The sequence below is a fragment of the Gastrolobium bilobum genome, unplaced genomic scaffold (genome assembly GCF_033153095.1).
Source record: "Gastrolobium bilobum isolate Gb01-03AN ecotype WA unplaced genomic scaffold, APGP_CSIRO_Gbil_v1 utg33886, whole genome shotgun sequence".
Taxonomy (NCBI): domain Eukaryota; kingdom Viridiplantae; phylum Streptophyta; class Magnoliopsida; order Fabales; family Fabaceae; genus Gastrolobium; species Gastrolobium bilobum.
The window spans coordinates 83,134-224,608 of NW_026898003.1; the positions used below are offsets into that span (position 1 = coordinate 83,134).

Here is a 141,475-nt window from a genome sequence, read left to right on the forward strand (position 1 = left end):
ACAATGCTTTTTTTTCGGTAAATAAGTTCACAATAATTTTAAATAAGCACATAAAAGGAAAATAATTGAAATTATGAAATTATCACTTCAAAAATATGGATAAAAAAATAAAATAAAAATTAAAAACTCAATTAAAATGATCTCGTAAGTAAAAAAAAAATTGCTAGGATTCATGGGAAAATGATGAACCTTGATTAGAAGGCCGATTCCAGGGGTCCAATCAAATTTAAACACAATATGAGATGGTAACTTAAATGAATCATTATTAGGATTATTACCTTCGATCGACAAGCCAATGTCCATACTAAAGTTGTTTGAAACTAGTGCGCTGAGGTTCAAGCATACGATGTTGTACGGTTACCCAAATGGGCCAAATCCATCACCACTAGAACGACTTGTATTTACTCACATTTTGAAACTTGAAAATTTTACATATACATAATTTAATTAGATTGCAGTTTCAATTTGACATGTATCTTTTTTTAAGCTAGTAATTGGACTTATCACGTGACAAGTTAATAAACTTTATTTTTTATTTTACTAATAAAACGCCACGTAAACTTATGTTTTTACCTACTTGCTATTAAAAAATAAAATAAAAATGAAGTAGTGATTACATGGTCAAAACCACCAAAAGGGATAATTTAGTTTTAAGTTCCAATTTCATAAATAATTTGTAAAATTACACTTAATTGGTAAAGCGGCCAAGACTTATTATCTTTTCCGGTTAATGACGGTATAAACAAATTCTGGTCGTATCTTATAAAATTATTTAATAGCTAACTATTGAAAAGCAACAACTATCGTTAGCAATTAAAAATAATAATATAATGTCCAGTGATAACCGGTTATGGCAGGTGAAGGCCATGTCTCGGGTTGACTCATGTGGCGGGAAGTAGTGGTGTAAATGGACTAGGCTTGCCTATAGAGACTTACGGTTTAGTCTATATTAGGTCAGACTTAGCCTATTACAAATTATAAAATAGAACAGGCCTAAACTTTTTAAAAAATCTATTTAGAAAATAGGTCATAGGCCTTTTTTGTACATATCGAGCCTATAAGCTTACAGTCCTGCCTATATTATATTATTTATTTTAAATAAAATAAATAAAATTATTATTTTAATAAATTTGATTAATAAAGTAATATTATTTTAATTATTCTTTTAATTGTAAAATGTTTAATAAACTTAAACAGGCTAACTGGTCTAGGCCAAAACTTTTATTTTTTAAATATAGGTCAGACCAGACTTGAAATTTAGGGCTTACACAGGCTAGCAGGCCATGCCAGACCTAATTTTTTTTTTTTTTTTTATATATAGGCTTGGCCTATTTAAGTCAAAGCCTAACCTAACCCAGCTCATTTACACCCCTAGGGACAAGGCACCAAAGTCGGAACAATGACCATTTTGCCATTGTTGGCAAAAAAAATTATCAGACTGTCACGCCAACAGTAAATTTTGTCAAAATGCCACGTTGCATATTTTGCTACAATGTGTAGCGAAATATGTGTGCAAATAATTCGCTACACTGTGTAGCAAAATATGCCATGTCAGAACCAAAAATGCCACGTGTCAAACAGGGAGAATTTCGCTACACAGTGTAGCGAAATTCTCCTTGTTTGACACGTGACATTTTTGGTTCTATGCATTCTGATGTGACATATTTCACTACACTGTGTAGCGAATTATTTGCACACATATTTCGCTGCACAATGTAACGAAATATGCCACGTAGTATGTTGATAAAATTTACTGTTGACGTGACAGCCTGGTAATTATTTTTTTTTTTGTCAACAGTCACACTTTGGTCACTGTTCCACCAAAGTCTCCATGACTCAACCGGTTGGTCCGGTTGCATTGATCAAATTCAATGTGTATTCGGTCGTAACCTCTTTCTACTGTTTCTAAAGCCTTTGTCTGCTTTTGGTAGAGGTACTATATTAGCTTTGATTCTCTGTTATCTGTTTTGTTCTGTTTCGCGTGTAAGTTCCTCTGCTACTTCATCTCTTTCCAAAGGTAACCCCTGTTCTTCAATATCCCTTCTTTTCTTTTTTCTTTTTTTGGTGGGGGAGGTTAAAGTTCTTGGCTTGAATTTCTGTTTGGAAGCTGAGAAATTTCAAAGTTTAGTTCTTTTTTGCCTTTTTTATTATTTGTGTTTGTGGGTTATGGTTTTAAGGATTTGAAAAGTAAAGGGTGAGTTGGGAGGAGAAAATAACATGAGGTCTAAATAGATATATGCTTTTTGTAGGCTTCTCAATTTTCAATTTTATTTTTTTCATTTGAATATGTTTACTGTGGCCTCAAAAGAAGTCAAGGGAAATGATATATATGCTGCTATGATATATGACCTGAGGATTATGTATGTGCTTGTGGTTGTTGAATAGTATACCATTTGATGATTTACTCACTGTCTGATTTCTGAATTTTGATAGGTAAGTCACCAAGTCACCTTAAAATTTGTGTGTGTGTGTTTGAATTATGCTTTAACTACAAAATATTAAACATATGAATTTATTTAGGTCGGTTGCTTGGTAGATATGTAACATTTGGGGAGCATCAGTTAACCACATAGGGTGCATTTACCCATATTTTAGTTGTGATCCTTTTAAATGGCACACACTTTTCCCATTATTTATTGAGCTAATCTTGATGTTAACTTCTTGAAGTTTAATCTACCCTTCGTCCCATTTTACTTAATTTTTTTTCAATTCGCTTGTTTTTATAGCTTTTTATTGTCTTGGTTCAGGAACTTAAACAATGAAGAATGCAAAGGGCAAGGGAACATTGAAGAACATAAAAGAAACACTCAAGCCCGTTGATGACAGGTTAGTTCCTGTATCATTACACTTACGTGAATTAGTTGGGGCATTTTGATTTTTCATGTAACTTCATATCTCCTTGTCCATCAGATTGCGTTGACTTTCTGGCGATTTGTTTATATCTAAACATTCTATTAATATCTGATTTCACATACTTGATGGTGCATCCAGTGTTACAGGAATAGTGTAGTGATGGAACATATATCTATATTGTTTTCAGAAAGGTTGGAAAGCGCAAGGCTTCTTATAAGCCTGACAAGAGTAGTGCGCGAAAGCCAGAGAAGGAGAAGAAGGCGAAGAAAGATCCTAACAAGCCAAAAAGACCACCCAGTGCTTTCTTTGTGTTCCTGTTTGTATATCTGTCTTTATTCCTTTCTCTATATTTCCCTGAAGAAAAATTATCTGACTTTTCTCCTGGTCTTTGATAGTGAGGAGTTCAGAAAGACCTTTAAGGCAGATAATCCTGGTGTAAAGGCCGTATCAGCGGTAAGTTATATGTTAAATTGCTTCATCTTCAATGATGATGCATTCTTTTGGAATAAGCATCTAAATTGTTAGTTGCATTCTTGATTGAAGGTTGCGAAAGCTGGAGGAGAGAAATGGAAATCCTTGACTGCTGCTGTAAGCTATGCAATCTTTGATGCATAATGGCACATTTTTTATCTTTCAAATTTATTTATAAGTAGATATAGTTTATTATTTAAGAGGGCGAGCTTGGAGTAGCAGTAAAGCTGCTCCTTTTGAGATTGAAAGGTTGCGGTTTGAATACGGAAAACAACTTCTTTGCAAATATGCAAGGGTAAGACTGCATACAAGGACCGCCCTCATCCCTACTCTCAGTAGTCGGGGTTTAATGGGGAGTAGTTTTTTATAGTTTATCATTTGTAAACAAATGTTGTTTCAATTCGAATCCATTATATCAATATAACTGTACCCAATGAACTCAATTTTGATTCCTCTCTTTGGAATGGAAAGGAGAAAGCTCCATATGAAGCCAAGGCTGCAAAAAGGAAAGCTGAGTATGAAAAACTTATGAATGCTTATAATAAAAAGCAGGTGAGCAACCCATGCCAGTTGTTCTATTGTGTGTGCTGCTTTGATTGTCTTGCTTACATGCTTTATTTTCTATAATGTTGCCAGCAAAGCTCCGCAGATGATGAATCCGACAAGTCCAAATCTGAAGTAAACGATGAAGATGATGAAGCCAGTGGAGAGGTAGTCTTGCTTCTTTGCTATTTTTCATTTATGTTCATTAGGTTATTTAGAATGCATTCTCTGTACTATCTTGAATTTAGAGTATGATATGAAAGAGCTTGGATTATCCGAATATTATATGCAATTACTTCACATGGAATTTGAAAAAAAGAAAAGAAAAGAAGAAGAAGAAGTTCTTGTCAGGGAGTAAATGTTATAAATCTTTTGATTTTTAATATGCATATCAACAGAAGTTTGTAGGATAGGAATTTTTGGACATGGACTGTACCTTTTGATTCATATTCTACGGCCTCTACAATGGTTTTGTTTCCCAATGAATTGAAATGCTAGGTTCCTTAATTTGAATAGGCATAAAAGCTATTGCTGCTAGGCTTTTAGTTTTTCACAGAAGGGAAAGAAATGCTGTAGGTTTATTGTTTTGATGATAAAAGCACAAATCTAATTTTAATAAATTTTGGGGGATCATTGATTTCTTTTTTGTACAGGAGGACCACCATGACGATGATGACGATGATGAGGACGACGAAGAAGATGATGATGAGGACGACGAATGAGATCGGTGCTCAAAACTTTGGTTATGATGTTTGATTGCTGAGGGAGGTTATTATATATTCTGATTCTGCATACTAGGGTACTTTTTTTATGTTTGTGCTGGTAGATAAGACAGAATATGTCTTCTTTGCTTGCATGATATATTGCCAGCTACTTGAGCTTCCCTCAGTTATTGTACTTGAATTTCCCTTTGTTCATTCTAGCCTTAAATGGGTTGGTTTTAAGTAATATAAATTTCTTTTTTGTCAATGCATTGGCATAATTATGCATAACCAAATCATCTACTTTCCATCGTAGGCAAGGAACTCAGTATGAATGTTTTTTTTGCTTAGTGCAAATGTTATTATAAAGTGTTGAAATTACAAGAATTTAGATAGGGAAAGAAGAAAAGACAAAATAAAGATTGAATAATTTAAAATTAATATTGATTTGATGTGTTACCTGATATAAATTATAAAGTACTCATCTTTATTTATATTCAAATATTTACACACATCTCCCCTAGCCGCCGATTGGGTTAATCTTTATGTGATAAGAGTTTGGATAAGGGAGTGGTAATTTTTATTTCTGAATTGAAAGAACTAAAAAATTATAATAATAAAAAAATAAGGGATGATTGAAATGTTACAAGATATTCTTTTGTTTTAAAAAAAGTCTCAAATTAGATGAATATACTGAAAATGAAAAACATCTCATCTTAATACTCTGTTCCTCCTTACTCCTCCGTCCATTCACTTATTATACTACTTTATGTCCAATTAACCTTCATTTAAACTAATGGATGCTATAGATGTAATAGTTGATGAATTTAATAAAATTATTTTGCAATTGGGTAACGCTGAAAATGACAGTACTTAGCACGAAAGGAAGAAACAAATTATTTATTAAACTACACATGTTGTCATTAAATATAACAAAGTGAAATTTCCACATTTTTTTTCTAATAAAGTGGTAATATGTTGATATGAGAAAATTCAAGTTTTTCTTAGATGTTTTACAAGTAGGTTGGTAATGTTTAAGCAGCTCCAAAAAAATTTCACCCTTAAGTGAACCTATCCAGTTCTTCATATGGAAAATTTTAACGGCCATAAAACTTCATACTGTCCTTTGATATTACTTACAGGATTTCCTTTAGAAGGACCATGTTCTAGTCATCATGAAAATCGTCAATATTTTTATCCCAAATTAGTTAAGATCGGTGCTAATGAATCCAAATAAAAAATAAAAAAAAAATAAGAGAAAAAGAAAGAAAGTAGTTTCGCCTATGTACGTACGTATGCATGACATATCCCAAGCCAAAGTAAAAGAAGAGGATTGACGTCAGATATAGCAAACCGACCATATAAAAAAGCATAGTATTGCATAAAAATTAAATAATTATTTTCTAGTCAAAGTTACACAGCAAAAAGGGGAGAAAAAAATGGAAACTAAATGATATTCAAATTTCATATAGCAGTCTGGACTCTGGGGAGACAGATAATGACACAGACGTAGATACTTATGATTGACCACCAATTGAACAAAACAGAGAATATGCTAAATGAATATTTTGTGACTTTTTTCAAGGCACAAGCAATATGGACCAGATCAGATAACTGGCACAATAAGAATTACCAAAGTGTAAAATACTATCTAAAAAAAAGCATAAAAAGAATAATACTATTTAGCTATTTTCTAGAATGGAACAATTATCAGATATCGTTTTCAAAAGAAATTAAATAAAGAAAAAAAAAAAATCATCCATTAAGAAAGTCTTGGTGATTATCTGGTCCTATTGAAATATAGGAAGGTCATTTGGCGCTTGTAGGTTATAACTTGTATTGACTGGTGCTGGAACAATGCTACTTGAGGCCTCTTCTCCCATCTCATTTCCCATCTTTAAGAAATAACTATGCCTGCAAAATTAGACCATTACAACTCCATAAAACCAAAAAACACTCCCCATTAAATCTCAAAATTAGACCATTAGAACTCCATATCATATAAAAATTGTAAAATTCAATAGTCTGAAACAATTTCTATCTACCATCGAGTATCAGCTGTCAATTCAGGATGGAAAGCAGTCGCTAGTATGTTCCCTTGTCTCACAGCAACTATAACCTTACTTTCTTCCTGAGCATTTTCCTGTCATAGTCATAACTAATAAGAAACATGGTAATTAATGAGGAAAATATCCAAGACATTATTGTAAAAGTTGATTCATTTGCAGTGGCAATTGGCAAGCAGTGTTTGTATTATAATAACTAGTAGGTGAATTAGGAGTTGTTGGGTTATGGTTGGAGACATTATTCATGGGATAGCAGAGATGTTCAATAAAATCATCTATTAGCTCATTTGTTTTTCAATTGCTAAGAAGTTTTGAAACTATATGGAATAGTACATCATAACATTGCTTTCTTAATCACCTTCAACAAATGTAGATGCCTCTTAGTCTTAACCAAGTTAAACTAAATGATACGTATGGCCGTCGTCTTGATTAATCATGGTTTATCTTACTAAAATATTATCTTACTAAAATAGCACCTCCAGTAAAATTAAGGTGCATCTCCAAATGTATTCCTATAAGATTAAGAAATAAAACTATACCATTTGTACCACATTGGGAAAGACAGAGCATGCTAATTATTCATTAAAGGAAATAAACCTATCATCTGAGAAGCATTTCCACAGAAAACATCAAAGTGATGAAGGAAACATAACAAGAGAAAATACTTCCAGCAACACGCTAAGTATAACACATAGGCTTAAGTGGGGCACCGACCTAGTCCTCACTACAACTGCCCATGACAGTTTTCTTTTCCAGTAATTCTTACTGCACTTCAACCTCTAAATTCAAAATTATTATCGCCTTGTGCTTATCCTAGTAACATGTGATTCAGCTACCAGTTATGATGGTTATCATTTTTTTATTAGTAAGAAACATAGATTAGCCTTAACTAACAATGCCAAAAGGCTATGGCCATCCAATGTTAATATACACAACAGAACCTCATAATACAGTATGCCAGTAGTTCATTGTTGAGAGTAATTTTAGAGTTGGCAGAGTTGCAGAGAGAAAAGACAAAGAAAGGGGAGAGAGGAGAGAATTAATTATTTGAAAGAAGTAATTTCTTCTGTATTTCATATAGTCATTGTGGCCTTTATAACAAGTATTCAAAATATAAAACATAAAGACTAAAAGTAAGAATGCTAACTGATACTAATCGGGGCTAATTGTTACCAATCTAATGTTTTTATTAAGGGAAATACTACTCTCATTTTACATGAGGTAGTTATCTCATTTTCTCTCACATCGAAAATCGCACCCCTTCTTTTTTCTTTTTCTTTTTTACTTTTTAATGGTAGACCCCACTTAAACTCTCTCTATAGCATGAGATAATACTCTCATGTAACATAAGATTAATATTCCCCTTTTATTAATGGAAGATTGGAAACTAGAAAATGAAAACATAGCAATGGAATAGAAAAATAAGATGCATAGAATGAGTAATATGTGAAGCCTGCATTTCAAAAGAAGGAAAACAAAGCAACAAAATAATCAAATTGGGGTCAATTCAATGGTGTTCCTTCAGTTTCTTTTGATTTAACAACTTATACTTGTTTGGCTTTTCAGTTTCTTTTATGAGAATTGATGAAAAAAAAAAGAGAACAAATCATTGAATCGTGTGATTCGTGATGGTAATACGAAATCACATCGGTTATACATGTATCATACGATTCAAAGCCTTCTCCAATTCATCACATGATATGAATCGCTAGCTTAGCAAATCGCATTGGATTGTAAGATTCAAATCAGGAATCATGCATATTCTATAACTACGATGGAAGCTAGTAAATGCTAATTGATATCTCGCGAAGACCTAGGTGCGTAACATTCCTTCTCCCAATGAGATGTGACTTGTCCTCAATCAAGACGTGGCTTGTGAATGGTTCAGGTGGATCTAGTTTGACAGGCTCGAGTGGTAGCGAGTCATCTACCATGTAGCAAATACCCTCCAAATATAAGAAGGGCAAGATTTTGCATTGATGCTTGCAAACGAAATTCTCGTCACAGTTGAAGCATAGTCCTTTGTCGTGTTGCATTGCGCATGCATCTCTTCCTCTATCAAGCGTTTGATAGGAAGTCTTGTGACAAGGGTTCAGGAGGCAACAGAGGCTCCCGAGGGCAGCGATTTAAATCGTTAGTTGTTGCGATGCGACTTGCTAAGTTGAGACTCATACATGTATGCTAACACGAATGCATCACGCAAGTCCACAGACTAATGAGTTTGAACCACCAGGTGCACTAAAAGTTCCAATCCAAAAATAAACAAGCTACATAAATGCTCGAGAAAGACCGGACCTGGCTGGTAACATTCTCGAAGGCGCCTTGCTATTCAAGGATGGAGTCAATCTGAGACTGCTTGATGAGAAGGGCGGTCGAATCCTCATACTTAGAGGGACCAAGGCGGCAACATATGGAAAATGTATCCCGATTGGGTAGAAGGCTATTCGCCGCTAGACTTTGGTACCAAGTGGCCGCAAGTGCATTGAGATGCATTGTGATTAGCAACAATTGATTATGTTGGTGTGTTTTATAATTTTGAAAAAAACGATGCATGTTGAAAAGCCATACAATTGGGTCAACCGAGGAAATATCATAGGAATGTGAGGTGGAGAGTATATCCATGCATTGGCACATTTTCCGAACATGTGGACTTATGTATAATGCTGCCAAGAATGCTTGACATTGGATCGGATGGAAATGATGGTTGTGTTGGTTGTTCCTGCCAGAAGGTGGTAGAGGCATTGATCACGTTTGTCCATTAATGCCCTGAGACTTTCTCCTATAAGTTGGTTGGCTTCAAAGTCTAGGCAATCTTGGCATAATTGTTCGACGACAACGGTTGTTGCCCTGGCTAGCTGTTGCATTGCTTGTAATTGAGCCTTGTACTCTTGAGAATAGGTTGCTGGCATGGTGGAGGCAAGAGTTGATGAGAGAACCAGTTGTTAAAAGTAATTTCAGAGAGAAAAAGACAGAGAGGAAGGGGAAAAGGAGAGAAATAATAATTGGAAGGAAGTAATTTCTTTCTTTTTTGTTCTCTAGAGCCATTGTGACCTTTATAGCAAGGATTTTATGTAGTAAAAGGTAAAGCTAATAAATTCTAATACATACTAAAAAGGTAAAGCCAATAAATGCTAGTGCTAATTAAGAACTAATTGATACCAATCGAATCTTTTTATTAATGGAAGCTTGTAAATGATAATTGATATCATTGAAGACCTTGGTGTGTAACATTTATTATGTGAACGAAGACAACATATTGGTTGGGAACTAAATATCCTATTAAATGTAATGCAATTAAGGGCTGCCTTCTCAAAAGTAGGAAACTGTTCCAAGTTCCAAGGATAATATGTTTATAAACAAGAAGGAAATTTCCAAACTAATAACGTTTCAAAGAGTTGAGATTCTTTGGGTAATAGGTCAGCAAACTAACAAAGATCGAAATTTCATATCCTTATAACCATTCATTCATATAGACAATTTCCTAATGTTTCTCAACTCCTTTCTTCTTTAAGTTTCTGCTTCAAAAACTTAGATTTTCTCGGATGAGACTCTAGAATCCCAAACTATGCCAATGAACCAAAAGGAACTTGGAAGCAATACAGCACAGGACTTGTATAAGTGCCAGAGACACGCCCCCCCTGCTCTGATATCAATCCTCAAAATATCAGTTTCATAAACAGAATTGAATTATACAAGTGAAGTACCCCATTTCTAATTCGAATTTTGTACTGTCAATCAGCCAGTAAATAACATCCTCAAAATAAGTTTCAACATGTACAACTATCTATAATGTTCATCTGATCCTGTCCATTCTGGCGTGTTTTCATTAACTATTCATAGGACATTAACCTTTTAAATTCTAATAGCTCTGGAAGTAATCAGCACTGAACCTAAAACTAGAATCAGCAAATGATCCATGATTAACTGAAATTTAAGTCAACAACATATTTACTATTTAGTGATAAATAACATAAAACTTGAGATAAGTTAGAAAATTACAAACATTGCACCCTTTTGATCTTACATTCATGACAAGGCAAGCTGATAACTTTCTATAGACAGATTTGTCAATAGCTAACCTTTTTGTCTTCAATAGAGGAATCAGAACTCAACAATCTGTCAGAAGGTACAGGATAACCAGCCAACACTTGAACTTCCGGTCCTACTTCAAGAATTGCTGGAGCACGAATAAAAATTCCACGGAATGTTTCTGGACCACCTTCCTTGGATGCGAGCTCTGGCACTGAAAGATCTGCCTCAAAGCTTTGAATCTAAATAAACATATCTTTCAGTTAAATGTGACCAAAATCCACAAAGTGCAGCAAATTTTTTTTTTGTCAAGCCATGCTTATTATCCTCTTCCCTGATGTCATTCCATGCACTAATATTACTATATTTACATCTATAGATGAACTCTACGAATCTTATCATCTATAATGGCAAGAATGCTAAATGATTTAGAACGAGAAAAGCAAACTCTGTAAAAAACCTGAAACCAATGAAAATATTTTAGATTTCGATGCTTATAGATAATAAGAAACCTGAGTCAAGAAGGGATCAGGTAGAACAGGGGAGGAAAAGAGTACTGAAAAACTTCATAAGAACTTGAAAGCTCAGTGACTGTAGAGCTCAAATAACTATCAGTTGGTACCATTATGAAAAGCTCACATGTTAAATGTTAGGCCATTCAGCATGACCACACACCTTTATTCTCGCCTAAACAAAATGCTAAGCAGAATTTTACACGTCCAACATTCCCCAGATGTGAATAACATAGGCTTCTATTAATATTTGTTTCATAGATTATAGCATAAAATGCATAATGCATGTATTACCTGGCTGCCAAAGAAATTTCTATGCACAGTGCAATCAAGTCCACCAATCAGTTGTTGTCCACCAGTCTTCTGTCCTGAAATGATGTTTGTCATTTAAATGTTTAAACTATTATCAGATGTTTTAGGGAGAAGTAAATTGAGAATAAGATAGTTGATATTGTCTGAAATTCAACACAAGGGCATAAAGGAGAAGAGAAAAACAACCAACCTATAGCTTTATTTGCCAAGAATATAAGCCCTGCACAGGTTCCCCATACAGGCTTTCCCATTTCTACAAACTCTCGCAAGGAAGGAAACTGATAAATTGAAACATTCAACATAAATCATCATGCACGGTCCCCATCAATGCCAAAAGCATTACATGATTCCATGAGTATAAAACTATAACGTTTGAGTGTAAAAGTTCCACAGGCAAAAGCATTATTACAAAAATCCCAGCAAATAATGTCATTCAAAACCAAAAAAATAGACACAAAAAAAAACCAGATAACACATTCCCTTTCCATTTTTCTCCTCTCTCTATCTCTCGAGTACATTTTATGTGCAACGAGAGAAGGTACTCCATTACCAAAAAGAAAAAAAAGGGAATATGGGAGGAAATAACCATAAACAGGGCTAGTATAAATGTGTTACTTTTTTTTATATTCGGTAAAGGATGTACCGAGTCCTCGATCCTCTCCTAGCCCTGAAAATATTTTCCTTTCTCTCTCTCTCGCTCGTATCAATTATAGACAAATGGACAACCTGGTTCTATAAAGCTCCCGCTATATGAAGGGTCCAAGGGTCTATAGTAGATAACCTTACCTTGCATTAGCTCTAGGTAACATGGCAACAACACTAACAATTGTGACAAGTTTCCCTATATATCAACTATAGAAAACAAAACTAAAAACAAGAAAAAACTTTATACGTTAGAAACACAACAATCTAAAGTATACAATCAAATTATAATAAACCTTTTTTTTATTTTCCCTAAAAAAAGGGTAAATCTTCTTCAGTTAGCCAAATCAACTGATAACAAGCATGAAAATGCACTTCAAAAGAGTCATAAAAAAAAAGTTAGTCACTTTATGCAACCACGTTACAATAGAGACATATAAAGTCAATAGGGGTATCAATCAAATAGCACAAAAAAAGTTCCCAGACATAAAAAACTAAAAAATAAATAATAAACAGAACATACAAAGCAAGAGGCATAAGAAAAAAAGGGCTATAGAGAAAAGACCAGGTTGTGGAACTCAGCGAGCTTAGCCATGGTGGTGCTTTCTCCACCAGGGATGATAAGGGAAGCCACGGTTTGAAGCTGTTCTGGCTTCCGAATCTCCACCCCTTTCACCCCTAACCTCCTAAGAGCTGTCACAAACAATCCAAACATCACAAAAGTTTGAGACTTTGGAAAAAGGGAATGAAGGGTCAGAAAAACAAATAGAAAGGAAGAAAAAAAAATGAACATGCCGGCTATGTGTTCGTTGAAAGATCCTTGTAACGCGAGGACGCCAACGAGGGCCATGCTGTGAAAGACTGAAAAAACAGAGTTAGCAGCGTCTTTTGTTGTTGCTGCTGCTGCTGCTGCTGCTGCAAGTTTATATATAACTCGTAAAAATTCGGCCCAAGCTTGGGTTTAGCCTCAGAAATTAAGGATAATGAGGTTTTTAATCTGAGTGTGACACTTCGGGTTAACTGAGATATCATATAATATTTCAATATTTATTTTTTAATAAATTACAAAAAAAATTGTTTAACATAAAAAAGAAAGAGAGCATATATCAGTTAGTGTTATCGTTACTTGACTTGAGATTTTACAAGTTTAAATTATGTATTTGAATCATGTAATCTGTTTGTTACAAATTTAAGATAAAGTTGTGATCCTCTTATGAACCCTAGGCCTAGCGGGAGTTTTATAACTTAAAATTTGTCCATTTTTTTACTTGTAAAAGTTTTTTTTTAAACTTAATCAAAACCTTAAGAATAATATGAATATTTTTATATTATTAACTTATTTAAAGATATATATTCTGTGGCCTGTGGCTGTTGGAACAGCCGTTGTTTGTGTGAAGTCTGTACCCGCCAAATTACCTAGGCCATGGGCCATGCCCACCATTTTTCTTTCTTTGTGGAAAATGATAATTAAAAAAAAAAAAGTTATTTTACCTATCATTTTTTGTGTCTACCTTTGCTTACAACTATAAAATATCATTAGATCAGAGTCTTAACTAACATTTATCTTTCTTCCTCTTCTTGAGATTCTGATCCAACAGTGTTTTAAAGTGGTAGACAAAGGTAAGCAGAAAAAAATAGTAGGTAGAATAACTTATCCAAAAAAAATTGAATGAAAGGTAAAAAGAAGTAATAACAACCAAATTGACACATTATTTTAATTTTTAAATAAATTTTTTTTGTTAAAATACCACATTTTAGGATCCATTATTAATTTTAGCAAATCTAATTTATAAGGTGTCGTTGGACAAAGATCCATTATCAGAAATAAAGAGATTCGGACTTGTTGTTTTTGACAGCAAGTCCTTATCCAAATGACACAGTAACTCAACTGCATAAAAAAAACTATCTATTTGTCATGTATTATGAGGACAAGACATATTGTTAGAAACAACGGTCCATGACCCGTTATTTCTCACAACAAATCTTTATCCAACGATACGTGATAAACTGAATCAACGTGATATTTTGACATAATATTTTTGAAATATAACATTCGAATAATTTATTTCGAAAGATGTGACAATTCTTTTGTCCTCAAGAATGGCCATGAGACCACTTTTGTTTGATTCCAACTTCTGGTTCTGTTTTTGTTTAAGATTTTTGTTCGCGTAATCCATCAATTTCTTAAAAATAGAATAAAAATCTTGTTGTAACAATTTTACTTTTTTTTTTTTTTATAGATATTCACATTACTGATTGAATTTCCAAAACCAACACGAAGTTCCTTAAGTCAGTTAATTCGTGAAATAACCACTTATAAGCAAGTGTTTAAAAACCCGGCCCGGCCATCGACCCGGCCGAGGTCAGGGGTCATAGAGTCAGGGGTTCAACCGAGGGGTCACGGGGTCACTATGCTGATCCGGTTTTATATATTAAAAGTATATAAATATATATATATCATATATAAAAATATTAAAAAACAAACCACTAATTATCAAAGATTCAAAATATACTTAACATAATTCTCTAATTACAACCACAAGTCAATATTACACAACTTAATTAAAGTATCAAGATACCAAAGTACAAAACTCATATTCTAATGGGATCAATACGCTGACCCGGTTCTGCCTCTTTTGATAAGGTCCCTGACAAAGGAAAATTTAAAGGAAGTAAGAATGAGTTTTTGTTTTCCATCGACGACCGTAAGGATTTCATTTGAATAGATAGAATTCTTACCTTTTCTAGAAGATTCACGTCTACGAGGTGAAGATTGAAGACATATAGGTCACTGGGAGAGAAGAGAACGATTAGATTTAGGTTTGAAGCATTTTTATTTTTATTTTTTTAATAAAACGAAGTTGTTTCATGGAATTTTTCTTTTAAAAAAAATAAACATGCAGTGACCCCCTTTGACTCCTCTGACCCGGGAGTCACTGAAACCCGGCCGAGTTTTGGGAGTCGGAGGGGTCGATGTGCATATAGGGTCCAACTTGTGACCCCAACCCTCAGAGGGTAGGGGTCAGGGTTGACCCGGGGGATGGGGTGGGGTGGGGTTTTAAAACACTGCTTATAAGTATGATTATTGATATAGTTAACGATGTCATTTTTGAAAAAGTTAATTTTTTTTTGTTTATGTTAGTAATTTACATTACTAGTTGGGAAAAATATTGCTACTTTTGTTGCAAAAAAAATTTTCTGTACATTTATATGAAAGTAAGTAGATCCCATAATAAAAAAAAATAAGAAACTATTAAAGAGACTTATTTATTTTTATCAGAGTGTGGTAGACATTTTTTTTTCTGCATAATAAACCCTTCTTTGTTATGTGTGGGCTAATCTAGTATTGTTAGATGGGACAGGATCCGTTTACAAATTTATTTGAATTTTTTTACAATTTACATTGTATTTTCTCGGGAGAATATAGTGTAATTTGTAAAAGTTTGTATTCTCCCAGAAGAATATAGTGTAGTTTGTAAATAAAAAAGTTTGTAAATATAACGTGCCCCTTGTTAGATTAAGAGAATGTTTTCAACTTTGGAATTTAAAAGATTTTATTTTCCAAGCTAACATTTTCAAATGAATGTGTCAATAGTGGAATTTTTTAAGGATTTTATAAAAATTATGTTGTAGGAAAAGTGATTGTGTTATGTTATAGAGATTCATTTTTCGTGCCGTAGTTTTTTTTTTTTTTTTTCAAAAAATGCAGGCCCCACGAAATGTTGTGTGTAGGAAACTTTTTTTTTGTCATATTGCATGATGAATGCAAATCCCATTTTTTAATATGATCCTTTTATTAAAAAATTGACACATCAATCATCTTTTTTCCTCTCCTCAACCTTTTCTCTCACCTCCGCCCCACCAAAATGTTTTTGCTCCGAGAGCACACAAGTATCGCTCGTCAATAGCTACGTCAACAACTTAACATAATATATTAACACTTTTTGAAAAAAATAGACTCAACTTACATAAAGGACTAATTTTTTTCATATTAATATCTCCGGTCATTGCTTCACATTTTAAGAATTTGAAGATTAACGTGAAATAAGTAAAAGTTTTTATTGACCTAAATTAATATTTTAAGAATATGGTGTCGAGTTTTTAAAATTTGAAGAACAAAGTAAAATATATATACAGGTGTAACATGGCCATATATATTATCCTAAGAAAATGATGGTTAAGAGCTTTTAACCAGAAAAATATTCCGTCAACAAAAATCACAAAATAACAAAGATGATCTCCTACGCGTAACAGCATTATCTGGAAGTAAAATCAAAGATATCAGCATTTGAACCTTAAGGAGCAAGAACCTTACCTCCCGTAGACCAAAGAACAACTGTAGTAATCACGATTCATCCTTCAATGAATGAAGGGAATATAATTAAAAATATAGAAAGAAGAGATTGGAGATAGAGAGATTAAAGAGAGAAAATTAGAAGAAGAGAGAGACATTAGAAAGGAGACTTGAATAATTATTTATTTATTTTTATGTATGCTCTGTGAGCTAATAATTCATAGAATTATAATTTCAATAAAGATAAGGAAATCTTAATTTAAAATTAAAATTAATAAGATAACTACTAATAAGATAATTTAAACAATTAAGATAAAGATAAACTAATCAAATAACAAATAACTAGGATAAAGAGATAATGATGAATCGTGATTGTTACAACACCTCTCGCAAAACCTCACAATTTTTACTTAGGAGGTGTTTGGTAGAAAAGAATTTATTTTTTATCGGGAAGAAAAGATTTCTTGGAATATGGTGGAAATTTTTTTTTCTCGGGTAAGTTACTATAACGTGTTTGGTAGGCCAAATTTTTTCTGAAAATATTAGGTTAATTTTACCGATGCTATGTTTGGTTGGTAGTAAAATATTAATGGAAATCTAAATCGAAATTACAAAATCACCCATCATTCCCTACTATCATGAATCAAACATACTCGATTTAGTTATCAGGTTCTCTTTACCGTTTCGTCTTTTTCTTTTTTCTTTTCTGGGATCTTACTGGCACATTGCTTCTTCACTCTATAGCTCTGTAACCCTATTTGCTCAAATTTTCTTTTTTTTTTCTTTTTTTTTCTTTAAAATTTCCTTTCTTGCTCCAAATCTAAATAACATACAGCAAAACCACCCCATTTTCTATCACTTTGGTACCTAAGGAGGCTAAACTGAAGCTTCAGTAAGAGAGTGAAGCTTGTGCATGTGGGCTAGAAGCCGAAAATAGGGGAAAACCATGAAAAGCAAGCTTGCAATGTGAACTGATCTTCGGTTGGGACCGAGGCAAAACCAATGTAGGTGTAGTACTCCTTTGCATTTCCATAAATCACCTCACTGAAAGCCTTTCTGTCAGTTCTCTTCTTCATAATATTGAGTGGAGCCATTTCAATCATAGGTGATGAAACGATGGGAAAAAAGGGGGGGGGGGGGAATTTTCGTCTGAACACAGAGATTATGGTGATGAAATTTGGGAAAATTTTGATGAACACGAAGGTGATGAACAGAGTGGAGCCATTTCAACTCAAGGCATTTTCTTCTCAATTTGTTGTTACTCCTTTCCTACACGGTGTAAAAAAAATACCATGGTAGAGATGGTAATTTTTTTGGAATCTGAAGCGTAAAACAAAAGTTGGCAAAAAAAAAATTCGGCATATTTTCACTTTTCCTCCTACAAACGTGGGAATTTTTTTTTCCCACCCCAATTTCCCAAGAACCCAAATGAAATCCTTCTATCAAAGAACACCTCAAGTTATTGCTGGGATAACAATGTTCTAAATCTGGGAATTGTGAAGCGCATAACATGCTTTGATTGAGGAACTAACATTAAGAGGGAGACACCTAACCGAATTTTTCAGAGTCGGGGGAGTTATCTCAATCCTTGTAATTTTTTTTACTTGTCAGTTCTATTACTCTATTGGTCTCTGAATACCGTTTCAAAGTTGCATGAGCTTCGTCAGTTGATAAACATGAATAACTTTAGGAAACACAAGTAACACTATGAGAGTCCACAATGATTTTTCTGTCATGATATTGCTTTGAATGTCATATAAGGAGAGTAAGACTACACGTTTGATTGAGTTTCTCTTTGAGAATTGTTGGATGATACCATGATGTAGAAAATAAGTAATAGAATTTTAGCTTGATACCACAACACGTGAGATTTGAGCCTAAATATTATGATTTTCTTCTTGAGAGTCCTCACTATGGTAGTACTTTAGAACTTGCTTCATTTCTTTGTTGATACATGCATAAATTGGGAGGACAAAGACATTTTATTTTGTATAGCCACTTGGCCAAATAGACCACCTTTTTAAAGATTTTTCCATTGTTAACCCCTTTGATGCATCAAGTGCCAAATCTTTCCCACGCTAGTGGCGCTAAGGTAGCACTACTAGCGCCAATATGCTAGTAAAATTCAAGTGCTGTGATATTGATCAATGACATGATTTTAGTGAAGATTTGGTTAATTATTTGATTTAAGATCTTGAGAGATTTTTAAAAGATACAGCTTCTTGATTATAAAAGGACAGTTGGAAACCAAAAGAGAGTTCTACATAATTGAAGAACGATAAGATCAAAGAATTGAGAGAATTCAGAGATCAAGTGGAGGGAAGGAAGACCGCAGCAACTATGGAGATCGATCAACATTCCTCCTTCAGCCTTTTATCTAATTTTCCTTTTGTATTCTGTTTTGTTTAAGCTAATTATGTCTGGCTAATTTCTCCATTGTAGTTTGGAATTTGGATCCGACGTGAATTCTTGATTGATTTAATTCTTTTCATTAATAAATTGTCTCTAATTATATGTGTCTACCTCGAATTGCATGTTTAAATTATTGTATAACTTGATCAATCATATAGGAATAAAGAGGGTTAGGATTCACAATAGATGTATTGAGATCTTGATCTAGACAGGGGTAGAACACCAAATCTTGCATGATCTAAACATAGGCTTGAATTGCGAGCTTTTGTAATTCATCGCGCTTAAGGCTTAATCCAAAAAGAATTACTAAGACATTAGGATTCCAATTGAGTTAAATGGTTAAAGAACTAATATATTAGGATTTAACCAATTAATTATTAGATGATGAGTTATTTGAATCAATTGAGATAAAATATCGTTAAATTGAATTAGATTACCAAGGTTAATCGAAGCTGAAGTTGACCCTAGCTACACTTTCCATTATCTATCCGTTGCATTCTATTCGTGCATTCGTTATTACTGAGTAATCATTAATCGTTCCTTTTATAATTTTCTTTCATTCAGTTTAATCATTACTCTTTTCAAATCAATTTTCAATTTGTTCAAATTAAGGACACTATTAAGAATAGTGTTTGGAGTCCCTAATCCTCTTGAGAATGATACTTTCTCATCCCTTTATCACTCGTTTGACCGGTATATTTGTCATGAGCGCAACATATCATTTAAGTATACTCTATTACCTGTTCCATTAAATTCAATTTTTAGAAAAAAGATTACTCGCTTTTGATTCCAATCCTATCAATGGCAAATGGGTCTTCAAAATACAAATTCTGCACCAACAGTCCCATGACTGCTTAAACAAGTAGAGTTAAAAGCTCAAATTGTTTTGTCCTCAACTCGATCCCATTTTTGAATGTAGGGATGACTTAACATGCAAAGGAGAAAAGAATTAGCCTTAACAGTTTCAGGTGCAAAAAACTTATGTCGGTTCAACCAATTTTATATTTGAGAGAAATATGCATAAAAAATTGTGATACGCTGGTGACTTGTTGCGTTTGTCCGACATTGTCCTACATTTTAAAATTTTTGTTTTTTGGTCTCTCCTTACATGCTTTAATTATGGTTCTATTAATAATTTTGAACATTTATAGGGAGAAATATAAAAAAAATAAAATTATATGATAAGATTACTGAAATTTTAATGTGAAATTCTATGAACTCATTTATGGTGGGCCGGGACTCGACGAGCCTTAACCAAAAAAGGAAAGAAAAAATGATTGAGAAATAATTTAAAAAGAAGATAGAGATATAAATGAAAGAAAATTTTTCTTCTATTATATAGAGCATATTATAAAAATTCAAATTCTATATGAAATTGATCCATTTTCATTATTAGGGAATAGATCCTCTGTGAAGATGGAAAAGTCAAACTGCTAGGTCAAAAGCCCAATAAGGACAAAGTACAAATGGAATTGAGCATGGGTAACAACACCTCAGAGAATACCTGTTACTTTGCATAGATGATGTCGATATCTTCTCTTGTTGGGAGCTATATTGTACGGACATTTTAAAAAATCTAACGCGTCATGCGTGACATTCCGCAACACTTCGATTTTTTATGATATTTCAACACGTGTTGTAGAGATTCAAAAAAAAATTCAAAGATTGCATTGGATTGCGTTTTTTGTTTTAATTATTAGACTCGTTGGATTACTATTTTATTGAGTTTCATATAAATATTTGTGATATCTTATGTTTCTTTGCAAAATTGATGAAAATTATAAGTTTAGCTTTATTTTTTGATTAAATTATTAAATATTAAATATAATATACCTTACATAAATTAAAAATATCATTTAATATCAAAACGTGTCCTAACCTGTTGAAATCTAATATTTTTTAAAATTAATGTGTTATTATGTCGTGTCCCGTGTCAATGTCAACGAAACATATGGTACTACAGGAAAATCGATTTTTCACGTCGGTTTAATAATGGTGGTTCAATTAAACCGCCTCAGACTGTTTATTCGCGCTCGCTCTGATTACAACTTCGCCTCATATCAATGTCTAACTTCTCAACTTTCCAGGCTAACTTCCATTTCCATTAAACAAAAAGGTTCTTTGTTTTCCACTTTTCCTCACATTTCTGATATTGTCTTCTTTCATTGTTCAACATTGCCTCCTTTCTCTGTAGCCATTGCCTCCGAGCAATCCATCAAACTTAGGCACGCAATGCTCATCATTTCCCCCTTTAGATTATATTTTCATTTTTCCCATTGTCATACGTGGGAAATTGATTCATATTTTCCCCCTTTAGATTAGGTTTTTATTTATGCTGAGAAATTTTGCTTTATCTGTTTGAATTTGAATTATTCACCGCTCCCATTATCAATTTTCCTCACCTATGTTGAGTACTTTTTCCCATCAAACTTTTTTTGTATTCAAATTTTGCATGTATATAGATTTCCATTCTCAATATCCTGAATTTTGCAGACTATAGCCGTATTTTATGATTAAGAGATCGAGTGACATATTAATTGCAGAAGAACTAAAGATTTTGTCTATTGATATGTGAAGGTAAGACACACAGAGAAAGGGGTCAATCCTTCATCAGTTAAAGAAGTATTTGGCCATTTAATTACTAGTATAGTTCTAATTAAACCATTGCATTTTGGTTGTCAGGAAGCCGTAGCAATTGGAAGAAATGATGGCATTAGGAGCAATGAATGTTGTTGGTTCGATGGCTTCCTGTTATGTGGCAACTGGTAAGCTTGAAGACAGGATTTATGAATCTAACTACTTTGATGACTTCCTGTTTGAGATAACTTATTCAAATCCAATGGAGAATATTTCTGTCAATCTAAGTGCACTATCTGGAAGCATACTTCTATCCCCTATGGTGATGCAATTTAGGCAAAAAAATATGTAGTGAACTTACAATTATTACCAAAAATGAAACAGAAACTAGTTTACTACTAGAAGGATCAGTGGAAGTAATTAATTTTGCGCTTCAGTCAATTCAGTATCTGGGGTATTTTTTATTTTGTTATGTCATCTGTTTAAATTTATTGAAGTAATGCTCTTATTGTTCGGTAAATTATGTTTATTCCAATGAACAGAAAGTAACTATAAATTGATAATGTATCTGCAACATGGAACTGCACTATAAATTGAAGTGTAAATGATTGTGTTTTTAAGTATTGGTAGTAGTATTAACTGTTTTTTTTTTTGTTCTTCAGCAATGAGAATTTTTATGGTGGAGATACCATTAAACTCTCTGCAAAAAATAAGAATGGAGTAAATTCATGGCGTTCCAATTTTTGTTGATCCTATCAATGACACTCCATTTATTAGAGCCCCTTACTTCATCTTATTGAGGAGTCATGAAGATTGTTAGTAAAACCCTCGATTATACAGGTACTTCTTTACTAAATGTAGGAAAAAAATAGACTGGGTGGCATTAACCGTAAAAAAGTGGAAGGAATAAATAAAGTTAGGTGAATTGCTTTTTTTCAATTTTAACAACTTATGTACTAAGTTTTTAATATTAAGAGAGTATTGAAAGTAATTTTCTATTTTAAAAAGATTTATAGTAAGAAAAGAAAAGAGACGTTAGAGGATTAGGATCCTAAGAGGAGATTAATGGTAATAACTATCCAACAGATACCTATCAGTGTACATGGAAGGAAATAAAAGTCAGAGAGGTAAAAATCAGATGGGCAATTAACATTTCGGATTGAAAGGAAAGTTAGGGGAGAGTTCTAGGCCTCTCGATGTTTTGGATTTCTATATTCACATCTTCAATATACCTGACCATAATACAGAACTAGTGATTGAGATATATTTTCAATAAAATTTATATGACTTGTCTTATATTCTGAACCGGTTCTATTTTATGTAGACAGTCTCTCTATTTTCTTAAAGAAATCCAACTTTCAATCATATTAATTTATTTGCTAAAAATGGAAGGGGAAAACATAAATAAAGACAGAAATTAGATGTTCAATTGTAATTGTCTAGTACATAATTTTCAATCAGTTGTTAGAAATTGAACATAAATTGCTAACATTTTTGCTTCATTAACACCAGTTACTCTGCTTTCTATTCAATTTACTTGTTTGAAAAATGAAAACTATATTGATAATTGAAGGCAAACGTTTCACAGTTGGTGTAGCTGAAGAAAAATATTGGACAAAACTAGCCTAGATTTCGAATTCTGCAAAATCTTAAAATTTGATCATGGTATTTAACTAATCTTGTATGTACTCAAATTGATCAAACCAGGTAGCAAATTATTTTTATAATATTGAAATCTGATAGACTAAATACTTCTCAATTTTGCGATTGATTTGATATTTCTGTAAGAAAGTTTGGAGGTTTGACATTCTGCTAATTGGTCATATGCCAGGTGGTGAGGCTCATTTTCTGGTGGCTTTCTCTGTGGAAGTAAATGATGGATTATTAGTAACAAATCTGTCAGCTTATTTGATCAATACAACTGAATTGAAGCACAGGAAAAATTATCAGTGGCAGCCTCTTTAGACATATGTTACTATATCAGAACACTTTATGGTCAAAGCTAATGGAATCATATTTCAGGACACAGTCAATGACTGCAATAGTGTTATGCAGCAAATTTTCTATCATGTGAGTGATCTTCTTTTACCTTATGTTTGAGGACCAATGACGGTCTTCAATAAGTTCCCATTACCAGTTAAATATAAAGCCTAGACAAAAGTTTATCGTTAGTGGCTGAAGCACTACCATATGTTCTTTTTCTATGTTTTGTACAGGGAGGTGAGCATGGAGCTGTTTTAACATTGACATTGAATGACATGGGAAACTATGGGTGTTATTCAGATTGTGCAGAGAGAGTGTCAATGCCATTATATACTGAGGCTATGGATAATTTAATGAGAAAGCAGCCAATGAGTTCATTTCTTGCTCACAGTAAGTGGCAAATTTCATTAGCTGAGTTGTGTTAGAACTAGAAGGGCATATTTCAAGGGCACCAAACAGAATTAGAGTCCTTCAATTTCCCATAATTTTAAGCCATTGGTTGGCGAGATCGAAATTTCAAAACTTCTAGATCAAACCAAAGGCACTGCAAGTATTAGTGCTGTTGCTGGTTCCTTTGGTTACATACCACCAGGTCTACTATTTTCTGACATGCAGTTCTCCCATTTATTCTTACTACTGACTTCTATTATGTTTTTGCATGCTTCATGTTACATGTCTCCTGTAATGCAGAATATGCATATACAATGCAAGTCACAGCACCAGGAAATGTTTATAGCTATGGTGTTGTTCTGTTGGAAATCCTTACAACTCGACAACCAGTTAATGAGGATTTTCGTGAAGGTGTAGATTTGGTGAAGTGGGTTCACAGTGCTCCAGTAAGAAGGGAAACCCCAGAACAGATACTGGATGCAAGACTTAGCACAGATCTAGAGTTGGGATGTCCTTTAATGTCAGAAACACCAAAAAAAGGTACATAATTTAGAATTGATTAACCGTGACTTATATATATATATATATTTATATATATGGAGTAGGATCATTTGACACCTGTGTCAAAACTCCTATACGGGGAAGAAAAAAAAGAAAAAAAATATATATATATATAATATATATATATATATATATATATTGTTTTGTATTTTTGCAAGCATAAAACCGAATTTGTGAGAGCTTCTTCCAAAGGAGAAATCACTTTGCATCATAAGCTCCCCGCTGTAGGAGAAATCAACGCAGCGCTGACCCAAATCGTCTCACTCCTTCACGGTGGCCACAATCGAAGAGACCAACCTGGAGAACGATGGGTTCTCGCCGGAATCACAGTTATCGGCGGCTGTTTCAAATGAGTTCCCATTTTCCAGTGAAGACCTTGATCGACGTGAGAGAGAGAGAGAGCAAGGAGCAGATGAGCTCGATGGCTCGCCAGACGCCAGAAGCTGCGGTTGGTGCCTCCGCCGTGTTTGACTTTCCGGTGAACTCATCATCACCCATTTCCAATTCTCAGTGGTTGTAATTACCAATGAAGCAGCGACCAATATTCCGGCGTAATATTTTTTTTTGCCTTACAATAAAATCTACGGCGGTTAAAACGACCTTTAAACCACCGCCTCAGATTCGGCATCGGTTATTCCGGCGGTCACCCCAAAACCGACTTGAAAAATTTTAGTGGCCCCAATTTCGCTGTTGGTTGATCAATTGACGTTGAATATTGTAAAGGCGGTTTAAATAGCCGCTGAGTGTCAAACAAACCGACGTGAAAAATCGATTTTCCTGAGAGTCATGTTTGACTCCATATTGGTTTTGGATGAGGATCATTCACGTTCTTTTAACGCCTCAGCGTTTTGCAATTGCATGCCTTATAATTTTTGTAAAACTTTTTCGGATTTTTAAGATCGTTAATCTCTATTTACAAAGATTAGAAACTTTTATTTACTAAAAAAAGATTAGAAACTTTTGCATCTTTGTTTTAAACAGAAAGTTAAGATATATTTTTTATCAAAAATAACTTAGTATTAGTAATATTTTAATAACTTGATATTATTACATCAAATGAACAGAAAATTTGAGTTCAGTTTTAATAAAGAGAAAAAAAATAGGTTTGTTATTTACTAAATTCATTAATTTTTCAGTTATTTAATTGTAGATAAAAATTATTCGAACATTTGATATATGAATTTATTGATAGTATTTAATTTGGGAGGAGGCGTAATACATACTTAATAGTGCAAAACCTTTCCATGTTAGTTTTTCGTTGTAAAATAGTTTAATCATCAATATTTTTGTACAAAGAGCGTAATTACATAATGTTGTTTAGTTTGGAATATATATTGTAGATGTAATAACTCAGAAAATAGTGAATAATGTGTATTTATAGTGCGGATGGGGTATTTATAGGTAGGGTTGAGCTCTTTGCGTATACGAGGAAGAGCCAAGTCAACGGGTTTGGGGAGAACCATTGTAGCCTAACCTCGCTGGGCAAGGCATCTTGCAGCTACTGTTAGTGATGCATCGATTGTTGTAGAAAAGTGAAAGGGAACATTACAATGTAAGACATTTGGGATGTCTAATGAGTCAACATTGAGATGATAGTGCTATTATAGCAGTGCTAACGCTACTGGGTTGGTATAGCAGAGACTATATGGGCCTTTGATATCGGGCTAGCAAAATTGGGCTAGCTAATTGGGTTGGCCAGAACAACATCAAATAAATAGAAAACTTGGGTTTAGTTTTAATAAAGAGGAAAAATTAGCTTTGTTATGTACTATATTCATTAATTTTTAGTTATTTAATTATAGATAAAAATTGTTCGAACATTTGATATATGAATATATTGATAGTATTTAATTTGGGAGGAGGCCTAATACATACTTAAAGGTGCAAAACCTTTCCATGTTAGTTTTTCGTTGTAAAATAGCTTAATCATCAATATTTTTAGACAAACAGCGTAATTACATAATGTTGTTTAGTTTAGAGTATATATTGTAGATGTAGCAGAACCACGTTACTAAATAGGATTTGTATCTAGGTATGATTTTTCGACGTATGCTACATTCATATACTCTAGCGTTTTATTGATCGGTTCTATTAATAAATAGCAAAATGTAAATGAATTATTATGACTCGTTTATCTGGCTTGTTATAAGTCATGACTTTTGCATGTTAAACAAAACTGTAATATTGATAACTTTCGAAAGAGAGAAAATAACATTGTTGCATTTGCTGTTACATCACTCAGCTCCACCACGTGTTACTCCTTTAAGGAAGGAAGCACTCTTGGTGAGCTCACGCACTGGCTTGTTTGTGTATCTGATGAAATTATAGGCCCATGTACCAGCCACAGCACCCAGAATGGGTGAGACCAAGTATATCCATATTCCTCTGTATTCATTGTGCACAATAGCAGGCCCCAAGCTTCTTGCAGGATTCATTGATGCTCCAGTGATTGGCCTGTCACATATTATTCACGCACAGATGAGTTCTAAGTTTGTCCTTGCTTCAAAAAAGGTATAACATCTTGATTTTATTGAATAACAGTAATCTAAAATGGTATATTAAGTTAAGTTTTGGGATAAGTTAATACCCGGCGAACATCACATTTAGCAGTACCGTTGACCCAACTGCAAGCCCAGCCAACTCACCAATCTGCAGGATTTCCAAAATAATTGAATAAAGAAAAGCCATAAAATAGGGTTAAAAATTATTCTAAAATATAGATTTTTTCTTTTCTTTTTGGAGATATAAAGGAAAGTAAACAGGAATTTTGATATGCAGGGAATGCGCCTTCTGATGTGAATTTCTAGCATTCATTCCAAGTGATTTGAAACGTTACAAATATGTTTATACAGTTGGTGTTGGTCAATTTAAATAACCAGTTTTTTATGTCAAAGGTCAGAGAAATTTTCTAGGTGATTTGCCAACCCCCATATGCTAAACAAGTCTTAATCAAAATGTTCAATAGAAAATATGACAGCAAACAAGTAAGAATTTTTATTACCGCTCTGTTATCGGTGGCAACTCCAGAAATGATGAACATTAGGTAGAAAGTGATAATGAATTCGACCACAAAAGCTTGCAGGTTAGATCCAGCGGGAAGTGTTCCAGCAAAATGGTCATCCTTTCCCATGAATATAAGTCTTAGTGTTCCACTTGCAAGTGTGGATCCAACCACCTGAGCTACTATATATGCTGGCACCTGCAACACCAAATGAAGGAAAATTCAATATTAATTTAAGACAAACTGAGACATTTAAGTGTTTTAATTATTTGGATATGAATTATGGTTAATTAATTTGGTTCACCTCCTTCCAGGGAAATCTTTTGGTGGAAGCATGAGCAAGTGTGACAGCTGGGTTAAAATGAGCACCAGAGATGTGTCCAACTGAATAAACCAATACCATAACAGCGAGTCCCCAAACAATAGAAATCCCAGGAAGAGTCACAACCTTGTCGTTGTTAAGGTTCACAACCACCGAAGCACATCCTGCAAATATCAAGAAGTACGTCCCCACCACCTCTGTCACCACCTACATTCGATCAATAGGGATGATCAAAACCATTAGTTTTGGTATTCTAATCAAATTTTCAAGCTCAATATATATATATAATCGACAAATTTATTCCAAAAGAGTCTATACTGGTCGGGGATTATAAAAACAACAAAAAAGTTTGGAATTTTATCAGGGACAACAATTCATTTTTGTAAAACCCATATGGGTTGGGAAACACAACATTTGAATGTGTTTTGGGTAGAGAAGAAACCACTTTTTTGTATATGGAAAGAGAAGATTAGGAGAGACACCTTCTGCAAAAATGGCACACAGTCTTCTTCTATGCCGTCACACTTTTTGGAGGCATCACCGTTTACATTTAAAACCACTTCGTTGTTTCCACTGCTTGATGAATTATCAGCCATCGCCGACAGAGAATAAGGAAAAAAGCTAAGAAATGAAGTGAGATGAATGTTCTACTTTGTCAAAGGGATGCAATGTTTTTGTATCCGAGACAAAAAGTGATGAAGAACCGAGCGAGCAATTACTCCAATTTATGGGCACCCCAAAGTCCTAAAAGAGGAAGAGACAGGCCACAGGGGACTTGTTAGTTGGAGAAATTAAGAGATTCGACTTTTTCAATTTTTTTCAAAGATGACAACCACTTCTACGTGTCAATATATTTTTAGGTACATACCCCTTTTCGATATCTTATTTTTTAGCAAGTAAACTCCCTTCTCGTAACTTTTGGATAAAATCATTGTCTTGCATATATAGGATGGAAACAGTGATATTTGTAACTTGTGAGTTGTGATCTAAGAAAAGCATTTGAAAGCTTGTCCAACTACCCAACGGAAATGCAGAAAGGAGCATGAATGGCACTCAACATTAATTATTTTTGGGTAATATTAATATATGTTGTTTTGTCTAATGTATAATAATATGAGGTTGCCAGGGTAAAGTTTTTAATTGGAAAACGGGGTTGGCAAAGCAAAATTGAAATGAAAGCAGACTAGGCTTTGAATAGTTTTGGTTCATGGTAAAAACTGGATAAGGTGATCTGAATAGATAATTGACTTTAATTTGAGTACATGCAAGAACTCTAATTTTATGTTTTTGTGTTTTTATGTTTTTTTTTCTAGTTTGCCATACTTTTCTTGGGTAAATCAAATCCCTTGAGAAGATATAAACATATAAGAATGTTGACGGTAGAAATATCTTTTAAGTTTGCAAATAATTGTTATTTATATATTACTCTTATATAACTAAAAGGATAGCTCACCTTAGTCTTCCTAATGAACAGTTAATTATTTGAATAAAAAACTGAAATAAAATTAGTTACAAATTAAGAAGATAAGATTGTTTACTATTAATGTTAAATTTTCATAAATTCTTTTAATTAATAAAAAATATAATTATTGATATACAAAAGTAAAAAAAGTCTAATGTTTTTAAAACTTATAAATAATTTAATAATTTATTTTCAAATCATTAAGAGGATTATTAAAATTATTCATAAAAATTTATAATTATTCTATTGTTTACAAATAGAATTTAATTATAAAAAGATAAAAAGGGTATTGTTGAGCATTTGATGATTTAAATCCACTTTCAAGGCATATTTGCACTTGAATCATTTGAATGCTTTGTTATATATCTTAAATTATTTAATGCCTTTTGATGTTGCCTAAGGCGAAGTGTAAGAACCTGCACCGTTAATTAAGAAATTTAATTAATAAATTATGAGAAAATAGGAAATAATTTCATAATTGACCCTAATAATTATTATGAGGCTTTAATAATTATAGTAAGTGGGTAATATTGCTGAAAGTCGCTTTTCGGAAGAAAAGTACAGATACTGGTTCTGCTAGTCGGTATAAATGAGTACCGAAAAAGTATCCCGGAAAATTAAAGTAAGTGCATGTTAATTACTAGAATAATATGTAGGACTTGTAAAACGAGTTTCAAGTCCAGAAAATGAGAACTGGTGCTAGAAACCAATATTGGCTTGGAAAAGCGCGTACCGGAAAAGTGCTCAGAAAATTATAAGAAAAATATGATAAATTTTAGAAAATTATGTAGTTTCATAATCCAAAGTTTGGGATTAAAATGCTAAGCGTAGCAATTAAAGTTAATACTATGTGTTTAAGTGACTTGTGGCTATAAATATCCATTTCTAAGGGCACAATGCCCTAGAAAACAGATTCTGAACGTGAGGGTTGAGGGTGGCTGATCAGTTTGGCTGACTTGTGGGGTTTCTTCTCCATTTTGGGTCCAAGGCACTTCCTTTCTTGTTTTTCCTTCATTCTTCCTTTGTAAACACTTGAGAGTGAGCTTGGTGAGGGAGAAGAGTGCTTTTCTCTGAGTGCTCAGCCACTGTTGGTGAGAGTTTTGGGGCTGACTTGGTTGGCTTGGTTGTGGAAGCTTGAGTTGGGCATTTTGTTGCTTAAAGAAGCAACCTTTGGGTAGAAAGGTCAAGTCTTGGTGTAGCATTTTTGTACACCATATTCTCAGCAGCTGTTGAAGCTGTTTTGGGAGCTTCATGAGCTGTTGACCCTCTGTTTTGGCCTTTGGTATATATACCAACCTTTGATCATGAGTTTAATGCTTAAAATGAAAGCTTGATGCATGTTAAGGCTTAAAGATGATAACTTGTTGTTGGGTAATGTTGAACACACCTAGAAATGCATGTTTAGGTGCTTTAAATCGTTAAAAACCCAACATTGGATGGATATCTTCACGAAAATGCAGAACTGCATTCTGTAGTGAAATATCCGGATATCTGCCCGATGAATATCCGGATATGTGATATCCGGATATGGGGTTTTGGATATCCGGATATTTGGTATCCAGATATGGGATTCTGGATATCCGGATATTGGATATCCGGATATGCACAGTGAGATATCCGGATATTGAATATCTGGATATGGTCCCGAGGAATATCCGGATATTCTGGGATTTCGAAGAACAGTAGCTGTGCTGTGAGGACAGTAGGCTATTGGGGGTTTGTGGACCCTAGATTGATGAAGTTGAACTTCTGTTTTAATTAAACTAAGTCAGAATCAAGTGATTAAGGGCTTATGGCTTGGTGAGAAGCCTTAAGACATAAAGCGTAATGAAAAGGCGTTGTCTTTAATTTGTATGCATGTGGTACATGTTATTGATTTATATTTGGTCCATATCAGATTGTGATATGCTATGATTGGACTTTGTGCTTGTGGCATTGGATAGCTAGCTTAGAGGTAAGCTTTCGTGTCCTCGGTTTAGCCATGTTGTGGTTCCACCATGTCCTATGGAGGTATGGTTTATGCATGTTGTGTACATGCTTTTGGATATTTGATATGTTGATTGAACTTTACATGTAATGGCTTTTAATATGCATGTGTTGTTTCATCTTGACGGGAAGCCTGAGTATGTAGCGCCATACAAGACGGTGTACCGGGGTGAATGCAAGTGGTACTTGCACGGTGTGTAGGTGATAGACGTATACCTGCACTGTCTCTGGCCAGTAGATTAGTATTGACACACATGTCATGATTATCTGCTGCATTGCATTGTTTTAGAAATGATAAATGATAAACTGCTTTTGAACTTATATTGCACATGTAAGTGAGCTTGGGGTGGAAGATCCTTGAGGACGCACTGTCTTACTGAGATTTCTAGTTTAGAGATCTTACCCCACGTTTGGGGAATGCTTATTTCAGGATCAGGTAGTATGAGTACTGATGCCTCAGGCGGCAGGAGGCCGGAGCTTAGCTGATTATGTTTTACTACTTTATGTTAGCATGACTAGATTTGGATGCTGTTTATGTTTTCCGCTATTTATGATATGTTGTTGTTGAAACTGATGTTGGGCATGTTGCCTTATTTTAGTGAGCATGGGGATTGTCCATGACACTTTCTGTTAGTACTTTTTAGATTGGAGTTGTATAAACTGTTAGATGGTCCGGTCTACGTTGTTGTAGTTCGGTGACTAGAGCCACACTTATATTATCTATGTTATGAGGTATTTCAGTTAGCTGTTTTATTGCAATTACATACAGACGATGTTTTATTAATTGATTATTAAGCAAGTTGGTAATGTTAATGACATCATAATTGAAAAGAAAAAGTAATTTCGCATTTTTAATTAAGCGCAGCTTAATACGATGTTATGATAATATTGCCGGATATATACGGGGTGTTACAAGAAAAATAAGTGCCAATTGAGAAAATGTAGTACACTTCTACCTAACATGTGGAGAAGAGGTAAAATCAAAGATGAAAAAAGAAGAATGTACTAAAAAAGTAAAAATGAGGTTTGTTGACCCCAGAATTTCCGTACTTTTGTCTTTGAAACTATTCATGGATTAAGGGGAAACATTGTTAGTTGCTTTGATATTCTTGCTTTGTTGCTAAATAACATATGGTCTTTATTACCATGATTAATGGATATTTGTTATGTTGCTCACAAATTCGTATGTTTAACATGATTTATGTTTTTTGATTTTTTAGTGAAAAAATATATGAAAATTGAGACAATTATATTCTCTCATCGTACACATACATATTGGTTTGTAATGCTTCACTTTGATAAATATAACATTTTCAAACCATTCATAAATTGAGAGAGTGTATATCAATATATTATTTGAGAATATTTGTTATACTAACCTTTTCTTAATTTTGAGTTTGTCATTATCAAAAAGGGAAAGATTATAGATATAATGTATGTTTCGATGATAACAAAGTGGCAAACACAAAAAGATAAGAGCATTGATTAAGAGCAAAAAGCATCAACCATATATGGATTTGAAGATGTATGATGTAGTCACACAAGAAGAGTAATGCCATATCAAAGTGGCCGGATCAGTGGATCACGAGCAACAAAGAATAATTAAAAGAACAACACCAAGATCAAAGACAAAACCCATGGACAACTTCTAAGAGAAGCTTAATATCACAACCATGGTGAAAAATGATCAAAATCAACAAATTCTCAAGCATTGCCATATCCAACAAGTTAAAGCATTAAGCTCAAGTGAAGATCCAAGACACAAGACATGAAGCCAAGTTTAAAATAATATTTAGAATATATCTTTAAGACTTAGACTCAAATGTAAAGGTATATGGTAGATTGCATTGCATGAGCTCAAAGTTTTTCTCAAAGTAAACGTATTTTCAAATTGCATAATCCATAACCTTTATATACTTGAAAGAAATTTAAAAAACCCATGTAAAAGATCCTTAATATGTTTTATATCTTCAAAACTTATTTATCAAATCAAGATCTTTCATAAAAGTTGTTGGAAACAAGTTGGAATGCATTTAAACTCAAATTTGTTGCATAATTTTGGATTCTATCTTCTAGCCCATTTTTCATATCCATGATGATTGATTTGGATCTTTGTTCTGCACATAAGTTGTAGATATTTCTTTTATCTTTTTAATGAGATCAAGATCACATTAATCCGATAAGAATAGCTCAAGATATGACAAAAATATGAAACATTATTCATGCTGTCGAATTTCCAACCTGAAATAGGTTGGGAATCGATTCCCTCACATTAGAAAGGTTTTGGGAATCAATTCCCCAATCATGGAAATCAATTCCCTACGCGACAGAAAGCTTATAACGGCTAGTTTTGGGCAAAATCACTATATGGTGTTTGGTAGAAGTTTTTTTTTAGAATTCCAGAGAAACTGAGATTGGTAATCTTATTTACCCACGTTTGATACGAGATTTCTAAAAATTTCTTAGGAATCTGATTTTCCCAAGATTTTATTTTGTGTGTAAAATTTTATGAAAAGACCATCCAAGAATACCACCCAGGGGTGGTATTCTAAGATTCCCATTGCAAGGGAAAATTTAACACAACCAAATATAATATCAAGAAAATCAGTCCAATATTCCCGGGATATTTTGGCTTACCAAACAACTTTTTGGTAACATTCCCAGAAAACTCATTTTTCCACTATATTTATGAAAATCGTGATTTTCAGATAATTTTTTTTTTCCTCTACCAAACGCCAAACTCCCTAGTCCCCACAAAGCCTTGTGAATTTTATAGCCAGGAGACTCTCATATCACTGTTGGATAAGGAAGAGAGCTCACCGTATAAGAATTATCGTCAAATGGGCTAAGCAACACTTAGGGATGCAAATAGGTAATGCGGTCTATTAAGGGCCTCAGGTCTAACCTAATATTTCATTAAAATAGAACATATTTAAACCTTAAAAAAACATTTGTTTAGAAAACATACCATAGGTCTACTTTTACAAGGTTTATAAGTCTACAGACCGACCTATATTGTATTATTTATTTTAATTAAAATAAAATAAATATTTAAATAATTTTAATTAAAAAATTATATTTTTATTTTTTAAATTCTTGATAAATATTGAAGGTTTAATAAACTTAAGTAGGCTAATAGGCCTAAGCCAAATGTTTTGATTTTTTAATATAGATCAGGTCGGACTTATAATTAGCTTACACCAGACAAATATACCAGGTCAGACTAAAATATTTTACATAAACCTGGCTTATTTAGATTAAACCCTAGTCTGACCTAACACATTTATATCCCTAATTGCAGTACATCACAATAAGTAAGCTTAACATTATATCTCAACCCAAAACCTAAAACATTAGGTTTATGATCCCTTTTAACTTATATGCTTAGTTCATTCCTTCATAATGCGAAACTTTACCATTCACAATTGAATTCTCAACATTGGGTATAGGCTATAGTGTCATGATGTGCAGGAGAAGAGGTGCTTTTGTCTGAGGAGTATGTGCTACAATGCTTTAATGGTGTGGGAACTGAAAAAATGGGTGATATTTTAAGTGTGCATTACGTAAGTGGTGTATGGACAAAAAAATAATTAACAGGGGGCAGCAAAATTGTGTAACGTGTGAGTGTAGAGTAAAATTGTTGGGGAGGGAATGAAAGAGAGCAGAGGATAGAGAACTCAGCCTTGGTATGAAGCTCAAAATGGTAAGAAAAATTATCATTATAAAGAACAGAAGTTATTAGCATTTGATCCATTAATAAGATAGAATTTATGGACAAAATTGTGTATCAGAAATCAGTATTTACAATAGTCTTGAATTGTGTAAACATTGTCCGGAGTACATGGACATTGCCTTTAACTACTAGCAGAAAGAAAACTGGAAGACAAATCTAAAACCAAAATCTAAGGGTGCAGCATAAATGTGACTGCCAGCATTTCAGATGAACTAGGACTTTTGGACTGGAATGAAAATATTATTTGAATATGAAGGCAACATGTATTTACAAATGCAACATGTTAGCAACAAAGGCTGTGTATAAAGATTTTCCGTCCTCTATACTTACAAGTTGAGGGGAGTGAATTTTTTTTTTTTTTTAAAGGAAGCAACATGCATTTGCAGTTTGAATAACTCAACACAAACTGAAGATCAAAACCAAAACGAAATTTGAAGTATTCACAAAAAGGAGATCAAAAGTGCTGAGAATAAGACTTGGATATAGGATGTGACACAATTAGAGACAACTTGTCAATGCAGCTAAATTAAATTCTCCTTGTTGATTGAAGCCAAGTCAACTATCTCGCTTCTGCTCATGTATGTGCAAAGGTCACCAGAGTTCACTAAAAGGAACTCAAAAGTGTTTAGGATAAGACATGAATATAGGATCTGGCACCATCAGAGGCAATTTGTTAATGTACATAAATAGCCTGTTTAAATTCTCCTTGTTGATTGAAGCCAAGTCATCTATATCACTGCTGTTCATGCAGATCCAGAGGTCACCAGAGTTTATTCTTTTAAGACTGTCCCGACAGAAAGGGCAAGATTGAGATCGTGCATGCCTAAACCAACAGCAAAAACTTAATCCTGAGAAGTGAAGACAATGACAGCAGAATAGCTATGCCAATGAATTAATCACATTTGGAAACATCTTAGAAATAATTCAGAAGCCTAATATTTCTGCTCAGTTAAAAAATTTCATTAGGATGAATCTAATCTTCTTCCAATGGAATATATGAAATTGAAAAACTATTTGTACCTTTTGACTAATGGTAGCTCTTTTCTTTCATATTTAGTTGCCTAAAATAAATACAACCCCAATTCTAGATGCTTAATATCTTAAAATTGTCTTAGCTTTATTACTACTTTGTCATTATAAGTATTTTCTCCATCACTGATTCAAGTCTGCACAAGGGTTGGGGAGATAATATATGAGATTCAGACCATAATATAACTATAAATCACAATTTGCTCACCAGTCTCTGTAGCATTTCATACACAATGAATGGTTGCACATGGGCAACACAACCTTGTTGTTCATCTCCATGCAAATACCACATTCTTCTTCTCTCTCTATATCAATTTCAGATAGTTTTCCTTTTCTTATCATATCTTTTGGCTTGTACTTTGTATTGCATAACTCTTTTTGTTTCCTGTCTTCTACATCAGTGATTCCTCTTTGGAGTTGTAATAAAGAGGGAAAGATCACACCTGTTATTAGAGAGCGAAAAAGCAACCACATTTGGAATGTGAGCCACTTTTCTAAAGGAGAGCAAAAAAACCATTTAAGTTACGAAGACATGGAAAGGTTTCAAAGTCAAACGGGCAAATCTCGGTGCACAAGATTCCCCAACTTGTGAGGGTAGGGATGAGGGTCGATTGTATGCAGGCTTATCCTTGCATTGTTTTGCAAAGAGGCTATTTTCCAAATACGAGCCTGTGACTATGGTCACAAGGAGCAACATACCGCTGCTGCGAGGCTCGCCCTCGCATGGTTTCAAAGTTCACTGTTTTATTTCAATATGACTATTCCCTTACCATAGAACTCCTTCAGACTAGCTCTTCTTTCATATATGGACATGGTTGTCTTACCATCCTCATATACCTGCAACAATCCCAACACTTATTTATTACAAGCTTGACAATGAAATGGCAGCATTCGCATACACTATCATATTTGATTATGGATTACAGTTTTATAGTGGTCCATTCAAAGGTAAAGGATATAGGAAGTGTATAAATAGAGTAGGGGGCAGTTAATGTACATTGTATATGAGAATTCTTAGCAATCCCAAGGCTCCAGCAAGATGACAATCAGTCCATTGAACCAGAAAAAGGAAAAATTGAGCAGCTGGGCTATAAGACAATCTCATTTGCAAGCAGGCGCCATCACATTCTCTTGGATAATCAGTAGCTCTGTACCAGAACATGTTTTGCACAATGAATTGGTTAAAAAAATTATGCAATAAAAAGTTTTCATGTTTAGGTTGAGAAAATTTCAATATAACGAAAATTCATACAAGAATTTCACAGGCTTATAAAATGTATAATAGCTACACAAAAGCTTCTTTATAGCCTTCATATGGATGCATCTTAAATTCCCCTGTAAACTTATCTCATGTTAATGTGCCCCAAACAGAAGTCTCATACATTAGTATTCAAACAAAAATTGATGGCCATGACATTAAAATAAAATTAAACTGAAAATTAGGAGTGACACTGTCATTTTATAGAGCCTTATCCCCAAGCATGAGTGAGTTTATTTGTATACATAAATTTGGACAAAAAACACCTACCACCATTAAAATCATGAAAAAAAATATATTAAAAAGATACACTTCAGATATCTTACCAGGGTCTTCCAAAATGAAAGCAAAACATACTAAGAAACCAGGGGTTGAAATAAACACACACATACCCAACCTTTTTTCTCTAATTAAGTCCCATTCAGGTGTTCTTCATTGAACTTTCTACAACCACCGCTTAGTAATCGGTGAAAAATTAAAAAAGAAAAAGAAAATAAAAACCAAAAAATTCTGAAATGACAAGGATGCCTGCAATTTGGACAAGCAGAACAAAACAGAGTTCAGAACTACATAACACAGACTAAAAGGTTTCCACCATCATAACGCACTAATCATTTCCCAAAAGAAAAAAACATGCAAAAAAATTTCTACACACAACCCCAATTAAAAAACTGAAATAAAAATAGCATCTTTTTGGAAAATCCAGAATTTCTGAAAAGGTCAGTATTCAAAATTCAGCATTATTATAAAAAAAATAAAAATTATTGGTTGATATTGGACAGAGAAAAGGGTAGTGGGAATTACAGAGTATTGGCAAACTGAATGTCAGCTTCAAGAGCTTTGAGGGAATCTTTGAAGGACTTTTGCATCTTCTTCTATCACTGTTCCTTTGTTCTTCTTTTTCTTTTTCCTCAACCAATAAACTCATTCAATAAATCTCATGACGTAATTCTCCTCAAAAACCCAACCGGTTCCTCGTTTCCTTGCAAAATACGAGGTCCTAGAAAGCAATCAAAATTCAAAGGAAAATAAATTGAGAATCTGAGAGAAAGAGTGTGTGTGAGAGAGAAACAAAAACGGTTGCGAAGGGGGTTTTGTGGGTTTTGGCTTGAAGCACACGTAACCCTCTTTATGCATATCTCATCTTCTCATTTATTTAATATTATTTATTACCATATCTTTAATTAATATTGTTTCTATGTTATTCATATTTCATATAAATTAAAATAAATAATTTATAACCGTGATCAAATTTTTAAATTTTGGATTACCTCACGTGAGGCTATTGCGATTGTATCCTATTTTGAAATCTTGATGATAACTTTGAAATGATAAAATTGATTCTATAATAATTAACAAGATTTTCAATTTAATATTGGCAGAATCAATTTGGAATTACGAAAATGCCACTAACCTTAATATCCTCTAGACTTATCGAAGATTATTAGTGATAAATAAATAATTATAGTACGACTAACAACTAATCTTTATCCTTAGGAATTAAAACTGAAAGCGACATGGTTGCATCACGTTGCCACTTGGCCATCAACTTGGCTTTCTCAAAGTCCTTTTCTACTCTCTACTATATATACTTATACTTATATCTTCTTCTTTTCATCAATCATCTAATCAGATTGTTCCGATTATAGTATTAAAGATAATTATTATTGTTGTCTTACCAAAAAAAAAGATAATTATTATTGTAATATTGATGATTGTTAATTAATGCTACAATCGTAACTCAATAATGTTACAACCATAACAGTGAATTTTACAAATGTAATAATAATATATGGAAAGATATTGTTCAAAGAACAAATAGGATAATATATATTTTTTAGGGGTGAAGGTCTTTTCTACAAATAAAAAATAAATTTATCTTCAATAAACATATCTTAGTGGATCGGGACGGGTCCTATGAGTAAAAGAGAAAGATAGACATTTACCAAAAAAAAAAAGGAAGAAGAAAAAGAAGAGAGGAGAAAGATAGAAAAAAATGAGATTTATTCTTTTATATGTATGTGTAATAGATAAAATCATCACTTATATAAAAAAATTAAATTTTTTATCAAAATATTAATTGTTATAAAAAATTTAAAATAAGAATATTAATTTTTTTAGAGTTTATTCTTATTATGTAGTTATTTTAATGAGTTTAAAGTTTCTAAAGTTAATTTAGATAACTTTATCTAATATTTACCAAAATACACACAAAAATATGTGTGGGGTCTATTTTTTTTTCTCTTCTCTTCACATAAATTCTGATATATATTTTGATGAATATTAAATAAAGTTATCTAAAATAACTACAGAAACTTTAAAATCTAGATTTTAATAGTTAAAACGAGAAAGTGCAATAAAAGAGTGATAAATTTATAAAAATATTTTCATAATGACTGAGAAAGAAATTGTTTATATATAAATATTTTTTTCTTGAATTAAAGTTTTTTTAATACTTAAATGACGGATATTAAAGTAAGAAAAGTATAAAAATCTTGGACCTACCTTCGGTGGGTTGGTCAAACTTGTACTCCAGTCCATAACTTAAGTTGGTATCGATCAAAAAATGATGGACAAAATCGTCTTTGCGCTATTTGGGAGCTACGAGATAATATTTCCCAATTTTTTTTAAAAAATTTAAGCGTTCGCTTTTTCTACAGTCAATGTAGATAATTTATCTACATTAAGCTCAAAACGACATTGTTTTGAGGTAGAAATCACGTTATTTTTGTAATTATAATATATTTCAGGATTATAATAATCTTTTTCGTTATAATTTTTTAATTTTTCAATCCAAAACAATGTCGTTTTGGAAGCGAATGTAGATAACTTATCTACATTCGCTATAGAAATATTAAAGCCAAAATTTAATATGAAAAACTAAAATATTTAAAATTACATTTGATAAAATTAATTAATTTTTTATTTCAAAAAATAAACTGATAGTCCAAAAAAAAAATTAGCATCTTCATTCTTGGAAAAAATATATTTATTTTAAAAATTGAAAGGTTATATTTATTACAATTTTATTTTACTACTTCTGAGTATAAACTTTATTATCATTAGATCGAAATTTAATCAACAACTTTTATTTAATATTATTTTATAACAGTTAATTTGATTTTAATTCAATAATAATAAAATAAATAGTAAGAGGTAGTTCCTATGAATATTCCCGCAATGATTTTTGACAAATTCTTATATATACGAAGTCTTCACTGTTGGGATGCACTTAACCTTAATTATATATTCTATGCTAATCATATACTTTAACATTACACGCATATCGCAATTCAAGAAAGAAATTTAGTAATTCAACAAATTGCTCCGCAGAGAAATTAAAGAACCAATTATCCAATTAACATACAATTATAATTAATGATAGTTTAATTTTAATATATTGTTAGTATACGAATTTCTTATATAATTATTTAATAATTTCTTTCTTATTATATAATTAGTTTGATGATATTAACATGTCAAACTCATTAAATACAGTTTAGAATCTTTTTATTTTAAAAATTTATCAAAATCAAATTCTCAATAAAAACACATCATCCACTACTAGAAAAGTCATTATTTTCGACGGAAAAAAATTCCATGGAAATTACTGACGGAATTTTCGACAGAATTCGTTTATCGTTGAATTTTTTGACAGAAAATAGATTCCGTCAAAAACTTTTGACGGAAAATTGATTCTGTCGAAACTTTTTCGACGAAAAATGTATTCCGTCGAAGATATTCGACGAAAAATGATTTTCGTCGAAAGCTTTTGAAAAAAATAACAGAAAAAGAAATCATATTTTCTTGATTTTTCGACGGAATTCGGTTTCCGTCGAAGATTTTTGAGAGAAATTCAATTCCGTCGAATTTTTTTTAAAAAAAACAAATGAAAAATAAATCATATTTTCTTGGTTTTTCGACGGAATTCGGATTCCGTCAAAGATTTTTGACGGAAAATAAATTCCGTCGAAAACTTTTTAAAAAAATAAAACAAAAAGAAATCATATTTTCTTCACTTTTCGACGGAATTCGGATTCCGTCGAAGATTTTTGACGAAAAATCAATTCCGTCAAAAACTTTTTAAAAAAATATAACAAAAAGAAATCATATTTTCTTCACTTTTCGACGAAATTTTAATTCGGTCGAAGATTTTTTACGGAAGTACAATTCCGTCGAAAACTATTTAAAAAAAATAAATGAAAAAGAAATCATATTTTCTTGATTTTTCGACGGAATTCGGTTTCCGTCGAAGATTTTTTACGAAAATTCAATTCCGTCGAAAAGTTTTTTAAAAAAATAAATGAAAAATAAATCATATTTTCTTGATTTTTCGACGGAATTCGGATTTCGTCGAAGATTTTTGACGCAAAATAATTTCCGTCGAAAACTTTAAAAAAAAAATAAAACAAAAACAAATCATATTTTCTTGATTTTTCGACGGAATTCGGATTCCGTCGAAGATTTTGGACGGAAAATCAATTCTGTCGAAAATTTTTTAAAAAAATAAATGAAAAATAAATCATATTTTCTTGATTTTTCGACGGAATTCGGATTCCGTCGAAGATTTTGGACGGAAAATCAATTCCGTCGAATTTTTTTTTAAAAGAATAAAAGAAAAAGAAATCATATTTTCTTGACTTTTCGACGGAATTCGGATTCCGTCGAAGATTTTGGACGAAAAATCAATTCCGTCGAAAACTTTTTAAAAAAAATAAATGAAAAATGAATCATATTTTCTTGACTTTTCGACGGAATTCGGATTGCGTCGAAGATTTTTGACGAAAAATCAATTACGTCGAAAACTTTTTAAAAAAAATAAATGAAAAATGAATCATATTTTCTTGACTTTTCGACGGAATTCGGATTGCGTCGAAGATTTTTTACGGAAAATCAATTCCATCGAAAACTTTTTTAAAAAAATAAATGAAAATTAAATCATATTTTCTTCACTTTTCGACGGAATTCGGATTCCGTCGAAGATTTTTGACGGAAAATCAATTCCGTCGAAAACTTATTAAAAAAAATAAAACAAAAAGAAATCATATTTTCTTCACTTTTCGACGGAATTCGGATTCCGTCGAAGATTTTTTACGGAAATGCAATTCCGTCGAAAACTTTTTAAAAAAAAAAATGAAAAAGAAATCATATTTTCTTGACTTTTCGACGGAATTTGGTTTTCGTCGAAAATTTTCGACGGAAAACCAATTCCGTCGAAATTTTTTAAAAAAAATAAAAGAAAAAGAAATCAATATGAATTTTGTATCTTGTTTGGATGTATATGACATGGACAAAGACTTTTTTCATTTGTATATAACAGAGACTTTTGTACACATAATTATATTAAGATCAATATGAATTTGATATATTATTTACTGTTTTTATATTTGTTAATCAAGTGCAAAAGATAAATAGGTATTAATTTTGTAGAGCAAAATTAAAATAAAATTTGACAAAAAAGCAATTTCGTTGAAAATTAAGGCCATAGTTTTTGACATAATTTAATTCATTTTTTGTAAAAAATGATTACAAAATTTTTTGACGAAATTTTATTCATTTTCTGTTAAAAAATTTCGACGAAATTTGTTTTTCGTCGAAAACTAATACAAGATTTTTTGGCAGAATTTTATTCATTTTTCGTCAAAAACTTTCGACGGAATTTATTTTCTGTCGAAAATTAATACAAGATTTTTTGACAGAATTTTATTCATTTTTCGTCAAAAACTTTCGACGGAATTTATTTTCTGTCGAAAATTAATACAAGATTTTTCGACGTAATTTCATTGATTTTCCGTCGAAATTTTTTGACGGAATCAGTTTTCCGTCGAAAACCATTACAAAATTTTTTGACAGAATTTCTGTCGAAAATTTTTACGGAATCAGTTTTCCGTCGAAAACCATTACAACAATTTTCGTCGGAATTTCATTTATTTTCTGTCGAAATTTTTTGGAATTTATTGTCACAAATTGAGACAAGATTTTTAGACGGAATTTTATTCATTTTTCGTCGAAAATTTTGGACAGAATTATTTTTCCGTCGAAACTGCCCACAGAAATTATTTCGTCGAAATTTTCCGACGGAATTTGTATTTCCGTCGAAAAAATTGTTCCCACGATCTTATATTCGACGGCTTTATTTCCGTAAAAAAAAATACATTTTCTAATAGTGATCAGTAAGGATTAGATTGGGAAAAATATTTTATTTTTTATTTTTTTATACAATGAGAATTGAATAAAAAACCTAATATAAATTACCGGAATCCCTTTAACACTAAACTAATTGTAATTTCTTTCTGATTTATCCACTGATTCGAATGGTTTGGCTTCAAATAAATTAATGATTATCAATATGTATATTCATATGGGGGCCCTCCTTTGGATAGGATCAGTGCCCCAATATTTGCAGAAGTTTAAAATATTATCTCATATTGTTTGTCGGTAAAATCCTGTCCCCTTCTCTCAAAAGCATAGCCAATTTGCAATACCAAAACATTTATGCGAGAGATCCAATTACCATTCTAGCAATATGTCATATAAGAAGGCTTTTCAATAAAATTCTTTCTCTCTAAATATAATAAATTGAACGCATTTTGATATGATTTCAAGCTCATTTATTTATTAGAGCACAGCTTAGTCCATTAATAAATAATAATAATTTTCTCTTACCGTTAGCTCCCTTCTTTACTCAATATGCGGGACGTGGTTTTTTCCTTGTTTGTTTGTTTGTTTATTTATGGACGTTATGTCTATATTAGTACATATGATACAATTTAAATTATATTAAATTTTAAGTTATACTCTCTAAATTAAATTTTATGACACGCTCATATTATTAAGGATTTAGCAAGCAGTAATAATTTTTAGTTTATTCGGATTTCCGAAGGAAGAGTTGAAAAACTATTTTCAAACAGGATAACAAAGAATACAATTACAATAGATTACAATTTTCGGATGGACCTTTATTATATATATGAGAAAAACTATTCTTATGTTATATGATATAAGTTTTCTCTACTACACACTCTTCGATAATTGTGTCACCTTTTTCTTTTTCTTTTTCTTTTCTTTTTTCAGATGGGGAGCCCACTAGTTTGTCTCTATGACATGAGATAACTATCTCTTTTTTAACATGAGATTAATAAAACTTTTATTATATATAGCCACAAACTTATTGGCTTCAGTTACGTATCGAAGCATAGAAAGAAATTAATTCATTATTATTACTGTTTATTTTTGGAGGATTTCCTTTCACATTGAAAGTGAACCGACCAATTGGACAGTGATTTCTTGCATTGTTTAATTATTCATGGCAGTTATGGGAAGGCTATATCTTATCTTCTACTATCTTTCTTTAATCAATCCTAGTACTGTTTATTAATACTTTAGTTGTAGGTTAATTAATCTTCATTCCATGAAAGAGTAAACAATCCTAGTGGCTAGTACAACCTTTCTTCTTGACAACAATTTTGGATTATTATAGCCAAAAGAATAGATAACTTTGGACAGTATGCTTGCAAGTGGTGGATCCGTAGTTCAAGAAGCAACAATTTCTTAATCCTATAGATTTGAAAATGATTGACCATAGACATTTTAAATTTTAATATATTAATGGTGAACAACTACTATATATATCCTTTGCATATACCATTTTGAAGGTTTGGATCATGAACCATTGGCAATTTCTTCAACACTTAGCCAAAGAGCATCTCATTCGCTGGCAAGTAAGGGGGTGTTTGGTAGGAATTTTTTTTTGGATATCCAATAAAGTGAGATAGCTGGTAATCCGTTTTATGTGTAAAACTTGGATAAAAATTATTGTTTAGAATACCACGCAGAGAGTGGTATTGTTGAATTGCTGGAAAAGGGGTTGAAAAAAAAGGTGACAAGACATTGCATCTTTGAAAAATGTGACAAAAATAACCCTACCAAAGTGGTTGAACAAAATATCAAAGTGAGGGTATATTTATAGGAAAATAATACTCTCATGCTACATGAGAGTAAATCATTTTCCTACACAAATTCGTTTTCCGTGCCAATTAATTTTTCTTTTCTTTTTTAATATAAAATATGGGACCCACATTTAACTTCTTTCTACTTTTTTTCTCTCCTACAATCCTACAACATAAGAAAACTTAAACCCATATTTATAATATCACACCAAATTCTCAGTTATATTTTATAATCAACCAAACATAGATTTGGTAAATTTCATCTAATATTTTCAGTAAAATTTTGGCTTACCAAATAACTTTTTAGTCACATTTCCAAAAATCTTATTTTTCTATCACATTTCTGATAATGTGATTTTTGGATAATTTTTTTTTTTTCCTTTACCAAACTCCCAAACGATATTCTTTCATGAATAGGACATGTTTTGCTATGACCAGGTACGAAGCCAGTTCAAACTCCAGAGCTATGGTGCATGAATATGACATGTTTACCTCTCTACTGGTAAACATACATCCGCACTAGCTTGATTTTAAAGTCCACCAAATTAACCCCAAGGATTACCCTATAAACTATGGTATAGAATTTTGGAACAAACAATATCTTCACAGTGAAATTGTAACTCAATTGTACGTACGAAATGTATTTATTGATTGAGGCAAATAGTAGCTAATTGTGAACGTACAAGCATTACTGGATCTTAAAAAATAGTTTTCAATCCAATCCAAGTGCTAGATATGATTGATATTACAATTTACGTAAAATGATATGTGCCCCATGTTTTGGCTGCAAAGAAAGCAGAGTGGTAGGAACATGAGCATAGGCTGGAGAAAGCTCAAATGAGAAGTTTTGCAGAAGCAATGACAATACTATCTTGGCTTCCAATAAGGCAAAGTTTTGCCCAATGCATATTCTAGGACCCCATCCAAATGGAAAAAACGAAACTTGGCCTTTAGTTGCCTTTGCAATTCCTTCAGAGAACCTTTCAGGTTTGAACTCCTTTGCATCATCACCCCAGATATCATGATCCTGGTGAATCAAAAGTATTGGTAAGGAAACAAGTACTCCAGCGGGTAGTGACAAGTTTCCAAGTTTCACAGCCTTTTGAAGAGCTCGATTGAAGTAAACTGTAGGTGGGTATAACCTAAGAACCTCATATAAAATCATGATAACCTATGGAAATGAGGCAGAAGTTAGCACCAAAAGGGGTTATAATAATAATAGGGGAAGATTACTTTTACAGTAGTGTAAAAATAAAAAAATTTACACTCAATCTTGATCATTACATCTAACAGCTCACATATTTAATGAATCACAACTGTTAGATATAAATAAGATTAATGACTAAGAATGAAAGTGTAACTTATACCGATGTAAAATGATACTGACCCTTAATAATAATAAGGGTAAAGTGTGTGTCATTTTAAATGATGTAAAGTTGTGTCATTTTAAGAGAGAGAAAGAGATAGATAAATAGGAGAAAGAGTTGACAAAAAAAATAAAAGTGTGGGTCCCACCTCTGAAAGGATATAAGTTGTGTCATTTAAAAGGATAAACATTTTTCCCTAACAATAATGATAATAATAATCAAAATGAAACCATGTGATATACATACAATTTTAAGGCGACTTAACCCATCAAAGTTTGGATTTTGGTTGCCAAAAACTTGCAAAACTTCTTGCCTTGCACGTGCTTGCCATTCAGGATATTTACCCAATAACACCATTGTCCAAACCAGCAAATCTGAAGTGGTCTCTTGGCCCGCGAGGTAGAATAGCCTGCATTCCTCAATTACTTCTTGTCTGGTCATTCCAAGAGTCTTACCGTTTTCACGTCCTTGGTTTTCAAATTGATTTGATTCCAAAAGTAGGCCTAATAAATCATCACTGGTGGTGGTTTCGCCATTCATCGTAGCTTTCTCTCGTTTTTTAATGATAGCCTCAAGAGAATCACGTATATCACTTTCAATTTCCTTCATCCTCCTATTGGTGGTTGTTGGTAGAAGCCTAGAATCATATATGTCTAGTGATGTTAATTATGAAAGAATGGACTAACCTATGAGTGTTAAATTTGTTTGCAATTAACATAGGTTAATACTCTATATAATAACTTGATCTTTGCGGTAGCAACTCTTATATAAGTCATTTTTTTGGTTTCCCAATAGATTTACCGATTAGCCCGATTCATGTATTGTCGGACCTATATTAGGAGTGGCTCTCCTAGGACTATTGTTTTTAGGAAAAAAGGTGTGTCATTTTAAATGACACACCTTACATCCTTTCTCTCTCACAAAGATTGTGGGACCTAAATTTTTAAAACTTTTTTCTCTTATTCTCTCTCCCATGATTTATCTATTTCTCTCACTTAAAATGACACAACTTTATATCCTTTAAAATGATACACACTTTTCTTTTGTTTTTATTATTGGGACTTGAACTTAAAACCTCTGATTAAGAGGAACAAATTCTTTTTTACTTGAACCAATGATTGTTATATTCATATGAGTCATTTGGTATGCCATATCTCTTTAATTTCTTAGATCTTTTTGAAAACTAGATATCAAATATCTTGGTAAGAGTCATACGGTAAATCAAAATCTGCATGCACGTAATAATTATTCAAGATCCTTATGCAAAATTGTTAATAATTAAGAGTTTATATGTTATATCTTAAACACTTGGACATCTTGGGTCCAATGGTTCTTTGAACTTTCATGAGATGCTTCGGACTACAGAGATCATGGACTTGTAGACATCAATCTCATGTAAAATGTGATATTGATAGGCTAATGCTAGGTACAAGCTTTCTAAGTACCTTTTGGTTATGTCCATATTAGAATATAAACATAGCAAACAACTTCGTACCTTTTGTTACATAAGAAACTAATTTCCCTAGCAATAAATTGTAATAAGTTTTGTTTCCTTTATGAACTTCATGGTGAGTTTACTCATGTAAAACTAGAACATGATCACTAACTTAGTTGTCAAGTATATCAAAATCTAGATACGGCAAAAATGAGCTGACAATTTGAGTCAGCTCGAGAAAAATTGAGTCAACCCACAGATCAGATAAGTCAGTTCGCGAGTTATTCTTTTTTTATTAAAAAATGTAAAAGAATAATAAGGCCAAATCTGTGGGAAAAAAAATTGATGTAAGTTTATGTTTAGCAATTTTAATTATCTTATATCATATTATTTTTTTTAAGCTTTAATTTTTTTTATCTTCAATTATCATGTTTTTTTCATTTTTTAGGCTAATTTTCCCCCTCTTTTTTTGAGTCAACCCACGAGTTACCTTAATCTAATTCGGGTCGGGTTGAGTTGAATTTTTTGGCTCTTTTTTTTTTTTTCGAATCAATCATAACCTGACTCATTTTTTTCGAGTTACAAACAAATTGAGACGGATTGAACTGAGTTGGCCCGTTTTGTGCTGTCCTACCAAAATCAAGTATAGACTTACCACCACATTGGAATGTGCGTATGCTTAGCTGTCATTAAAAGATATCCCTGCCTTTTCAGAAGTTGAAATATTTTTGTTCCTTCTGCATAGCTGCTTCCAAATGCTGCTCTAGAAATTACATCACAAGTCAAATTTTGAAGGAAAGGCCAAACATCAATCTCACTTGTTCCATCTGATGACAACGTTCCCTTCCATTTGCTAATCATATCATTGCAGCTTTGAGAAAATGCTGGTAGCATATTCTGTAAATAAGTGTGAAATACATCATATTATGAACAACTAATTCAACCTAAATGCATAAATTATCAGGCGAAATTATATTAATAATTTTATATTATAGTTTTTTAATATATCCCGTAAAGATTGAAGTCGTGACTATTAAATCTAAAAATTTAAACTTCTTTAAACCCATACTGACAAGAGTAAGAATAAAGGCAATCTTTATACACGGTCTTAACATGTCACATTTACAAAGAGATTGTTATCGAATTTGAATCTATGACTTTTCGGTCACAAAATAACAGTTTTTATCACTGCTCCAAACTCGCTCTCTTTCTAAGTAAATCATATTAGATGAAGAAAAATTAGAACTTGATTACAAGGAGCAAGAATATATTAAAGCAATAACCTTACTTTCAATTTTTCCAACTGAAATGCTGGGTTGATAATCTTTCGATGTTTAGCCCATTTCTCACCCTCATATTGTGTTAAGCCGGTGCTGAAAAACCTTACAAAAGGATTTAACTCGGGTTTCGTGAAGTCCTGCATATTGTTAAAGACTTGTTTGGTTTGCGTTGGGTCCGTGATGATCACCTTTGGTGTTGTACCTTCCCATAAAAAAGAATTCTTGCCTGCACATCCGATAGTTATCAGAAATTGTTCAAAAAGGCTTTAACAACTTAGCTCGGATTTAATATCTATATATATGTTATTTAACATTGGCATCAAGTTTATATCATGTTTGGTGCTCACATCTGATAATATAAACTCCTCCAATCCAATATCTGTTTTAATCTATAAGACAATTAGACAGGAAAAGATAAGAAACTATAGCACCCCTACCATCGTCACTTCCTTTTCAAATTAAGGGGCCAAATAAAAATAAATAACACTTTTTTTTTTTTTTACAGAATAAATGACACTTATGTCTAAACAAATATTTATGCCAGTACACCAAAGAAGCTCCCTAGTAAAATAATACTTGAATTAAGGAATGATTTTTTAAATATACAGCTTTTCAAGAAACCAAAATCGTGAATGAATCTCAACAGACACCCCTGCCAAAATACGTTTAGTATTTCTAATTTTCCTTTAAACATGAAGGCCATTGAATTGAAGCTCCCTATACAAAGAAGGAAGAAATCATTGCTCATTATTGAATTGAAGTGTCAAAACTCAACACATGAAGGCCACGTCAAACATATTTATGATATATTTCTGTAATATATTTCTTAGACAAAATTTGATAAAAATTAAAGGATGAATAACGTTGACGGTCATTTGTATGTGTCAAAAAAAGAGAGAATTTATTGTGGACCGGGACCACCATTTTTTATGTGGTCCCTAGTATAAATGAGAGGGTAAAATTGAAAAAGAAGAAAAATAACAAGAGTAAAAAGGGAAAGAAAAAATTAGTGTTATGAAAGGGAGCACCAAATCATTGGGTGATCCTGCATAAAAAATATTTCCGTGTCAAAAACCTCTACAATATTTAAAAAAATAGCCATCAAACAGCCTACTAGGAGCCTATGAACTGATCTACATGGGGTCAAGTCTAGTTTAATAGATTCAGTAAATTAGAATAAAGTCCGATCTTAAATACTTATTTAAAAAATAAGTTATAGACTTATTTTTACAATAATTGACCTATAAGCCTACCAAATGATCAATATCATATTATTCATTTTTAATTAAAATAAAATAAATATTTAAATAATTTAATTAATAAAATAATATTATTTTATTTTATTTTTATAATTTTTTATAAGTATTGAAAACTTGATAAAATTAAATAGATTAACAGACCTAAGCCAAACTTTTTGGTATTTTAATATAGGTTAGATGAGATCTACTGTTTAGTTTACACCATGTTAAAAGATAAGGTTCAAAATATTTCATAAGAACCTATATATTTATCATCAAAAGTTTACTATTTTTACAATCAATTTAATCACTATTAATTTTTGTCAATCAAATAATTATAATTTATTGAGAATTAATAATTAATAAATATTATTAAATCTCAACAAATTATAACCATTAGATTAATAGAAATCAATTATAATTAAATTAATTGTAAGAGTGATAAATTTTTTTTATGATAAATATATTCCTCCCTATATTTTATATATATCTGACCTCTGGGGGTATAACAGAATCGATTCAATAAAAAAAAAAATGTAAATAGTTAGGTGAAAGTTCTATTAATTAATTAATAGTTTTGTAGTGTATTTCTATACGTATACTCATAATTTGCGAAACCACGAGTTTTTGAAGAAAATAGGAGGTTAATTAAGCTATAGCTATGAAGGTAGTGGGAAACGTACCGTATTTGCTGACAGTTTGATGAACAGGCGAGAAAACCTGTGGTGCAACATCAATATTTGAGAGACCAATGGATTTGGATTTGGCTTCTTGTTGCATCTTCAGCATATAGAATTGCTTGGTGTTATCAACGAAAAGCTTGTATGTATCGCCTTGAAGACCTTGCGCTCTTAGAACCCTTTCCAACCTCTTTGGCCTAAGCCACAACGAGTTCAGCATCCGCCATGCCCATATAGGAACCAAAGCTAGTATCACTGTCAGAACCCACATAGCAATAGAAAATACCTTCATTTTTGTTACTTTGATCTGGAAACTTGGTAGGAAGGAAAAGCACGCAAAATGATATTTGCACTTGCACCTCTATAATGATATGACCCTGACCTGTAAATGGACCTTTATGGGCTTCTAAAAGATCTTTTATATCGTGACCAATACCCCAGTTGGTCCTATACATGTGACCTGCTATCAGGAAAAGAACTGCAATAGCTAAATGATGGTGTGCAATATCGGTCAACCATAGACCGCCAGTTATGGGATCTAATCCTCCACGAAAGTAAGAAATTCCGCGTATTTTGACCAATTCAAGGTGAAAAAGGGAGTTGCTCCCTCGGCAAAACTCGGATAAAGTTGAGCCAAAAGATCCCGATTCAAGATAAATTCATGAGGAAGTGGGATCTCTTTAGGATCTACTCCAGCATTTAGAAATTGGTTAATCGGTAAAGATACGTGTACTTGATGCCCCGCCCAAGAAAGAGACCCGAGTCCTAGGAGCCCTGCCAAATGGTGATTCAACATAGATTCTACATCTTGGAACCAAGCCAATTTTGGGGCAGCTTTGTGATAATGAAACCAACCAGCAAAAAGCATTAAGGCTGCAAAAACTAACGCACCGATTGCGGTACAATAGAGTTGTAATTCACTAGTTATTCCAGATGCTCTCCAAATCTGAAAAAAACCGGAGGTTATTTGTATTCCTCGGAAACCCCCGCCAACATCACCATTCAATATTTCTTGGCCCACTATTGGCCAAACCACCTGGGCACTAGGTCGAATATGAGTAGGATCGCTTAGCCACGCTTCATAATTGGAAAAACGAGCACCGTGGAAATACATGCCACTAAGCCAAAGAAAGATGATGGAGAGTTGTCCAAAATGGGCACTAAAAACTTTTCGGGAAATCTCCTCCAAATCACTCGTATGGCTATCGAAATCATGAGCATCAGCATGTAGGTTCCAGATCCAAGTAGTAGTATCGGGTCCCTTAGCTATTGTTCTTGAGAAATGACCGGGTTTTGCCCATTCCTCAAAAGACGTTTTTACGGGATCCCTATCTACCAAAATTTTGACTTCTGGTTCCGGCGAACGAATAATCATTGAGTCCTCCTCTTTCCGGACAACACATACAAAGAGACCCGCCAACAGAAAACATAATTAGTGAACTTATGAAAGATGTTTATATTGAGTTCTGCTCTTTTCTATCTCCCATCTATCTATTCTATATTTTCTTTAATCTATTTTCTTTAGTGATTCACTAGAACAATTATGATCTGGAAGTCAATCCGGGGCAAGTGTTCGGATCTATTATGACATAACATTGAGGCGCTCAATGGACCTTTTTTTATCTTCGAAAACGTTTTCTTGGCTTTGTGTATTGAAGTGAAATAATTTTTTTGTGCAATACGGTGTATTGTATTTCGATTTCACTAGAAAGTTGCTAGATGGAATTTTTTTTTAGGGGGCATAATGAAATTAGTTTATTGGTTATTACTATAGAAATGGTTTATTTTATTTTTATTATTACTATATAGGGACCGCAAACAATTAATTATAACAAGTTAAAGATAAAGATAAAAATAAATAAAATAGAATAAACAAAATAGAAATTATAAAAAAAAAAATAAATTCATTTCTATTTTGTTTCTATTCTATATAGAATTCTATAGAATAGAAACAAAATAGATAAAAAAAAGAAAATAAAGATAATCTATAGATATAATATATAGATAATAAACAGAGTGTTCTTATTCAAAACGCCCTGTGATCTTCAACCAATTCTGTGCTTCAATATAATTACTGGGAGTGAGAGCTATAGCTTGTTTCCAATATTCAGCAGCTTGATCAAACCAAGACTCGGCAATTTCAGAATCTCCTTGTCGAATGGCCTGTTCTCCGCGGTCGGAATAGGTGAGTCAATTCCTTTCCTTAGAACCGTACTTGAGAGTTTCCCGGCTCATACGGCTCAGCAGTCAATTCTTTCGGTGTTCCGTTTTTTTCTGGAGTTAACAAAAAAAAGAGATTAATTACATGAGTTTCAAACTTGAATAAAGTTTTATCTTTTCTCCTACCTTCAGAAGAATAAAGCATCGACACTCATACTCTCATTCTCATTTTCTGAAAGGTAACTATCTCGATTTCATATATCATATACTTTTATATTTATATATGATATATCAATTTCTATAGAATTTTTGAGAGAAACTTTTCTTTATAAGAAAGAAAAGACTTACTATCTTTGGGATCTGATACTACACCGCTGCTCAAAACCGGAGGGGATCGACTTTATTACATAAGTGGATTCCTAACTTTTCTATCATCGTGTAAGTAAGCAGTTCTTATTGTATCGGCCCCCAACTCCGCTAATTCATCTTTACGGTGCTTCCTCTATCAATTCGATCTTGTTTTATCCATAGAAAAAAGTATCTAGGCGTATCTAGTTCCTCATATTTCGACCTCTATGAAGTTTCTTTCTTTGTCTAAATTCCTACCTAACAATGTTATAAAGTTAACTAATTGGGTTGGCTTTTTGTATTATTTACATTGAGTCCAAAACGACGTCATTTTTTTGAGGCAAAAATTAAGGTATTTTTGTAATTATAATTTATTCCAAAGTTATAATAGTTTTTTTCTTTTTCTTTTTTAATTTTTCAATCCAAAACGACGTCGTTTTGGGAACGAATATAGATAACTTATCTACATTCACTATAAAAACATTAAAGCCTAATTAATATGCTTATTTTATTCTTCTTAAAAGAAAACAATAAAGTGATGACTAAAAAAGAAAAAAAGTAATATCAAATATTTTAAAAACTTACAACACTTATAGAAAAGACTAAAAAAAAATTGTTGAAATAAGACTTAATGGAATGTGAATTAGATTGACGGATTACGTGTTTCAGAATATATTGAAAGAAAGTTATTGACACTATAAAGGGTTAGACTCATTTTTTTTGGTAATAAAAAGGCCTAAGCCCAAAAAAACAAAAGAGAAAACAAACACCTAACTCCTACACACCATTGTCCTATATCTACACACAGCGTGAGATCACCAAAAAGCAAATGCTGACTACCAGGGGGAAGATCTCTCCATATTTGATACAGAATATGCTCTTCCATATCAATAATATAGTTTTCCAACCAATCAGCACAAATATTTTCTTCCCTGTAGGTATGCATGAAAGTCATTGACCAACTTTTATTAATCCATGTCCGAAAGCGAGCAATCAAATGACACTCTCGGACTGCTTCCCCACTTCTGGTAAGCACAGTGATCACACTAGATGAATCACTTTCAATGATGATATTTCGGTTTCCTTCATTCCAGGCCAATTCCAGACCCCTAAGGACACCCCAAAGCTCTGCCTTGAAAGAAGAACATAATAAGCCCAACTTGTACGCGAAACCTCCTAGCCACCTCCCTTGGGAATTACGGATCAAGCCTCCATAAGCAGCTAATCCAGGATTTCCCCTAGCAACTCCATCTGTATTGATCTTTACCACTCCATCACCAGGAAACTACCAAGCAATATCAATTAGCATTGACCTCTTTACTGCCATATTTCCATGAGCACAAACCGAAGCATCCTTAATATCTCTAACTAGATTACAGATTGTACTTTCCCTCACAGTCACCAAAGGTAAAACATTACCATGCACATGGTCATTTCTCCACATCCACGTCTTCCAGCAGATAACAAAAAAATAATCAAGCCAATCATTTCCATTTCCTCTCATCTTTATATCTAAGTTAACCTATATCCATTGATCCACATCTCCAAGAAAAAAATTGCTTATCCTTTAGGGAGGCACAAATTTAAGCCACATGGCTTTAACTTCTTGGCAATCACGAAGAGCATGCAGTAACGTTTCATTGTCTTTCAAACAAACCGGACATATATCTATGCCATTCCCCCAAGTAGCAGTGCGACTTCTAGTTAGGAGCTTTCCATGAAAAACTTTCCACATGAGTATTTTTATTTTCTAAGAACCACACCATTTCCACAATCTAACCCATCTATCGCAAAACAGATCCACACTTAGCTCTTGGCCAGCTAAAACCTTGTAAATGGCCTTGACCGAAACCAGATTATCCCCATCTAGCTCCCACTTCTTAATATTAGGTCCATCATCACCCAACGGTGGAAGAGTTCCACGAAAAATATCAATGACATTTTTAGGGAACCAAATACTTAAAGACTCGAAATCCCATTCCTCATCTGGCTTAACCACATCCGCCACACGCAGATCACCATTAGGAATAGAAATCGTGTTGTTGGCTAAATCCTGCAAAGTATGGTCCAGGTTCAGCCAATTATCATACCAGAACAAAATATCCTTACCATTACCAACTTCCCATCTTAGCCTCCCCTCCATCTCCCTCCAAATTCTACACATATTCCTCCATAATGCAGAATCTCCATTACAATCCACAAAGCAACCATCTCTTCTTATCCTCGACTCATACTTAACTTTTAAAACATGAACCCAAAGCTGGTCTGCTTTATTAAAGAAACTCCAAACCCTCTTAGCAATAAACGCATCATTCATTACTGATAACTTCTTCAAGCCAAGCCCCCCATATTCATTTGGATTCGTTATTGTACTCCAATTAATCAGATGACTGGTTCTTTTTCCTTCCTTGTCACCTCAAATGAAATCTCTTTGAATTCTCTCAATATCGTTGCAGATTGACATAGGAATCTTGCTGCTTTGCATTTGGAAATAAGGCATTGCTGCCACAATCGATTGAGAAAGCGTGATCCTGCCAGCCTAAGATAAAGTTTGCTGCTGCCAAACATTCATCTTGTCTCTTATCTTATCAACTATCCCAGCATACAGCTCTTTTGAAGCTCTTCCATGCTGCATCATGGACCCTAAATACCTGCCCATATTCTTCACATGCTTGAATTCGCTTCTCTAAATTATTCTAGCAATAACCTCATCACTTGTATTCTTGGAAAAATAGACACTAGTTTTTTCGACGCTAAGTTTTTGGCCCGAAACATCTTCGAATAACTGAAGACACTTCAGCAAAAGCTCCATCTGATCCTCCTTAGCCTCAATAAATAGTATCAAATCGTTCGCGAAAGCAATATGCGAAATGTTGGGCCCATCTTTACCAACCCGAATTGGTTTCCAAAGACCTTCATCCACAGCTGTGTTCAAGATGTGAGTTAGCTTTTCCAAGGCAATAACAAAGAGGTAAAGAGAGAGAGGATCTCCCTGCCTAATACCTCTTGAAAGCCTAAAATTTTCTGTTTTACCATAATTCAATAAAACATTGATCTTAGATGTTTGAACACAATGCATCATCAAATTAATAAGCTGCATGGGAAGTTGAATCTCCTCCAAAATCTTCCGAAGAAACCTCCAAGAAATTCTGTCATAGGCCTTAACTAAATATATCTTCACCGCCATGAAAGCTCTTCTACCCCTCATTTCATGCATTGAATGGATTAATTCTTGAACGATAACAATATTATCTTGTATTTGTCTATGTTGAACAAAGCTAACCTGAGATGGGGAGATGAGCTTTTCCATTACAGGCTTCAACCATTGAACAATGACCTTAGACAACAGCTTATATAACACTGGACAGAGGGAAATTGGCCTGAACTTAGATACACAATATGGATTCTTAACTTTTGGAATGAGAACCAATAATGTGGTATTAATGTCCTCCACCAAATTCGGGTTTAGCCATACATTAGAGATAGCTTTGAAAACTTGGTTCTTCACATTATTCCACTGTCTTTGAAAGAAAATGGCAGGGAAACCATCCAAACCTGGTGCTTTAAATGCATTCATACTCCTCATGAGCTTTGTAATCTCATCCATGGTGGGAGTTTGATCATATCCTCTTTAACTTCCTGAGACAACGTAAACCAATTATTAGTAGATGATAGCCATCTACGCTCATCCACCTCCTCTTTAAAAAGCTTTTTATAGTAGTTACAAACATGCTCCCTTAACTCAACAGAATTTTCGATCCACTGGTTGTTCTCATTTTTCAACCTAACGATCTTGTTAGTACTCCTTCTAATAACAGTCTTTAAATGATAAAACCTAGTATTCTTATCGCCATCAACAATCCAATGATGTCTGGACTTTTGAAACCACAACATCTCTTCTTCCTCCAGCACTAAGTCTAGATTGTTTTGCAGATTCATCTCCAAATCTTGAAGGCTTTGACAATCTTCATATGATCTTTGCAACTGAACCGAAGAAATATCTCTGAGTAAGTTATTCTTCCTCTTTCCTATGTTACCATACACCTCCTTATTCCAATTTCTAAGATGTTGAACAAATCCATTCTGCATCAGAGTAAATTCTTCATTTTTATCCCACTTTTCTAACATTAAGTCATTAAAGGTGGGGTGATCCAACCAAGAGGCAATAAACCTGAAAGGTCTATCCTGCCATTGATCAGAACTTTTTGAAGTCTTCACAAGAATAAGATTGTGATCAGAGTGATGTCTAGGAAGAACCCTCACTTTAGCGTCCTCAAAGTGAGTTCTCCAAAACAGATTACCAACCACTCTATCTAGCTTCTTATACACCTTTTGAAGATGATTCCACTTCGGGCCTTGCCATATGAAGAGGGGACCAGAACAACTTAAGTCATCAACTCGACGATCATTCAAAAATTGTGAGAACCTATCACACTTGTTAATGTCAGGTTGAGACCCACCCTTTTTCTCCCCAATACTTCTAATGTCATTAAAATCTCCAGGTAAAATCCAAGGAACATTGATATTCTAACTTAGCTACTTAACATCATCCCACATCTCGTGCCTTTCCTCTTCACGAGGACTCCCATAAACAGCCGTACAAATAAAACTATGACCATCTTCTTTTGTAACAGCCATGTGAATAAACTGCTTTGACTGGGATAAGAGCTGCACTTTCACTCTTTTACCATCCATCAAAATCCAAATACCACCAAAAAATCCATTTGCTTCCTCAAAAATAGAAGAATCAAATTTAAGCTTCTTCAACAATCTTCTACTGTTTACACTCCCAGTACGCGTTTCTATAAGAATAACCATGCAAACATTGTGTTTATCTCCCAACATCTTTAAAGATCGACCAAGAGAAGACTTGGCCGCACCTCTACAATTCCAAAACAGTAACGACATTAAGAAACTTTGTTAGATGTTACAGGATGAGATTGAACCTGTGTCAATCGACTAGCTGAGCTTCTTCCTACTCCACGTTGAGTAACATTAGTTTTAGGCTTCCCAGTACTATCCCTTGACAACTTGATTCTTGGGTCAGGAGGTTTTACTGGCTGCATCCTACCAACATTCTCCGTAGAAGGCTTCTCATATTGCACCTGTATATCTGAAGAACTACCTTGCGAAATACTTTCTTTCACATTCACCATCTGCCTCTCATCTGTATCCTCATTTTTCTGATCAAAGGCAGGATTTAATCTCACTTTAACAACATTTTGCATCCTCATAAGAATCTCCTTCTGGTCCAAAACCTCTAAATCATCCTCCTTACCTTTATTCATGATATCATCCCAGACCATATTGAAAGCATTTTTTGTTTCCACTAGCCTAACTCCATCATTTGATCCTCGTCTTTTCTCTTTGCTCAACACCATAATTTGTCCCCCTCCAGAACAATTATTTGAAACCTCCCTTTCTGGAATCTCCTGAGTAGAATTATCCTTGATAGCTTCTGTAGATACCGTTATCACCTCCTTTTGATTAGAATTCAACCCAAGATTACCTCCTTTACTATCCTTCCCTACTCCAACATCCCCTATTCCAGGTACAGCCCTTCCTTTTTTTGATCTCGTGACTACTATCCATGGACCGTAACTTTCTTGTTTACCCTCCTCTTCTGTAGCTCTCCCTTCCTCCTTCTTTATATCCTCCTCATCTATGCTTCCTCCTATATCATTGCCCATCCCTTCTGTCTCAGTAGTATTTTTGCATAATTCAGACCTATGACCATCTTACCACATGCATAATAAATAAGATGCAGCCTTCATATTCGATTTTTTCTTTCTACCTTCAATCAGATATTCCGCCTTTAAAGGCTTAGTGAGGTCCACCTCTACGCAAATCCTTGCAAATTTACCCCTAGCAAGATTGGTAGTTGCAGCATCCAACCGAATAAAATTGCCAATCCAGGTTCCAACGCTCTTGATCAACGAGGTGTTCACATATTTGATAGGAAATCCCGGTAGTCTCACCCACGCAGTAATCTTATTTATAGGGGATTGGAAAACGTTGAAATCAGGTTCCCATGATCTTATAGCCAAATAATGGTCAAATATAATCCATGGTCCACCTGACAGAACATTCTCCATATCCGACTTCTTTTCAAAACGGACAAGATAGAAATCATTTTCAATATCCGTAACAAAAATACTTCCATCTCTTGCCCACATATTCTCCAATCTTTTCCTTAAAAAAATGATCGAAAGTTTCTTCCCAAGCAGCTTAACAATAAGGGACTGTTTCCATGGCTGCCAAGCCTTCCTTTTGAACTGATCCGATAAAACAAAGTTTGTTTTCCCGTCTTCTCTATTCTCCAGTGAAACTTCTGGTGTTTTATCAACCTCCTCTTGTTCGCTTCTAGCAACCCCATCCAGCAACATCTTGTTCGCCTCACCTGCATTTGAATCTTCATCAATATCCCATTCCCCATTATGCCTCATAAGAATTTCTTTGAAGCTTGATTGATCGTCCATCCATGATTCCTCCCTTCGAGCAGGTGTTTGATCATTTGAAAATTGTCCTTCTCCCTTGTACTTCTTTTTACTTCTCTGTAAATTGTCAGCTTCATCTGTTGCAATTTCACGTAAATTGTGCAGCTGCATGGCGGTGATCCCTAGGAAACCCTAGCAGAGGAAACCCTAATTACTCATGATTTATCGAGGTTAGACTCATTTTTCTTCCTATTGACCAGACTTGAAAAATGTTTTGTTAAAGGAAGTTATTGGTGGTACTCCATTTTCAGTCATATTTTCCCTCATTTATTTATTTAATTACTTTTCTCTCTAATTTATTTTTCCTTTTTATTTATCTATTTTCTTATTAATTTTTTTCCTCTCATTTATTTGTCTCTCTTATCTATCTTTCTTTTCATTTTATTTTTTCTCTCATTTATTCTATTTAACTTTATTTATTTCATTCACCTTTCATAATTAATGTAACCTAATTTTTTTTTCTAATCTTAGTAAAAAAGTACTACCTATACTCTAATACTAAAGATATATTCTCCATTGCAAAACCCCTAGGCGGCGTTTAGTAGATGATAAATTTTTTTTCCCGGGAATCACGATTTTTGAGAATATGGTGGGAAAATAAATTTTCCGATAATGTTACCAAAATATTGTTTGGTAGGCCAAAATATTCTCGAGAATGTTGGGTCAATTTTACTGATGGTATGTTTGGTTAATTGTTAAATATTAATGGGAATATGGAGTAAAATTTTACAAAAATAACCTCACCTTCATTCTTTTCTTCAACACTGTTCATTGTTCCCATTGTCGTTCTAATTGATTTTCAGATCCAGGAATAGGATCATTCAAGGAATGTGCTATGTCCCAAGACACATTCGAACTCGCACTAGAGAACCACAACAACAACGCACCAGCAATTCTTGACCCGTGCAACAAATTAGACCGTAAAAACACAAAGGAATCCAAAGAAAATATATCAGGATCTAAATTCATCGAAAATAGCCAATCATTCTTCATTTCTCAACAAACCACATAATCACTCTATAGATTGAACAACCTGCAAAGAGTGATTTTATTATTTTATTTTTTGCTGAAAAATTTTCAACAATCAAAAATTGAGAAGAAAGTAAAAAAGAAAAGAAAAACAAAACAAAACAAAACAAAATGTTGGATAATGATGATGGTTATTTTGGACGATGGGTGGTGTAGGTGGTTGATGAAGAAGATGGATATGTGGCGGTGGCTTCACGGTGTAGATGAGAACTAGGCGGTCTGGGTAAGAGAAAACATGGTCAAGGACAAAGACGGTGGAGGCTATTTTTGTCAACAAAATATTATGTGATTTTCCCGACCCATGGGAATTGAAAATTACCACCCTTTGGGTGGTATTTTGAGGTGGGATTTAATTCCACAAATTACAGTAAAAAAAGAATCCTGGGAAATCATTTTTTCGAGAAATTTTTCCAAAATATGATACCAAACATGGTATTTTTAGAATCTCATCCTCACTTTCTTGGACATCCTAAAATAATCCCTCTACCAAACATTATCCTAGAGTTACCTAAAAGAGGGTGGCCAACATCTATAGTGTGCATGTGTGATTTTTGTAGTATGCATACAGTTTCTCAGCTTGTGAGGACACAACTCAATTTCAAAAGATAAAAATACTTGAGGATAATTAATGCACTAAAAAATATTATTTCAGTCAGCGTTTTTTCGATTATGGTAAGCTCTGCTAGGATTTTGGGAGGAGCTAACCTCTCAGGGAGTATGAGTGGGAAAACAACATCAAGTGAAGAGGATGATCTTCTGAAAAGAAATATATAAAAATCGAAAGAGTTGGAAGGTCTAGAAGAGACTTCAAAGACAATGCAAGGTAAAACAGAAGGCATGGAAGGAATGGAGAAACAGATCAATAATGGGAAAGCCCCTGCTAGGACGATGGTATCCTACAAGGATACACTTCTCCAGTTCAATGGTACAAGGGAAGAGGAGGAGGTAGAAGAACACTGGATGGAGCAGCTGCGACGGGAAGAGGAGGAAGAGGACATGCATCTAGAAGAAGGAAATGTAGTGGATGCAGAGCAAGACCCTTTCTGTCACTTTTTCATCTACCCGAAAGAAATACATAAAGAAGCTTGTAAAAAATAGAGGAATGAACTCATAGTTAAACTACTAGGAAATAGGCTGAATGTAAAGTATCTGTTAGGGAGAATACTAAAAATGTGGAGTATCTCAGGTGCGTATGAGTTCATAGATTTGGAAAATGACTATTTTGTATTCAAGTTTGTCGATGAGAAGGAATATGCACATGTTCTTTAGGATGGTCCTTGGATCATCGCAGGGCATTATGTTACTGTCCAAAGGTGGCGACCGTTATTTGATCCCTATGATGAAACTATGAAAAAGCTAGCCATATGGATCAGGATTCCAGGACTCCTCCCCTTTGAGTTTTATACGTCCCACATGCTATGCATTGTTGGGAATATGTTTGGGAGAACCCTGAGAATAGATAAAAATTCAATTCAAAAAAAAGAGGCCAGCTTGGGGGAACATACAGAACGCGGAAGGTTCGCAAGAATTTGTGTAGAAGTTGATTTATCAAAAAAGTTCCTTTCGAAGTTCAAAATAGGGGACAGGACCATGCATGTGGCGGACAAAGGCTTGCACCTTATTTGCTTTGGTTGTGGAAGCTATGGTCACAGGAAGGATAGATGTCTAGAAGGCCAGGAATAAGAAGTGGGGGAAGGGAGCATGATGTCGGGTTCGAAGGAACAAGATCGGGTCAAAGGGAAAGGAAAAAGTTCTTCAAGAAGAACCATTTGGTGAATGGATGATTGTGCAACGCCCAGTCAGAAGAAGAAGACCTAAACCTACCCAGGAGAACATGGAAGAACCAGGAAAGAAGAAAATGTCGGCTGGAGAGGTACAAGGAAAGAAGAAGTTTACAGAAAAAGTCAGAGGTGACAAGACCAAACAAAGGGATGGAAGCCTCCATGGCAGTCGACATGCAGCCATGGCAGCTGGCTCGAGGTTTGAAGCCTTGAGGGAAACATGTGAGGTGGCTAGTCAACTCAATCAGAACCCGGATGAAGTAGTGACAGGAGCAGGTGGAAAAAGGAGCAGTACAGAGCAAGCGAAAATTGGTGAAACTGGTATGGTCAGAGTACCTGTGACAGCCTCGGTTGGAGAAAGCACCAGCATTATGGAAGCTGTGAGGTTTATTGAGGAAACATGTGACAATCCTAAAGGCCCATGTGGGGAGGAGGCCAATGCTATAACAGAGAAGAGCCAAAATACCACTAGTCTAGAGATAAGAAAGAAAGCAAGCCCAAAAGGTCAAAAACCTAATAAGCAGGGGCCCACGAAACTAAAACCGGAGAGGACCATCAACAAACCAGACAAAAGAGCCCCCCAAATTCCTAAGAAGTCGTCGGTTATTTCTAAAATAGGAAAACCTAACGGTAGAATAGGCTCTAAGGCAGGGACAGTCACAGAAGCTATGGAGGAGCTCCAGGATGCTGAAAGAATTCAAGAAGAAAAAGAGAATGTGAACCCCAAGGCTCACCCCCCTGACGCTCTGGAAGTGATGAGATGTTTCTCTCAAACTCCAGAAGGTAAAGCCTTTGATGCTAACCTGCCTACCATTAGTGGTATTACGATCTTCTCAGAGATTAGACAATGACTTGGGTTGCCAGGTGGTTGCTGTTACTCTTGTTATCAGTTTTAATGATAGTTTGCAGTTAGAATGTTAGGGGAGCATGTAAGAAAGGCTTGGTCCCGTTGATTCAGGATATAACCAAAAAGTTCAAAATTAAAGTCCTATGTCTCTTGGAGACTAGAATTAGTGGTTTTACAGCCAATCAATGCATTGCTAAGATGGGCTTTAACAATCACTATATCCAAGAAGCTGTCGGTTTCTTTAGGGGGCTATGGCTGCTATGGAATAATGAGGATGTTAGCATTAAGGTGATCTCTACGCACCATCAGTTTTTCATACTTCTCTGGTGTGGAAGGAGTCTAGGAAGGAAGAGAAGATTTCCTTTATCTATGCGAGTCCTAGGAATTCTGAAAGGAAAACTCTTTGGGAAAGTCTTCAAAACCTGAGAGTAACTGCAAGTGATGCATGGATTACAATCAGTGATTTTAACTCTTATCTTGGAGAAGAAGAAAAAACAGGTGGTGCTGAACCTAACTGGAATTCTATGAGGGATTTCCAGAACTGTTTGGATGAGTGTAATCTAGTGGATATTGGTTTCAAAGGGCCTAAATTCACACGGAAGAGGGGAAGGCTATATGAAAGACTGGACAGGGCCTGCAGCAATGAGAGATGGAACACTTGTTTTCCTAACAGAGTTCTAAACCACCTTCCATTCTACAGCTCTGACCATAGACCTATCATCTTCTTCAATGGATCCCCTCCTTGTAGGACTAATGGCAATCGACCGTTTCGTTTTATGGCCTCCTAGCTGACTTGTGAATCTTTTCAGGAAATAATTAATAATGCTGGGATAGGGCAGCCATATGGAGACCAGCTTGCGAGAAATTCCAAGTCAAGGCTCAGAAGTGGCATAATGATACAAGCAAAGAATCTAACAGAAGAAAGTACACCCTCCATGCTAGAATCAAAGGTATTGATAACAAGCTGAGTAGAGGCCTGAACCAAATTATGGAGGACCTCCAGAAATCTCTATGGAACGAATTAAATGAGATCTATCTTCGGGAGGAAATTCTCTAGTTTCAACGGTCGAGATGCAATTGGCTGATGTTTGGAGACAAAAATTTGAAATATTTCCACTCCACAATAGTAGCTAGAAGAAGAAGCAATCGAATTGATTCTCTTAAAGATGAAAATGATGATTGGATAGGGGAACCAAACCAGCTGAGTAACATGATCTCTAACTACTTTGAGAAGCTGTATTGCGAAGACAAGGTTAGCAAGCCTAAACTTCCTGTGAAAGGAGCTTTTCCTTCTCTCCGCTCCCAAAGTTTGAGAATGATGTGTGCTATACCTACATTGGAGGAGATCAGGAGTGTGGTGTTTCATTTCGGCCCCTTTAAAGCACCAGGTGTTGATGGCCTCAATGCTCTTTTTTTCCAAGCCCAGTGGAACAAGGTTGGTCAAACTGTTTGTAAAGTGGTCAAGGAAGCCTTTATAATCCTAGAAGTGTAGCTTCAATTAATCAGACACTCATTTGTCTGATACCCAAAGTGGATTGCCCTGAATCTGTTAGGCAACTTCGGCCAATCAGTTTATGTAATGTGATATACAAAACCATTACTAAACTGATTGCAAACAAATTAAGGAACCATATGAACCACTTGATTATGCCTAATCAATGCAGCTTTGTGAAAGGAAGACATAGTTCTGACAACATTGTTTTTGCTCAGGAAATTTTCCATTCAATGGGAATAAAGAAAGGGTGGATGGCCATAAAGGTAGATTTAGAAAAAGTTTATGATAGGCTTGGCTGGGATTTCATAAAAGATACTCTTCAAGACATACAGCTCCCAGAAGATCTTATCAATCTAATCATGAAGTGTATATCTACTGCATCTATGAATGTTTTGTGGAATGGAGCTACAACCAGAGAATTCAATCCTTCCAGAGGAGTAAGGCAAGGGGATCCTATCTCATCTTATCTGTTTGTTCTTTGTATTGAACGGTTAGCTCACATGATCAACCTAGCTATGGAGCAGAAAGAGTGGGAACCTGTGAGATTAAGGAAGAATGGCCCCCCTATTTCACATCTTTTCTTTGCAGATGACTTGCTATTATTTGGAGAAGCATAAACTAAACAAGCCAAGATCATGAAACAGATCCTAAACTGTTTTTGTGAGTCCTCAGGCCAGAAAGTTAGTGCTGAAAAAATTAGAGTTTTATTCTCTAGGAATGTGAATCATAATCATGCCAGGGAACTTAGCAATGAGCTGGGTTTTAGCTTAACTGGGGACTTGGGAAAGTATCTTGGAGTGAACCTTCATCATAAGAGGGTAACCAAAGGTAGCTTCAGCCACATTATAGAAAGGGTGAACAGGAAAATGGGAGCTTGGAAGAGAAGATCTCTATCACTTGCTGGAAGAAATGTGTTGGCCCAATCGGTACTATCAGCCTTGCCTATGTATGATATGCAAACAAATCTTCTCCCCTTGGGAATCTGTGATAGTATGGAAAAGATTACTCGTGGCTTTTTGTGGAACTCTGGTGGGAGTGGAAACAGCCCTCACAATGCCACTTGGCCAAAGGTCTGCTCCTCTAAAGAGATGGGAGGACTCGAGATTAAATCAATGAGAGAAACGAATAAAGCCTTTTTAATAAAAATAGGCTATGGCATCCTTACAAAGAAGAACACTCTCTGGGTCCAAGTGCTGAAAAAACAAGTACAATATTAGCAATGATCCAATTCATGATATCAAAGATTCAATTGTGAGCTCTAATCTTTGGAAATGAGTTGTGAAGGTGTGGCCTGAGATTAAAAAGCATACCAGAATCATGGTGAGAAATGGTGAGGACACGAAGTTCTGGCTGGATAACTGGCTGCCTGATATGGGATGTATCAAAGATGTAGTTGATGTTGACATTCTTGATCATATGATCCAAGGTAAAGTTGCTGAGTTTGTTACCTAAGATGGAGATTGGGACTGGCAAAAGATCTCAAACTGCATTCCCCTGGAAGTGAAGAATAGCATTACAAACATGCTACCTGCTAACTCAGATTATGGTGAGGATAGGATCTTCTGGACAAAAACCAATGATGGCTGCTTCTCGGTTAAATCTGCATACAAAACCTTAAAGAGCTGTGATGGAAATCAATCAAGGGTGAATTGGAAAGAGATATGGAAATGGGATGGTCCTAACAGAATTAAAACTTTCCTCTGGCTCCTTGCAGGAGAGAATCTTATGACAAATCAACAAAGGTTCAAAAGGCATTTTGCCACTTCAAATATTTGTCCCAGATGCAGATCCCAACCCGAAGACTCTCTTCATACCATCAGAGATTGCACTTGGTCCCTAAGTGTGTGGAAAGCTTTGGTCCGACATAATAAATGGACCTTCTTCTGCTCGAACTCCTTGGAAGATTGGGTAAATGAAAATCTAAAAACAATTGATACTAGCTACAACAGTTGGCCTCTCCTCTTTGGCATAACTTGTTGGAGCTTATGGAGGGAAAGAAATGATTTCATTTTCAATGGAGTGAAACCAAATATACAGCAGAGTATAAGAAGAATTCTAAGCCATTATGAGAATTTTTTTGCTGCTAAGGATCTGCTGGTGAAAGGAGGGCTTCAACAGAGGAAAATCCAACATCAATTAATCAAATGGAGCCCTCCTTTGGCTGGATGGATGAAAGTCAATGTAAATGGAGCTAGTGCCATTGATAACCTGAAATCTGGGTGTGGTGGGGTGATCAGAAACTGGAATGGAGATTGGGAAATAGGTTTTACTAAGAACTTGAGGCAAGGTACCTCATTTAGAGCTGAATTATGGAGCTTCTTTTTGGGCTTAACAGTAGCCTGGGACCAAGGCTTTAGGAGTATTGTTATTGAAGGTGACTCTACCCAAGTCCAGCAGTTCATAGAGAATGATGGGCAGATGGATCATCCATTAGCCCACATGGTAAACAAAATTCGGGATCTCCTTGATAGAGAATGGAATGTGCAGATCAAACACACTCTTAGAGAAGGGAATGCTTTGGCTAATTGGTTGGCTCAGAAAGCATTGTCTAATGGAAACAATTTGCAATTATTTTTGGACCCTCATATGGGATGTAGCAACTTGTTATGTAATGACATTTTGGGTGTTGCAACCCATAGAGTAGCTCGTTAGCTGCTCTTTACTCTTGCTTCCAAAAAAAATAAAATATTATTTCATATTATATGAGATAAAATTATCTCATGCACACACAAAAAGTGAGTGGAATCCATTTATTTATTTTTTCTCTTTTCTTTAGTGGATCTCACCTACTTTTTTGTATATGCATGAACAAAATGGTCTCATGCAACATAATAACCTATATTTCAAAAAAAAAAAGACTTAAGTACATGTCTATGTAATGGTTGAGCTCGATCAATCAATGGCTTCAGCAATTTCACCTTGGGGATAACTGTCAAGATTATACTTCAATTTTTAAACCATTGTTCACGAAAATAGTTATGTCATTGGTGCTTACAATTTATAGATCTTTTTCACATATGTTTGCTGCGTTGCATTACATATATGAAAGCCTCGACATTTTTCATCCTCGAAGATGCAATTTGGGCAGCCGTACCGCACTGCAGGAGCCAAAAATTTATGGGGGTCCAATAAGAAGATTCTTCAACTTGAAGAATTCAAACTTTCACCGCCATGAAGCAACTATATGAAGGATCGATGCGTTCATTCATTTTTGTAATCAATCTAGTGTGAGAGTTAAATGCTTCTATGTTTATAGTTTTATTTGTATATCCAATTTTGTGTATTATCCCGTGATGATTATTAGGTATATTGTAATCGGGGTTTGAGTGCGTGAGTTATTTCCACTTGTTATATACTCTATTTCATTTTAGTACATACTTTTGATATGTATTCACATATAAAGTAAGAACATTGCCAAACCACGTAAACACTTGTGTCTTGTGTGTGTGCCTACGTAAACACTTATGTCTTGCATATGTGCCATTTCCCCCCTCTTATTTTTTATCTTATATCGTGTTGATCCGATCCACTTTTATAATTATTGCTCTAAAAATACCAACAATTAATAGATAATCGAGAGCTAAATATTGTATGCGCTATATCGAAAATAAGAGTCGGCTAAAGGTAAATGCTAATAATTATTTATGAAATGCATAAATTGATGTTTATGATATGTTTTGATTATATAGTAATAAAAAAACAGTTTCTAAATGTTCATATCAAGAAAATCAAAACTTTAGCAAAATGGATCTTGCTAAAATCAAGACCTGAACAAATTTATTGGGTAAGGTCTTGAGCTGAGATTTCAGTTGGTTTAACAGTGGATTAGTGGATCCATTCCCTTTTCTTTAACTTATAGTTCCATTCATCAAACCATCGTGTTATTCTTTGCTAAACCTCACTTTACTTTTCTGCAATATTTTGTTTTGTTTCACACCACACACCTCAATCATTTATTCCTATGATCTGTCATTCCTCCTTGTATTAGGAAGGACTTGAGTATATAACGACACGATGAATTGTTTAAAGTAAACCAAACCATTTGTCACCAGGGGACACCCTTGGAATACTTGGGAACGTCAACCAGGACAGTTCAATATTGTTAAACCTATTCTTTTCATTCTTTAACACTGACTAAAATATCATTTAACAATACTTTCTCTATGGGAACGATAATCTGGGACTTAAACAATCACTTTATTATTTGATGCATGCACTTGCGCGACATGATCTTCATTTTAGGGAACAAATGGGTTTCCTCTGACTGATTGTAAAAAGGACCAAAGTCACAATCTTGGGAACTAATGTGTTTTCCTTGATAGGCTGCAAGAAGAACCAATAGGTATGAAATGTAACCATCATATTAATAATGTATTGAAGTGTACTTACTCTCTTATTCATGTATATAGTCTTATGTAAGGACATGACTTATATGAAAGATGAGATAAAGAATGAATTTTGGAAGTTAGTAATATTTTCATACTTTCCCAAGAGCTCATACTTTAATCTTCATATTTTCTCTCTTCAATTTCCTTTCTCGCCTTAATTTAAATCATTCTCACTAATTTGATTATCTTATACATAGAATTAATACTAATTCGAATTGATACCACTAAGGACTAATTGATATCCATTTAAATAAATACTAATAAATGCCTAATATAAATCATCTCCCTCTAAATTAGATCCTCATTCCTAAAATCACGATGTTTGTAGTATTTTTGGAAAGAATATATATTCTTGTTGACACTTCTCAGTTTGAGTTATAACTGTCTATCATTAGCAATTTGTTAATCATTGCATGAAAATTTCCTTAATTTTTTTCTTGTGAAAACTAGGATCAATCGAGAAACTTTTAGAGGATCATCATTCAAATCTATGGTTCAACTCAGTTTGATTCAAATATATGGTTCAATTCAATTCGATTCAATTTGGATATACAATTCGATCCAGATTTACAATTTAGTTCATTCAAATTCACATATATGATTCCATTCAAAAAAATATGGTGTGGTTTAGTTCCATTTGCAGTTCAGTTTGATTCAGTTCATGTTGTTCAATTCAGTTCACTGTTTAATTTGGTTCACGATTCAATTCGTTTATAATTTGTTTTTGCAAGTTTCTAAAATACAAGATGCAATTCAACTTCTCTTTTTTGCAAGCTTCTAAACAACATGCAAATCAACGGGCCCATTTTAATCTATAAGAAAATAAATTGATTTATAATCCTTTTGAAATTTAAAATAGACTCAATTAGTCAAAATTGTAGTCCAAATTCAAACAAGACTCACGTTAGTTTTTCAAAAAAACTAATATGAATTTATTTTGAATTAACATAAGTTTATTTTGAATTTCAGATAGTCTATTTGTCGGTTTTTATCCTAAGAAATTAAACGGCAAAAAAATTAAAATAATGTAATTAATTAAAATAATTACGCATTAAATGTTGTTTCGTTAAAAATTACACATCTTTTGCACAATGAGACGCCCTCTTTGGGCGTCACATGTGACGCCCCAGTGAGGCGTCTCTCCCTTGGAGAAGACGCCCCATTGGGGCGTCACATGTGACGTCCAAAGGGGCGTCTCATGTGCAACCTATATATACCCAACTTTCCTTTTTTCACTCCTTACTCATTTACCTCTCTAACCTCTCTCCAACCTCTCTCTAACCGCGGTTCGTAGCGAAGCTCTGCCAACGTAGGTAAGGTCATAATACCTCATATGTATACATTTAAATTACAGTGCTAGTTAGTAATACATGTTAAGATTGATTGTATATTAAAGACTTGGAACATTAGGATAGTCACTTGGAAATTTTGTGGCATGCTATGAATGTTGTAATGATATAGTAATTTTATTATTACGTAGTTATTATTATTAATTTTTAATTATGCATTAGGGTTTAGCATATTAATTAGTGACTTATAAATAGTGTTAGGGACATCGTAAATTTCGTATGTATGATGTTATTAATGCGGGAGTGCATAACTTTGTAGTTAGTTATGTGTGATGATTAGTACGTATTGGACAAGTTGGTAGTGACCTAGGGTTAAGTATTCAATTAGTATTATATTATTTTTTATGTCCGATGTATTATTATTATTTAATTGCAAATAAATAATTGTTCTATGTTTTGGCGGGACTTAATAAATTTCGATTCTAGTTAAATAAAAGACGCATATGCTTAATTTTTGTGATAATCAATTATGTCACTGCTTAATTAAATTGTAAATAAAATGGGGCATTACATGTGATTAATTTAAATGTTGTTTTATATTATATAGTTGAGGATAATGGCTGAGTCATCATCTTCTTCGGGATCTGATTCGGATGTAGAGCCCACTGATCCCAGCATGTGGATCATACCTGGGCCGTACAGGTGGGAGGTCCTTCGTAAGAGGACGCAGAAAGGTCATATTTCACAGCGAGTGTGGAATACTGAGCATGTAAGAAAGATTAAGACTAGGCGTGGGAAGCCACAAGGGGGCCCACCTACCGGTGTTATTCCACAAGTTGTGGAAGAGTACCTCAGACAGGCGGGTTTCATACATGTTGCCAGGATGCAACATATCCAGGTATGTTATTTATGTCGTTTTGTATTTATGTAATTATTTAATAAAATTCGTTAACACGTGATAACTGCGTAATTTATCACAGATAGATACATTTTTAATTAGTGCTCTGGTCGAGAGGTGGAGACCAGAGACACATACCTTTCACATGACCCAAGGTGAGATGACGATCACCTTACAAGATGTGGCAGGCATCGCATCAATCCACTCAGCAATTTGAGGACTACTTTCACGGAAACTCGCAAGATTCCTTTCAAAATCAACCATTGCTGGAGTATAACCTACACAAATTGGACATGAACGAATTAAACATAAATTGACAGTCATAATGGAAAGAAATAATTACGCATTCAGTCAATGAGTATACCTAAATTCTTTAACATCCGCTTCAAATCTTCATTCCGAAACTTTTGATTGAAGTTGCTTGCAATATGACGAATACAGAATACGTGATACGCATTTGGCGGCTGCTAAGTAGGGTTATTTTCCACAGCAGATATTATGCTTCGATGCCGATCGGATATCAAACATATGTTTGACATCGTAGTGACATGAGCACGAATATTAACGAGAAAATAATCCCATGCTTCCAAAGTTTCGCCTTCTATGATGGCAAATGCGATCGGTAAACATTCATTATTACCATCTTGAGCTGTGGCCACCAACAATTTCCCTTTGTACTTTCCATATAAATGTGTTCCATCAATTTGTATGACGGGTTTGGCAAATTTGAACGCCTCACAACACTGTCTAAACGTCCAAAAAATGCGATGAAAAACCTTTTTTCCAGAAACTAAGCTCTGCTCGGCATAAAGATCATTAGTTTGTATATGATAAAATGAACCTGGAGAAAAGCGAAACATGTATTCGCACCACCTTGGTAAAAAAGCATACGATTCCTCCCAATCACCGTACAGAATTGCCATCGCTTTCTGCTTCGCATACCACGCCTTTCTGTAGGAAACTTGAAAGCCATATTTAGCAGTTATCCTTTCTTGCACCAAAGAGATTGACACAGATGGTTCAGACTTTATCATCCATGCATTGAAGAGGATATCAGTGCCTCGATAATATCGAACGAATTTAATTACACATTCGTGTTCATTCACACATCTAAAATACAAAAAGGTACCTATCACGAGATCTGCAATAACGTCCGCATCGAGCTGTCTATGACCCTGGGAAATGTGCTCATTCACACATTCGTGTTTTCCACCCCATCTCGTTATTTTCCAATTTTCACGAAACACCGGTTTGATCGCCCTTACGCGCCACAGACAACCTTGATCGTACGCACAACATTTCATGGACAACTTTGCAGGCGTACTCTCAATTACAATGGCTTCTTGATGCTCCCTAATAAGGTTGTGCTTAAGTGCCATTTGGACATCTTTTTTTGTCGCAAATTCTTGATTGACAAATAACATGTCACCCAGTTGCCACAGACCTTGTATTGAAGCCGATCCAGACACCGAACCATCAGTACATGATTCTTGTTCGCTCTGGTAACTCCAATCAATGTAAGAATAATGCGAAATTCCTTCCCAAAAAGGAATAACATCTGTGTCACCTGCAATTGCGGATTATATTTTTTAATACGAACTTACTATTTCAGGTATTAAATCAGTTATTTATTCACACAGTATACAAATAGGATCAATTACCTTCTTGTGGAATACCAAACGGAGCAGACGCAACGTCATTCAACTGCGGCATTTGCACGACGACTGGTTGATGGAATATTGGGATTTCAGACGCACCCATCTCACGAGATTCATCTCCTTCTGAAGCACTAGCATCCTCCGCCAGAAGATGTTCTTCCATTGCCATATTTTCATCGTCGTCATCGTCATCTACGTCGTGCATTTCCCAAGTCGGATCATTTTCATCTCCCTCAGAAAAGTTACCAACTGGAGACGCATGAGCCGCAGGAGAAGCTGGAAGACGGGGAGAATTTAAATAAACTGATCTCACCGGTATGGGAGCATTCTCGGTTGCGACAATGTCGACATACAACTCTAGAAAATCTTTCCTTGACTGGTTGCATAATTCTTCCATTGTCATCTCCAAGTCTTCATCGTCAAGCACTTTTAAACTAATGTATTTATCACCTTGCCACACCCTTGTCGTGATCTCAGTGATACATTGGTTGTCTTGAAGACTTAACTTCTGCCGAATTCTCTGATGCAGTTCGTCAATGGTTGTGTTGCGTTGGATACGTGTCGGCCTTTTTTCACCCTCGAATATGACACATCGTCGACCTTCTACCTTCCTACCATTGTAATATAACACAACACGAACATAATCAGGATTTGAGCTCATTTTTAAATAGAATTAGAACTAAAATTCAAATACTAAATTAAAGATAAAGGAATGTTGGTGGAGAAGAGAGATATGAAGAGTGAGAGAAGATGTGTGAATTGAATGGAGGGGGTGGGGAAATATATAGAGCACACATGTGACGCCACTTGACGCCCAAAAGTGACGTCACATTGTGCAGTAGATGTGTAATTTTTTACAAAACAACATTAAATGCGTAATTATTTAATTTAAATACATTATTTTAATTTTTTTACCGAAATTAAAATGAGTCCTTAATATTTGTTGAGGATAAAAAAAAACACTTAATTTTTTTTTTTTAAACAAAAAACAAAAAGGTGTAAGAATGGTCCTCTGTTCTCTATTTGTTTCGTACTTAAATTAGCCAGCTTATCCTCTGTTCTTCTGATTCCGACAACAGTTCCCAACGTTCGAAATACAAACCATCATGACAGAGACGGAGGAGAGAGCCATCGTGACGTGGCGTAACATCCCAAATTTCATAACCTCCTTCGACGGCGTCGTTCCGCCCAACCACCGCGAACCGCTCTTTAACCACCCGGCCCGCGGTTTCTTCGCCGGCGGTGGCATCCGTTGTAAATTCGCTTGCGTCTCGGTGGCAGAAAGGAAATTCGACAAGGAATCCATGCCGACGACGGATCAGCTGCTCAAGCACCCCCTCGCCGTCGTCACATTCGTGCCCAAAGACGCCGCCCTGTTCCTCGCCGGAGCCATCGCCGGCGCCGTCGCGAAGACCGTCACCGCCCCCCTCGACCGCATCAAGCTCCTCATGCAGGTTCGCTTTCGTTTTCTGCATTATTATTTTTTTCTTTTTTTGTTGTGGAAATTCGGTATCTTATGGTTCGGTATGAAAATTCGGTATCTTTGATGTTTATGAAATGACATTGTGTATTTGTAGACTCACGGGGTGCGAGTTGGGCACGAAGGTGCTAAGAAGACAATTAGTTTAATTGAGGTATTCATTCCTAACTTGTAATTCGTTGCATGTTTTTTTTTTTTTATATTTAATTTTTTCACTTTGATTCATGCTAACATATCTATGGTTGAATTTTATAATAAGCACATAATTTTGAAGGGGCGTTGTATGTTTTTTTTTTATGTATATATAATATCCATTGCTTCATTGATTATCCGATTAGTCTGTTCGAGCACTCGCGGACCCATAATAGAGGGTATGGTTTTGTTTTTACGATTGAATTGTGTCATTATTATATGAGGGAGGATATTTTGACTAACAAAAGTTTCCACTACCACCTTACTACCTATCTAATCACCATCGGATTAACATTTTCTCTCTCTTCAAAAACTTTTTAACATTCTCTCTCTTTGATCCAATGGTGATTTGATAGGTAATAAGGTAGTAGTGGACACTTTTGGTAGTCAAAATATCCCTCCTCTTATTATATATACATGCTAAGATATTTGCGGTTGAATTTTATAATAAGCACATAATTTGAATGAGAATCTTGACACAACGGTTAGTATTATCGCTATGTAACCAAGATGTCATAGGTTTGATTCATTTAATCAGCCTTTCGCACATGCAAGTGAAAATCGCCTATTATACAATGGATTGCAGGAGCTTTATAGCACCCTGCTAACCTTTTATTTATAAGGGCAAGTTGAAAATTATGGTTTGAACTGTGGATATGTTGTGGTGTGTGGGGTTCACTATCAATCCTATTAACATTACTCTTTTTTATGTGTTTCAATATGGAGAATCTAGAGTGTGACTGAAGGAGTGTTTGTTTTTTTTTCACTCTTAGGATATGGTATTGTGCAGTAGTTGGCTTATTCATTGACCACTATTAAAATATTGCATGTGTTATCAACTGGTTGTGTTTGTAAATGCTTGACAAAATCTGTCTGTTTGGTTCTGGTTACTGGTTAGTGATTGATAATTGGTGGAGTTTGTTGAGGCTGTTTCCTCTTAAAAGTGCAGCACAATAATAGTAGCTGTTGGAATATTAGGATTCTTATTGTTTTGCAAACCTTATTATGTTAATAGTCTTGTTGAAATAGGCTTCTACTAGTTATGCTGCAATAGTAGTTGACCTTGATTAAATATGAGTATTATGTTAGTTTTTTTGTAACACATCATATAATAGATCTCATATTATTCAGAGTCTCTTCTCTTCTTTTTCATTGAAACCCTATAATTTCAACAGTAGCTATTTAGTAGAAAGGAAATTGGCATATTCTCTGTGTGAAGACTGCCAATTGACTGATAGAAAGTTTTTTTATGCCACTAATTACCTCCTCTGATTTAGTATTTATATTTACAGGTTGTGCACTAAATGCATAATTTAGTGGCCTCCCCAATCTCTGTGCTTGATGATCATGTTTTTGCCCATATTAGATGCATTAAGCTATCTGGTGAATGATGAGAACATTACAAATAAAATTTTTCTTGGAGCTTACTTTGACATGATTTACAGGCCGTAACGGAAATAGGGAAGGAAGAAGGCATTAAGGGTTACTGGAAAGGCAACCTCCCCCAGGTCTCTATAATTAGCAACAAATTTATTGGTATTTTTGTATGTATATCTCCTTCTAATGTTGACTAGTCTTTTCATTTGCTTTGGTGTTTGTTCTTTTAATGTTCCAGGTGATTCGGGTTATACCGTACAGTGCTGTCCAGCTTTTTGCTTATGAAATTTATAAGGTTAGCTGCTATCTGTCAAGAATTTCTACTACCCAAACATTGCATGTTCAGGTCTAAGTTGTATTTTTGGGTTTACAGAAAATATTCGAAGGAAAGAATGGTGAGCTCTCTGTTGTGGGAAGACTTGCCGCAGGTGCTTTTGCTGGCATGACATCAACTTTTGTAAGTGATTCATTAGGAGGCCCAGCCTTGTATGGTTCTCAGTTGCTTTCATGATGTTACTGTGTTTCATTGCAGGGATTAAACTTTGTGTTTAACACTTATGAGCAATTTCTTTTTTGTAATTTTTTTTTATATTTTTCTCATTTATTAATCTTAATGTATGTATCTAACTTTGTAAATAGAATATATCTTTGCAGATAACTTACCCGTTGGATGTCCTGAGATTACGATTAGCTGTTGAACCTGGTTGTCGCACAATGTCAGAGGTATATGATTAGCCTGCTTAAGTATTATCACAAGCCCTGCGTATGCTAATAAACCATATCTGTGTTAATTAACTATATCGTGGCTTTTCCAGGTTGCCTTGAGCATGTTAAGAGAGGAAGGATTTGCGTCTTTCTACTATGGCCTTGGGCCTTCTCTTATTGGAATAGCTCCATATATTGCTGTGAACTTTTGTGTTTTTGACTTGTGAGTTGATCAGCAATCTTTTATCTTTTAAGTACATTGGAGATTGGATGTGGACATTGAAATTGAAACTTCCTGGCCTTCTATGGATGATAGATTAAAGAAGTCGTTGCCAGAGAAATATCAAAAGAGAACGGAAACATCTCTACTCACTGCCGTACTGTCAGCATCTCTTGCCACACTTACATGCTATCCTCTGGACACAGTGCGAAGACAGATGCAATTAAAGGGTACACCCTATAAGACAGTATTAGATGCCATTTCAGGTGAGGACTGCTCGTGTATACTTTTTAGCATCAACATTTTGTAGTTACTGGCATGTTAATATTTGTGCACACATTAGTAAGAAATATATAAAATTGATTCACTTTATTGGTGCATTTAATTTAATATTGCTTTCAGCTGATATGATATGTAGAATAATCAGTAGTAAGTAACCACATTATATATGACTTTTTTGTATCAGCTTCAAAATTATCACCATGTGTGCCCTTCTTAGATGTTAAAATATCATTACTGCATGTGCATGTAATATATGGCCATTTTTAGTATGGCAAATTCATCCGACCTTCATATGAGGACTGTTCATTAATGAAGTAGTTGTAAGAAGGGCATGCACACTAACACTCACAGATGAACACAAACAGTGGTCTTGACCAAGTTATTATTCTTTTTGTGGTGGATGACGGTAGACAACAGTGTGGAAAAAATTGAAAAACTTCATTTTTCAGTGTATATTCCTAGGTAGTTGATTTATGGGAATTTAATTAAATGATGGGGACTTTGGATGCTTTTTCGTACTATTTCCAAATTATTTATCTCATTGATGCAGGTATTGTGGAACGGGATGGAGTTGTTGGCTTGTATCGGGGATTTGTGCCCAATGCTTTAAAAAACCTGCCAAACAGCAGGTACTTGTGATCTTCTATTTCTAGTTACTATGTTTTCAATCTAACATGCCTTGTGAAATTCTAATTTTCTTAGTACTTAACTCCTCCGTCATTGTGATGTTCAGTACATTTGCTGAAAAGTAAGTGGATAAAATCCTATCTGAAACTAGCTTGTTTATTTTTAGATTGCTAGTGCCACACCATGCCACTAAGCATACACAGCTATGATCAATAGAGCTAATTATGGTTATGTATTTTTCTTTCAAGTAGATTGTGATTAGTTACCTGATATATTCCTTGTTTATCTTGCAGCATCAGACTTACCACATATGACGTTGTTAAACGCCTAATTGCAGCTAGTGAGAGTGAGTTTCAAAAAATTACTGAGGAAAACCGCAACAAACAAAAGAAACACCAATAGTCAATGATAGTAAACTTAGGATTCATAATGTTTTAGCCATCCACGGTGAAATTTTTTGGGGAACTAATGCTGCAACAGAACCATCTATTATCTGCTAGCAGTGATGAAAATATCTCAGCAGCCAATATTTTGTATCTAGGGGCTTTGAATTTTATAGGACACAAGTTTGTGCTAGGTACGCTGTAATGCTATATTCTTTTGCTGAATATATTTTAGCTGTAATTTTTGTAGTGATTTTGTGTTTGCCAAACTGAACGGCAATAAAAAAAAAATGTTTGTGCTATTTACGCCTACCAAATGCTAATATGACACAACCTTTTGCTCCTGCATACATGTTAATGTTACTATTTGAATACATTAAGATAGGTTGCGTATTCGTTAGATTATAAATGTATTTGAGCGATAAAAACTAGGTCTAAACAACTCTTACTCTTCCTTACGCTGACTATTAATAAGGGAAGCCTTAGAGTTGCAATATATGCAAAAGTTAATGGAGTGCAGGGGGCATCTAGCCATATATAAACATGGGACAGGGTCCGTTTACAAACTTTTTTTGCAATTATACTAATGTAGGACCGGTCGTACACCGTGTGATTAATGTAGGACTGGTCCTACATAATGTAGTTTGTAAGAGTTTGTAAACAAAAAAGTTTGTAAATATAACATGCCCCTATAAACATAACCTAATGGTTCTTCCCATCAAAACTCTAGTATGTTAAGGCCTACACTAATTTTATTAAACCGCACTAATTGAGTATTAAGTGTCTTAAACTCCTTACAAATAGATCACTAAGTTAGTGGGTTTTAAAACAACTTGAAATGGATAATAGGGAAGCTTATATTTACAAACTTTTTATTACCAACTCTTATAAACTATACTATGTCTGACTGATTATACACTAATTAAGAGTGTATGACTAGTTATAATTAGTGTAATTTGTAAAAAAAATTGTAAACGGATCATTCCCCTCATAATATTCTCTCATTTTTTCTCTAAACCAAGAAAAAAATTTGATTGAAGTGCACAATTTTTTTTAGAAAGTTCTAATATCATATACTAAACATTAAGCGAACACATAAGGAACAAGGGATCCAACAACCACAGGGAACTCTTGCTCGTGTGACCTCAAATTCCAAATAACAGTTCTCACTTTTATTAGAGAATTATTCCACATGTTTCATATATGAGTTATATTTATCTCATTTTGCATGAGATAATTAAATTTTCTACACACAAAAGATGGGTGGGTCTCACTTCTTCTTTTTTTCTCTCCTCTTACCTATGGATCCCACTTGCAATCTTGTTTCTACAACATAAAATAACTATTTTCTTACAATATAAGAAAATTATTTCCCTTCACATATATTACATGTTTGATATGAAAATCTTGGATAAAAAATCAGCCGAAGAGGTCTATATACGCAGTCAAATACTTTGAAAGCTACTGCAAACTTCTTCAGCTTTCTGTCTAGAGATAATAATGATTGAAACGAACAAATAAAAAATCGATTGAATCTTATTCTAGGTTTTGATGCTGCTACCCTTTTATCAAGAGAGACCAAAATGGGCCAAAGCCTGCATTCAAGTGCCAGCAGTTACTTCCATAGAGTTATTGTGAACGCAAAAGATTATGTATGCATGTGTACACTGAACATAAACTTAGCTACTAAGCTCAAAAATCTACATCAGTTGCTGATTTAAGGGTTATGTTATTAACATCAGCTTGGTCTGGAAAAAAAGCTGACCAAATTTTAGATATGAATTATAATTACAGGAGTTATAAGTATAGATTTTGACTATTTATGTAAGACCAAGACAATGTTACAGATTATGCTTATCGAAGGGTGTTGTTCTCTGTACAAAAAAACAGGCCCCAATAACAATACAGCACAGCAGGAGAACAAGGCCTTTCATGTAGTGAGAAGTTCCGTCCTATAAAAGATACACCGAGAAAGACTTAGATATCATTGAAAGATTGAATCAAGATATATACCAAATGTAACTAACTGTAGTGTTTCTAGTAGCTGAGATGATGGTAACTATACCTGTAATTTAAAGGCTGTGGTTATTATTGCCAAAGCAAGAGAACCTGTCTCTATCAGGTTGAAGTTGAGGTCCATTTTGATACCCATAATCCAAGCAACAATCACACATAAGGGTACCTATATTGTAATTAAATTTGCTTGATGTAAGCTTTCATTAATCCAACAACAAAGGTAAATTGAAACGTCCATTTGTTATTTTTAAAAGGTGAATTCTTACCACAAACATGCTAATTTGAGTTGCAGAACCCAAAGCAACACCCAATGAGATGTCCTGAAGAAACATCATTAGGTTAGTTTCAAGCAAATTATGTCAAATAAAAAGTATGGAATTTTGTTAGTACTATTAAAAGTTCGAACCAGCTTGTTCTTGAAAGCAAATATGCTTGCTCCTGCATGTTCAGCTGCATTGCCAACTATTGGTAGCAAGATTATGCTGAGGAAGCTTACAGACAAACCCCATGAATCTGATGCATCCTTTTCATATTCACATTTTTCTCATCACTATTAGTTTTATAATAGTCAAAATGGAAGTCTAGTTCTGTTTCATCTCTCAAAATAAATGGAAGCCAAGTACCTCGATTGTTTCCACCACATATTCAGAAAGCAAAGCAATGAATACATTCATCCCAACCAGCCAAACAATCCCACTCCAGAATCCTATCACTGCTTCTTCTGAAGCATTGTCACACTTAAATGTAAAATAATATGTTGTGTATTGATCTGTGTCAGAGAGTTACAATATATAGAGACTCTAATGGGCTTAAGTGAAAGGCCCAGACCTAATATGTTGTGTATTGATCCCAAGGTTCTTTACATGGTATCAGAGTCTCGCCGTCCCCCACTTTCTCTTGTGGAGTTTCTTAGCACAAGTAGGCTGGGCCTGTCGCATTGTCCACGCTTCAAGCCCAAAGGGCTCTTTGTGTGAGGGGGCGTGTTGAGATATATAGTCCTACATTGGTTGTATGTGCAACTAATGTGGAGTTTATAAGGACTTGGGCACTCCCACCCTTTGAGCTAGCTTTGTGTATCCCAAGGTTCTTTACAGTCACCTTCATCATCACCTTCCTGCAATGCACGATGGTAACTACTAATCAAATATTGGCACAAATCAGAGTCACAATTTGTTTAACAATTTCATAATTATAGAGTGCGTACACCTTGGGCTTCAAATAATTGCCGGTGAGTCCACAGTTGGATGATAATGTAAGCAAAATATGCAATCACCATCACAATGCTAGTAACTCTTGACAACTTCAGAGATGAGTCTACAGTTACAGCTTCTGAGGCACCACTATATTTGAACAGCATTGGCAGCAAGTGACACAAAAATGCCAAAAGCAGCATAGGCAAGTTCATATCTACCTGTCTCTGCAAATTAAATAGCCCAAATAAAAAATTGCAAAACATTCAATCCTTAGCAATATCCAATATTTCAATATAAGGAACACAGAGAACTGAAAGTATGAAATTAATAGATCAAACTTTTAATGAATTGGATGGCCTTACTGTGTCAAATTTTTGTTCCTGTTTGAGGTTTGCTAGGCCACCACAGAAAAGAGAGGTTCCAAGAACCACAAGAAGGTTTGAAAGGATGGAACCAAGGAGAGAATACTTGACCACAGCAATTTTGTTATTACTGAGGGCAAAAATTGCTATGATGAGTTCAGTAGCATTCCCACATGTTGCATTCAAAAGTCCTCCCACTGTGATTCATAAAATATATAAGACTTAAGTAACATTACAATCAATTGTACTTCTACAATTTCTAAGAGCTTTATTTCTAATTCTAACACCATAATTTGACCAATTCCAAGAACACATATGACATATATCATATGCCTTGTCTCAATAAACAAGTTTTATCCTATAGCATTTGTCTGTCAAGAGAGTCTAGAATATGTGATTGGGAGCAATGTGATGACAAAAACCAATGAAAGAGATTATAAACAAACTTAGATGTTTTTCTATTTATTTTTTCTTGGTAATACATTAAAGTTCATTTTTTGTCCAGAGGTTACACTGACTAGTAAAGGACACTGAAATTATGACGAACTCTTAAAAAATTAATATGGATTTGGATCTGGTCATGTTATTTGATCACAATCATTCATTGATGATGAGATAAGAGAGAGAAAAATGTATGACTTTTAAATGAGTGGTTGTGATCAAATAACATGATCACTTTTTGACATGAGAGTATTCAAATCCAATTAATATAGTATAGTGTGGGTTTGTACACACCTGTGGAACCTGTGTAATAAGCAACCTGTCTTCAATATTTGAAGCATCAAATCCCAAAGGAGCAAATAAAAAGAGAATCAGCATTCAACACAGAAAAAAAAAGATTGTTTAATGATTAATGTACGGTCCAAGGATAAACAAAAGTGCAAAAAGAATGTCATAGTTTCGGAACAGTAACCATTTTGTCACTGTTGGCAAAAAAAATTATCAGACTGTCACGCAAGTAAATTTTGCCAAAATGTCACGTGACATATTTCGTTACATTGTGTAGCGAAATATGTGTGCAAATAATTCGCTACACAGTGTAGCGAAATATGCCACATCAGAATGCTCAGAACCAAAAATGTCATATATCAAAATTGGAGAAATTCGCTACATAGTGTAACGAATTTCTCCAATTTTGACACATGGCATTTTTGGTTCTGACGTGGCATATTTCGCTACACTGTGTAGCGAATTATTTGCACACATATTTCGCTACATAGTGTAGCGAAATATGCCACGTAACATTTTGGTAAAATTTACTGTTTGCGTCACAGTTTGGTACATTTTTTTGCCAACAGTGACATTTTGGTCACTGTTCCTATAGTTTCCTTACTCTGTCAGAAAGCTGAGTCGTTCAGCAAGTGGGGTAAGCCCAAGTAAGCTCAACGCAAAAACCCAAGGCTGTTCGTATATGCAATTAAAGAGAGAAGACATATCACAATAACATAAATTTAGCGGGCCTCATTACACCCAGACCCAAGCATGAAGGAAAAAGCCCATTTATCTCCTAGAATATTAGACTTAGAGAGCCTATCTTTTAGAATAATTAGAATTAATTAGATTAGGATTTTTAATTTCGAATTATCTTTTATCCTTATCTTATTTAGTTAGTATTTCAGTAGGAGCCCATCTTAATTTATTTATCCTAAACTTTGGGTGTGCAATGGTTGGCTCTTTAGCTTAAAGGTTTTTTTTATCCCTTTAATTTTTTTATTTGGTATTTGATTCCTAATATTTACTAATAGGGGTTGTTTTGTGTCATGGGGGCTCCGGCGGCACTCCTCCCCTCATTACTCACACGTTTTTTTTTTTTTTCAGGTGAGTGCGGCCCTCCTTCTCCCGCTGCACTCACATGATTGTGTCAAGTAGCATAATTTCGTTAATCCCGTAACCGTAAAATTTTGGAAAGATGTAACTTTTGATTTGGGTATCTAAATCAGATAATTTTTTTATTTCACATAACTTTTTGAGATTTACGTAATGACATCTCATTTGGTATATTTTATCTTCCATAAACGTAGTTCAAATTTGCAACAATAATTCCACAATCACAAGAGTATTTAAATTCAAATTTTAACGGGAAGAGGTAAAAACCCTTGATTTGTTTAAATTTCTCGATTTTCAAATCAGGTTTGCTGAGATTTTAATTAATTGAATTTCTGTATGTTAGAGTTGCAACATCACCTGTGCGAGACAATAATTAATTTCAAAATTTGTTTTTGTGAAGAAAAGAAAAAGAAAAAGTGGGAGCAAAAATGAGGAACCCTAGCAGTAGGGAAAAAAGGAACAAAGCAGAGCTAGATGATAACATGTTGGCCATACTTGTTGCCTCTGAAGCTACATTATACAAACTCGAGCTATGTTTGCGAGAAATAAAATATATCATATAAGGTGTCATTGAGTAGATCTCGAAAAGTTATGTGGAATAAAAAAAATCATCTAATTTGAATATCCGAGTTAAAAGTTAGGGCCTTCCGAAATTTTACGATAGTGAAACTAACGAGATTATGCCACGAAGGGAGGGCACTCACCTAAAGAAAAAAAAAATGGGTGAGTTCCTCGGGAGAGGGGGCAGCACTCAGTGCCACTGGCCCCCCTCACGTTACTAAACAATCTCTTTTGATAAATATTGGGTATCAAATACCAAATTGATACATAAAAAATTTAAAAATCCCCCATTGGTCAAAGAACCTGCAATGGTTAGACCTATTTTGACAGATTACAACAAATTGGTAATGTCTTTTACTCAACATGGGATAGAAATATTACAAGTTGACTTTCCAACACTGTCCTCAACAATCTCCCTTTCCACCTTTCACAAATTGATCGATGTCCTTAAATTCTATTACATCTTGCCTGATATGTTTTGTCAGCTCCAATCATACCAGTTCCCGTTAAAAAGCAATATAGTATGAGTTTGCAGGTTATTCATGTCGTGTTGTGTCAACTCACAAAATAAATGATTGTGTTTGTGTTGAAAATTTTGACTCAATTTTAAATTTGTATCGTATTCGTGTTGAATATATCCATATTCATATCAAATTTGCATCGTATCGTGTATGTTGACCTAATTGTGACTTCTAAGACATAATCACTTCATTAACCTAATTCCCAACTCTAAACTTGTCCAGGTATGTATGCTCATACCGTTATTCCGACTTCTAGAAAAATGAAATTGAAAAACCTGTGTCAAGAAATGTAGGAGGATAAAATAATTAGACCTAGTCATTTACCATTCAGCTCTCCAGTCCTAATAGGAGGCATAAAAAATTCAGCTTTCTAAAATATATTCATGAATTTTCTGAATACATTTTTTTATGAAAAAAAAAATTGATGAAGAACATTCTCTTCAAAGTACACACATCAATTATCACAACATACAGATAACTTATTTTGATTTATTTTATTTTTTTGTCTTTAACCAAAATATCTTAGAATATAAGAATTGTTATAGAATTTTCGTTGCTAATTTCATCATCGCAACTATTTTTCATCGTAGATTCCCTCACAAACAAGATTGTGACGGAATTTGCAAGGAAAATCAAATTAGCTATGAATTTTGCGAGGAAATTTTTATTAAAATTCTATCGCTATACAGATTTTTTCTAGTAGTGGCCTATTTTTGAAATACTTTTTAATGAATAAACTATATAAAATGGATAATTCTATGTTGGGTATGGCAAAAAATAATTGACAAAAATCGTAAGCATGCAGTTGACACAGTAGGTAGGGACCGGAGAGTACTCACTCGTGCAAAGCCATAGCATTGAGCAATGATGGCAAACGGAATGGATGGGAATATAGAATAGAAATCTTGGTTCCAAGAATAACCTCTTGGAAGTTAACAAGCAATTTCTAAGGAACACAGAGTGAATCTTGGACTGAAGAGTGAGGTTAGATTTCTTGCGCAATGAAGAGGATGACATGTTATGTGCTGTTCTTCCATGTCTCATTTCCTCGCTCAACCCTTTGAGGTTGCCATTCTCCAAGAGCAATGGTTCCTGGTTTCTAGAATCCATTTTTTTGAAGGTTGAACAAACGTACTCTAGAGTTGAACTTGTTGTAGTTAATGACAAACAAAACTATATGACAATGGGGAATATGTTGAAGTGGTTAGCAACATTTAGTGTTGTAAATAATAGATAAGGCAGTGCAACTTCTAGGAAGGTTCGTACTTTCATTACTTTCCATATACAAAATGAATAAGAAGAAACTTTCTTTCAACCAAATGGTAGTACTTCACCCAACTATGCAGCTCTCATGCATTAACTGAAATATTTTCAGGGTGAGAGCTGCGCAGTTGGAGGTGAGAACATGTATTCGATCATTTTCATGGATTTAAAGTCTTAATTCTAGAACCATCCCGAATTGGACTAATTGCGAAGGAATGAATCGATTGAAATATTTTCAATAAAAAAAAAAAGAAGAAACTTTCTTAAATAGCTAATATCTCATAATAGATAGATTTTAAAGAGTCATGAGTTGAAATATTGCTAGAAATGTACTCACTTTAATAGTTATATTTGAAACTCAATGTATGATGGTTTAATATATATGTTTTTGTTTCCAAGATATATGCATATTTAGTTACTTCAATTAACATGTGATTGTATGTGCACGTGAATTTGATTGCGTATTTGGAGTATGGTTCTCTTTGGTGTGCATGTGTAACATCCCTGATTAAATTGGTGGTTGGATGCTTTGAATTTTGAAAAAAATGTGTTATTATGTAATTGATTATGCGTCAGGCTAGTAGTTCATTCATAAAAGTATTATGTAATTGTCCTTTTATGTAATTTACCGGAAGCAGATCATTGAATTTTGGTCCCACAGGCAATAATTCAATGTTGCGGGCATAATAAAAGCCAGATAAATATTAATTGGGGAAAGTTATATCTATAATTTTTTTTTTATAAATTATACTATGTATTAAGAATAATGTATTTCAGCACATAGAATATTACCCCTAGTACATTGTAATATTTTGTAAAAACAAATGTTTGTAAATATAACTCTTTCTGTATTAATATATAATATGAAAAAAATGTAACGATCACTTTTTGTTCCCCCACCAAGGTTATAATGCTTTCATCAGAGGATCCTATGATTCATTAAGAGGTGATTGGTGTCATTGGAAAAACTGGTCTTTTTTTTAGTACAAGAAAAACTGGTGTTTTACTTGGTCAATTTTCTGCTCAGATTCAGAGTTTGGACCTTTATTCTGCCAAACTAGTCCTAGTGGCGCTGATTTCTATTTTTCAAAAAACAATTTTTTAACTTTTAGAAGAAAAAAAATTTATTTGAAAAGGATTGTTTTGTAAAATGATTCCTAAAAAAAGAAAAAATTAGAGATGTTCTCAATTTTTTTTTTAATTTTAAAATTTTTATGGAGATAATTTTGTAATTATAAGTATTTATTAATGACACTTTCGTAAATAAATCCAACTCGTTTTTAATTTTAAATTATTTTAGGGTGACAAGTTTATAATTATGAAAGTTTATTAATGATATTTTATAAATAAATACAACTTTTTTATAACTTTAAATCTAACTATATTGAAACAAGTTTTATGGTTCTTCAGAAAAAAAAAATATCAAATTCAAACAAATCCTATATCTCTGCATCTGTTGTTGATTGTGATTTTTGGTGTTCCCTTACCTATTTTTCTCTTTGTTTGATGGGAACTAGTATTTTTCCCATCAAAGTGTAACTTATTTTGACCCTATATTTGTACACACCAAACTTTTTTTCGTGATAATTAAGAAGGTATCTCGGTTGTTTCTATTTTTAATTATTTGCTTTACTTTTATAATCTCAGGATTTTTTTTCTTCTGCTGGAGTGCTGAAGATTTACGACATTTTCACTCATTTTGAGTTTTTATCCCTTTAATTTATCAATTTGGTATTTGGTTCAAGGTATTTATCAATGAGGATAATTTAGTGACGCGAGGCGGACCCAGCATCACTGAGTGCCACTACCATCCCCCCGCGTCATTGAGTGTCGGACCCAGCAGACCCCGTTATTTTTTTTTTCTATTGAGCGACGCCCCCCTCACCTGAGACACTCACAGGATTGTGTCAAATGGCACAATATCGTTAATCCTGTTACAATAAAACTTCAGAAAACTATAACTTTTGACTCGAGTATCCAAATCAGATGATTTTTTTTATTTCACATAACGTTTTGAGATCTACGCAATGAAACCTCATTTGACATATTTTATTTTCCATTAACATAGTTCAAATTTGCAACACTAATTACACTTTTTATAGATTTGAACTATATTTGTGAGAGGTAAAATATGTCAAATGAGGTGTCATTGCGTAGATCTCGAAAAGTTATGTGAAATAGAAAAAATCATTTGATTTGGATACCCGAGTCAAAAGTTATGGTTTTCCGAAGTTTTACGGTAACAGAACTAACAAGATTGTGCCATTTGACACAATCATGTGAGTGCCCAAGAGGAGGGGGCGTCACTCAATTAAAAAAATAAAATAAAAGAGAATGAGTGACGCGGGGATGATAGCGGCACTAAGTGACGCTGGGTCCCCCTCGTGTCACTAAATGGCTCTCATTAATAAATACTTTGAACCAAATACCAAATTAATAAATTAAAATCTCAAAAAACCCCAGTTGGTGAAAGAGCCGAAGATTTACTGGTTTGGAAGATGAAGAGACTGAAAAGTGAACCTCCCAATTGGAGGAGTTTAAGGTTGTCTTATTTTTTTGTTTGGTTCTTGGTTGTTGTTTTTTATATGGGAATTGTTGTAGAGAATATTGTATTGTTGGTTCGTGTTTTGAAAATGAAGAGACTGAAAAGAGAACCTCCCAATTGGAGGAGATTTATAAAGATGTATTTACTGGGCGTTAGAAAATAAAGGACCAGGATTCTTCTCCCTTGAGGCCAAACCAATAACCAATGAAGGAGGAAAGTCATGCCCGTGAATCTGTGAGCAATAGAGCAGTGAAATTTTTGTCTTCAACAAGAATGCAATAGGGTTTAAGTTTTAAAATTTATGAACGTACCCAGATCTTCGATAGAGAAAAACCCAGAAAATAATTTGATTGAAGTTTTAAAATTATGAAAACGAGTTATTTAGCACGGAGAGCTTTGCCGTCGTTATAGTTCTAATCCTATTCATAAACCGGATTAATCGATTATTCCATGGAGAAATTTTAATATATATATATATATATATATATATATATATATTTTATAAGAAAATATAGGTGAAGTTAAATGCTGGTATCCAACCATGGTCAAGGCAGATCCACTAATCTCTTTAAATATTTTTGGAAGGAATTACAAATTGCCCCACCAAAGAAATCCTTCCAACGGCCAGCGAGATTCAAACTCATGCCCTTACGGGGATGAGCCTAACAAAAAATGGTCATATAAAAAATGAAGTAATTTAAAAAACTCTAATTTGAATATATATATATATAAAAAAAAAAAAAACTCATTTAAATAGCTATTCGATAATGTGGTGAAGTAATATACAAATGTTCAATTAAACTTGTTAGGGTTACCAGAAGCTTTTCAAGTACGAGGATTTATAACATTTGTTCGGTATGATTCATATTTTGTGGTGACGATTATTATTGGCGGGAAACATGAGAAGTTAGCAGGGGTCCTCATTCCTCGGTGAATGAACAGGGGTCCAAGGGAGCCACCCAACAGGGGTATGGTGCCCGGAACCGCAAAAGCATAGTACTATTATGGGCCTCGACCTTTTTTTTGTTTTATTAAATATTTTTTTTTGATAGTTTAGGCATATATAGACTCATGAATAACTATTATTATTTAGGATTTTCTAAACTTATTTATATTTCTCTTGAGTGAGAAAAATATAATTAATATTGCTAGATGTAGTCCACAATGGATGAATTAAAATAAATTTTGTATCTCTATTTTCTTGCCTTTCTCCCTTTGTTTTTTTTTTTTTTTTGGTAAACTTGTCTTTCTCCCTTTTACTTTGCGATTGTTTGTGTTAATCTGTCTCAACAACATTCACCAATTTTTTCCTACTCATGTTCAAAAGTCAAAGTAGGTGCAATTTTTGTAGATTGCGGTTCAGAAATTTGACACAAGCTTCATATAAGAACCCGCACCGTTAATTAAGAAAATTAATCAGTTAATATTGAGTTTAATGAGATAATTTCATAATTGATCCTAATAATTATTATGAGGCTCTAATAATTATAGTAAGTGAGTAATAATGCTTAAAGTCACTTTTTCTGACGAAAAGTGCAGGTACCGGTTCTGCTAGTCGGTATAAATGCGTACCGAAAAAGTATCCCGAAAAATTATTATAAGTGCATGATAATTCCTAAAATAATATATAAGACTTGTAAAACGAGTTTCAAGTAAAAATAATGAGAACTGGTGCCAGAAACTGATACTGGCTATGGAAAAGAGCGTACCGAAAAGGTACTCCGAAAAATAAAATAAAAAAAATGATAATTCTTGTAAAATTGAGTAGGTTAAGAATCCTGAGTTTGAGATTAAAATACTAAGCGTAGCAATTAAAGCTAATACTGTGTGTTTATTGGTTAAGTGACTATATAAGCTTAATGGCACATGATCCTAGGCCATATTGGCTGCCTCCTACGTGAAAATTCTGAGTCTTTGAAGTCAGCCTTGCCACCTTCACCTTCCCTCACTCTCTTGAGCCAAAGGAGCCATTTTTACTCTTGATTTCTCTACCAAAACAATGTTGCCTTGTGTGGATTGGTCTTGTGAGGTGTGAGTGATATCATTTCTGAGTTTGGTGTCCCTATTTTGTTGGGTTTGAGAGCTGAGTTTGAGAGTTGGGTTGTGGGAACCTTGGTGATGACATTTTGAGCTTTAAAGTGTCACCTTTGTGAAGAAAGAACTCATCTTTGTTGCTCCATTTTCGTGCTCTACAAAGTCAGTACCTTGGAGTTGTCTTGTGAGCTCCAAGAGCACCTTTTGTTGGGGGGTTGAACCTTGGGTAAGTGTTACCACCTTTGATCTTGAGTTTATTGGGTTAAAGTTGATGTCTTGACATGTTTTATAAGTTAAACAAGTATGTAATCTGAGTATGAACCTAAATATGCGTAAAAATGCATGCTTTAACGTGTATAAGTGTTAAAAAGGGAACCTTGGACGGATATCTTCGCGAATGCAGAAGCTGTTGTCTGTCGCGAAATATCCGGATATGGGATCCTTTGATATCCGAATATAGATATCCGAATATGATATCCGGATATGATATCCGGATATTGTTATCCGGATATGTCCCCGATGAATATCCGGATATTCTGAGATTTTGAAGAACAGTAGCTGTACTGTTCATACAGTAAGCTATTGGGGGTTTGTGGACCCTAGATTGATGAAATTGAACTTCTATAATAATCGAACTAAGTCAGAATCAAGTGATTAAGGGCTTGTGGCTTTGTGTGAAGCCTTAAGACGTAAAACGTAAAGGAAAGGCGTAGTCTTAATACGGTATGCTTGTAGAGTATGATTGATGATATATTATTGGTCCATAACAGATTGTGATTCTGCTGTGTTTGGACTTTGAGGATTGGTTGGACTCTTGGCTTGAAGTGTTAGCTTGCAAGGTAAGCTTTCGTATCCTCGGTTTAGCCATTGTTTGGTTCCACCATACCCCATGGGGGAATGGTTTATATTCATGTTGTGTTACATGCTTTGATATATTTGGAATGTTGTTGAGCTTTATGTGTAATGACTTTTAATATGTATATGTTGTTCCACTTTGACAGTTAGCCAGAGTATATGGCGTCATACAAGACGGTGACATTGTGGGTGGGTGCAAGTGGCGTCTTGCATTAGTGTGGGTAATAGACGTATTCCTGCATTTCTCTAGCCAGTAGAATAGTATTGACACACATGACATGATTATCTGCTGCATTGCTGTTACACGAAGGGTATCTGGCAGAGTCAGGAAACCATCAACTAGGCTGGAAGGTTATATAGCCTAATGTCACTTGCATTGAGGGACACGTGGAGTTACTGTAGAAAGAAGGTTATAATGTGTAAAGTGGAGAATAGCTGAATTGGTTACGTGGCTTGTACTTGTAATAAGATATTCTCCACTTTACACATTATAACCTTCTTTCTACAGTAACTCCACGTGTCCCTCAATGCAAGTGACATTAGGCTATATAACCTTCCAGCCTAGTTATAGCTTATTACAAGTACAAGCCACGTAACCAATTCAGCTATTCTCCACTTTACACATTATAACCTTCTTTCTACAGTAACTCCACGTGTCCCTCAATGCAAGTGACATTAGGCTATATAACCTTCCAGCCTAGTTGATGGTTTCCTGACTCTGCCAGATACCCTTCGTGTAACAATTGCACTGTTTTAGAAATGATATTGATGAACTGCTTTTGAACTTATATTGCACATGTAAGTGAGCTTGGGGTGGAAGATCCTTGAGGACCCCTTGTCTTACTGAGATTTCTTGTTTAGAGATCTCACCCCACGTTTGGGGCGCTTATTTCAGGTTCAGGTAATATGGGGGTTGATGCCTCTGGCGGCAGGAGGCCAGAGCTTAGTTGATGATATTGCTGTTATTTATGCTGACCTGTATGAATACTGGATTTGGATGTTGTTTATGTTTTCCGCACTTATATGCTTATGTTGCTATTGTTGAGACTAATGTTGGGCTTTGTTGCCTTATTTGGGTGAGCATGGGGTTTGTCCATGCCACTTTGTGGTTAATACTTTTAGTTGGAGTTGTATAAATTGTTAGATGGTCCGGTCTACGTTTGGCAGTTCCGTGACTAGAGACTCATATTCATGTTATTTAATTAATGAGGTATTTTCAGTTAGCTGTTTATTGCAATGTACATACAGGCGATGTTTTGAAGATGATTAAGTAATCAAGTTGGTAATGATTAATGACATCGTGATTGAAAAGAAAAAGATATTCCGCAATTTTAATTAAGCGCAGCTTAATACGATAACATTACCGGATATATATATTACAGGGTGTTACACTTCAAGTGCAAGTGAATTTTTCAATTAATTTGATTTTAAAAGTGAACATTTCGTATACCATTTAAATAAAATTATTTCTTCTAAAATAACATTTTCAAACATAAATCTATTCTTTTATCAATTGGTTTTTTTTAAAAAAAATCTTTTAACATTAATTCCTTTCGAATGACTTATTAAGCACCTTTCGTATGAGGTTACGTGATTCAGTACGGGGGTTACGTAATTCATATAAGTAGCCAAATTAAGTGCAATACGCATAAAATTGTCTTATTATTCTCATTCATTGTCTAATGTTCTTTCAACTTTGTTGAATCAGCCAGAATTGACATAAATTGTTATAACCATCAAAACACGCTTCACATGAATCATATACACTAGAGATTAAGCAAACTCAAAGGAACATAGGATTCAGCAAACACGAGGAATTCTTGCTCATGTGACCTCAAATTCCAAACAGCAATTTTCATTTTTATTTGAGAATTTTGCTACAAGTCATATATTTACATGTACGAGATGAAAATCTAGGACACAAAATCTTCTGAAGAGGTCTATATACACAGACAACAACCATAAAGATTGCAAGATATTGCACACTTCTTCAGCTTTCTGTCTCATTGAATCTTATTTTGAAGTTTTGGTGCTGCTACCCTTCATCTCATAGAGACCAAAATCGACCAATACCTTCCTGCAATCATAACATGCCCTCAAGTTAATTCTATAGAGGTATTGTGCACGTTAAAGATTTATGTCTGCATGTGTAAACTGAACATGAACTTACCTATTAAGCTCTAAAATCTGCACCAGTTGATGATTTAAGTGTTATGTTATTAACATCAGCTTGGTCTGGGAAAAAGAGATGACCAAATTTTAGATATGAATTATAATTTCAGGATGAATAAATATAGATTTTGACTATTTATGTAATGCTGCATATTATATTATACTTACCTAAGGGTGTTCTCTGTACAAAAAAACAGGCCCCAATAACAATGTAGCATAGCAGGAGAACAAGACCTTTCATGTAGTGTGAAGTTCCATCCTATAAAAGATACACCACGAAAGACTTAGATATCATTGAAAGATTGAATCAAGATATATACAAAATGTAACTAAATCTAGTGTTTTTACTAGCTGAGATTATGGTAAGTATACCTGTAATGTGAAGGCTGTGGTTATTATTGCCAAAGCAAGAGACCCTGTCTCTATCAGGTTGAAGTTGAGGTCCATTTTGATACCCATAATCCAAGCAACAATCACACATAAGGGTACCTATATTGTAATCAAATTTGCTTGGTGTAAGCTTTCTTTCAATAATCCAACAACAAAGCTAAATGGAAACATCCATTTTTTATTTTTACAAGGTGAATTCTTACCACAAACATGCTAATTTGAGTTGCAGAACCCAAAGCAACACCCAATGAGATGTCCTGCAGAAACATCATTAGGTTAGTTTCAAGCAAATTATGTCAAATAAAAAGTAATGAATTTTGTTAATACTATTAAAATTTCCAACCAGCTTGTTCTTGAAAGCAAATATGATTGCTCCTGCATGTTCAGCTGCATTGCCAACTATTGGTAGCAAGATTATGCTGAGGAAGCTTACAGACAAACCCCATGATTCTGATGCATCCTGTTCATATTCAAATTTTTCTCATCACTATCAGTATTATCATACTCAAAATGGAAGTCTAGTTCTTTTTCTTTGATAAAAACAATAGTTTCATCTTTCAAAAAATGAAAAGAAGTCAATTACCTCAATTGTTTCCACCACATATTCAGAAAGCAAAGCAATGAAAACAGTCATCCCAACAAGCCAAACAATCCCACTCCAGAATCCTATCACTGCTTCTTCTGAAACATTCTCAACCTCTTCATTATCTTCCTGCAATGCGTGATGGTAGTTAGTATTCAGATATTGGCACAAATGATAATCACAAGTAACTTCATTATTTCATGATAAATAAAGAAAACATACATCTTGGGCTTCAAATAATTGCCTGTGAGTCCACAGTTGGAAGACAAGGTAAGCAAAATATGCAATCACCATCACAATGCTAGCAACTCTTGACAACTTCAGAGATGAGTCTACAGTTACAGCTTCTGAGGCACCACTATATTTGAACAGCATTGGCAGCAAGTGACACAAAAATGCCATAAGCAGCATAAGCAAATTCATATCTGCCTGTCTCTGCAAAAACATTCAATCCTCAACAGCTATGTAGCACCGATACCGACACGGGACACGTGACACGATACGACACGACACTCCGACACGTAAATTCTAAAAAATATTAGATTTCGACACGTTAGGACACGTTTTGATATCAAATAATATTTTTAATTTATGTAGTGTATATTATATTTAATATTCAATAATTTAACAAAAAAATAAAATTAAACTTAAAATATTCATCAATTTTGCAAAGAAACAAAAGATATCCTAAATATTTATATTAAATGGTAATTGTAATTCAACGAATCTAATAGTTGGAACTAAAAACTCAAGGCAACGCAACCTTTGGACTTTTTTTGAATTTATATAATGCGTGTTGGAGTGTCGGGGAGTGTCGGAGTGTCAGTGAGTGTCGGGAAGTGTCGGACACGACACGTCAGAGTTTTTGAAGTGTAGGTGCTTCCTAACTCAACACTAATCATTATTTTCACTATAAAGATAAAGAACTAAAACTATATATGCAATTAATAGATCAATTTTGACTAATCATTATTTTCACTATAAAGAAGATAAAGAACTAAAACTATATATGCACTTAATAGATCAATCTTGAATTGATTTCAGGGTCTTACCCTGTCATATTTTTGTTCCCTTCTAAGGTTTGCAAGGCCACCACAGAAAAGAGAGGTTCCAAGAACCAGTAGAAGGTTTGAAAGGATGGAACCAAGGAGAGAATACTTGACTACAGCAATTTTGTTATCACTAAGTGCAAAAATTGCTATGATGAGTTCAGTAGCATTCCCACATGTTGCATTCAAAAGTCCTCCCACTGTGACTCATAAAATATAAAAGGCTTTAGTAACATAACAATAAATTGTACTCTTACAATTTCCAAGAGCTTTATTTCTAATTCTAACACTATGATTTTACCAATTCCACGAACACACACTGATGGAGCGAGGGAGGGGTTCACGTTTGTACAAACCTTTAGTTACGAGCATCATTTATTTATATAAATAGCTGTGGCCCTATTTCAAGTTCATACAAGTTTTTAATTATGAGTATTATCTCTGTTTTTTAATCATATAAATAGTTATATTTTTTATTTGGATGAACCACATTTATCCTCCCTTGTTCGGGACAGATCCAGAATTAAGATTTTAAATCCCTCCCAAAAATAGTACAAAGGATGATCGAACACCTGCTCAGCTCTCGTGCACAAACTTAACTACCATCATTTGGTCATATAAATGGGAAAAGTATTTATCCTTTTAAATGACACAACTTATGTTATTTCACTCTCACAAAGATGGAACTCACACCTTTACTTTTTTGTCAACTCTCTCTCTCTCTCCTTTTATCTATCTCTTCCTCTTTCTTAAAATGACATAATTTTATATCCTTTAAAATGACACACACTTTTCCCCGTATAAATAGTTATAACTTGTAAGAAATATTACACTTGCAATTTCACCCCTTTCAAATATTTTACTTCGCCTTTGCGGACACACATAGGACTATAGGAGACATATATCATATGCTTAATTCGTCTCAAAAGCTAAAGAAGATTATGAACAAGGGTTGCAAATTTTATTTTATTTTAATACATTGATATTCATTTTTTGTCCAAAGTGAACACTGACTAGTATTGGACACTGACATTGTGACAACCTCTTAACAAAAGCTGATATAGTGTAGTTTTGGGTTCATACACACCTGTGGGACCTGTGTAATAAGCAACCTGTCTGTCATATTTTGAAACACCAAAACCAAAGAAGCAAATAAAACTAGAATCAGCAATTTAGGAGAAAATTGAAAAGGAAAAAAAAAGGGTTGTATAATGAGTAATGTACAATCTAACTATAAACAAAAAAAAATTCAAAAAAGAATGTCATGCATGGTTTCCTTACTCTGTGAGGAAGCTGACTCGTTCAGCAAGTGGGGTAAGCCCAAGTAAGCTCAATGCAAAAACCCAAGGCTGTATTCAATAAAAGAAGAGTATTCATATCATCACAAATCATAACAACCCTAAATGACAAGAGATAAAAGACTCAAACCTTTAAATTTTACATTTTTCTAAACAAATAAAAAAAATTATTCATGCATTTTTCTTAATATATATTTTTATGAAAAAAATAATAAAGAACATTCCCTCCAAATAACCATACACACAGAAATCATCACCAAATATAGATACCTTATTTTGAAATTTTTTTTTCCTTTTTTGCCTTTGACCAAAAGTTCTCACTCACATGCATAAGCATAACTATCAGACTGAGGAGGTGATGATTACGAAATAATTTTGAAATTTTTTTATGAATAAACTAAAATAGACAATTTTAAATTGGGTATGCAAACAATAATTGGAAAATTAAATAAATTATAAGCATGTAATGGAGAGTAGGTGGAGTACTCACTCGTGCAAAGCCATAGCATTCACCAATGATAGCAAATGGAATGGCTGGGAAAAGAATAGAAAGCTTGGTTCCAAGAATAACCTCTTGGAAATTAACAAGCAAATTTCTGAGGAACACAAAGTGAACCTTTGACAAAAGACTGAGGTTAGATTTCTTGCGCAATGAAGATGATGACATGTTATGTGCCGTTCTACCATGTCTCATCTCCTTGCTCAACCCTTTGATGTTGCCATTGCCATTCTCTAAGAGCCATGGTTCTTGGTTTTGAGACCCCATTTTTCAAAGGTTGAAGAAATTCTAGAACTCAACTTGTTTTATTAAATGGAGAAAACAAAAAAAATACTATATAATATATAGCAATGGTGGACCTTGAATATTTTTGTAATGGCGATGATTATAAATAATAGATAATGAGACTTGTCAGGTAAGTGCAACTTCGTGGAAGTTTCGTACTTCATTGTTTTCCATATATTTACAAAATGAATAAAAAGAAAGAAAAAGAAACTATCTTAAACGGTGGATTATATAAATTACTATTTTACTTGTGTTTTAGCCTACCCGTTTTGTTAGGTTTGCACTTTTATGTTTTTAATTAGTATTTTATCTATTGTTTAACATACAAGATTATGTTTGTGAAAATCCAGGCATTTATTAATTTATAGAGATTAGGTACTTGATCTATAATCTAGATATTTTAACATATAAGTATGATACCTTTAATCTATAGTATAGATATTTTATATATTAAATTTATAACTTTTTATATTAGTATGATATGGAATTAAAAAATTACCAGCTATGTTAGAGCATTTGATTTTAAATGAAATGTTTTCTACAATTTTGTCTTTTAATTTTTTTTTTATCGTATAATTAGGCCAACTTTTTGTATCAATAATGGAGATTAACTTGCTCCAATTTATATTTTTTGAATATATATATATATATATATATATATATATATATATATATATATATATATCTATTTCTTTGAAAATAATTAAATCCCTTAGTTAGAGTACTCTCTCGTGAAGAATAACATATGTAATTCTTAATTTTTTTTAATTTTAAATATATATTACTTAAAATTAACTATCCATATCTTCTTCTTCTTCTTTTTCTTTTTTTTTAGTTAAATTAATTCTAATTACCTTTTTGAGGCAAGTTGGCTTCTATCGGTATCCTTACAATCTTCGACTCTTTAAATCGGCTATGAAATTAATCCGGAGTGTGGAGCAGATCAAAGATGAAAATATTTAAACCTCTTCCAAAAGTAATATGGGAGGATCGACCCGAAACTATTTCTTTTTCACTTACCAAGTTCCTTTGCTACCAATATCTTTTTTATAATTTTGAATACTCATTCTTTTATAATATGTACTTTTAATATTCTATTCAAATTATCATACATATCTCCTCAATTACAATTTTTCTTTTAATTTATATTGTTATATTTTACCTGAATATAAAAAATACTCAAACTAATTAATTACATAAATGATAATATTTTATTTTGCTTATAATGATTAGAGATTATTTATGAAAGAATGTTATATTTATTCTAATTTAAGCTAGATATTTATATCATTGTTTTATATTATAATACTTTATATGGTAATACCTTTGATATTCGTGTCCTACTATTTTCTATAACTTCCCGATAATGTCTGTATCGTATCCTATATCACGCATTCATGTATGATGGTTTTTTTTAATAAGGTTATTCCATCGATTTTATCTGTTGGTCAAACTCTATTTTTTTAGTTACTAATTATATAAGTGAATCAATTTTAAATACTGAAGGTTGCTTTAAAAAAATATTGATTACGTGAATCGAGCTTAAATAAATTTGACTGTTGACTTGAGGCATTAAATAACTATAAAGGAATAATAAAAAATATAAAATTTTCCCAATTAGGATTGGGAAGCCATCTAAGCCAAAGATACTAACTTCCTAGTTTAGGTGAGTATTCATAAAAATAATCTAAAATTATCTTAATTTCACAAAATTAATTTCAATTAAAAGTGAATTTAAAATACAATGATTTATATTTAAATACTGATATGTGAAAAGTGATTTTAATAAATAAATATTATTTAAATAATATTAATTAATAAAAATTGAATAGATAATTTTTTCAAGAATATATAAGTTTTATATTATTTAATCAAAAAAGTGAACAAACTGTAGAAAATGAAAAATATCAAAAAATAAAATGAAATTGTCCGTCACAAAAGTAATAAATTATTACTTTTACTCAAATATCAATTTAAGATGCGAATCATGGTGAATTTTTTAAAAATATCAATTTGTTGAGCCAAAAATTTATTTGATGTACTCAATCATATGTTTATGTTGAATCAACGCTAACATGATCTAAGTAGTCACTATCCATTGAATTGACAACATCATTATTTAGTAACGAAACAAGTACGTATACGATAAACTGTTTTTCTGAAAACTGATGGCCACTGCACTGAGTAACATAAATGTACCCTTAGACTGTTCAATTGATAAAGGTGTAGGACACATGAGGCTTAGTATCAGAGTTTAATCTCGTACTGTACTTTGATGTTCTTTTCAATCTAATCTTCGTGTCACCTTTCTGTTGATTTCTTAAGACCTTTTTCTAGGGTCAATTCTAACGGTGGAAGGCTTTTCTTGAAAAAATAAAAAATAAAAACAGAAAAGTGAAGAAACATTTAAAAATTTATGATTTTAAAACTAAGACCTTTTTTTAACACATAAGACAGTGAATTTAATAACCTTGTGTTTCTTCTAAGAGATTTTTATATTCTTCGGAAGTAGAAAAAAAAAACATTCACGAGAATTCACACCATGGATTTTATGTACCTAATTCAATGATAAAAATCTTATTGGAGGAAGAAATCCCAAGAGGGTGTAAGCATTTCTCTTCTTCAAAAGACTGATTGTGACTTCCTTTTTCTTTGAGTAGTGTTTGGTTCGGGAGAAATTTGTTTTTAATTACTAGGAAAATGTAATTGATAGGGAAATGGTTGAAAAGTGAGTTTGGTAGGAAAATGTAAAAAAAGTTGTTTGGTTGACCCAAATATTACCAGGAAAATTTATTTAAATATGCAAAATCTATGTTCGGGAGAAACTTTGCACCTGTTTTTTCACTTCCCTAGTTATCTCAAAATACCACATCTCAAGTGGTATTCTGTAACATTGAATTTCATCCAAAAATCAACACAAAAGTCATTTTCCCATCTATCCTATTTGCCTGGTATTTCTTGAAAAAATCTGAACCAAACATGGTATTTTTCAATATCCACTTACACTTTCCCATCAATCCCAAAATAAACCTTCAACCAAATACTACCTTGGTGTCAAGTCCTATCTGGATGATTCAGGCACAATGAGTTGAAAAGATATTGTCGTTTGAAATTGGATAATTTAAGACAAAATAGGCCACTAAGCGAATCAAATAATATTACAAATGGACAGGTTATTTTTACTCCTGCATAAGAATAAGAAATTTTATATTAAATTTTAATTATTGATTTATTTGTATCAAACAGTTCATATACTTTGTAAATTAGAACAGTTAAATATAAATGAAATAAATAATCAAGATTAACAATATAACTTACATCAATATAAAAATGAGTTTTATTGATCTCTTTTTACATAAGATAGATATCTTATGTTGTAGAGAGAAACTAGGTGGGTCCCACCATTAAAAGAAAAAAAAAAGTGAGATGCAGAAATCAAAATGAGAGAAAATAAGATAAGCTACCGCATGTAAAAGGAGACTAATATTTCCCTATAAAAATATCTAAAACTCATAATTTGTGTCTTACTGAAAAGATCTTGAGTGAGACTAATCATTCATAGATAGAGTCACAGTTCGCTTTTTGCTGCTTTTTTTTTATTAGAACATGAGTCACAGTTTGCTTTATGCTAGTCTCTACACAATTGGTCCTCAGTTGAAGGTTTGTCGTCACTCAAATTCAAACTAAGTAGAGGTGTTTTCACTTCTTTTCTGGCCACTACCCTTTTGTACCTTTGTAAGTGCTTGTCAACATAAAAAACAGCATCTTCTTGGTACAACAATGCTAAATGGAGTGGACTTTTGACCCATTTAAAATAAGGATTTTATAATTCTCGAGAATTATAATCTTATATTATAGAGACAAAAAATATATGGGATCCATATGTTAGAAAAAATTATGTGTAGGATTCACATCAGCACGAAAATCGAAATGTATGTTGGAAGATTTTAATTTTCATGTTGAATGAGAATTATAAAACCCTTAAAATAAACTTCAAAACATTTTACGGTATAAATGTGAAAAAAAAATTATTCTTATGCTACATAAGATAATTTTCCCTCTTACACACCCTTCGATAACTGTGTCACCTTTTTTTTTCTTTCATTTTTATTTTTCAGGTGATGGAGCTTACAAGTTTGTCTCTATAACATGAAATAACTTATCTCCTTTAACATGAGATTAATAAAACTCATAAATGTGTTTGTGAAACTATTTATCATAATAATGTAGTGAACGTGGTTATATGTGTTCAAGATGCATAAGAACGGGTGCGTATTTGCACATAGGGCCAATTAACGTCTGCCATGTGGCATGCATGGCAAGACATGCAAAGGGGTGTAAATAGTACAAGTTGCTTACCCTCCCATGTTTGACTTGAATGTGCACATCTCATGCGCGTTGAACAAAAATTTGATGATGAGTTTCGACACAAAAAAATAAAAAAATTCACTACGCAACTTCTAAGTTGCGTGGTGGTTTTAGTTCACAATGTACATGTTCCTTAAGAAGGTAATGTCTTGCATTACGTGATCTACTTAAAACTCATCATGTTTAACTCAATCATTATGTCATTTTTTTTAGTTTTCTCAAGGTATTCTCCGGCAGACATGCTAAAGACTAATCTTTTTGAAGCGTAGAGATCATCGAAATGAGTTTTACCTCTATCAACAAAGTTTTTTCTATACACATGACCAAAGATCAAACCTCTATCAATATGTTTAAGGAACTCAGCCATTTATCAAGCATGTCAAGCTTTGTTGATTGTGTCCTTTTAATTAACATGATTACATAATATAAAAAATTTCAGTGATAAATCAGTGGCAAGCAATTAAAATTAATTTTTTTTTCTATTTTACGAATTTTATTATTAAAATTATAATCATTGATCTACCAATGAATATATAATTCAAATTTTTCGGCCGGGGATATCTTTAAAAAGAGACATATATAGTGAAATCATTCCCGCGTTTGACTTGACATAAGTAGGTAAAAATATCACTCTGTATTTTGAGACTTTTTTCATTGTTTGGTTAGGTTGAATTAGGTACGATTTATTTATTTGGAAATAGCCACACAGCGAGAGCTTGTCATCAATTACATTATTTTAAGGCTGTTAGTTACTCACATAGAAAAGCTCGAATAAAATATATTTTAAGGCTTTAAATTTTAAATTTCAAGTTCCAAGCTCGAATCAAAGATAAAATTTTGCACTATTTTATATTGTTATTTTAAGCAGATATTATTGATATGTTAAACGTTCAACCGTACTTCGTTTTTCTACCATGCAGTTAAGTTCCTTCGGATATTTGTGTCTTCAAAGTTGAGTCCAATTTAATTGATTCATTCAAGTCAAGGTTATAATTATTACCTCTCTTTTTTACTACTTGTTATTGTTGGGAACTCAGTTCCCCCAAACTCGGCTAAGCAGCCTTTGTACGGAAGTCAATCAACAAGATCTTGATCTCGGATCTCGGCAATACCTCGGCCTGAACTTCACCAAGTCAGGCAGCGCAGCGAAAAAATCAAAACAAAAAACAGGAGAGAGAGAGAGAGAGAGAGAAGAAGAACACAACCAGATTTAACGTGGAAAAACCTTCTTCAATGAAGAAGTAAAAACCCACGGGACCTAGTCCAGATCAAAAATCCACTATGAAAATAATGGTTTCAAAGAATCAAATACACCATGTGGTGGTTAACTCAACCTCTCCAACAATGGTGATAATCAAACTACCCTAGAGATGTTTCACTCAAACTCTCTCTAGAGATCTCTCAAATGCAAAGCATGAAGCTTTGCTCAAACAATCAAATAATTATCTCTCAAATTTTTTTTCTAATCTCTTAACCTAGCCTCCACCCACAACTAATGAATATATAGAGGAGGTGGAATTTTAGGGTTTAAGGTTTAGGGTTTTTGGGAAACCCCTCAATGGGCTTGGGCTTAGCATTGAAGGAGGAAGCCCAACAAATCTCCCCCTCCGACTTCAATGCGTCGGCTTCAGCATCAACCCGGCTCCTTCACAGCAGACTTCAAATTTTCTTGCTGGAACCGGCTTTGTCATCATGTCGGACCAATTTTGATCAGTGTGCACCTTGACGAGTTCGAGCTCTCCACCTTCCACCACATCTCGGATCCAGTGATACCTCACATCAATATGCTTAGTGCGGGAGTCATAGGTTGAATTCTTTGCAAGATGGATTGCGCTTTGATTGTCACAACCCAGCTCGTACTTGTCTTGATCATGGCCGAGTTCCATGAGAAACTTCTTCATCCACAGCATCTCTTTGCTTGCCTCAGTAGCGGCAATGTACTCAGCCTCAGTTGTCGATATTGCAACACACTTCTGAAGTCTTGATTTCCAAGAGACAGCTCCTCTGACAAATCTCATCATGTATCCCGTCGTCGATTTTCTCGAGTCGGAATCTCCCCCTAAATCAGAATCCGAGTAGCCTTGCAACTCGGCTTTGCCTTCTCCAAATCGGAGACATAAGTCGGTTGTACCTCGGAGGTACTTGAAGATCCACTTCACTGCTTCTCAGTGCTCTTTGCCGGGGTTTGACAAATATCGGCTTACCATTCCAACAGCATACGCCAAGTCGGGTCAAGTGCAAACCATTGCATACATCAAGCTTCCGACAGCGGATTGGTAAGGAACCTTCATCATCTCATCTTTGTCTTCATCAGATCTCGGGCATTGCTTCTGGTTCAGCTTTATGTGTCCGGCAAGGGGGGTGCTCACTATTTTGGCTTTGTCCATGCTGAATCTCTTCAGAATCTTCTCAATATATTTCTCTTGACTCAGCCACAGTAGCTTCTTCTGTCTATCTCGGATGATCTTGATTCCGAGAATCTGCATTGCAGGGCCGAGGTCCTTCATTGTGAAGGATGAGCTCAACGCCTTTTTCAGGGAGGTTATCCTCAATTTGTCTTTCCCTACAATAAGCATGTCATCAACATATAACAACAAGATCAAAAAATCTCTGGCCTCATACCTCTTCACAAATACGCAGTGGTTGACTTCTGTCTTCTCAAACTTATGATTAGTCATGAATGATTCAAACTTCTTGTATCACTGCCGAGGTGCTTGCTTCAAGCCATAGAAACTCTTCTTCAACCGACATACCAAGTCTTCTTGGTCTGGAGCTTGGAATCCTTCAGGTTGCTCCATATATATTTCTTCTTCTAAATCATCGTGAAGAAATGTCGTCTTCACGTCCATTTGTTCTACCTCGAGGTCCATCGAAGCCGCCATGGCTAACACGGTTCGGACCGAGGTCATTTTTACCACAGGAGAAAAAATCTCCTCAAAATCTACTCCTTTCTTCTGATTGCAGCCTTTCACTACAATCCAAGCTTTGTATCTCGGCTTTTGCCTGTTCTCTTCATTCTTAATCTTGTAGACCCATTTATTTTTCAGAGCTCGTCTTCCTTTTGGCAGCTCGGTCAGCTCATAAGTCTGATTCTCGTGCAGAGACTTCATCTCGTCTTGCATTGCCTTTTCCCATTCTTCTTTCTCTGAGCTCGTTACAGCCTCATCATAACTCTGAGGCTCATCGTCTTCAGCAACAACGGTGTATTCATCAGATGGGTATCTCGTAGAGGGTTTTCTTTCTCAAGTTGGATATCTCGGATGTTCTTCAGCTTGAGGAGCCGATTCATCATTCTCATCTCGGATCTCATCATCAACTCGGACCTCAGTGTCTTGGTCATCTTCAGCTTGTTGCTGATCACCATTTTCTTCATTTTCTTGATTTTCTCCCCTTGCTTCAGCTCGTACAGGAGGGATGGGTTCTTCTTGTCTGACAGTAACTCAGACTTTGGGCTTCGAGATGTTATGAATGTTCTCATGCTCATGAAAGATCACATCTCGGCTTCTCACGATCTTCTTATTGATTGGATCCCAAAGTCGGAACCCAAACTCACATCTCGGCGAACCAAGATAAATGCATTCTTTGGTCTTTGCATCAAGTTTAGTCCTTTCATCTTTAGGGATATGCATGAAAGCTCGGCATCCAAACACCTTCAATTGATTATAGGCCGCTTTCTGACCTGTCTAGACTTCTTCTGGAATTTCTCCTTCAAGTGGCCGTGATAGTGAGAGGTTGATCAAGTCAACAGCTGTTTTGACGGCTTCTCCCCAGAATGATTTCTGCAATCCGGCATTGGACAACATACTTCGGACCTTCTCTTCAATAGTTCTATTCATCCTCTCAGCAAGTCCATTCAACTGTGGAGTCTTGGGGGCGTCTTCTCAAGTCGGATCCCGGCCGCTCTGCAATATGCATAAAAAGGGCCGCAATACTCACCACCATTATCAGATCGAACCACCTTCAATTTCTTGCCAGTCTCCCTTTCAACCATTGCATGGAATTCTTTAAAGGATTGGAGTACCTGGTCTTTAGACTTCAACAAATATACCCACACTTTGCGGGAGTGGTCATCAATAAATGAAACAAAGTACTGAGCTCCTCCAAGGGATCTTTCCGACATGGAGCAGACATTAGTATGGACGAGGTCAAGAATATACCTGTGTCGTCTGGGTTGATCCGGTCTCACAAAAGAAACCCGGTGCTGCTTTCCAGTTAGGCAATGCGTGCAACTCTCCAACGCTTGGCCTTTCAACCCGGTCAGTAATCCTTTCTTGTTCAGGATTTGAAGTCCTTTCTTGCTCATGTGGACGAGGCGCTTGTGCCATAGCCGAGGTTCATTTCGGACAGAATTGGCTTCTCCGTCATTGATCTTTCCTTGCATCACATACAAGGAGACTTCCTTCTTACATCGGGCCACGACCAAGTTTCCCTTGGCCAGCTTCCATCTAACACTACCGAAGTAGTTCACTAACACTGCATCATCAAGTTTGCCTACCGAGATTAGGTTCAAACGCATGTCAGGAACATGCCTTACATCTTTCAACACAAGTCGGCATCTGACATCTGTGGTCAGAGTTACATCACTGACACCAACAATCTTGCTGGTCACTTGATTTCCCATTTTCACGACTCCAAAATCACCACCTCGGTAAGAGGAGAAAAAACCTTTGTGTGGAGTAACGTGGAAGGAGGCACCGGAGTCAACAATCCAGGTGCAATCATCATATGCAACATTCAAGTAATTATCCTCGTCAAGGAGGAATATCTCGACATTCGAGTTGGCAGCCACTGCAGTAGTGCTCTTGTCTTCCCTCTTCTTGGGAATAATCTGATCCGGCTTCACAGAGTCGTTCTTCTCATCATTCTGCAGGGTCCAGCAGTCTGGCTTCTTATGACCTGTCTTTCCACAGTAAAAGCACTTCAACTCATATCTCGGCTTTGACCGACCTCTGGACTTTCCTCTTCTATCACGATCTCGACCCCGACTTTTGCTTCTACCCCGGGAGTCGGATTTTCCTTTGTTCTCAGCAACGTTGGCCTCAGACGTGCTCGAAACACCTCGTTCTCTTCTCCTGACTTCTTCGCTCAGGAGGCTTTCTGTCACGACATCCATCTTCAACTTTCCTTCTGGAGCTGAATTACTCAAAGTCACCACCAGAGTATCCCAGCTTTCTGGCAGCGAGCTCAACAGCAGCAAAGCCTGCATCTCATCATCATTTTTCATCTCAGCTTTTGACAGCTGATTCACAATACCTTTATAGGTGTTGAAGTGTTCAATCATGCTCATGCCGTCCTTGTATTCAAGCTTCACAAGTCGGCGAACTAGGTATGCTTTATTCCTGGGAGTCTTCTTCTGAATCATGGACTCCAGCTTCGTCCACAACTCATACGAGTTCGTGAACTCTGACATGTGCTCAAAGAGGCTTTTATCAATATATTTTCTGATCGTGGCTACCACCTTCCGACTTAGGATCTCCCACTCCTTATCAGTTTTGCCTGCCGGTGTCTCATCAAGGATAATGGGCTCATGTAAATCTTTGCAGTAGAGATGATCTTCCATCATCGGTCTCCAATAGGTGAAATTATCTACGGTCAACTTGAACATGTCTCCATCATTGGTTATGCCACTGGTCTCCATTTCCTCTCCCTCAGAACCCGTCGAACTCGGGCTCTGATACCACTGTTGGAAACTCGGTTCCCTCAAGCTCGACTAAGCAGCCTTTGTGCGGAAGTCAATCAACAAGCTCCTGATCTCGGCAATACCTCGGCCTGAACTTCACCAAGTCGGGCAGCGCAGTGAAAAAATCAAAACGAAAAACAGGAGAGAGAGAGAGAGAGAAGAAGAAGAAGAACACAACCAGATTTAACGTGCAAAACCTTTCTTCAATGAAGAAGTAAAAACCCACGGGACCTAGTCCAGATCAAAAATTCACTATGAAAATAATGGTTACAAAGAATCAAATACACATATGTGGTGGTTAACTCAACCTCTCCAACAATGGTGATAATCAAACTACCCTAGAGATGTTTCACTCAAACTCTCTCTAGAGATCTCTCAAATGCAAAGCATGAAGCTTTGCTCAAACAATCAAATAATTATCTCTAAATTTTTTTCTCTAATCTCTTAACCTAGCCTCCACCCACAACTAATGAATATATAGAGGAGGTGAAATTTTAGGGTTTAAGGTTTAGAGTTTTTGGAAAACCCCTCAATGGACTTGGGCTTAGCATTGAAGGAGGAAGCCCAACAGTTATTACTAAATTGTAACCGTTAATTTCAATTAATCTAACGGTTATAATTCATTAGAAATTAATAATTAATTAATAAGTATATTGACCCAATAAATTATAACCGTTAATTGACGGAAATCAACGGTTACGATTTAGTAGTAAGAAAAAGAGGTCATAACTATAATCTCTCTCCTCGTTAAAACCTTGTAAACTTGGAGGAAATAAAATTAGCATAAACCGTGGGAGAAAATACCTATTACTGGAAGACCAGAGCCTTTTTCTCTACAAAGAAATTTTCCGAAAATATTTTCGGTGGTTGTACCAAAGATTTAGTTAATCAGTAACTAAAGTTGAAAAAAAAATTATTCTACCTATTCTTTTATGATTAATATCATATATGTCCACTTTATCTTACTTTTATTAAAGGAGTAGCTCTCATTCTACTAAAGAAAGATATGCTAAATCAAAAAAAAAAAAAAAAAGATATGCTAAAAATTTCCTTGTGTTCAAAAAATAATTGTCATTTCATGATTGTTACCTCAGATTGAATTAATGCATCAGAAAATCCCACCAAAAATTAATTTTCCTTCCCTGAAATGGTGTAGCACCATGCATAATCATTAATCGATGCTCTATTGTTTTGTTTGGTAGACAATAAATGTTTCTATACATTATATATAACCGCACCTTCATAAATAATATATGTTATGTTGTATGCATATATATATATATCTCACTGTCACAAAGGCTAAGCCTTGAGAGGCTCACATGCTAAATAGAGACAAAATAATATCAATGTCCTTTTGTTGTTGTCCTTATCAATAGAGGTTGATGTTTGAGAACTCCCTAACTTCTCAAACTCCTTATTTCAGTTCCCACTCTTATCACCTTATCACTTGCATCCAAAAAAACATCACCATAATGGGTTGCAGTCCCATCACTATCTTGCTATATATATATATAATCCTCACCTTCCAACGTACCCAATAGCCACATTGTTTTCACCTGCAAGCATGCCCCCACATGCATGTGTTTCTGAACACCGCATGCCTCTGTGTGTTCCTGATCACTTTCGCAATTTCTACGAAGCTTCCTCTTCTTCATTCAAATTAAAGATGACTTGATCCTAATATGCCACCCTCGCCAATCTCTACAAGTAACTTGTTTCCTTCTACTTCTTCTTCTTTCTTCTCTCATATTCTCGACAACCTGTTAATTCTTTTGTGGCACTAGAAAGGAATGCTTATGTAATTTGAAATACATTGATTATGGAAGCAATATATATACAAGGGCGAGATATTATTACATCGGTGTAAAAATAAGAAATTTTATACTAAATCTTGATTATTGATTTGCTTGCATGTAACGGCTCAAATATTTAATAAATCAGAACCGTTAGAGACAAATAGAATCAATGATCAAGATTGAAAGTATAACTTACACCAATATAAAAGGATCTTTACTTATATATATATATATATATATATATATATATATATATATATATATATATATATATATATATATATATATACAGGGAAATAGTTTTCTCATTTTACATGAGAAAATTTTCTCATGCTATACTCACAATACATGAGTGGGTCCCATCTTGACTTTTTTGTCTTCCCACCTTTTTGTGGACCCCACTCATATATTTTGAGTGTAACATGAGAAATATTCCTCATGTAAAATGAGAAAATTAATTCCCATATATATATATATATAGGGTTTAGTGAGTGTACAGTGACTGAATGTAAAAATCGGTCCAGTGCACTATGTTCTCCCGCGAGAACACAGTTATAGTAAAATTATAACTATGTTCTCCTGGGAGAACACCTGAAGAACACCAATGTAATATTTATTGCACTAAGTTCTCGCGGGAGAACTTAGTGCACTGGACGGTCTAGTGACTGAATTTTTAATTTTTCCTATATATATAGAGAGTTCGTTTTTCTACGGTCAATGTAGATAATTTATCTACATTAAGCCCCAAATGACGTCGTTTTGAGGTGAAAATCAAGATGTTTTTGAAATTATAATTTATTTCACGATTTTAATATATTTTTATTTTAATTTTTTAATTTTTTAACCCAAAATGACGTCGTTTTGGGCGCAAATGTAAATAACTCATCTACTTTTGCTTTAGAAACATTAAAATCACATATATATATATATATATATATATATATATATATATATATATATATATTTATTTATGGGCTTATCGTTTCTCAAGCTACTAAATCATAACTGTACAAAGATGGATCAATGGTGATAAAGGAAGAGAGAAAAAGAGAATCATAACCATTCAAAGGTGAATCAATTAAAATAAAGAAATAATTAAATAAAACGACGCAGTTTTGGAATAGCCGGAGATAAACTTATCTCAAGCTGCTTGAGAAATATTTTTTCATATATATATATATAATGTATATACTCAAAACAAGTATATATTTAAGTATTATTAAATAAGTACTCTTTATTGATTTTAATTCATTTCAATATAAATAAAAGTTTAACAGATTTTATTGACTAAAGAAAATAACAATTCTAGAACAAAACATATGAGCAATAAATGAAAAAATTGATTTTCTACTCAATTGCTCTATCAGTTTCACATAGTGCATGGAGCGGTTCAGTTCGGTTATTGTCAAAAACCGAAACGAACCAGTTTTAAACGGTTTGGATTTTAAACCGAACCACTTTTTTAAAAAAAAACTGGTTTTTAATCTGTCCAAACCGGTTTATGGTTCATAATCGGTTTTGATTTAAAACCGGTTTTAATTTAAAACCGGTTTTAAATCAAAACCGGTTATCAAGTTCAAAAACAGTTTTTTAACAAATTCAAAATGGATTTTTGTTGGATTGTGCTATTTATATAAGTAATCGTTTGTTTCTCCCGGTTATAGATAGTTGACCAACTATTTCTTGCAAGAATCTTCATTGTTTTGGAACTTTCAAGACGAAATAATTCCTATAGAAATTGTTTCACGTTATTTTTACGGAAAACATATCTGTAAAATATTTTGACGAAAAATAAATTTTGTCGAATTTTTTTACGGAATATAAATTTCGTCAAAACATTTCACAAAAAAAGATATTCATCGAAATTTTTTGACGAAAAATATTTCTATCAAAAATTTTCACGAAACACATTTCTTTCGAAAACTTTTGATGAAAAAAAAATTGTCATCAATATTCTTTACAGAATTAATATTTTCGTCGAAAATTTTCGACAGAAACATTTTCGTTAAAAGAAACCATTAGCAAAACAAGCTCAAGCTACAGAGTCAAATTTCCAAAGGTTCGTACATGTAAAAGATAATAACCCCACACCAGTGTGGCTAAAATATCAGCTTTGTCAACCACCAAAAAAAAAAAGAAATATCAGCTTTGTCATCTTCAGCAAAAACAAAGTCACTGCAAGAGTCATTTTCTTTAGATACCGTATATCTCATGACGTTATAAATTAATATTAAGTTAGCAAAAAAGAACCAAAAAAAAAAAGGGACACCATGCCAATCCTTGGGAGATCCACCAAACCTTGTAATTCGCATGTGATGTGATAGAAGGCTCGACACTCAACTAAATTACCAGACTTATAATCTTAAAAAATAATGATAATTTTCAAGGGAAGCATACTAGGAACGCAGTTACACTAAGAGAGCAAATGTCTCCACCTTGAATTACTAAACTAAGAGATTTATAAAGTTACATGATCTTAACAGTGATTATAACCAAAACCAAGAAATGAATATTGTAAAGAACCAATTTAACCCAAAAGTTTAAACTGTTGGGTGAAGCTACATTAATGATTTTTATATATCTCAACACGCTCCCTCAAACGAAAGCCCACTGGGCTTGAAGGGTGGATAATGCAGGCCCACCTACTTGTACGAAGAAAGAAATTCTACTAGAAAGTGAGGGGCGGTGAGGATCGAACCCGGTACATTGAGGCTCTGATACCATGTAAAGAACCAATTCAACCAAAAAGCTTAAGCTGTTGGGTGAAGCTACATTAATGATTTTTATATATCTCAACAAATATTTACTCTCAGCTCAAATTAAAGGAAAGTTTTAAGGTGGATATAACTGTTATTAAATAGGAGCTGCAAATTAAACTACAGAAGCTAACTATGACCTGAGGAAACTTTGTTAATGGACCAACCTTACAATTTCCATTTCATTCTCCTCCTAGGCATGCTTGAATACTAGTTTCTTGAATCAAGTTTCTGTGTTTGATTTCTCATTTCCTATGGGATTGATGCAATATACACGGGATCCAATGTGCTTCACTTCTAGACCAGCTTTCTCACAACCATTGAAGAAAAGCAATTCATCTTCCTTCCCGATTCGACGTCTCCAGCTCATTAAAAAGGCAGGCCACGGCAACACTACATCTCCTGCCACCACAAGATTCAGTAAAGATGCAAACTTGAGCAGCTAAAGCATGTTGATCAAAAGAGAATCTAACTAAATACCATCATTCAAAGTTGGAGAAACTGCTTTCCTATCTCTGGGCTTGTAACATTTGAGAAGAAAGGAAATGGTCTGTATCAAATTTGCATACTGTTTCACATCTACCAAAACATTCAAGATGTGAGAGAGACATATTAGAGACGGCTTTCATCACAAATAATTGTTCTTTTCTTTATGAAAGATACGAAAGAGGATAGAACTCCACAAGAAAAGAGATCAGAAACTCAAATTAAAACAATTCCCAGAGCATGATGATCAGGAAAATTGTCTAGTAACCCTAAAGTGGACATGCGGTCAGGGCCAAAATGCCATCCACTCTCCCTGAAAAGGTAGTTTCTTCTAAATGTTTCAACAAGAAATTTTCATTTAGGTTCACAAGAACAAATCTAAATACAATTAAATATTACAATATGAAGAAAGTAATTGACATATTTGAATATTTGTTAAACAAGTATTACAATTTAACATCATTTTATCTTTAATGAAAAGAAAATCATTATCTTGAAAAGAAAAAGACAATAGAAACTACTAGTTCACTTCTTTCAACAACCATAAAATTCAGAAAATGGTTCCCGAATTAGATCCATGCCAGTTTCGACTTCACCAATCTTGGCATTCCAAGAAACAGTCACCACCTAGTGACAGCTCAAGATAGACGGACATTGCATCTAAAATCATAATATAACAGAAAACATCTTCACAATTAGAAGATCAATAATGCACTAGGCTTGTCACAGCACTACAATTATTTATAATTATTTATAAAGTGCTACCAACTCAGCAGAGAACTCAAGAAATTTGAATAAGAACTTGAGATCTTGCTATTTTTCCTTCTAGTAACTTTAATTTTTTAAATATTTCAATCTGCAAGGAATATTAGTGGTAATTTTAATGGTGTACAAACCAGTAAGCACTGTAGGCAATGGATATTTTATTTTCTATCTTCCGCATCAAATAATTCTTAAGCTATTCCCTTGATGGATAAGTTGCATTAGTAGCACTGAATTAATATTTATTTTAAAAAAGGATAATGGTTAACAAAGATAGTAGAATAGAAGATAATAATCTTACACAATAAGATATCACTCGCAATGATCAGGTCCCAGTCAGGGTCAGAATTTGGAAACTTGTCTCCCCAGGTGTCTGAAAGCAGAAGCACATTTAGTTTTTGTAACTAATCAGAGAATATATAGCAATACAAAGAACATATTAAATCATATAGAATTAGAGGGAGCATATTTGTGACTAATCAGTCTACATATGGATATATTTATATTATGTTAACTCTAAAATATAAGGGTAATCAACTCCTAAATTGTATTGAATCAGCACTCATCACCTACGAGTCAGTAATAGCGAATATATTCATTATAATGTGCTTAATTCTAACAACTTATACATGTGGCCATGTCCTTATTTCCAACACTCCCCCTCAAAGGAATTAGTAAATATACCAGCTAATTGGCTGTTAATTGACAAAACCGATAGAAATCTTGTTTGAAAGAACCTTTTTCTCGGACAAGTGACATCCAACAATCATTTTGCCACAAGGTAGGGGACAAGTTTCCAAGCATCACTAGAGTGTGAAACAACCATTTCATCAACCATAGCATGTTTGAACCTTTGCATAATGCTTTGCGTAGTTCCTGATACCTTTGCATAATGCTTAGTACATATGTCCGACATGTACATGCTAGAAGGAGACATGCTATGGTTAGGGTTACATGATGGTCAGGCAAAAAGTAGATGAGAGGGCATGTTGTTCATCATCTTTGTCAACATTATAAGTGAAGGGCATAAGTACATCAAATTGAGCAATCAACTTGCAAGAAATATATAATAAAACCATTAATGAGCATTCACCCAACAGCTTAAGCTTTTGGCTTCACCCAACAGCTTAAACTTTTAGGAGAATTGGTTGCATGACATGGTATCAAGGCCTCTGTGACCAAGAGGTCCAGAGTATAATCCTTACTGCCCCATTTTTCTAATAATCTTCTAATAAATATTATTGAATTTCTTAACACAAGTAGGTGGGTCTATGCATTGTCTACCCTTCAAGTCTAATGGGTTCTTGTTTGAGGGAGCGTATTAGAAATATAATATAAAATCACTCCTCTACCTTCACCTAACAGCTTAAGCTTTTGAGATAGTTGGTTTATGACACAACTTATCAGGCTTACTCGGATAGGTCTACATACTTATATTATGTACAATATTAATTATAAGAGAAATCATCTCCAATATTAGAGCTAATCAGCACTTAGCACGTACAAGTAGTTACAACTAATGCTATTCATTATACATATGCTTAATTCTAACAAATGAGAAAATTTGATGCAAACCAAGTAAGGTAGTATGTATGACTAGTCAGTTCTAAAGATACAAAGGAATTCTGGAGTGCTTTTCACAATCAAGAAAATGTAGAGTAAAAATCATCCACATATGGGGAATGTCAAGGCATAACAATCAGATTTCATCCTCATTTATAGGCATCAAGTTATGTTAACTAAGCAATGATAAGGATCAAACAAAAATATTTGTTTTATGGCATAAAAGATTTTAAACTACAATCAGTACGGAAAAACTACCCAGAAAACAAAAAATCACTACCTTGGAATCCTTCGCAGTAGCTAATTAAGAAGCAAAAGACAACTAGGACAATTGAAAGAAGACTAACGCTTTATGTGAGGAATGACAGGTATTGTATTTGCCCTGCAGTTGTGAGCAATGTTCTCCTCTATTTCTTGATCATCATAATCCGAAGTTGTAATATCAAGATTATAAGATTTTCGGAGAAATATGGCCAAAGCACCTGTGCCACTGAAATTGGACAAACATGAGCAAAGAAAAAAAATCAAATATCTGAAATGTGGAGAGATATCTACACAAGATATGAAATCATATGACATGAAAGGGCTCATTTTTTATTCAGGGTGTTTTGATGACTGGTGAGCTAAACTATGAGATAAACATATGGAAACTAAGTTCATTATTTTACAGTGTTTGTTAAAATCACAAGCTTTTCAGTGACATGTATCTCATGGTAACATAAATCCCTCTTTAATTTAATCACCCAACAAGGATCAATGCTCCATCCCTAATTACAAAAATGGTAATACATTTCTGTAAGAGATAGCTGTTAAGTCTTCTAGTCACAAAAATAAAATGTTCAAGTTCAACCAAGAGTGATTATAAATAGATGCACAACTTGATGCAAACATCATGCGATCGAGCGAAGATCCCTTCACTTCGAAAATTTTGAGCAAGACTTCTATTTTTTGCAAATAACTATAGCTTAGACAAATAAATTTATTTACAAGTAATTGAAATACCTCCCCAACTCAATGGCATGCCGTCCTTCAATGCATTTACTGTGCTGAACTAACCATTCTGCAAATGCAAATGTCCCTGGCCAGAGTAAATTGGCATTCAGTTGATGAAAGGAAAATTCTCGGATAATCAAATCCTGCATAAAACATTAAGGCATAAAGCAAATCAGACCATTACAATGCAAGTTCGTGCTAACAATTCCTCAAGTACTTGCATAAACTAGCATGTCTAATTCAAAAACTTGAGCTATAAAGCATAAAGCCAAAGGATTTTTTTATTAAAAAAAAAAAACACAACTAAAGTTTTGTCTTTCTAAAACCCACCCATACAGTACACAGGCAAAATGACAGTCTCAACAGAAAGAACAGCAAAAGCAAAATTGGCTCCACAAAAATAGACAGGCATACTCATGAAGTACAGTAGACAAAATCTACAATATAATACCTTGTCAGATTATTGATTTAATAGTGAGGCCCTCTTAGTGGGCAGGCCTAGCTGAAACGTTAATCAACAAGAAAGTAGGGCAACGTAATTCAAACCTAGGGAGAACCACACCACCACAAAGGTAGCCATTGGGGTGGGAGAGGCCAAGTCCATATAAACCTCAAATCAGAATCCCATGCTTCTAATGTAGGACTCGAATCCTATACCTTGCAATTGGATCATAACACAAACTGTGTGCAGCATCCTGATAGGCTGATAGCATTCTTAATCACGAACCTTCTCAGTCAACAACACACTTCAAATAATAGCTTGCTCAAAAACCACAGCACAGTTATTTGGATAATATGGGACCAAGAGTGCGTTTGGATTGCCTTTAAAAAAAAGTTACTTTTATGCCCTACTTATTTTAAAAGTGCTTTTCATTAAAGTTAAAACTATTTAGATTTTTTAAAAAATATTTATTTTTTGAAAAAAAAAATTAGCTTTTGACTTTTGCTTTTTTGAGAAGCTAAAATTTTTAGCTTCTGGAAAAAGTAAATTTTTGGCTTTTTTTATGACTTCTGCTTTTTTTAGAAGCAGCATCCAAACACACTTTAGAATAAAAGTGCTTTTTTTAGGGAAAAAAATAACTTCTGACTGAAAAAAAGCTCATCCAAACAGGCCCCAAGTACTGGTAATCCTTTTCCCAATTATTGTTACAATGTTTTAGTTTATTACATGATGCAATAGTTGAAGTGAGGAAAAGTTTCAATGCCTTCTGGAGTACTGGGTGAAATTGAGAGAAAGTGAGATGGTGGAAAATAGATAAGGGAATGAAAAGTAAATATTAAAAAATATATTCATTACTCTAGCACAGTTATGAAGGGGGACCTTGGCACAACTGTAGGTGTTGTCGCCGTGTGACCCAGAGGTCACAGGGTCGAATCATGTAATCAGCCTCTTGCAACTATAAGGTAAGGCTGGCTACTATAAACCCACACAATGGATCTGGCTGTTCCCTTCACCTTGCGTAGAGCAAGAGCTTTATACCACTAGGTTGCCCTTTATTTTTGCTCTAGCACGGTTACATTGAAATTGGTGAAGAAAAAATCTATGTACCATATTATCCTTCAATGAGCAAATTATAGAAGCATATTATTGCAAACATTTATTTGTTATATTTGAACACTTGACATTAAAATTTCATTTTGATTATAGCCTAATTAAGAGATAAAAAAACTGTACTGTGTATAAATGCAATGATGGCAACTTCATCTCTACTCCTTTACTCTCATACCCAGGAAGCAAGGGAATATTGATATTTACTTCCCTTGTTTTCATCCCAACCAACCACACCTAATGTTTCTTTTTTGAAACAATGGTGGCTTTGAGGTTCAAATCTATGACCTTAAGCAAACTACCTAAATCCCTTACCACTAAACCAATCCCAGCGGCTTAGCACACCTAATTTTTCTGAAACAATGGATGGGTTGCCTGATAAGGGCATAAATTCTAAAAAAAACAACGGCTTTCTAAGATTATAGAGACCCTACATGTTTAGGTCATCCCCATTTCCAATTAACTAAGCAACATTATTCACTAGCTTTCAACATTTCCGTCTTCCTCACTGTAGAACCCTTCAGCCCAAATTTTGACCCTTCCAACACATATTAAATTGCATTTCCATTGAGGCAAATCTACCCCAGTGCCATTTTAAGTTCACAGCTCCTCTAGCAACAAACCTCTCATACTAAGCAACCCAATAAAAAAAAAATTTAAAACAAACAAACACCTATTTCAACTGCAAACTCAGCTCCTGTAAAGTGAACCCGAAACAAAGTGCACAATAAAATTCAGCTAAATCCACAAATAGTACCCAATTAAACTAAAATTATCTACATACTACGAATTTGACATTCCCCAAAACAAACCCACATGATGAATATGCAAAAACAGCTATTGCTAATATTAAAGATGAAAACTTTACCATTCCAGGAAACTGGTGCTTCCTCTCAACATAGTTTTCCAGGGTCTCTGCATTTTCCTCGCCTGCATTCAGAATCCCAGAAGTTAGGGATGGAAACCGAAAGTTAAAGAAGAAGAAGAAGAGAGACTACGAGTAGGAGTGTCATCTTCTTCGGAGAAGAGCGAGGATGGAGAGAAGATAGCTATGTCCATGTGTTCGTCGTTCCTTGTATTCTCAGTGTTTAGAACATGAACCAGAAATTGAACAGACGCTAAACCTAACCAAATTACAAATATTCTAAAAATTAAAATTTATTAATGATTAATAATAAAAATAATTAATTAATTCATATCACATTAATTTTCAATATCGGCATCAACATTAATATCAACTTTATCTCTTGTGTCAGTGAAAACCCAAATAAAAAAGAAAAAAAATTCAGACTAAGTTAAAGTTATAACAAGTTAACCCTCTTTATAAATGTTAGCAAAACCAACATGAGTGTTATAAAATAATTGTACAAATTAAATTGCTCAATTGTAGTTTACAAGCAATTAAATATATTACATAGTCACTTTTTATTTATGAAGTTGTTGTGTAATAAAATAATATCTTAAATTAGAAATATTTATAATAGAAATTAAAATAAAATTTGGGTTTGATACAATTTTCATTATTATTATTATAGACATCCTAGAATGGAGAAATAATCATTAATGGACCGCCAACGAAGTAATGATAGCGGATCGAGGAGAGAACTTTGATTCAATAATTTCAGCCTCCGTGACGATTTGGCCATCCTAAATTTATCTAGGTATATATATCAATATGTAAGTACTTTATGCAATATCACTAGTAAAAGATATTTGAACTCGTATTTAGGTACTTTAAGATTGTTTGTGACAAATAAGAGAACATTTGAAAAGCTATCTCATCTTATTGCTCAAAGGGTTGGCAGTGGTGTGTGGAAACCGATCAGAGTGTGTAGAGGTGGTCCAGCAATCTCCCATCTCATGTTTGCAGATGATATTGTCCTTTTCTCTGAAGCTTCGGTGCAGCAAATGCAGGTAATAATGGAATGTTTAGATCTTTTTTGCAGAATGTCTGGTCAAAGTATAAGTGTTCATAAGTCTACCATTTATTTCTCTTCCAATACATCTGATGCAACTGCAAATGCAATTTCTGCGCTCTCTGGGTTCAAAAGAGTTAGTAGCATTGGTAAATATCTGGGCTCTTTTATCAGGCAAGGGCGTAATTTGAAATCAAATTATGCTGATCTAATGGATCGGGTTCGTAAGAAACTTGATGGCTGGAAGCATCAAAGTTTATCTTTTGCGGGGAGAGTCTCTCTGGCTAAATCAGTGATTGGTGCTATTCCCTCTTTTCATATGCAGAATGGTCTTCTTCCCACTTCTGTGTGTGATGAGATTGAACAGCTTCAACGGAACTTCATTTGGGGTGTTAATAAAGCTCATTTAGTGGCTTGGGACACAATGTATAAGCCGAAGGAAATGGGAGGTCTTGGTATTATCAGATTGCGTACTCAAAATGAGGCTTATATTCATAAGTTGGCCTGGAAAATCTTAACTGACAAGGAGGAACTTTGGGTTAAGATTTTGAGAGCCAAGTATGGCAGAGGTAAAGATTTGAGGCGTGAGATAAGCTCTAAGCCTTATGATTCTAAACTTTGGCGGGACCTTTCTAAATGTTGGAACAGTTTTTTAGCCGGTCTTCGATGGGAGGTGGGTGATGGAGAGACTATTAAATTCTGGGCGGATAATTGGTTGAATCTGGATGATAATCTTTGTAATTTAGCTCCTAATCATATTCCTGATCTGGAATTGCATAGAACCATTGCTGAGATCTTTCAGCATGGTACCTGGGATGTTCGATATTTGAAACAATTCTTAAATGATGAGCTAATCTCTAAGGTGTTTTGCGCTCCTGTTGCTTTGGAAGATAACACTGAGGATAGGTTAGTTTGGAGTCGGAATCATGTGTCCTCTTCCTTAGTTAAGGTTGCCTACTTGAACTTGATGAATTTTCAACATGCTCAAAGGAATGTTCCCTGGAAGAAGATTTGGCACTGGAAGGGTCCAGAAAGAATCAAGACTATGATGTGGCTGGCTTTTCTTAATAAGCTTCCAGTTAGGAGTCGTACATGCAAATGGAATGGGGGTCCTAATTTTTGCATTAACTGTCCAAATAGTGAAGAAACTCTTATTCATGTCCTTAGAGATTGTTCTCAAGCCAAAAGATTGTGGATAGATTGGTTTGGTAGAAGGGTCCCCAACGATTTCTTCACATTAGACCTACAGTCTTGGCTCATAAAAAATGTGAGTAAGGGTTGGAATTATCAAATTCATGTTGATTGGAGAGATGTTTTCTATACTACTTGCTGGAATCTTTGGAATTGGCGTAATCATCATATTCATGATGATAGTTTTCGAAGGCCAAGCAATGATAAGCGTGTCATTTTTGATTTTATTGCGCATTTAATTGAAGCTAGAGGTAAGAATAGAAGCATTCTTGACAGCTTCCCTAATGCCCATCAGCCTACTAAATGGTGTCGTCCTGAACCTGGTCGGTTGAAGATTAACACAGATGGTGTTTCTTCCCTATCTAGGCAGCATGCTAGCTGTGGAGGCCTTGCTAGAGATCACAATGGTGCTTTTCTGGGTGGTTTTCAGATTAGGTTTCTGTAATCCTATTGATGCAGAACTCTGGGGTATCCTCAAAGGTTTAGAGTTGGCCTGGGGTACTGGTGCTAGGAGAGTGGAGTTGGAATGTGACTCAGAAATTGCTCTTAGCACTATCCAAGAAGGGAGCAACAATCACAGAAACTCTCAGGTTGTTTCCCGTATTCACAAATGGCTTGCTGAAGATTGGGATGTTCGTTGGGTCCACACCTTTCGAGAAAATAACAGATGTGCTCACTGGTTTGCTTCTAGGCATTTTGAGGATGATAATAATCTTATTGTTTATCATTCTCCTCCTTCTCCTTTGTTAGAGCTCCTTCTTCAGGATGCTTCTGTAGATCTTTTAAGTTCTCGCGTCGTATAATTTTTGTTTTGTTTGGGGCTTTTGCCCCTCTTTATTACAAAAAAAAAAAGAGAACATAAATGCTCTCCTGTTGTACCGAATCAACATAACATGTACGAATTTCATGTCATTAGCTAGAATTAAACGATATAAACGAATTCTAAATAAATGGGTTTATTATCAAATCATGTTATATTGACGTAGTTAAAGAAAGCTTATTATATGTTAATTTTCACATTAAAATAGTATTCGCCTTGATCTGTTTGGATGATTTTTTTTTTTTTTCTAAAAGCTGCTTTTTTGTTTGGATGGACTTTTTTTTCTCTAAAAGCTGCTCTTTTTTTAAGAAAAAAACACTTCACACTTTAAGTTTGTTTGGATGTCTTTTCTAAAAATATAGAAGTCATAAAAAAAGTCAAAAACTTTTTTTTTTTTTTTAGAAGCTAAAAATTTTAACTTCTAAAAGAGGCAAAAGTCAAAAGCCAAATATTTTTATAAAAATATAAATAGCTTTAGCTTTTGTAAAAAACACTTTTAAAATAAGAAAAAAAAACTACCTTTTTTGGAAGGCAAAACAAACGAGCTCACAAAGTTTGAATTCATAAATCATACATGGTTATAAGAGCTTTTTAGCTCTTAAACATTGTTTTTATTATATCTTACTAAAAATAGTGGCATGAATATTTAAAAGAGAAAGAGTTATATTTACTATCTTTTTTTCTGACTACTTCTTACAATCAAGTCTTAACCATTGATTTCTGTTAATCTAACGGTTATAATTTATTGGATCACACTTATTAATTAACCGTTAGATTGACGGAAATCAATGGTTAAGATTTGGTAGTAAGAAGTAGTAAGAAAAAAAGGTAATAAGTATAATCTCTCTATTTAAAAATAGAAAGCAATATCAAATATACAACCACATAACAATTATAATTGATGAGTGTAGTACTGTCAAATATATTATAATGAATTTTCTTTCGCAATTGCTTATATAGAAAATAAAAAATGAAATAAAAAAATGCTTGTAGTTTACATTGGTCAACTACTTCATCCAACACCTCAATAGGAAAAAATTTATGCGACAATTATAATACGAATAACAACTATGCTTTTATTTTGAACAATATACAACAAATTGTTGAAGAATTCAAGTGTGAATGATTGAGAGAAAAAGTCTCATATTGGTTAAGAATGAACTAAGTAAGCACCATATAAGTGGAAGAACTCGTTCACCTAATGCCTTAAGGTTTTGGGTTTAATTGTGGTGTTTTGAGCCCTCCTAATAGCCAATAGCTGAAGAATAAGCACCCAGTTCCAGTTAATTCTATAAGGTGTAGCCCACAAGTAGACATTATATATAAGGAATAGGTTGTAAGAGCCACTTCTGTTGACCAAAAAGGAAGGCAGCATAAGTAGGACAACTGATCACTATATAATGAAGGCTTGAAGCCTAGGTATGATCATTTATTCCATCTTAACTTAAGCTCATAGCTCATATATTGACTTGAGTGTCGAAATGCCTTGTAGGTACCCTTATATTTATCTTAGACAATCAAGCCTACCAGCACCAGATTCTCCTTCCGACAAAGGATCCTGCTGAAACATCCTGCAAAGCCATCATCCAACAACACTCACTTCAAAGAAGACCCAAATAACTATTGGATCAGACTCAATCGTGTGTGGTCTAGCTCAATGTAATACCTTGAGTTACTAGGAAAAAAAAGAGAAAAAAAATAAATGTAGAATAATACAAATTCAAGATATAATGATGACAATGATAAATAATAATTTTCCTACCTTAATACTTAACCCCCAAAACTAATTCTATTTTATTATCTATTATGTGTTTCTTTTATTTTATTTTATTTTTTTCCTGAACTTCCAAAAATACCCTTGTCCTTACATTAGCCACCCTTCCCAAGAAGGGCATTTTTATCTTTTTCCTCTAGCCCAGTCTCATCAATTGAAAAACTTCCCCTCACCCTGCGACAATCATATCCTTCCCTACTTATCTTTTGACCATCCCTCGAGGACCTCACATTTTGGGCACTTGATCTCTCACTTTTTCCATCTCTTTTCTATCTTAGCAAAACACCTACAACCTTCTGGAACAGTGACCAAAGTGTCATTGTTCACCAACTTTTTTACCTAAATGTCACGCGAACAGTCTTATTTCCCAATTTGTATCATTATTATCATGTTTTTTAATGGCTATTCAATGGTCCATGGATCAAATTCCAACAATATCCCAATCACAAAATCATGAAAATCAACCAAATTTGTTTCTCACCTTAGTTTTTACAAAGTAAGAAAAAGAATACTAATCTAAATTTTCTATTATCCTATCCATTTCTGGAGAGCAAGGTTGTAGTAGAGTTTGCAGGGGTAGCCTCCTCTGACAGTGGATGGGGCTCGTTGGGCTATCTACTAGTTGAGGTTGTTGGGGGAGCAGAGGTGGATCCTCTGTTCCTCCTAACCATCTCTGGAGAGTGTAAGAACCTGCACCGTTAATTAAGGAAATTAATTAATTAATTATATTAAATTAGGAAATGATTCCATAATTGACCCTAATAATTATTAAGAGGCTTTAATAATTATGATAAGTGATTAAGAATGCTGAAAGTCTCTTTTCGGAAGAAAAGTGCAGATACTGGTTCTGCTAGTCGATATAAATGCGTACCGAAAAAGTATCCCGAAAAATTATAATAAGTGCATGATAATTCCTAGAATAATTTATAGGACTTGTAAAACGACTTTCAAGTCAAAATAATGAGAACTGATGCCAGAAACTGATACTGGCTATGAAAAGCGCGTACCGGAAAGGTGCTCCGAATAATATAATAAAAATATGATAATTCTTGTAAAATTGAGTAGGTTAAGAATCCTGAGTTTGGGATTAAGATGTTAAGCGTAGCTAATTAAGTTAATATTGCGTGTTTAATGCTTAAGTGGCTATATATACTCTTATTATGGGCACAAAACCCTAGACTCCTTTCTCTCCTACGTGAGTTGCTGAGAGTGAGACACCAGCCACCTTGCCACCTCCTTCTCCTTCCATTTGAGTCACCAAGAGACCTCATTTCCTCTTGAGTTCTTCATGAAAACTCTTTGAGTGAGTGCATTCTAGCCTTGGGAAGGAAAAATGGGTTGTTTTTCTGAGTTCCTGCTACTACCTTGGTGAGAATAGGGGTTGACTTTGGGTTTGAGGAGTGAGTGAACCTTGTGCTTCATTTTTGGGGGTCCAAGGAGCCACCTTTGGTGAGGAAGAGACTTGTTTGCTGCTCATTTTCGTGCACCTTGAGGGACAGTACCTTAGCATCTGATTTGAGAGCTCCAAGAGCTATTCTTCCTCTGTTTTGGGCTTTGGTAAGTTTCACCAACCTTTGTTCGTGAGTTTAAGGAGTTAAAGTTGATGTCTTTGCATGAGTTAAACATGTAACCAACTTATAGTTGAACCTAAATGGACCTTAAGATGCATGTTTAAGCTTCTGGAAATGTTAAAAATGGAACCTTGGAGGGATATCTTCGCGAAATGCAGAAACTGCATTCTGTCGCGAAATATCCGGATATTTACCCGTGAAATATCCGGATATTGATATCCGGATATGGGGATCTGGATATCCGGATATCCGGATATTGACAGTGAGATATCCGGATATTGGATATCCGAGTATTGTTAGTGAGATATCCGGATATTGGATATTCGGATATGTCCCCGAGGAATATCTGGATATTCTAGGATTTCGTAGAACAGTAGTTATGTTGTGTGTACAGTAGGCTATTGGGGGTTTGTGGACCCTAGATTGATGAAGTTGAACTTCTGTAATTAATGAACTAAGTCAGAATCATGTGATTAAGGGCTTGTGCCTTTGTTAGAAGCCTTAAGACGTAAAACGTAAAGGAAAGATGTTGTCTTTAAGTGTATGCTTGTAGAGTTTGATTAATGATGTATTATTGGTCCATAACAGATCGTGAAACTGCTGTGTTTGGGCTTTGAGATTGTGGACTCTTGGCTTGGATAGCTAGCTTGCAAGGTAAGCTTTCGTGTCCTCGGTTTAGCCATGTTGTGGTTCCACCATGTCCCATGGGGGTATATTAGAGCTATAAGCTCTTTAGCTTATGGCATTTTCTCTCTTTCTCTCTCTCTCTCTCTCTCTCTTCGTCTCTCAATTTCTAATATGGTATCAGAGGTGACATGATGACTTGCTCCAGAATCTGGAAACCACTCAATGGTTGGCACTGGTGCTGGTTGAGGTAACAGACCTTGCTGTGAAGATTGAGTGGCCATCATTACACGAGGCTGAGCAGAGAATTGCACTTGTGAAGGTTGATTTGTTTGCGGACGAACATATTGATATGGCTTGTGTTGCTGAGCGGCAAAATACTGCATTCCCTGTGTACTTGGAGGAAGAATGGTTGGAACAAAATTTTCATCAAATCGATACCAGCAGGAACGGACATCGTGACCAAACTTATAGCATAACTGACAGTGGACATTAGATCGAGGTCCACGACCTCTTCCTCTAAAATTTCGTCCTCCAGATCTGCCTCTTCCTCTGTTTTCAGCATTAAAAGAAGCTGAAGCATTGAAGTCTTGCAACTGGTTCATGTTCTGTTTCTGATTCAGCAAGGCAGGGTCAGGCATAGCATTTTTCTCTGCATTGTTTTGTGTAATAGCTACATTCACTGAAACTGAACCACTTAACAATGATTCGTTTTGCTTCATCAGAAGTTGTTCAAATGCCATCAGTTCAATTGCTATATCATCAACTCCATACTCTTTTTCACGTGTATGAACACTAAGAACAAAGGAGTTATAATCTGAAGGCAAACCTTCAAGTATATAATTGATCTGATCTTCAACAGATACTGGATTCTTGATTGCTTTCAAAGAATTACAAAGTGTTTTGATTCTGGATAGATATTCTGAGATCGTCTTTCCACCTTTCTTCATCGAACGAAGTTCAGATCTGAGATTTCGCGCTTTGGATTTCATCATACCATGAAATAACTTGTGAATCTTATCCCAGACTTCATGAGAATGCTTAACCCCAAGGAGTTCATTGACTATAGGTTCAGAATGTTGATGGTTCCATCAACAAATATAAGGCAAGGTTGGTGGCAAAAGGTTTTCATCAAAGACCTGGGTTTGATTATAATGAGACTTTCAGCCCGGTTGTTCGACCCATTACAGTCAGAATCATCCTTACCTTGGCACTTACTCATGGCTGGACTCTTAGGCAATTGGACATTAACAATGCCTTTCTCAATGGTGACCTTGATGAAGAGGTGTATATGATCCAACCTCCAGGTTTTGAGTCCTCTGATAAGCAGCTTGTGTGCAAGCTCCACAAAGCTCTTTATGGATTGAAGCAAGCTCCCCATGCATGGTTTGATAAATTGAAGTCTTCTCTTCTCTTCTTCGGCTTCAAGTCCAGTCGTTGTGATCCTTCATTGTTTATTCATCACACTTCTTCCAGATGCATTTATATACTTGTCTATGTTGATGACATTATCATCACAGGAACTGATTCTACATTCATTGCGCATCTGGTCTCTCAGCTTCATTTGCAGTTTGCTTTGAAGGATTTGGGTTCCTTGAATTATTTTCTTGGTGTTGAGGTGAAGAGATCCTCTAACAATTTACTCATGCTGTCTCAGTCTAAATATATACAGACTCTCCTTACTCGAGCTTCTATGCATGAGGCTAAAGGCATTTCTTCTCCAATGAGTAGTAGCTGCAAGTTATCTCGTCTTGGGTCTCACTATTATTCTGATCCTCATCACTACCGATCCATTGTGGGTGCCCTTCAGTATGCTACTATCACTCGTCCAGATATCAGCTATGCCGTCAATAAAGTTTGTCAGTTCATGGCACAACCATTGGATGATCATTGGGCTGCTGTCAAACGTATACTGCGTTATTTGAAAGGCACATCTTCCTTTGGTTTACAGCTGCAGGGTGCTTGTGCTACTGCTCCTTTGTCCCTCTCTGCGTTTTGTGATGCAGATTGGGCCTCGAATCCTGATGACAGGAGGTCCACGTCTGGGGCTGCTATATTTCTTGGTCCCAATCTTATTTCTTGGTGGTCCAAGAAACAAACCTTGGTTGCTCGTTCTAGCACCGAGGCTGAATATCGTAGCTTGGCTATCACTTGTGCTGAACTTTTATGGATTCAGTCTTTACTTGAAGAGCTTCATGTTTCCTTCTCTACTCCTCATGTCTTCTGTGACAATCAAAGTACAGTTGCTCTTACTCGCAACTCGGTTCTTCATGCTCGGACCAAACACATGGAACTTGATATTTTCTTTGTTCGTGAACTTGTCTTGAAGAAGGAACTTCTGGTTACTCATGTTCCTAGCATTGATCAGATAGCAGACACCTTAACTAAGCCTCTCAATTCTGTCCGCTTTGCTGAGTTACGAACCAAGCTCAAAGTCTTGGATGGTTCTCTGATTACATCCAAGCCTCCTTGAGCTTGCGGGCGGGTATTAGAGCTATAAGCTCTTTAGCTTCTAAATGTTGATGTAGTTTGTATATAATACTACTGGTGTATTAGAACAAGACCTATAACCTTTTCTGTTAGAAGATACTGAGTCTGCTAGCTGTCTCTAAGATACTATAAATATAGCCCCTTTGTAATAGTGTAGTTAGTTTTTACAATATATAGAACCTATGGCATTTTCTCTCTTTCTCTCTATCTCTCTCTCTCTCTTCGTCTCTCAATTTCTAATAGGGTATGGTTATATGCATGTTGTGTTACATGCTTTTGATGTTTTGGAAATGCTATTGAGCTGTTATGTGTTAGTGCCTTTATGAGATGCATGTAGTGTTCCACCTATACGGTAAGCCTGAGTATGTGGTACATACAATATGGTGAGGCTGTGGGTGAGGTGCAAGCGGTGTTCCTTGTACTACATGTAGGTATAGACGTATTCCTGCATTTATCTGGCCAGTAGAATAGTTTAAACACACATGGCATGAATATATGTTGCACTGCATAGTTTTGGAACTTATATTGATATAAATGCTTTTAGAACTTATATTGCACATGTAAGTGAGCTTGGGGTGGAAGATCCTTGAGGACTCCTTGTCTTACTGAGATTTCTAGTTTAGAAATCTCACCCCACGTTTTGGGGAATGCTTATTTCAGGTTCAGGTAATGTTGGGGTTGAAACCTCAGGCGGCAGGAGGCCGGAGTTGAGTTAGATATTGTTGTTATTATATGCTGACTTGTTGGATGCTGATTATGCATGCTGCTTTTATGCTTTGAGCTTCTTTATGATTTTGGATTATTATGCTGAGACTTGGTTGATTATGCTGTTGATTGGGTGAGCATGAGGATTATCCATGCCACTTAGACTTGTTTATGTCTTGTTTTAGTTGGAGTTGTAATAATGTATCAAGATTACTGTCCGGACTACGAGTTGTAGATCCGTGACTTAGATACTCACTTTATATCTATATTTTGAGGTATTTCAGTTAGATGTCTTATTGTAATTTACATACAAGCGAAATTTTATGAAATTGATTAAGTAATCAACTTGGCTAAGTATAATGACGTCATAATTGAAAAGAAAAAAATATTCCGCAATTTTTAATTAAGCACAACTTAATACGATAGTATGATAAAATTACCGGGTATACACGGGGTGTTACATTTTATGGTATCAGAGTAACGGTTCAAGGGAAAAACCTGTATGTATTGCAATGATTAAGATGTGTGGTTGTGTCTGTCTTATGTGTTTGCTATGTTGGTTATTATTATGATGATGCATATGTGATCACATTGTGTGGGCCTGATCAACTCATAATTTGTGTAACTTGTGCAGAGTCATGGTAGGATCCAGGAGAACACGTGAGACTGCTGAGGATCAACTCGATCCAATCCTGACTGCATTGGCTGAGATGCAGGAGGCCACTAGATTGGCCAACGTGGCAATGATGGACGCTGCTAGAGAAGCGAACCAGAAGGCCACAGAGGATGCTCTTGAGGCAAATCGGTTGGCGAACATGACCTTGATGAGGGCCATGTTGGAGGAGATGAGAGCTGGTCCAGCTGTTGGTCAGTTCCCACCGCCACCACCTCCACGCCACCGCCGCCACCACCTAGTGTTCAGGATGAGACCCTGAGTCACATTGGTAGTGCTCTGCATGATGCTGGGGTGATGGAACCCTTTGTGGAGCCCGCTGAGGATAGAGATGCGATTGATCGCCGGCTGAATGCTTTCCGTAAGCATAAGCCACCTACTTTTGATGGGTCTTATGATCCCATTACTGCTGTAAGATGGATTCAGGCGCTAGACAAGATCTTTCGGGTCATGCAGTGTTCAGATCCGCAGAAGCTGATGTTCGCTACTTACATACTGGAGGGCGATGCCCATGAGTGATGGACAAACATTTCTCATGCCTACACGATGCAGGGCCGTGTGATGACGTGGCCGTTCTTCGAGGAATGTTTTCTGGGTCAGTACTTCCCGTACGATGCACATGAGAGGAAGCAAGGGGAGTTTGACAGGTTGGTTCAGGGATCGTTGTCTGTTGACGAGTACCTGGCCAAGTTCAATGAGCTGGTGAAGTTTTCACACTTCAGAATGGCAAGGCCTACTTCTACATTCTTGGCTGCTAAGTTTCGCAGAGGACTTAGTGAGGATATTGCTGGTTACCTTGCTGGTTCTGCTTCGAGAGACTTTGGGACACTGGTTCAGCAGTGTCATGATACTGAAGATTTCTACAACACGAGTAAGGCCAAGAGGGCCAAGGTAGTTGAGACGATGACGAAGGTAGCTGGTAGTTCCACTTCTTGGAGAGACAGGAAGTTTGGGAACAAGGGCAAAGGAAAGCAGATGGCAACTCGGCAAGCGCCGAATCATTTCAAAAGGACTTCTGCTCAGGGGAGTGCAGCAAGACCTCCTGCTCCCAGGTGTTCGGGATGCGGGAAGACTCATTTTGGACCGTGTTCTACCGATTAGTTGATTTGTTTTCAGTGTGGCAAGGAGGGCCACTTCTCCAGAGATTGTCCGTCGGCGACGGCGATAGCGGCTGCAGTTCAGGCAGTGCCACTACAGATGGTTCCCCTTCCATCTACTTCGGCACCGGCAGTGCCACCGTCTACTGGGCGTGTTTATACCCTGGATCGTCAGCAGTCGGATCGAGCTCCGAACCTTGTCAGAGGTACTGTTACCATTGGTGGTACTTGTGTTGATGTCTTGTTTGATTCAAGGGCTACGCATTCCTTTGTTGCTACCCCGATTGCTGTGGGGCTTGAGTTGCCCATGTCTGTACTTTCTCCACCGTTGCGGGTGACCACCGCCACCGGAGAAATATGTGATTCTACCACTGTACATCGCGATGTAGCGTTTCAGTGGAATGGCCATGACTTTTTGGTAGATCTGATAGGATTGCCGATGGCCAACTTGGAAATTATTCTAGGCATGGATTGGTTGTCCAGGAATTGTGTGATGATTGACTGTTGTGCCAAGCGTGTGGTGATGTCTCCATGTGATTCCACAGCCAGTTCCTCGCCGTACATTTCGTTGCTGCAGGCTAGGAGAGCCTTGAGAACAGGGGAATTTGGATATGTCATGTTGGTAGGTTTGGTGAGTGGGACACAGGAGGATATCACTGGCATTCCTGTGGTGAGGGAATTCCTCGAGGTGTTTCCTGAGTTTCCTCCCCAGAGGGAGATAGAGTTCTCTATTGATCTGTTGCCTGGTGTGGGGCCTATTTCATTAGCTCCATACCGGATGTCGCCACCGGAGCTAGCAGAGCTGAAGAAGCATATTGAGGATCTTTCAGCAAAAGACTTCATTCGACCGAGTGTGTCACCTTGGGGAGCACCGGTCATCTTCGTGAAGAAGAAGGACGGGACAATGCGATTATGCACCGACTACAAGCAGCTGAACAAGGTGACGATCAAGAACAAGTGTCCCCTCCCTCGGATTGATGATCTGTTGGATCAGCTCAGGGGTGCTTGCGTTTATTCTAAGATTGATCTCCGGTTTGGATACCATCAGATTTGGGTGAAGCCGAAGGATGTCCCTAAGACCGCATTTCGTTCGAGATACGGTCACTTTGAGTATTTGGTGATTCCGTTTGGACTCACCAATGCACCTGCTGTGTTCATGGATTACATGAACCGGATTTTCCAGCCGTACCTGGATCAGTTTGTGATCGCCTTCATTGACGATATTTTGATTTACTCCAAGACGGAGGAAGAGCATGTGGAGCATCTGAGGATTGTTCTGCAAGTGCTGAAGGAGAAAAAGTTGTATGTGAAGCCTTCAAAATGTGAGTTTTGGCTCAAGTCTATGAAGTTCCTTGGGCATGTTATTTCTGCTTAAGGAGTTGCAGTGGATCCGAACAAGATCGAGGCCGTACTGGATTGGGAGAGGCCCAAGACAGTTACGGAAGTGAGGAGCTTTCTGGGTTTGGCAGGTTACTATCGGAGGTTCATTAAGGGTTTCTCCACGATGGTTCTCCCTTTGACTCGCCTTACTCGGAAGGAGACTCCATTTGTCTGGACTCACGAGTGTGAGGAATGCTTTCAGGAGTTGAAGGAGAGACTGACTACTGCTCCTGTGTTGGTCCTTCCTGATCCTGCGCTTGAGATTGAGCTTTACATCGACGCCTCCGGGTAGGGGCTAGGTTGTGTGTTGATGCAGTTGGGCAAAGTGATTACCTATGCTTCGAGGAAGCTGAAGCCTCATGAGGAGAACTACCCTACTCATGACTTGGAGTTGGCTGCTATTGTGTTTGCTTTCAAGATTTGGAGGCATTATCTTTTGGTTTGAAGTTTGTGGTGTTCAGTGACCACAAGAGTTTGAAGTATCTTTTCGACCAGAAAGAGCTGAACATGAGGCAGAGTTGATGGATGGAGTTCATAAAGGATTACGACTTTGAGTTGAAGTACCATCCTGGCAAGGCCAATGTGGTAGCTGATGCTTTGAGCCGGAAACTCGGGAGATCATCCAGTTTGTTACTTGGTAACTTTGATGTGGTTGAGAAGTTCCGAAACCTGGCAGTGACCGCTCCGTGTGGGAGTGCACTTCTCGAGCTGGAAGCAGCAGATGTTGTGAATGAGCTGTTAGAAAAGATCAAAGAGGCACAAGTTCAGAGAGAATGTCTGGATTATGTGAAGAACCAAGACGGTGTGTCTTGGAATGATGATGGGCTTCTTTTGTTTCAACAGAGGATCGTGGTTCCTTGAGGTCCGATGACCGATGAGGTTATGGTAGAAGCCCATAAAGGCCAGTTTTCTATCCACCCTGGTGCTACTAAGATGTATCAAGACTTGAAGAAGAACTTCTGATGGCCGGGCATGAAGAAAGATGTTGTTTTTGTGTCCAAGTGTTTGGTTTGCCAGAAGGTGAAGATCGAGCATCAGAAACCGTCAGGTGAGCTTCAACCTCTTGAAGTACCACAGTGGAAGTGAGAAAGTATTTCCATGGACTTCGTGGTGGGATTGCCTAAGACTCAGGCGAGTTGTGACTCTATCTGGGTCATTGTGGACAGACTGACGAAGTCTGCCCATTTACTTCCAGTGAAGGTGAGCTTCACTATGGAGCAGTTAGCCAAGCTTTATGTTCGCGAGATTGTGAGGCTTCACGGGGTGCTTGAGAGTATCATCAGTGATAGAGACCCGAAGTTTACATCTCGGTTCTGGGAGGCGCTGCAGGAGGCTTTTGGTACGCAGTTGAGATTGAGTACCGCCTATCACCCTCAGACCGATGGAAAGAGTGAGAGGACCATCCAGACCTTGAAGGACATGTTGCTAGCTTGCACATTGGAGCAGGGCTCGGCATGGGATATGTATCTTCCGTTAGTTGAGTTTTCTTACAACAACAGCTTTCATGCTAGCCTGGGTATGGCGCCCTACGAAGCACTGTATGGTAGAAGGTTTCGGACTCCTACTTGTTGGTCTGAGGTTGGGGACAAGGAGCTTTTTGGCTTGGACTTTGTCCAAGATACCACCCAACAGATCCAGTTGATCCGTGAAAAGTTGAAGCAGGCGCAGAATCGCCAGAAGAGCTACTATGATGTCAAGCATCGTCCACTGGAGTTCAGTGAGGGTGAGCACGTGTTTGTGAGACTTTCACATATCATCGGTGTTGGTCGGGCACTCGGAGTAAGGAAGCTGAGCCCGCGATATATTGGGCCATACCAGATCATTGGTAGAGTAGGACCATTTGCCTACTGGCTTGCCTTGCCTCCGAACTTGGCCAACATCCACGACGTGTTTTACGTGTCTCAGCTTCGGAAGTACATAGCAGATCCGTCGCACGTGGTGCAACCAGATGATGTGGAGGTTCGGGAGAACCTAAAGACTCCCGTCGGACCACTCAAGATTCTCGATCGTGGCGAGAAGCAGCTGAGGAGCAAGATCATTCCGATGGTCAAAGTGCAATGGACCGGAAGAACTCCTGAGGAGTGTACTTGGGAGCGTGAGGATAAGCTTCTCCGGCAGTACCCCGAGTTTCGAGACAGATATGTTTTCTGATTTTGAGGACAAAATCCTAAAAAGGTGGAGTGAATGTAAGAACCCGCACCGTTAATTAAGGAAATTAAGTAATTAATTATGTTAAATTAGGAAATGATTTCATAATTGACCCTAATAATTATTAAGAGGATTTAATAATTATGATAAGTGATTAAGAATGCTGAAAGTTGCTTTTCGGAAGAAAAGTGCAGATACCGGTTCTGCTAGTCGGTATAAATGCGTACCGAAAAAGTATCCCGAAAAATTATAATAAGTGCATGATAATTCCTAGAATAATTTATAGGACTTGTAAAACGACTTTCAAGTCAAAATAATGAGAATTGATGCCAGAAACTGATACTGGCTATGAAAAGCGCGTACCGGAAAGGTGCTCCGCATAATATAATAAAAATATGATAATTCTTCTAAAATTAAGTAGGTTAAGAATCTTGAGTTTGGGATTAAGATGTTAAGCGTAGCTAATTAAGTTAATACTGTGTGTTTAATGCTTAAGTGACTATATATACTCTTATTATGGGCACAAAACCCTAGACTCGTTTCTTTCCTACGCGAGTTTGCTGAGAGTGAGACACCAGCCACTTTGCCACCTCCTTCTCCTTCCATTTGAGTCACCAAGAGACCTCATTTCCTCTTGAGTTCTTCATGCAAACTCTTTGAGTGAGTGCATTCTAGCCTTGGGAAGGAAAAATGGGTTGTTTTTCTGAGTTCCTGCTACTGCTTTGGTGAGAATAGGGGCTGACTTTGGGTTTGAGGAGTGAGTGAACCTTGTGCTTCATTTTTGGGGGTCCAAGGAGCCACCTTTGGTGAGGAAGAGACTTGTTTGTTGCTCATTTTCGTGCACCTTGAGGGACAATACCTTAGCATCTGATTTGTGAGCTCCAAGAACTATTTTTCCTCTGTTTTGGGCTTTGGTAAGTGTCACCAACCTTTGTTCATGAGTTTAAGGAGTTAAAGTTGATGTCTTTGCATGTAAATGAGTTAAACATGTAACCAACTGATAGTTGAACCTAAATGGACCTTAAGATGTATGTTTAAGCTTCTAGAAGTGTTAAAAATGGAACCTTGGAGGGATATCTTCGCGAAATGCAGAAACTGCATTCTGTCGCGAAATATCTAGATATTTGTCCGTGAAATATCTGGATATTGATATCTGGATATTGATATCCGGATATGCATATCCGGATATGGGGATCTAGATATCCAGATATTGGATATTGACAGTGAGATATCTGAATATTGGATATCCGGATATTGTCAGTGAGATATCCGGATATTGGATATCCGGATATGTCCCCGAGGAATATCCGGATATTCTGGGATTTCGTAGAACAATAGTTATGCTGTGTGTACAGTAGGCTATTGGGGGTTTGTGGACCCTAGATTGATGAAGTTGAACTTCTGTAATTAATGAACTAAGTCAGAATCATGTGATTAAGGGCTTGTGCCTTTGTTAGAAGCCTTAAGACGTAAAACGTAAAGGAAAGACGTTTTCTTTAAGTGTATGCTTGTAGAGTTTGATTAATGATGTATTATTGGTCCATAACAGATTGTGAAACTGCTGTGTTTGGGCTTTGAGATTGTGGACTCTTGGCTTGGATAGCTAGCTTGCAAGGTAAGCTTTCGTGTCCTCGGTTTAGCCATGTTGTGGTTCCACCATGTCCCATGGGGGTATGGTTATATGCATGTTGTGTTACATGCTTTTGATTTTTTGGAAATGCTATTGAGCTGTTATGTGTTAGTGCCTTTATGAGATGCATGTAGTGTTCCACCTATACAGTAAGCCTGAGTATGTGGTACATACAATATGGTGAGGCTGTGGGTGAGGTGCAAGCGGTGTTCCTTGTACTACATGTAGGTATAGACGTATTCCTGCATTTATCTGGCCAGTAGAATAGTTTAAACACACATGGCATGAATATTTGTTGCACTGCATAGTTTTGGAACTTATATTGATATAAATGATTTTAGAACTTATATTGCACATGTAAGTGAGCTTGGGGTGGAAGATCCTTGAGGACCCCTTGTCTTACTGAGATTTCTAGTTTAGAAATCTCACCCCACGTTTGGGGAATGCTTATTTCAGGTTCAGGTAATGTTGGGGTTGAGACCTCAGGTGGCAGGAGGATGGAGCTGAGTTAGATATTGCTGTTATTATATGCTGACTTGTTGGATGCTGGTTATGCATGCTGCTTTTATGCTTTGAGCTTTTTTATGATTTTGGATTATTATGCTGAGACTTGGTTGATTATGCTGTTGATTGGGTGAGCATGGGGATTGTCCATGCCATTTAGACTTGTTTATGTCTTGTTTTAGTTGGAGTTGTAATAATGTATCAGGATTACTGTCCGGACTACGAGTTGTAGATCCGTGACTTAGATACTCACTTTATATCTATATTTTGAGGTATTTCAGTTAGATGTCTTATTGCAATTTACATACAGGCGAAATTTTATGAAATTGATTAAGTAATCAACTTGGATAAGTATAATGACGTCATAATTGAAAAGAAAAAGATATTCCGCAATTTTTAATTAAGCACAGCTTAATACGATAGTATGATAACATTACCGGGTATACACGGGGTGTTACAGAGAGCAAGCTTGTAGTAGAGTTTGTATGGTGGTAGCCTCATCTGACAGTGGATGAGGGTTGGGGCTATCTACTAGTTGAGGTTGTTGGGGGTAGCAGAGGTGGATCCTCTGTTCTTCCTAAAGATATGAACAATCACCCACTCACCCTGGGTGTTCTGAGAGATGTTGTTAGTGTATATCCCCTCCAGGGAATACTCCAGCATAGTCCAATCTGTCATCTTCGAATTAGGAGCCCTACCAATGTAATAGTTCAGTGTTGTTCTTGATCCAATCAGTGTTTGATTGGAGTCGTCAATATGCATAAGCTTGCCGGCTGGCTTCCAAAAAATACATTTCGGTGTCATTCTTTTCTGCTTGCTCTGCAACAATTGTTTTGGTACAAGCTTTATATACCATGTTCTTATTTTAATTTCTCCAATATTGGACTTCATATCTCACATACTTTCTTTTCATCATTCAAGTGGTTTACAAAATTTTATAGAAGATTACCACATAACAAAAACTATTTCAAATTGTTGAGATATATAGTCCCACAATAGTTGTATGTGCAACTAATGTGGAGTTTATAAGGCCTCGGGCACTCCCACCCTTTGAGCTAGCTTTTGGGACGATGTAGCCCAAGGTTCTTTACATGGTATCAAGAGCCTAAGGAACGTTGACATTTTTTTTCCGGTTAAATTTTTTTTTTCCGGAGCTGTCTTCTTGTCACTTTTCGGACGCTTCTCTCTCCGCATTCAGCTTCTGTCTCGTCCAGCACAACCGTCCGGTCACCTTTTCTGGCGATCCACATACCGCCGTGATCGTCTCCGCCGCGCGATTCCAACGCCACCGGTCTCGTCCAATTTCAAGGTCACACGCCCTCACGGCAACTCTCGGCCACTCTCCTTCACTCTGGCGGCGCGTGGAAGCCCCTTTCCGGCCGCGGCTGGTTGCGATCTTCTCGTCTCCTTGCGTAGGTTCTGGATCTGGTCTTGTTTTGGTGTTTGGACCTCTTTTTGTGTTGACGCACAGATCCCTCTTCTACCGGTTAGTTTTTGACCTGTTCTTTCTGCCTTTTTCCTTTGATTATGGATACTCTTGTCTCCAATGTTTCTGTTTCTGAGACTCCAGCGGGACAAAAGTCAGAGTCTACTATTTTCTCAAATTATATCCTTGCTCCGTTAAGTGTGGATAAATTGGATGGGTCCAATTATGATACTTGGTCTTCCGATCTGCGACTCTGGTTGGAAGGGCAGAATTATACATCCCATCTCACCACTAAAGCTGAATCTATGGCGAAAAATGAGCGCACACGATGGAAGATGATTGATGTTCAGTTGTGTAGTCTCACTAAAGCTACTCTTCATCCATCTATCAAGCAGATTTTTCGACCTGCTGTTACCTGTGAAGCTATTTGGAGTCAGGCAAAAGCTTTTGTGACTTAGTGGTCTGAAAAGCAAACATCAGGTCCTACTGCATCCATTGCTCCCACTGGTAATACTGATAATTCTTTTGCTGGCATATCTCAGTTGCACTCTATTGGCCCTTGGACTCTAGAAAATGAAGGGCTGGTAGAATACTTATTTGGTTAAAGAGGGAAAAGGACGCCTCAAACATGATAAATTCATGCAGTTTATGAGAGACTTGCATGATAAAGTTTGTCTCTATTTGCTTTTTTCTCACCAAAACTCACTCTGGGGTTTGACTGAACATTATTTCTAGTTCCGTGTATTATGGTGTAAAGGATAATTGATAAACGGTTGCTTGTCACTTCTGCATAATTTTTAGACCAAAATATTTTTCTTTAATTGATTAAAAAAGTTTTAGGTTTATTATTTATGCAACATGTAATAATAAAGGGTTTTATAGCTCTCTTGTCATTGCAAAAAAAAAACTTCTGCAACAATACTAGTATACGGCTCCGTATCCTGGTGTACTTTTTTTTTTAAAAAAAAGAGAGCAAGTGGAACCCACTTACTTGTGTCTGCTGCACCCAATAAATATTCAAGAGCAGCGTTTAAATGGAATATCCAAATCAGATAAATATTGAACACAATTTGAGAAAATAGGCTTGGATAGTCTTTTACAAGGATATTACTTCTAATGAAGTAGGCTGCAAAGATGAGGTCACAGATATACTCTTTTATGTGGAATTCAAGCTAGCTAGGCCTTCCAACAAGGGAGGAATTCAAGCAGTTGAAATGTTTGAACTTTGAACTAGCTGGAGCTTCTGAAACAGATATTTTTTATATATATAAAAGCTAACCTAATTAAATAAAATTAAATCTTCATCTGCATGGTCTTCGTTTGTATAGTTTTACTTTCTTTTTCTCCATCCCGACTGCTATGTTAAAATAATGACATTTAGCTTTACATTTATAAAAGCAAAAAGGGTCACTAGCTTGGTTTTATGGGCTACAAGTCAAATTGACTACAATGCCACTGAATTAAATAAGATACATTTGGATCAAATCCCATGTTAAGTCTATATATAGATGCTTAAACTGAAATAAACAAATTATATAATTACAATGCGTGGCAAGGTAATAAGTATAATGAATAAATGAACAATCCATAAGCTTTGAAATAATGCTTGGTGCTCATCCGTGTTTATCTCAGTCTCGAGGCTATTGGGACTGTGATATGCAGGGTAATAAGTGTAAAAATCAACGGTGAACTAATAAAATCATGTAGTGATTGTAAGAATTTAAAGCAGTACCTAACAAGCATAAATTAACTAGCAGTATTTCTCTTCTAAGATGCATTATGGGGAAAAATGACTTTTTGGCAAGCCTTGAAATTGCAACCCTCGAGAAATAAATACATACCTTGAAGTTGAAATTAATAAACAATAATCATATTCGATGTTGTGATCTCTGATTCTCATCTATGTTTATATTATATATGGGGCATGTAATATTTATAAATTTTTTGTTTACAAACTCTTACAAACTACACTATCTTCTCCCGGGAGAACACTAATTTCACTATGTTCTCCCGGGAGAACACTAATTTCACTATGTTCTCCCGGGAGAAGATAATGTAATTTGTAAAAATTTGTCAAAAAAGTTTGTAAACGGATCATTTCCCATTATATATATAACTGCAAAAACATTGATCCTAGTTTGCTCTGTCGTTGTAATGCTGCAACAAGATGTTAAGAGAAAAACACTATCGATTTGAGTTCATTGCTAGGGCTCCAAACAATATTCCTCGTGCTCTTAGCACAGTCTCCAACTTTCCATTGATAATGGTATTGTTGGATTCTTACTTCTGAATTTTTAAAGTTTTTATGAAGTCCTATATGAGAAATTATACAAAAGGGCATGTGCATGTTTATGCTGTGAAATTAAATAAATGAGAAATTTTTGGATTCTTTATCTTTCATTTTGTAGATTTTAATCATTCGTAGAAGACCAAAACCATATCATGAATTAGTTTCACATGATTATGCTCTAACAATATACTACATGGACGAAAAGTTAACCCCTTGCCATATTTCCATTTATTCATCAATGCATGATTAAACGATCAGAATAATTAAAAATAAGACAAACATATTGATATAGTGCTTAGTGCTTAAATCACAAAACTGGATGGTGAAAAACGATTAGATAAATAATAAAAATTATATAATTTGCTCTTGTACTCAATATTATTAAATTCAAATCGGTCATTGACCTGGTCAATATTATTAAACATGCGTATTTTTGAAATTGTTGTTTACTATTGGAAAATCTGATCTTGTACAATTTTTTTATGCACCCAAACAAACGAAGCTTAATTTTCTCCCGTGTTAGGTTTCCTTCCTCCAACACTATGTTTATCAATTGAGAAAAAAAATAAAAAAATAATGATGTGAATATTAAGCAAAAGCAAAGTAACGTAATTCAGAAAATTTCGACTTACTCAACACTATCCTTATTCAAGCAAAAAAAAAAATTGTTCCAAATCACAAAACTAAGAACATTTCCCATGTATCATAAGGTAATAACAAGAATTGAAGAAAGTAACCAAGATACTATAAAAGTTGGCATATGACAAGTGTAACAGCCTGTTACGCACCGGTATTGTTAACATTAATTATGATATTAAGCGCAGTTACAATCACAGCAGTTCATTTATAAAACGCGAATAAATTTTTTTCCGATTATTACACGAGCATTTAAAACATAAAAAGGCGTAATAATTAAAAGCTGTGACCGTAACCGTAAACTCTTGCGGAAGACTTATTTAAACTATTTTTATCACTTACGTTACTTATTATAAGTTACTAAGGAGTTCCCATAAACTCACTTAGCCAATTTCCAACTTTACGTTTTTTACCAATTCGAACATGTTTCACTCTAAGTTTTTCTGCGACCA

At 35.0% G+C, this 141,475-nt stretch overlaps 12 protein-coding genes and 3 pseudogenes across 16 annotated transcripts; 4 read left to right on the top strand and 11 right to left on the bottom strand.

The window, feature by feature from the left end:
- Positions 1-1,908: 1,908 nt before the first annotated feature.
- Positions 1,909-4,814, top strand: LOC133312089 (high mobility group B protein 1). Its single transcript, XM_061513237.1, has 8 exons — positions 1,909-2,017; positions 2,748-2,826; positions 3,041-3,169; positions 3,249-3,306; positions 3,397-3,441; positions 3,796-3,876; positions 3,961-4,035; positions 4,521-4,814. Exons 2-8 carry the CDS (start codon positions 2,759-2,761, stop codon positions 4,587-4,589), a joined length of 525 nt encoding a protein of 174 aa, XP_061369221.1. The 5' UTR covers positions 1,909-2,017; positions 2,748-2,758; the 3' UTR covers positions 4,590-4,814.
- Positions 4,815-6,226: 1,412 nt separating this feature from the next.
- On the bottom strand, positions 6,227-13,020 carry LOC133312100 (probable pyridoxal 5'-phosphate synthase subunit PDX2). The gene is made up of 7 exons (XM_061513250.1): positions 12,925-13,020; positions 12,695-12,822; positions 11,678-11,765; positions 11,470-11,543; positions 10,714-10,905; positions 6,614-6,711; positions 6,227-6,482 (listed from the first exon to the last, which is right to left on the bottom strand). Exons 1-7 carry the CDS (start codon positions 12,977-12,979, stop codon positions 6,359-6,361), a joined length of 759 nt encoding a protein of 252 aa, XP_061369234.1. The 5' UTR covers positions 12,980-13,020; the 3' UTR covers positions 6,227-6,358.
- A 13,560-nt stretch (positions 13,021-26,580) lies between these two features.
- Positions 26,581-28,268, bottom strand: LOC133312092 (nodulin-26-like). The gene is made up of 5 exons (XM_061513241.1): positions 28,152-28,268; positions 27,652-27,876; positions 27,348-27,545; positions 26,934-26,995; positions 26,581-26,800 (listed from the first exon to the last, which is right to left on the bottom strand). The coding sequence occupies exons 1-5, from the start codon at positions 28,263-28,265 to the stop codon at positions 26,581-26,583; spliced, it is 819 nt and encodes a 272-aa protein (XP_061369225.1). The 5' UTR covers positions 28,266-28,268.
- A 6,749-nt stretch (positions 28,269-35,017) lies between these two features.
- On the bottom strand, positions 35,018-38,173 carry LOC133312099 (E3 ubiquitin-protein ligase AIRP2-like). 2 transcript variants are annotated; one of them, XM_061513249.1, is made up of 5 exons: positions 37,942-38,173; positions 36,877-37,027; positions 36,650-36,716; positions 36,088-36,286; positions 35,018-35,673 (listed from the first exon to the last, which is right to left on the bottom strand). In XM_061513249.1, the coding sequence occupies exons 1-5, from the start codon at positions 38,004-38,006 to the stop codon at positions 35,466-35,468; spliced, it is 690 nt and encodes a 229-aa protein (XP_061369233.1). In that variant the 5' UTR covers positions 38,007-38,173; the 3' UTR covers positions 35,018-35,465. The 2 variants fall into 2 exon arrangements, with proteins under 2 accessions (XP_061369233.1, XP_061369232.1); XM_061513248.1 differs by having other exon boundaries at positions 36,088-36,322.
- A 7,546-nt stretch (positions 38,174-45,719) lies between these two features.
- Positions 45,720-51,451, bottom strand: LOC133312105 (11-oxo-beta-amyrin 30-oxidase-like). The gene is made up of 5 exons (XM_061513255.1): positions 51,090-51,451; positions 49,177-49,394; positions 48,544-48,785; positions 46,700-47,090; positions 45,720-46,257 (listed from the first exon to the last, which is right to left on the bottom strand). The coding sequence occupies exons 1-5, from the start codon at positions 51,376-51,378 to the stop codon at positions 45,832-45,834; spliced, it is 1,566 nt and encodes a 521-aa protein (XP_061369239.1). The 5' UTR covers positions 51,379-51,451; the 3' UTR covers positions 45,720-45,831.
- Positions 51,384-53,809, bottom strand: LOC133312075 (photosystem I P700 chlorophyll a apoprotein A1-like; annotated as a pseudogene).
- On the bottom strand, positions 53,109-55,911 carry LOC133312077 (uncharacterized). Its single transcript, XM_061513219.1, has 4 exons — positions 55,375-55,911; positions 54,940-55,044; positions 54,397-54,879; positions 53,109-53,249 (listed from the first exon to the last, which is right to left on the bottom strand). Exons 1-4 carry the CDS (start codon positions 55,909-55,911, stop codon positions 53,109-53,111), a joined length of 1,266 nt encoding a protein of 421 aa, XP_061369203.1.
- A 1,265-nt stretch (positions 55,912-57,176) lies between these two features.
- On the bottom strand, positions 57,177-58,502 carry LOC133312078 (uncharacterized). Its single transcript, XM_061513220.1, has 2 exons — positions 58,159-58,502; positions 57,177-58,074 (listed from the first exon to the last, which is right to left on the bottom strand). The coding sequence occupies exons 1-2, from the start codon at positions 58,500-58,502 to the stop codon at positions 57,177-57,179; spliced, it is 1,242 nt and encodes a 413-aa protein (XP_061369204.1).
- Positions 58,503-59,332: 830 nt separating this feature from the next.
- LOC133312079 (uncharacterized) lies at positions 59,333-60,202 on the bottom strand. The gene has a single exon (XM_061513222.1). The coding sequence runs from the start codon at positions 60,200-60,202 to the stop codon at positions 59,333-59,335; it is 870 nt and encodes a 289-aa protein (XP_061369206.1).
- A 3,744-nt stretch (positions 60,203-63,946) lies between these two features.
- LOC133312080 (uncharacterized) lies at positions 63,947-65,240 on the top strand. Its single transcript, XM_061513223.1, has 4 exons — positions 63,947-64,036; positions 64,084-64,422; positions 64,558-64,698; positions 64,806-65,240. The coding sequence occupies exons 1-4, from the start codon at positions 63,947-63,949 to the stop codon at positions 65,238-65,240; spliced, it is 1,005 nt and encodes a 334-aa protein (XP_061369207.1).
- A 155-nt stretch (positions 65,241-65,395) lies between these two features.
- Positions 65,396-66,695, top strand: LOC133312081 (uncharacterized). The gene is made up of 3 exons (XM_061513224.1): positions 65,396-65,733; positions 65,983-66,313; positions 66,528-66,695. The coding sequence occupies exons 1-3, from the start codon at positions 65,396-65,398 to the stop codon at positions 66,693-66,695; spliced, it is 837 nt and encodes a 278-aa protein (XP_061369208.1).
- A 7,834-nt stretch (positions 66,696-74,529) lies between these two features.
- Positions 74,530-78,971, top strand: LOC133312102 (probable envelope ADP,ATP carrier protein, chloroplastic; annotated as a pseudogene).
- Positions 78,972-80,425: 1,454 nt separating this feature from the next.
- On the bottom strand, positions 80,426-98,177 carry LOC133312096 (vacuolar cation/proton exchanger 3-like). Of its 2 annotated transcripts, none has more exons than XM_061513244.1 (11): positions 97,902-98,177; positions 97,395-97,462; positions 97,201-97,229; positions 96,117-96,313; positions 95,287-95,499; positions 95,065-95,193; positions 94,825-94,941; positions 94,685-94,738; positions 94,464-94,580; positions 94,260-94,350; positions 80,426-80,490 (listed from the first exon to the last, which is right to left on the bottom strand). In XM_061513244.1, the coding sequence occupies exons 1-11, from the start codon at positions 98,175-98,177 to the stop codon at positions 80,435-80,437; spliced, it is 1,347 nt and encodes a 448-aa protein (XP_061369228.1). In that variant the 3' UTR covers positions 80,426-80,434. The 2 variants fall into 2 exon arrangements, with proteins under 2 accessions (XP_061369228.1, XP_061369229.1); XM_061513245.1 differs by lacking the exon at positions 80,426-80,490 and adding an exon at positions 94,093-94,154.
- Positions 80,563-86,332, bottom strand: LOC133312098 (vacuolar cation/proton exchanger 3-like; annotated as a pseudogene).
- A 14,607-nt stretch (positions 98,178-112,784) lies between the features above and the next one.
- Positions 112,785-119,271, bottom strand: LOC133312101 (uncharacterized). Of its 3 annotated transcripts, none has more exons than XM_061513253.1 (7): positions 119,147-119,271; positions 119,017-119,078; positions 116,609-116,742; positions 115,954-116,096; positions 114,345-114,416; positions 113,276-113,374; positions 112,785-113,188 (listed from the first exon to the last, which is right to left on the bottom strand). In XM_061513253.1, exons 1-7 carry the CDS (start codon positions 119,205-119,207, stop codon positions 113,019-113,021), a joined length of 741 nt encoding a protein of 246 aa, XP_061369237.1. In that variant the 5' UTR covers positions 119,208-119,271; the 3' UTR covers positions 112,785-113,018. The 3 variants fall into 3 exon arrangements, with proteins under 3 accessions (XP_061369237.1, XP_061369236.1, XP_061369235.1); XM_061513252.1 differs by having other exon boundaries at positions 112,785-113,194; XM_061513251.1 differs by having other exon boundaries at positions 112,785-113,197.
- Between the last annotated feature and the right edge of the window lie 22,204 nt (positions 119,272-141,475).

What these genes read in the sequence shown, in the direction of transcription:
- LOC133312078 (XM_061513220.1), bottom strand. Translation starts at nt 58,502, where the DNA reads ATGTCGTTACTGTTTTGGAATTGTAGAGGTGCGGCCAAGTCTTCTCTT. An exon ending in AGTCCTCGTGAAGAGGAAAG is followed by an intron (nt 58,075 to 58,158) that starts GCACGAGATGTG and finishes TAATGACATTAG; the next exon opens with AAGTATTGGGGAGAAAAAGG.
- LOC133312096 (XM_061513245.1), bottom strand. Translation starts at nt 98,177, where the DNA reads ATGGGGTCTCAAAACCAAGAACCATGGCTCTTAGAGAATGGCAATGGC. An exon ending in AATGCTATGGCTTTGCACGA is followed by an intron (nt 97,463 to 97,901) that starts GTGAGTACTCCA and finishes TATTGAATACAG; the next exon opens with CCTTGGGTTTTTGCATTGAG. An exon ending in ATGTGGTGGAAACAATTGAG is followed by an intron (nt 94,942 to 95,064) that starts GTAATTGACTTC and finishes GAATATGAACAG; the next exon opens with GATGCATCAGAATCATGGGG.
- LOC133312081 (XM_061513224.1), top strand. Translation starts at nt 65,396, where the DNA reads ATGCCTAATCAATGCAGCTTTGTGAAAGGAAGACATAGTTCTGACAAC. An exon ending in TTTGTTCTTTGTATTGAACG is followed by an intron (nt 65,734 to 65,982) that starts GTTAGCTCACAT and finishes TAATCATGCCAG; the next exon opens with GGAACTTAGCAATGAGCTGG. An exon ending in ACAATGCCACTTGGCCAAAG is followed by an intron (nt 66,314 to 66,527) that starts GTCTGCTCCTCT and finishes TGAGTTGTGAAG; the next exon opens with GTGTGGCCTGAGATTAAAAA.
- LOC133312105 (XM_061513255.1), bottom strand. Translation starts at nt 51,378, where the DNA reads ATGAAGGTATTTTCTATTGCTATGTGGGTTCTGACAGTGATACTAGCT. An exon ending in ACGCACATTCCAATGTGGTG is followed by an intron (nt 47,091 to 48,543) that starts GTAAGTCTATAC and finishes ATATGATTCTAG; the next exon opens with GCTTCTACCAACAACCACCA. An exon ending in GGTTAAGTCGCCTTAAAATT is followed by an intron (nt 46,258 to 46,699) that starts GTATGTATATCA and finishes TCATTTCCATAG; the next exon opens with GTTATCATGATTTTATATGA.
- LOC133312089 (XM_061513237.1), top strand. Translation starts at nt 2,759, where the DNA reads ATGAAGAATGCAAAGGGCAAGGGAACATTGAAGAACATAAAAGAAACA. An exon ending in GGAAATCCTTGACTGCTGCT is followed by an intron (nt 3,442 to 3,795) that starts GTAAGCTATGCA and finishes TGGAATGGAAAG; the next exon opens with GAGAAAGCTCCATATGAAGC. An exon ending in ATGCTTATAATAAAAAGCAG is followed by an intron (nt 3,877 to 3,960) that starts GTGAGCAACCCA and finishes TAATGTTGCCAG; the next exon opens with CAAAGCTCCGCAGATGATGA.
- LOC133312079 (XM_061513222.1), bottom strand. Translation starts at nt 60,202, where the DNA reads ATGCAGCTGCACAATTTACGTGAAATTGCAACAGATGAAGCTGACAAT.
- LOC133312077 (XM_061513219.1), bottom strand. Translation starts at nt 55,911, where the DNA reads ATGAATGATGCGTTTATTGCTAAGAGGGTTTGGAGTTTCTTTAATAAA. An exon ending in ATCTGTTTTGCGATAGATGG is followed by an intron (nt 55,045 to 55,374) that starts GTTAGATTGTGG and finishes ATCTGCTGGAAG; the next exon opens with ACGTGGATGTGGAGAAATGA. An exon ending in TTGGTGATCTCACGCTGTGT is followed by an intron (nt 53,250 to 54,396) that starts GTAGATATAGGA and finishes CGCGGAGAACAG; the next exon opens with GCCATTCGACAAGGAGATTC.
- LOC133312092 (XM_061513241.1), bottom strand. Translation starts at nt 28,265, where the DNA reads ATGGCTGATAATTCATCAAGCAGTGGAAACAACGAAGTGGTTTTAAAT. An exon ending in AAAGATTTCCCTGGAAGGAG is followed by an intron (nt 27,546 to 27,651) that starts GTGAACCAAATT and finishes TTGGTGTTGCAG; the next exon opens with GTGCCAGCATATATAGTAGC. An exon ending in TTGCCACCGATAACAGAGCG is followed by an intron (nt 26,996 to 27,347) that starts GTAATAAAAATT and finishes GAAATCCTGCAG; the next exon opens with ATTGGTGAGTTGGCTGGGCT.
- LOC133312100 (XM_061513250.1), bottom strand. Translation starts at nt 12,979, where the DNA reads ATGGCCCTCGTTGGCGTCCTCGCGTTACAAGGATCTTTCAACGAACAC. An exon ending in TCGCTGAGTTCCACAACCTG is followed by an intron (nt 11,766 to 12,694) that starts GTCTTTTCTCTA and finishes TCAATTTATCAG; the next exon opens with TTTCCTTCCTTGCGAGAGTT. An exon ending in GAAATTTCTTTGGCAGCCAG is followed by an intron (nt 10,906 to 11,469) that starts GTAATACATGCA and finishes ATGTTTATTTAG; the next exon opens with ATTCAAAGCTTTGAGGCAGA.
- LOC133312101 (XM_061513251.1), bottom strand. Translation starts at nt 119,207, where the DNA reads ATGGACATAGCTATCTTCTCTCCATCCTCGCTCTTCTCCGAAGAAGAT. An exon ending in AGCACCAGTTTCCTGGAATG is followed by an intron (nt 116,743 to 119,016) that starts GTAAAGTTTTCA and finishes TGTTTTATGCAG; the next exon opens with GATTTGATTATCCGAGAATT. An exon ending in CATGCCATTGAGTTGGGGAG is followed by an intron (nt 116,097 to 116,608) that starts GTATTTCAATTA and finishes GTCCAATTTCAG; the next exon opens with TGGCACAGGTGCTTTGGCCA.
- LOC133312099 (XM_061513248.1), bottom strand. Translation starts at nt 38,006, where the DNA reads ATGCAAAAGTCCTTCAAAGATTCCCTCAAAGCTCTTGAAGCTGACATT. An exon ending in TAAGAATTCTCATATACAAT is followed by an intron (nt 36,717 to 36,876) that starts GTACATTAACTG and finishes GGATTGTTGCAG; the next exon opens with GTATATGAGGATGGTAAGAC. An exon ending in ATGAAATGCTACAGAGACTG is followed by an intron (nt 35,674 to 36,087) that starts GTGAGCAAATTG and finishes CTGTTGGTTTAG; the next exon opens with GCATGCACGATCTCAATCTT.
- LOC133312080 (XM_061513223.1), top strand. Translation starts at nt 63,947, where the DNA reads ATGGGCTTTAACAATCACTATATCCAAGAAGCTGTCGGTTTCTTTAGG. An exon ending in ACACTTGTTTTCCTAACAGA is followed by an intron (nt 64,423 to 64,557) that starts GTTCTAAACCAC and finishes GAATCTTTTCAG; the next exon opens with GAAATAATTAATAATGCTGG. An exon ending in CCTCCATGCTAGAATCAAAG is followed by an intron (nt 64,699 to 64,805) that starts GTATTGATAACA and finishes GAAATTCTCTAG; the next exon opens with TTTCAACGGTCGAGATGCAA.